The sequence below is a fragment of the Schistocerca cancellata genome, chromosome 5, assembly GCF_023864275.1.
Source record: "Schistocerca cancellata isolate TAMUIC-IGC-003103 chromosome 5, iqSchCanc2.1, whole genome shotgun sequence".
Classification (NCBI taxonomy): Eukaryota; Metazoa; Arthropoda; class Insecta; order Orthoptera; family Acrididae; genus Schistocerca; species Schistocerca cancellata.
Window position 1 is genome coordinate 252,646,447 of NC_064630.1, and position 144,179 is coordinate 252,790,625.

The 144,179-nt window shown below is 41.2% G+C and overlaps 1 protein-coding gene and 1 pseudogene across 1 annotated transcript; one reads left to right on the top strand and one right to left on the bottom strand.

Annotated features, from left to right (window-relative positions):
- Positions 1-19,303: 19,303 nt before the first annotated feature.
- On the bottom strand, positions 19,304-109,315 carry LOC126188062 (uncharacterized). The gene is made up of 4 exons (XM_049929505.1): positions 108,523-109,315; positions 63,990-64,177; positions 37,736-38,005; positions 19,304-19,788 (listed from the first exon to the last, which is right to left on the bottom strand). Exons 1-4 carry the CDS (start codon positions 109,183-109,185, stop codon positions 19,551-19,553), a joined length of 1,359 nt encoding a protein of 452 aa, XP_049785462.1. The 5' UTR covers positions 109,186-109,315; the 3' UTR covers positions 19,304-19,550.
- Positions 104,338-104,455, top strand: LOC126189353 (5S ribosomal RNA; annotated as a pseudogene).
- Positions 109,316-144,179: the final 34,864 nt, after the last annotated feature.

Genomic DNA, 144,179 nt, shown 5'->3' on the forward strand with positions numbered 1-144,179 from the left:
CCTTGTTTATGTGGTTGTGATTTTCAAGAATCAGAAACAAAACTATCAGTTTCCAGGCAAAATGAACACAGTAATTAACAGGATAGCTGGCCAAAAGACACAATGATTTGAGTATTTCCTTGAGTTCTTCTCCATGCTCTAGCAGGACTTTGTGTTACTTGTAGCTTTTGAAAAGAAATTAATATTTTTTGGCTGCCTTTATGTTCAGTCACTACATTTGACTGAGTCACTAAAGAGTGCTGCTCTCTGTAGCTATTTCTACCTGAGAGACACTGGGCAGGAGGTAAACTAGTCCAATGGCACCTAATGGTACACTTGCCCTGCTACAGAACAGCAATGAACGCAGTGCCTGTCTGTCATCTGTCTTAAGCTAGTGGTATGTGGGCCACCAGATGGCTGAGGGTGTTCTATGTTACACAGGAAACATGTGTAATTTGTTTAGTGAACATTCATCTAACAGTGAATAGTAAGTGTTTCACCAACACCTTTCATCATTCATTACAGTCGGAAGGGGTGCCAACCATTATGCAGTCCTTGTAAATGAAGTTTAACATTTCCATCTATGGATGCAAACATTACATCACCAATTTTTTTTAAAATGTAATTCTGCTCTTTGTCATTGACAGAGGATATATGGTCACTATGTAAATAGATAACATTAAAAGACACCATTGTTTTGGTAGGTAGGTTGAGCAATTATGTTTACAGAGATCCTAAGTACTCTATGTAATGTGCCCTGGCAGACATAGCACTGGCATCAAATCATACCAGTGGTAAACTATACTTGTTTGCCATGATCGATCTCATATTTTGAACTCTTATCAGGAGAGTTGGTTTTGACTGGAATGTCTGGTTATGTTGAATGCTGACTCACACATTCGAGAAGTGTGATTACACTAGACATGGCTCCCATCTGAATAGAAAAAGGGAAGAGAAAAGTGGCTGGACTAAAAGCAAAAACTTAAGATGGGAAGGAACTGTTATAAGCGATAAAATACCAGTGGTTACATGGGTCTGAGCAACACCATTTTTATGACATGGAAGGAAGAAGAATTATAGTTTTTTGGCTGCTTAGGATTGAAACAAAGATTCAGTTTTAAAAAGTAATTTAACAGCACAGATCTCTTACTGCTTTTATGGAAAACACAGTATGCTGAAAATTTTCCCCACCCAGTTATTATTATGTCAACATAAAATGTCAGTTTTCAAAACTGCATCAGAATACCAGAGATGTGAAGAGGCAAATAAAGAAATACTTATTTGAACTGATGAGTAATTCATCAAACTCAGCAGACATAATTTGCCTCTCTGAACATCATTTGACCACTGGTACAGATATTTGTTAAGAGGATTTATGTTAGTCTTGGCGGTGTGGACAATATCCAGGGAAAAGGGAAGTTGCCACATTCATCAGGTTTGGCATACATTTATGAAAATGATGTTAATAAATTTTGCTTTGAGCAGTATTTGGAAGTAGGTGCAATACAAGTAGAGTTCTTAAGCAATCATTTATAATGGTAACAGTATAATCAAGCACCTACAAAAAATTTTAATCCAGTCATAAATCTCCTTGAACACCTACTGGCCTACTTCAAAGAAATAAAAAGGGAAATAGTTTCATAACTTTTTGTAGTGTGGGTATGCTGCGTATAGGGTTGTTTAAAGGATGCAATTTTCGGTTTATAGCTGTAGAAGCTTCTAATCTACTTCCACAGCTGTTAAGTGGAAAAGAAATAGTTGTTGCTGGTGATTTTACTGTACATTTTTTCAAAAAATGTCAGTCAGTAATACCAGCATTTAATTTATTCCCTACTTTATAGTTTCCAACTAGGGTAGCTACCTGCTTCAAAACAGCAACTGATAATACTTTTATATACAAGTCTAATGAACACATTCTGATTACATAGCCTCCGGAGCAAAAGTATTTTGTAGGACAAAGAAAGAAACTATATTTGCCCCCAAGAAAAGGTCTGATGTTGATACTGTAATACATTACATGCAATACTGAGCAATACTAATGAAAGTAATCCAGAAAATAAAGCAAATCCATTATGAGAAGAGGATAGTCCCATCAGGTAATGATTTTTATAAAATCTTTACACTATAATGGCTTTATGTGCCTCATACTATATGACTATGTGTTTGACAATTACATATATATTCAACTCTACTAATAAGGGACACCCAACAGGTTTTGATCATGGGCTCACTACCGTTCTTGGTTTATATTACTGATCTACCATTTTATTTGAATCAGGAGGTAAAATTAGTGCCACTGGCAAATGAACAAGCATTGTTGTGAAGCCAAGCAAAGAAACATCAACAGAGAAATTAGCAAATGGTATTTTTGTGGAAGATACTTGAATAGGCTAACTTAAAAAAAAAGGAAAAAGTCACAGCTTGCCAAGTTCCATACTGCAAAGAAAATCCCACCTCCTGTTAACTTGGTATATGAAGAAAAAATAATAAACAGCATACAAAAGTCCTAAAATCTCAGATGTGCATACTGATGAAAATAAACTGAAAAACTATACAGTAGATGGCTAACTATTCCAATTACAGTTATGTGTTTATCAGCAGCACAAAGTCCTCTCCTGCAGTATGTTCCTGTGGATGGCATTTCCTCCTGCTTTGGTACTTATGCCTTTCTAAGATGATCCACAAAGAGTTTTAGCATAAACAGCACACATATTGTGTGCCACAGTGGTTTGTTTAGAATGTGTTTCTGTTTGCACTGCAACACTTTATGCATTGTCCTAAAAAGGCATCAGCACCAAAGCAAAACGAAATACCGTTCACTGGAACACACCATAGGAGCGGACAACATACTGCACATGAATAAATTACTGTAAATGAAAATATTAGCCTTCTGAAGATGAGCATGGTAGCCCAAAATCAGTAATAGCATTCAAATAAAGCTTTTTAAAAATATTTGTGACTGGTTGCGTTCTTTATCAACAATCCTTAATGGCTGCAGATTTCAAAAAGATCCAGGATGGATAAAATAAAATAAGAATAATTGTAAACTTTGGGAATATACACAAATAAAAAAAAGTTTTGCACCTTGGTTCTGGGAGTTCTGGAACCTGTACAGAAAATTGTAATAGAGATCAACATAAACAACATTTCCACCCTTTTTATTGCTCATGAAAACCACACATTGTATGTTGTACCACCATACAGCGAGATCTTCAGAGATACAGACCAGTACCTCTAATACCCAGTAGCATGTCCTCTTGCATTGATGCATGCCTGTATTCGTCTTGGCATACTATCCACAAGTTCATCAAGGCTCTGTTGGTCCAGATTGTCCCACTGGTCAACAGTAATTTGGCATAAACCCCTCAGAGTGGTTGGTGGGTCACATTGCCCATAAACAGCCCTTATCAATCCATTCCAGGCATGTTCGATAGGCTTCATGTCTGGAGAACATCCTGGCCCCTCTAGTCAAGCGATATCGTCATTCTGAAGGAAGTCATTCACAAGATGTACATGATGGAGGTGCGAATTGTCATCCATGAAGATGAATGCCTCGCCAATATGCTGCCGATATGGTTGCACTATCGGTTGGAGGATGGCATTCCCGTATCGTACAGCCATTACAGCACCTTCCATGGCCACCAGTAGTGTACATCGGCTCCACATAATGCCACCCCAAAACAGCAGGCAACTTCCACCTTGCTGCACTCGCTGGACAGTGTGTCTAAGGCATTCAGCCTGACTGGGTTGCCTTCAACACGTCTCCGATGATTGTCTGGTTGAAGGCATATGCGACACTCATTGGTGAAGAGAATGTAATGCCAATCCTGAGCAGTCCATTCGGCATGTTATTGGGCCCATCTATACCACGCTGCACGGTGTTGTGGTTGCGAAGACAGACCTCGCCATGGACGTCGGGAGTGAAGTTGCACACCATGCAGCCTATTGCGCACAGTTTGAGTCGTAACACTACGTCCTCTGGTTGCACAAAAAGCATTATTCAACATGGTGGCATTGCTGTCAGGGTTCCTTTGCACCATAATCTGTAGGCAGTAGTCATCCACTGCAGTATTAGCCCTTGAGCGGACTGGGTGAGGCAAGACATTGACAGTTCTTGTCTCTCTGTATCTCTTCCACGTCCAAACAACATCGCTTTGGTCCACTCTGAGACACCTGGACACTTCCCTTCCTGCACAAAGTAATAATGCAGACATGATCGAACCACAGTATTGACCATCTAGGCATTGTTGAACTATAGACAACACAAGCCATGTACCTCCTTCCTGGTGGAATGACTGGAACTGATCAACTGTCAGACCCATCGGCTGTCAGACCCCCTCCATCTAATAGGCACTGCTCATACTTGGTTGTTTACATCTTTGGGTGGGTTTAGTGACATCTCTGAACAGTCAAAGGGACTGCGTCTGTGATGCAAAACCTCTTTTGATGTGCGTAGAAGTCAGTAAGGTAAAACATTTTGTATATTTCCAATCACTGATGTCTTAAGGGACAATACCCTGGGGTGACTTCTCACTTAGCAAGTAGTTCTCATTGCAGAAAAGAAAGTAATTAGAACTATGTGTGGGGTACACACACATACATCTAGCTGGCATCTCTTTCGGCAACTCGGAATACTAACCACAGCTTCACAGCACATTTACTCATTTACAAAATTTATTATTAGCAATGCATTTGAGTTAGTAACAGAGAAATTTGCATGTACAACATTAGAAAGGAAATTGATCTGAATTATCTTTTAATGAACCTAAATTGACAACAGAAAGGGGTGAAATATGCAACTACAAAACTCTTTAACAATCTACCCATGCAAATAAACATCTGGCAGAAAGCACAAATGTTTTCAGGTGTAGATTAAACATGTTTCTCCTTAAGAGCTCTTATGCAATACAGGAACTCTTGAATAGAAATAATTAGTCATTTATACAGAAAAACTGATAAATGGGCAGCATGAGATATATATTTTTCAATCCTTTTTTTTTAATACATGTGCAATGCTTCTTCAGTTTGTAATACCACAACCCATTGCCTCATATATTTTTCAGCTATTTCATTTCTCGATTCTACAGCCTTTTTTTTATTTTTTATTTATTTATTTATTTTTTTGTAAATATAATTATTAATGAATTCTGTCAGTAACTTGTGTTTATAAAAATGTAATTTATGTTGATAGGATAAGTAAAAATTATTTATGTCAAATCATTGTAGTAAACATGATGACCAAGTCAGGGCAGTTTTTATTCTATTAAGAACAGAGAATACCTTTTGTGTAACAATAAAGAGCATTTTGCATCAGAAATGTTGTTGCAATATGTGGTGGGGCAAATAAGTGGGTGAGTGTGTGGGCCAATGTTGTTGCCACAGTGATAGCACCAGATCACCGAAGTTAAGCATTGTCACGCTAGGCAAGCACTTGGATGGATGACTATCCAGTCCACCAAGCACCGTTGGTAAGTGGGCACACTCAGCCCTTGCGAGGCAAACTGAGGAGCTAATTGACTGACAATTAACAGCTCTGGTCATGAAAACTGACAATGGCTGGAAGAGCAGTGTGCTGATCTCCCGCCGGAGTTTAGTTTTTAGTAATAGTGAGTATGTAGGCATGGTCACAAGGTTTTGGAAGTAATGAAGACTGAATGGCCCAAATTTATTAAAGCTCTTCTCTAATCAAAAGGAGACTACTGCCAATAATGGATCTCATAATAAGCATTACTTCACACCATAAGCAGTGCTTTGCAAAGTATGATCCAGCTAGTATTTTATAGCTATGTAATAGGCATGCCAGCATCTCAGTAATTTTTTGTAACATTATAGTGTGTTAACTCAAAGAACAAATTTGTCGAGAGAAACTTCATTAGCCTCATTCATTAACCATTAGCAGGGTCCTATCCTTTCATCACAAATTCCAACCAACTCCAGCCGGAATACATCATTACGTGGGTTGCAAGCAGCACTCTCAAGGGAGGAGGTGGGGAAGGGAAAGGGATAGTAGTGTACAGGTGAAGAGAGAGACGAACGCTGTCTGGTGGAGCGTGCAGGACTAAACTGCCAACAGGCACAGCATGACGAGGTTGTGCAGCAGGGAGGTGGGGAAAATAGGAGCAAAAAAAGGAGATGAGTGGGGAAAGACAGGCGAATGCATTGGCAGAGGACTGCAAATAAACAGGATGGGAGTTGAGAATCGGAGAAGATGATAGGGCAGAGGTGTGAAAACAGTTGGGTGGAGGGTGTGGGGACAGTATGTTACCACAGGTTGAGGTCGGGATAATTACTTGAGTGGAGAATGTGTTGTACAGATAACTCCCAGTTCAGAAAAGCTGGTGGTGGAGGGAAGGATCCAGATGGTTCAGCTAGTGAAGCAGCCATTGAAATCAAGTGTGTTATGTTCAGCTGCATGATGTGCCACAGGGTGGTCTACTTTGCTCATGGCCACAGTTTGGCAGTGGCCGTTCATCCTGGTGGACAGCTGTTTGGTAGTCATACCAATATAAAAAGCTGTGCAATGATTGCAACAGAGCTGGTAAATGACATGGCTGCTATCACAGGTGGCCTGGCCCCTGATGTCATCAGGTAAACCTGTGACAGGACTGGAATAGGAAGTGCTGGGTGGGTGGATGGGGCAGGTTTTGTACCTGCATCTTCCACAGGGTTATGGTCGTTGTGGCAAGGGGTTGCGACTGAGAGTGGCATAGGGACAGACTAGGATGTTGTGGAGGTTGGATGGGTTACGGAACACCACTTTGGGAGGGATGGGAAGTATCTCGGGTAGGATGTAGTTCAGTTGTTCCAGTCAGGGGTGGTACTAGGTGATGAAGGGGACACTCTTTTGTGGCTGGTTCTTGGGGGTGGTGGGAGGATTCGGGGTATGAGGGGAAATGGTACAGGACATCTGTTTCCAGACTAGGCCTGGGGGACAGTGCCTGTCTGCGAAGGTCTTGGGACTCAAGGGAGTAGTTATCACTGCAGATACAGCATTCCTGGGTGGCTAGGCTATTTGGGAGGGATTTTTGGTGTGAAAGAGATGACAGCTGTCAAAATGCAGGCACTGTTGGTGGTTGGTGGGTTTAATATGGGCAGAGGTGCAAATGGAGCCATAAGAGGAGGAGGAGGAGGTCAACATCTAGGAAGGTGGTATGCTGGGTTGAGAAGGACCATGTGTAGGGGATGTGAGAGGATGTGTTGAGGTTGCAAAGAAACTATCATAGGGTGTCTTGGTCCTGAGTCCAGATCATGAAGTTATTATCAATGAATCTGACCCAGACCATGGCTTTGATGTTTTGGGAGGCTAGGAAGGTCACCTCTAGATGGCCCACAAAAACGTTGGCATAGAAGGGTGCCATGTGGGTGCCCAAGGCTGTGTTTGTATACCTTCCCTTCAAATGAGAAGTAATTGTGGTTTGGGATAAAGTTAGTAAGGTGGATGAGGAATGAGATAGTGGGTTTGGAGTCTGAAGGATGTTGGGAGAGGTATTGTTCCATAGTGGTAAGTTCATGGACGTGGCCATCCTTCCCCAGGTCCCTCAATCAGAACACTGACCTTTCAGTAGAAGAAAGAACAGTCATACACAATCTCAAAACAAATCCTAGCCTTGTCAAGTTCAACCACTGTTGTTGTGAAATGCAGTGACTACATAGCACAAGGCCTCCACCAGTTATCTGACTCCTCCACCTGTAAATTCTGCCAGAGTGGTCCCATCCCAGAAGTCCAACACAAACTCCATTCTCTGCTTAAAGCAGGGTCCTTCCCACAGCATCTCCCCTGAATCCATTTCCCTCCTCACCCCTATGATGCACTGCACACTTACCTTCTACATGCTCCCCAAAATCCACAAACCCAACAATCCTGGACACCCCATTGTGACTGGTTATTGTATCCCCACTCAAAGAATTTCAGCCCTCATTGACCAAAACCTCCAAACAATTGCCCATAATCTAGCCTCCTATATCAAAGACACCAACCACTTCCTTCGCCGACTCTCCACCATCCCCACCCCTCTATCTCCTGGCTCCTTACTTGTCACTGCTGATGCCACCTCCCTATACACCAAAATCCCTCATGTCCATGCTCTTACTGCTATTGAACACTACCTTTCCCAACACCTTACAGACTTCAAACCTACCACCTCGTTCCTCATACACCTTACTAACTTTATCCTAACCCACAATTACTTCTCATTTGAAGGGGAGGTATATAAACAAATCTACAGCACAGCCATGGGCTCCTGCATGGCATCCTCCCATGCCAATCTCTTTATGGGCCATCTAGAGGAGACCTTCCTAGCCTCCCAAAACACCAAACCCCTGGTCTTCATGATCTGGACTCTGGGCCAAGGCACCTTATCTTCATTCCTTCACAACCTCAACACATTCTCTCCCATCTGTTTCATGTGGTCCTCCTCCAACCCAGTGTGCCACCTTCCTAGATGTTGACCTCCTCCTCTTATGGCTCCATCTGCACCACTGTCCACATTAAACCCACCAACCACCAACAGTACCTGCAATTTGACAGCAGTCATCGCTTTCACATCAAAAAACCCATCCCAAATAGCCTGGCTACCTACAGACAGTGTATCTGCAGTAATAAAAACTCCCTTGCTCAGTATGCTGTGGGTCTCACCAAGCCTTCACAGACAGGCCCTATTCCCCAGATCCAGTCTACAAATGGATCTCCCATGCCATTTCCCCTCACATCCCCAATTCTCCCACCACCCCCAAGAACCAGCCACAAAGGATTCTCACTCTCATTACCCAGTAGCACCCCTGACTGGAACAACTGAACCACATCCTTCACCAGGGCTTTGATTACTTATAATCGTGCCCTGAAAAGGGGGACATCCTACTCGAGATACTTTCCACCCCTCTTAAAGTGGTGTTCCATTGCTCACTCAACCTCCACAAAATCCTAGTCCATCCCTATGCCACTCTAAATCCCAACCCTTGACACAATGATCATATCCCTGTGTAAGTCCCAAGCACAAAATCTGCCCCATCCACTCACCCAGCACTTCCCATTCCAGTCCTGTTATATGTTTACCCTACTCCATCAGGGGCCAGGCCACCTGTGATAGCAGCCATGTCACTTACCAGCTCTGTTGCTATCATTCCACAGCTTTTTATATTGGTATGACTACCAAACAGCTGTCCACCACGATGAACGGCCACTGCCAAACTGTGGCTATGAGCAAAGTAGATCACCCTGTGGCACATCATGCAGCTGGACATAACACACTTGACTTCAATGGCTGCTTCACTACTCAAACCATCTGGACCCTTCCCCCACCACCTGCTTTTCTGAATTGTGCAGATGGGAATAATTTTTACAACACATTCTCTACTCCCATAATTATCCCAACCTCAACTTGTGGCAACATACTGTCCCCACATCCTCCACCCGACAGTTTCCATCCCTCTGTCCTATCATCTCCCAATTCTCAACTCCTACCCTGTTTATTTGCAGCCCTCTGCCAATGTATTCACTCGTCTTTCCCCACTCCTCCCCTTTTTTCCTCCCCTCCCTGCTGCACAACCTGTTGGGAATTTAGTCCCCGCACACTCCAACAGACAGTATTCATCTCTCTCCTGACTCATACACTACCATCCCTTAGCCTTCCTCACTCCCTCCCTCCGGACTGATGCTTGCATCCCACATGATGCTGGATTCCAGCCCAAGATGCTGGAGTTGGCAGTCCTGTGTGTGTGTGTGTGTGTGTGTGTGTGTGATTGACGGAGGCTGTGGCTGAAACGTATATGTGAGTGTCTACAACTTGAAGTGTCTTAGATTAGATTAGATTCAGTTTTCATTCCATAGACCCAAAACATGAGATGATTCTCGTGGGTGTGGAACATGTCAGAAAGTATAATATAAAAACATAAAACATTTGAATATAATAATCACTACCCTGATCATTTATCATTTGTCAGGAGATAGTCGAAATACATTAATACAATGCAGTAAACTGGAACAACTAATATTTACAGAATTAACACACCATCAGAATGAAACACTGTTATGGACTATCAATAAATTTATCATACACAAAATACCTAATCTTGACTGTTGAGACCAAGTCTTGTCAAAACTGAAATCTAACAGATATTTTTACTTAAGGTGGCGTAACAGTCTCTGTTAAGATATTCATCTATGGAGTAGAAGGAGCTTTCTATCAAAAAGTCTTTCAAACTGTGTTCAAACCTGCTTTGTCTGAAACGAAGTTTTTTATGGTTGCTGGCATTTTATTAAAAATTGTGTTCCTAAATATTGGACCGCTTTTTGGACCAAGGTAAGTGATTTTAGGTCTTTATGTTGATTGTTCTTATTCCTAGTATTGATACTATGCATTGAGCTATTGGTTGGAAATAGAGAAGTATTACTTGCAACAAATTTCATTAAGGAATAAATATACTGAGAAGCGGTGGTTAGAATACAAAGTTCCTTGAACAAGTTTCTACAAGATGTTCTTGAATTTACACCACAAATGATTCTTATCACATGCTTTTGCACCTCAAAAACTTTTTTTTCGGTTTGATGAGTTGTCGAAGAATATGATCCCATACGACATAAAAAAATGAAAGTATGCAAAGTATGCAAGTTTTTTTATACTTATATCTCCTATTTCTGAGATCATTCTCATGGCAAATACAGACTTGTTTAGGCACTTAAGCAATTCTGTGGTATGCCCTTCCCAACTGAATTTATTATTGAGTTGTAATCCCAGAAATTTAACACTGTCAACGTCTTTGATCTGCATGTCTTCATATGTTATACTCATGCTGGAAGGAAATCTCTTACAGGTTCTGAGCAGCATATAGTAGGTCTTCTCAAAGTTTAATGACAGTGAATTAGCTTTAAACTACTTATAAATGTCAGTGAAAATTAGATTAGCAGCTATTTCTAAATCTGTACTTGACTTGTGATTCTTCAGTTTCTCCCGGCGTATTTGATGCTCAAACAGTCCACGGATGTACTGCCGGTTCATAGTGTCCAACGGGCACAATATTTCAGCGATCAGATATGTTGCCATCGTCAGCTGCGCTGACGAACTGAGCTCCTGAGGGCGGGCGGCCAATTTAAATCCCCTCCCCCTGTGGGCCACTATCTTCGCCGTCTGCGCTCGCATGCCGGCGGTCGTGAAGACGTGGGTGTCGGAATCTGTCGTAGCATCGATGTGCTTGCTACGTCCGCCCTGGTCGCCAGTTCGTACTTCTTCCAGAGAGTCTTCTTAATTACATTCAATGCCGGGTCCCAAGCCTTGCTGAGATTGTAGCCGCAATCTTGGTTGATAAGATCTTCCCTGGTGCGAATTTCGATAGCCTCCCTTATAACGCTGTCCCAATATTTAGATGTCTGAGCCAGGATCTTAGTACGCTCATAATCCATCTCATGTTTCTCGGACAAACAGTGCTCTGCTACCGCCGACTTATTAGGATATTTCAGTCGAGTGTGCCTTTGATGTTCTCGACAACGATCTTCGATGGTGCGTACTGTTTGTCCGATATAAGTCTTCCCACACTCACAGGGAATTTGGTATATGCCGGCCTTCCTCAAACCGAGGTCATCTTTCACAATTCCCAGTAATGCTCGTGTTTTATTGGTCGGGCAAAAGACGGTTTTAACTCTGTGTTTCTTTAATATATGGCTAATTTTCCCTGATAGTGCGCCATTGTACGGAATAAAGACAATGGCTACCTCTTCTTCTGTGACTTCATCCGTCTCCACAGGTTGTGCTGTGGTGGTGGGACAGAGAACGCGTCTCATCTTCCATTCCGAATACCCGTTTTTTTGGAACACGGTCTTGAGGTGTTCCAATTCCTGGGGCAGATTCTCTGCATCTGAGATGCTGCGCACCCTGTGTACTAGTGTTTTTAGTACTCCATTCCTCTGTGAAGGGTGGTGGCAGCTGTCTGCATGCAGGTACAGGTCAGTGTGCGTTTTCTTCCTGTACACACTGTGACTCAGGGTACCATCAGCTCTTCTCTTGACCATGATGTCCAGGAATGGTAATCTTCCTTCTGCTTTGGTCTCCATAATGAATTTGATGTTTGCATCTATGGAGTTTAGATGTGTAAGGAAATCCAGGAGCTTGTCCCTACCATGGAGCCAGATGATGAACGTGTCATTGACATAACGGAAGAAACAAGTAGGCTTCCAATTGGATGACTCCTCGAAGTACTCCATGTACAAATTCGCGACCACCAGCGAGAGTGGGCTGCCCATTGCGACTCCATCCGTTTGCTCATAGTATTCCCCATTTAACAGAAAATACGTTGAAGTCAAGACATGCCTAAAGAGTTCGGTGGTCTTCTCGTCAAATTTCTGCCCAATAAGCTTGACTGACTCTCGTAGAGGCACCCTGGTGAATAGTGAAACCACATCGAAGCTCACTGAGGATTTCAGTGTCTTTCAGTCTGAAGTTGTCAAGACGTTTCACGAAATCCATGGAATTACGGATATGGTGAGGGCATTTAACTACATAGGGGCTAAGTAATTCAGCCAGATATTTTTCCAGCAAGTGAGTAGGTGCCCTAATGTTGCTGACAATCAGGCGCATAGGTACCCCCTCTTTGTGGACCTTAGGGAGTCCATAAAGTCTTGGTGGTACAGGTCCTTGAGGTGACAATATCGGACAAACAGTACGCACCATCGAAGATCGTTGCCGAGAACGTCAAAGGCACACTCGACTGAAATATCAAAAAAAGTTGGCGGTAGCAGAATACTGTTTGTCTGAGAAACATGAGATGGATTATGAGCGTACCAAGATCCTGGTTCAGACCTCTAAATATTGGGACAGCATTATAAGGGAGGCTATCAAAATTCACACCAGGGAAGATCTTATCAACCGAGATTGAAGCTACAATCTCAGCAAGGCTTGGGGCCCGGCATTGAATGTAATTAAGAAGACTCTCAGCAAGAAGTACGAACTGGTGACCAGGGTGGACATAGCAAGCACATTGACGCTACGGCAGATTCCGACGCCCACGTCTTTGCGACCACCGGCATGCAGACAGCGAAGAGAGCGGCCCGCGGGGGGAGGGGATTTAAATCGGCCGCCCACCCTCAGGAGCTCAGTTCGTCAGCCCACCTGACGATGGCGACATGTCTGATCGCCGAAATATTGTGCCCATTGGACACTATGAACCGGCAGTATACCCGTGGACTGTTTGTGCACTTGACTTGCTACTTATTGCAATGTTTGTATCATCTGTGAATAAAACAAACTTAGCATCTGGAAATGTAACAGATGAGAGGTCATTAATGTACGCAAGAGAAAGCAATGGACCCAAAATGGAACTTTGAGGAACACCACATGTAATTAATTTCCAGTCAGATGAAGTGCACTGGTATTTCGCAACACCCTTTGTTACCTGTTAGATAGGTAAGACTCAAACCATTTTGCAGCACTGCCAGTAACACCATAATATTCTAATTTACTTAAGACAATGCTGTGTTTCACACAGTCAAAGGCTTTTTACAGGTCACAGAAAATGCCAGTAGCCTCTAATTTATTATCTAATGAATTAAGTACATTCTCACTGTAAGTGTAAATAGCTTTCTCTCTATCAGAACCCTTCAGAAATCCAAACTGTGACTTAGACATTATATTATTTGCAGCCACATGCTTACAGAGACACTTGAACGCAATGTTTTCAACACAACCTCCTTGTAAAGCGGCTTAACTTCAGCATATTTTAGCCAGTCTGGAAATGTTCTGCTGATAATAGATTGATTACACAAATAACTTAAGATAGAACTCAACTTGCATGAGCACTCTTTGATTAACTTTGTTGATATAATACTTAGATTTTAAGGATTTTATGATGGATGCTTCCTCTTTGGGAGACACTCATTTCCATTTTACTGAAATTATTTTTAAAGACTGGTCCCAGATATTCCATTGCACAGTTCACCGAACCTGATAACCTCATGCTGTCAGTAACAGAAATGAAGTACTTGTTTAAGAGGTTTGCAACACTACATGTACTTGTTACCAAAGTCTCATTTATTTTTAGAGCTATTTGTTCTTCCTTTTTCACCCACCTACCTCTGTCTTCACAATATCCCACACACTTTTTATTTTGTTACCTAAGGTAATTATCTTTTTCCCCATAATAAAGCTGCTTCGATTTCTGGATTACTTACTTCAATATTTTGCAGTATTCTTTGTAATACATTACAGTTCTAACATCAGAGCTGTTTCCTATATTTTTGATATTCCTACCTGGAGTTTCCATTTTTTAAGTTCAAATTAAAAGTGGTTTCAAGTGAAATTTATGCAACAAAGCATGCTGTCTTTCATGCAGTCAAAGTGCTTTTAGATTTTTATGTTTATTTTTGTACATGATATGATATGAACGTATTTCTATTTAACATCAGTACCAAAAAATATTTGTTGCAATGAATGTAAATTTTTACTGCATCTATCTGAAAAGCAATCAGTTGCAAAGTAATAAGTAAAGAATGATAAACAGTTTATGTCTCATTTAGGCATGATGATGACATTATCAAGCAATACATGTCACAGTACAGTTTCCATTAAGTGTTTCTAACCATTCCTTATTATTGGTTATCTTTAAGGTAACTAACATAATTGCATTCCAAATTAACATTTTTTTATGTTCATAGTACATGTCTTTTACATGTAAGCTAGTGTGCGTGTGCATTTTGTCAAGTTACTGCTTTATTTTTGCCACACAATATTCACGTGATTACCAAGTCATTAAAGTTATTTATTAAATTAACTTTCGCTCATTTCTGGAGCTGCCAACTGTCTTATTCTGCAGTTTAAATTCATTTAAACTAAGTTCTGACATTCAAAATTACAGCTATCTATGATGAAATTTTCATTTAACATCATTTATTTACATTTTTGGTATCTTTGTACACAGTAACACTCACAAGTGATGGTGATCAGGTCATAACTATCTATATTCCTTCAGTAAGCACTGGTCTTCGGATTCAATGCCTTGTTTCTACTAACAGTGCAACATTAGGTACATGTGTCATTATAAACCTTACATGCACTGTAGAGTGTATGTATATCATAAGCTGACATATTCCACATAATAATAGTTATCATGAATATGGTATATGGAAAATATAACTAACTAATTAACTACCTATAAAAACAAAAAAAGCCTAGTGGTTATGACAAAAGTCATGTTGTCTCAACATCAGCTCCTATGAAATACTTTATTATTTTCGATTCTTACTAACTGTTATGCATAAGATGTTTTACAATTTACTATCTGCATGGAGATGTGATCTCACTGTATGCAACTCTTAAGTATTACTTATGTAAGGAATGAAAACAGCCCCAAACTTAGTGGATATTGTTTGGGCAGGATAAATAATTTATTTTTTCCTCTGTGTAAATAAATGTATAAAATGATATGAAACTCTATGTAAGCAAAAGGTTTAATTATCTTGGAAAAAACGACATTTTGTCTATGGAGTGCAATATTGATTCTCTTGTAAATTATTTTTTTGTTTATTGAAACTTCCTGGCAGATTAAAACTGTGTGCCCGACCGAGATTCGAACTTGGGACCTTTGCCTTTCACGGGCAAGTACTCTACCAACTGAGCTACCGAAGCACGACTCACGCCTGGTACTCACAGCTTTACTTCTGCCAGTACCTCGTCTCCTACCTTCCAAACTTGTACTCAAAAAGGGTGTATTGTTTCAGATCAGTCATTAGCTGCCTAACAATGTCACCGTGAAACAGTCTCGTTGATCTGATGCAGTGATACAGCTGGAGTGCAGGGATGGTCACAGTTACATAAGGGATTAAAGCAATTACAAAATTTATCTGTTTCATGTTTTGTTCTGCAGGAATAGAACCTCCAGTGAAGCATTACATTACATTATGGTGTTTCACATTCAACCAGTTCGAATTCATAATAATATTTTCAATATATTCAATATTTTTGTTGTTATAATATTTTCAAAAGATATAAATTATATTAAAACCATAGAAAAAAAACAATATAACTCCTTTAACATGAACTTTACATAAAGGCATTATGTACAGTGAGAAGTCTGGTAATTTATGTATACACAAAAATACTATAACTGAAAAACTTTTTGTGCATTACAATAATTAGTAAAAATGAAAACTGCTGACTTTGGTATGACACAACTTTTGACAAATGTCTGCAAGCTGTGGGGCATCAACTACTAAAAAATGTTATGACTAAACAAAATCAATTAAATAGTATTTTTACATATTCAGTAACATCTTTAGTTACCTACATATAAATTATTTTTATGAGCTTTCCTGACTAACTTAATGTGAAGTTCAGCCACTGTATAAGACAGGGAATTCAGAAATACTGTCAGCCTCCAGATAAGTTTCACTTTTATTAATATTCTTAAAATTTTTAGAGAAAGTTATACATAAAGGACTTGTTGATCACGACTATAAATCACTTTTTGTCAAAGTAATAACTTGGACTTCTGAAGTGTTCCGATATAGAGAGCACTGTTTACACACACAGTGTGAATGCACTTCATTCATTACATAATAAATTACGGTCTACCAATATATTTTGAAATCTATCACAGGCATTTAATTGCATAGATCTTGATACACTTAGCTAAATTAATAAATGTCACAAGCAATTCTGTGAAGTAGTTCAAGTCATATTTCCCCAGCAGGAAACAAAGCATCAATTTGAATGTCAACTAATTACACATCAATTCCCACAAGATTCCTCACTTTTATTAATGACAGTACAATAATAACATTATGAGATGTTAAGTTTATTTTATTTGCTGATACAAACATTGTGACAACCGACAAATCAAATGTAACTTTGAAGTGTGCTATTAATGAATTTTTTATGGACATTAATAAATGGATTTGAGTCAACTCACTGTCAGGAAGAAACCTGACTACATGAAGTTCAGAATCTGCAATGAGTTTTCACGCAACATATGTAAAAAGTAACAAAATTAAAGAAAAGTGTCAGTGTCAAATTTTGTGATCAAAACATGACAAATTCAGCTGGGTGGATCACAGAATAGAAACATTGAAATTCCTGAATAAATATTTGTAATGTTCACCTTTTCAGACATCAGTGACTGAAAAGAAAAAAAAAAAAAAAAAAGTGGTGCATTTACTTTACTTGCATTCCATGATGTCATACTGAATCATGTTGCAGGATAACTCACTGCGCCAAACTGAAGCTTATAGAATTCAAGAGTATGCAGTACAAATTATTGCGGTGTAAATCCAAGTACCTTAAGATAGTCATGTAAAACATCAGCATGTTGCTACATTTTTCACTGTGGTAAAGTAAAGTTGTAAAAGTGTGCTGATGAATTTCTTAGTACAACTCACTGTTTTTGTCGATAATATAAATGGATAGATTAAAAAAATCTACTCACCAAGCAGCAGCAGGGGAACACACATACAAAAGGATTTAACGTTTACAAGCTTTCGGAGCCAGTGGCTCCTTCTTCTGGCAGAAGAGTTGAAGGGTAAGAAAGAGGCATGATGGAAAAGGACTACAGAGGTTTAGGGAAAGGGGTACAGTCCCGAAAAGTCACCTACAACCCTGGGTCAGGGGAGAATAACTGGACGGGATGAGAAAGAAAGGCTGATTGTTGGGGACTACACCGGATGAGATTTGCAAACCTGAGAGCTTAAAGGTGGAAGCCAGGGTAATATGCCAGACAGAGATTATTACTAAAACGTTGTTCACGAGTTAATAAGAGTGAAAATCTAAGTGCATTGTATGTAAGATAAGTGGGAGGGGGTTGGCAAAAAATAGACAAGTCAGAAAATGAAAGATGTAGAAAACTAAACTGGAATCTAAAATGGAGTAAAGAAAAGAGTAGTTACTGTTTTTGTTATTAGCTATATCAAGTAGCATACCTGACCTACAATCACCTTAGCATAATCTCATAAAACTACAAAGAGAGACAATAACTTTCCAGTATTTCAGAGGCAAAATTCCAGTACTGCAGACAGACACATTACAAATGAGAAAACTGTTCCCAGCTTTTGGAACCATTAGTTCCTTCCTTAAGGACCAAACAGTAATAGGTTGGGGAAGGGTATAAGAGAGAAAACAAATCACTTGGAGTCCATGATCAGAGAGACCCTCTCATTACGATGACCCCTCCTTTCTAATCTTCTCCAGGCGAGTCCTCCTACCATCTCAATGAAGAAATTTACAGTCTTGAAAGGTACAGACAGGCTTTTCACTTTTAAATGTGTACCAGCAGTTCTGGGATATCATCTCCTTAAGGTGAATATTCAACAGCCACTCTGTCTCTTGTAATTTTATTGTGTTCTCAAGAGAATCTTCCTTTTCATGTGATTATAATTATCTTATATTACTTATTATATTGTCTTATATTATTTACAATATAATTGTCTTATATTAGTGAAGTTGTAGGTGGTAGTAGTACTTATGTAGTCCCTCTGCAAGCTTTGTTTATACGTACTCGTAGTCACAAGAAGGTAGATGATGATGAGGCTGTATATTTTTGGTGTAAAGGACATGGTGGTTGTGAAGATCTGTCACTTGCTGGTGACTTAACTCTGTATTATCATAAATAATGCGTTGGCCTTGAATAAAAAGACTACATGTTGAGCTTGCCAAAAGCCGAGAAGCGGTTCTTCTTCGTGTTATAGCTCTCTAGGGCACTCTGGAATGCTCTCTGGGTCATCTACAATGCCCCTGTGTCTTTGTGAATGCACGTGTCTCTGTGAGCTGTAACTGGTCATCACAGTTAAAGACTTGTTTGGTTAAATGGCACAACTGCTTAAAGAAGCTGTTAAGGTAGTGGGACAGGGCTTGGCACAGGCTCTTGTATTACTAGACCCGCAATGGAGAAAAATTCATTTCCGGCAGCGCAACTGGCGGGAAATGCATTTAAATGATAGCGGTAAGCTTTTTAATTAATATGTAAATGGAAAAAAATGTATATTATTTTTACTTATTTTCATATCCAAAAGGACACGCTCACTCAGGTCTATGAAAGGAACATTAGCATATTAGTTTTTTTTGTAAATATGTGCTGTGTATTTACCTTCCCTGGCATGTTTTACATCCTTGAATATCTCTTCACAAAGGACTGAATAGTGCATCCAATTTAAAACTATACCATCAATTTACAAATGTAAGAACAAATACTTATTGTGCAAGAAATTAAAAGTCAGCAGGTGGTCCACATATCCTCTCCCATCAGGTCTGGTTCCTTATGGTTACCACTTTCTGGCTTCATGAATAATTAGGAAGAGTGAACATTATTGCAGCAAACATATGGAGGTACTTCAAATTTACTGTATGACCCACACTGGTCCATCACAAAAATATTTTTAATACCTCAGAAATATGCACTGAACATAACTTAAGTTCTGCTGAAGATTAATAAGCTATATACTTCCAGCGTGAGAAGCCTTGTACTTCTGTGATTTAACTTATCTTGCAAACAATAAAATGCTCACTACAATATTCAATAAAAGCTTCTAAGATATAATTTTTGAATGTATCTTTGGAATATTAATGAAAACATTTGAAGCAGAGTGACTTTAGATATCTCTTTCAGCCTTTCTCAGTCAGTTCCCTTTTCCTGATAAACTGCATGGCAGGTATTAAATCTTGTTTCCCAATGCAAGTACTGCCCCTCATGAATGGCTGCAAAGGCTCTGGAATGATGACAGTCCCATCATGTTGTTGATGCGTTTCAATTATAGCTATAAGCATCCGAGGTACAGCACACGCAGTTCCATTCACAGTATGTGCATGGATGGTACAATCTGGTACACCTGTTGGCTTGTATCTGTAAAAACAATAATAACTGTAAGTCAAAGTAGAGATGGTGCTCTCATTATACAGTGGAATCATTTTTCAACAAATCTCGACATTTTTAAATGAAGATTCAGAATACGAACCAGAACCTATTAGGTCACCTGAATACTCTTTAATTGCAAACCAACCACATGTCAAGTCATTGAGTTTAATGTTAAGCTCATGTTTGCAATGATTAATCATCATCACACTAATTTTTATATTTTCCCTAACCACAATTACACAAACTACCATAGGTAAACAATTTGAAGGTTCAGTAAATAACACAATACTTTACTGTATTTGCATGTTTGGACTTTATGGAACCTACGATATTGCCATGAGGTATGCATGCTGCATGCTGTGTGGCGTAGCAGTTACAACTGATGGCTGGTGTACTGCAGGTTGCCAGTTCAAACCCAACCACTCACAATTATTTGTTATTTATGTTTAATAGTTGTGTAGGATCTCAAAATTTATATGTTTGTAATGTTTGTGTATGCTGGAAATTTAGATGCTTGTATAAACAGCTATGCTGGAGATCTAGGAGTTCACTACTGTTTTGGCTGTAAGTTGGTGTTTGTAATAAACATACTTTCTGTGCTAAGTGTTGTACTTCATTGACGATCCTTACTTTCGAATTTGGACTTCATTGTGGTTATGATGCACTATTGCTACATAACATCTAAATCACTGTGTCTCCAATTAGGCGATGTAAAAGACATTGTCTTCATTGGCAGGAATCTGAATACAAGGAGTACATTGTTCCCATGGTCTGTATGTTCAGGAGACCAATGGATTCCAAGACAGCAGTACGTCAGGTAGATGGGTTGGTTGGTTGGAGAAGGGACCAAACTATGCAGTCATCAGTCCCTCTGACCTCAGATTAACTAAAACCAATAAAATCTCACTTTAGGAGAGGGAACTGCAATGTCCATGAAATGATAAACTAATGACAGGAAGGAAGGAAAAGGGCGGTGGAAGAGGTGAGGGAAAGAAAGTGACTAATGACAAGGGCAGGAAGGAAGAAGCACAGGAGACAAGAGAGACACTCAAGACATAACAGACCCTATAAGGAAAGGAGTGGGAAGGCAGAGGTCCAGGGTGTACAACCAAGTCCAGTTGAAGCCAATCCAGTCGGGGCGAAGGGGGTAGCAAGAGGGCCTGCCATCCCCTCCACTCACCGATAAGGTGGAAGGTCCCTACCTTAAATAAAGTGACAAAAAGCCCATCACGAATAAAACTTAAAACGAGATCTGCCACTGAGGCATTGTCAGCCAACACCAGGGGCAGCGAGTCTGGAAAGCTAAAAGCCCATCATAGGGTGGCTAAGTTGGGGCAGTTCAATAAGATGTGAGCCACAGTCAACATCGATCCACAATGACAGAGGGGGGGGGGGGGGGGGGGGGGTCCTTAAGTTGGAGGAGATAAATGTGAGTCAAAAAAGTATGGCCGATGTGGAGCCAGCATAGGACCACAGAGGCCTTACAAGAAGCCCATAAGGAGGACAGCCATAGAGTTGTAGAACCCTTAATTGCCCTGAGCTTGTTCGATGAAGAAAGAGTGATCCATTCTGCATCGCAAAGGCACAAAACCTGACGACGTAATGCCGAGCGAAGGTCTATTTCCGGAATACCAATAGCAAGAGATGGCCTGGCAGTAGCTAATTTAGCCAGTTAATTGGCAAGATCATTGCCAGGAATCCCAACATGGCCTGGGATCCAAATGAAAACCACTGAGCATCCAAGTTGAGCGAGGAGAGAAAGAGAGTCCTGGACAGCGATGACCAATGGGAGGCGAGGGAAGCACTGGCCGATAGCATGCAAACCGCTCAATGAGTCACTACAGATAGTGAAGGATAGCCCTGAGCAGGGGCAGATATGGTCTAGTGCACGCAAGATGGCTACCAATTCTGCAGTAAAAACACTACAGCCATCTGGCAAGGAACAAAGTTCCGTGCATTGCGCATAGGTGTAAGCAAAACCAGTGCGGCCAGCAACCTTGGAGCCATCAGTATAGATCTCTTCTGAACCCTGAAAAGAACTGAGGAGACAGGAGAACTGGTGGCAAAGAGCCATCGGAGGGACAGAATCCTTTGAATCGATTGAGAGATCAAGACAGAGCTGTGGCCAAGAGATGCAGTGCGTGACCAGAGAAGAGAGGTGGTAAAGGCAATTGCTGGAGCTCAGAAAAGAGCGACTGAATGCGGACAGCCATGGTAAGCCCACATTGTGGCTGCCGCTGCGGCAGGGTGATCTCCATGTCTGGATAAAGGAGACCATAATTAGGGTGCTTTGGAGTGCAGCGAATGTGGATATCAGCTGTTGCTGGTGCAAAACTCGCAGTGGTGGAATCCCTACCTCTGCGAGAAGGCTAAGTACGGGGCTAGTCCGGAAGGCACCAGTCACAAGTCAGACCTCACAGTGGTGGATGGGGTCTAGTATCTGCAGTGTCGAAGGTGATGCAGAACCATAGACAGAACTTCCATAGTCTAAACGAGACTGGACCAATACTTGATACAATCACAGGAGAACAGAGCAGTCTGCACACCATGAGGTATTGCACAGACAAGTAAGAACATTGAGGTGGGACCAGCATGTCCTCTTCAGGTGGCAAAGATGAGAGAGCCATGTCAACTGGGCATTGAAGACCAGACCCAAGAAGCGATGGGTGTCCACCACCTTGAGGGACTGGCCATCAAGGAACAGTTCTAGATGGGGATGGACTGGATGGCAACAGCAGAAATGCACGACACACATCTTGGCATCTGAAAACTGAAAGCCATGGGAGAGAGCCCATGAGTGCGCCCGACAGATTGCCCCCTGTAGACGGCATTCTGCAGCACCCGTTACGGAGGAGGTGAGGTAGATACAAAAATTGTCAGCATACAAAGAGGAGGACACTGTCGGCCCAACAGCTGTCACCAGACCATTAATGGCTATGAGAAAGAGAGGGACACTCAGCATGGAACCCTGCGGAACTCCATTTTCTTGCCGATGGGGAGAGCTGTAGGAGGAGCCAACTTGGACCCAAAAAGAGCAACAAGAAAGGAAATTACGGATAAAACCGGGCAGAGTGCCACGAAGGCCCCATTCATGAAGAGTGGTGAGGATGTGGTGGTGCCAGGTGGTGTCATAGGCTTTATGTAGATCAAAGAAGACTACAAGGAGGTGGTGCCGATGGGCAAAAGCTGACCGGATAGCAGACTCCAGGTGGACCAGCGAAAACCACTTTGAGTCGATGACAAAAGGTCGCACGATTCAAGGATCCAAAACAGCCGCTGACTCACCATGTGTTCAAGGAGCTTGCAGAGGGTATTAGTAAGGCTAACTGGATGGTAGCTATCCAACTGAAGAGGCGATTTCCCTGACTTCAACACCGGAACAATGTTTTCCTGCCACTGGGTAGGAAAGACTCCCTCACTCCAAAGATGGTTGAAGAGGGTGTAATGGAACCAACAAATAGACACCATTTTGTTATATTATACACTAAAGTCGTGTTAAAAAAGCTTTTGCTTAAGATAATACTAAGTTAGATGTTGTGATCAATAATCGATATTTGAATTGTATGTTCTTTGTAGCTTATGACCGTGATCTTTGGTCTACAACGGGTTTTCGGCCACTTGAGTGTTGGCCGCTGTTGAGTGTAGTTGCATATTTAGTTTTGGCAATAAATGTGTTTTTGGTACAAAGAAACCATGGAATACTGCGTCATTTTTCGATAGTCCAGTGATAATTAAAAAACCCGCACCTTTTCTTGGACCCAGAGCAGCAAAGGAATCATCGCCTAGACAATGAGAAGCCACATGGACAACGCAGACTCGGCAGCATCAACAAAGGAGACATCATGGCCAGCTCTACTAAAGTACTATACAGCCATTAGCCACAACATAACGGTGTCCTTATGGAGATAACTTTTCCTGCACAGTAGAGCGGGTTCATGGCAAGGGTCAGTATACAATGGTGGCCAGCCACCGATAAGTGTTGGAGCATTTGGTTATGTATCTGATCCGGTCCAGGAGTCATGTCAGGACAAAGGGTGAGGACGCTGGAAAATTCCCACTTGCTGAATGGGGAATTACATGGCTCCAAGCAGTGAGAAACAAAAGACGAAGGAAGTCGTTCTGAACGCTCTTTCAGGAGAAGTAACGTGAGTGGATACTGAGCCAGTGTCGAAACTTGAGCAAAATGTTGAGCGAAATTTTCTGCTACAAAGTCCAGATTGGTAAGGATAACACCATGCACAGAAATTCCTGCAACCCTGGTGGGAGGACGGTGTCCAAAGAGTGTGAAGAGGGGGTGTGGGGTCCAATGGCAGCTACATATCGTTCCCAGCAAATCCGTTTCTGAAATCTGATCAGGTAGCGGGCCCAGGCGTGGAGTCGTTTGAAGACTAGGAGAAGAGCAGTAGAAGTGTGCTGCTTGAAGTGTTGAAGAACATGGTGGCGGTCTTTTATGGCTGCAGCAATTTCTGGAGTCCACCAAGGGACCATCTTCCAGCGGGGGAGCCTGAAGAAGAAGGGATTGCTGAAACAGCTGCTGAAAGGGTAGCGGCAGTCAAAGTCTGAGTAGATTCATCGACAATGTTGTGTGGCAATACAGGGGGGATGGAAGCAGAGGAGAAGGCACCCCAATCAGACTTAGATATGGCCCACCTAGGAGGGTGACAGAGCAAGAGACACTGAAGGAAGGCCAAAACAATCGGGTAATGGTCGCTGTCACATAAGTCATTGTGGATGCCCCACTGAATGGAGGGAAGAAGGCCGGGACTGCAGATGGAGTAGTCAGTAGTTGAGAAAGTGCCGTGTGCTACACTAAAGTGTGTGGGAGCACCTGTGTTTAGTAAACAGAGGTCAAGCCCTGCCAGAACAGCTTCAACTGCCCTGCCCAGGGCAGTAGTCGTATGACTACCCCAAAGAGGGTTGTGGGCTTTAAAGACCCCTAATAACAGGAAGGGAGAAGGGAGTTGTTGAAGAAGGGTGTTGAGGGTATGGGATGTGGGTGGTCTGTCAGGTGGAAGGCAGAGATTACAGATTGTGATGGGAGTGGCCAGATGGAACCTGACAGCAATGGCTTCCAGAGTGGTATGGAGGGGAACCTATTTACTAACAATGTCCTTGCGGACCAAGATGCACACACCACCAGAAGCCCCCAAGGGGCCAAATCGGTTCCGACAGAAAGCATGGAACCCACGAAGGGCAGGTGAGTAAGAATTGAGCGCAATACAAGTGACAGAGTAGAAGGAAAGAAGGGGCTGAAACTCTGGAAGGTGACACAAATATCCAAAGTGTAAGCGAATGGATTGGAGTCGGTCACACAACTGAGTAGCTATCCGTCACCGATAAGGATGGGGTAATATCCATATAGGTTGGGTCAGACTCTGTGGGTTCATTGACTGTAGGAGGGGAAGGCTGCACCTCAGGGGATACCACAGGGGCCTTGCCCTTGTTCCTGCATTTCTGCTGCTTCTCTTGGGAAGGAAGAGAAGGGTAGACATCAGCAACGGCAATCTTGGCACCCACCAGTCGTGGATCACACTGCCGATGTGGAGCAGTAGATCGCCTTTCAGGAGGGTGCCGGGAAAAGGAGTCCCAGGAGGGAGCTCCAGTACAAGCGGCCGCCGAAGGAGGAGAGCACTTCTCTGGCAGGGGAAGGGGAGCAGCACCCGAAGGGGTGGGTATGGGTACTGAGGGGGAGTGGGAGAGAGGGGGGAGGAGGAGGAGGCTGAAGGCATGGGGTGAAGGGGGCAGGGCTGGGAAGAGGCAGGGGTAGGACAGGGAATGGATGTAATTGAAGCAAAGTAGAAGTCATAGACACGGGATGGAGCCGGTCAAATTTTTGACGAGCCTCAGTGTAGGTGAGCTGATCTAAGATTTTATACTCTTGAATCCTCCTTCCTTTCAGAAACACCAGGCATGTAGGCAAGCGTGAAAAATGCTGTTCATTACAATTTACACACATTGGCGGGGGGGGGGGGGGGGATGCGTAGGCACTCCCCTCATGGATGGGGTAATGGGGTACCCACAGTCACCACAGACGGGATCAGTGGTGCAGCGGGAAGACATATGTCCAAACCGTAAGCATTTAAAAGCACCTCGTCGGTGGTGGAATATAAGGTTTTACATCACACCGGTACACCATTACCTTGACCTTCTCTGGGAGGACATCCCCCTCGAAGGCCAGGATAAAGACGCCTGTAGCGATGCGATTGTTTGGAGGGCCTCGCTGCACACGGCGGATAAAATGAACCCATCACCACTTGAGGTTAGCACGGAGCTCCTCGTCAATTTGCAGAAGATCTCGGTGGAAAATAATGCCCTGTACTGAGTTCAAAGATTGGTGGGGCGTGATGGAGACTGGGATGTCACCGAGACAGTCACAAGCATGCAGGGCACCAGATTGGGCAGCAGAAGATGTCTTGATGAGCAAAGCACCGGACTGCATTTTACTCACCAATTCAACTTTGCCATACTTATCTTCAATTGTCTACACAAAAAACAAAGGCTTGGTTGTGGCAAAACTATCACCATCCGATCGGGTACAAACCAGGTATCAAGGGAAAGGTTTCAACCCAAGCCGGCGAGCTTGACCCTCCTCCCACGGGGTGGCCAGAGAGGGGAAAGCCGAAGGATCAGGAGAAGGAGTGCCACATCTGCTATCACTCTTAGAGACGGCCACAGAATGGCCATGATGGTGAAGCTTTTGTCGCTTCATGCGCAAGGCGTCCGCCCTAGTACCATCCACTCCAATCAGGGGCTCGCACCATGGGTGCCACCCAGCCACAGCAAGGGCCGTCTGGCATGGCAGCCATTGCCGGGAGTTCTGGTGCCCCAAAACGATGAGCATCGACTCCTGGGCATACACGAGGCATTAACAGTTCAGTTACTAGTAGTGTGATCCCTGTGGTTTCAGGGGGCTCAGCCTAGTAGGTACTTAACAGCCCCACCACACGGACTGGCTACCGTGCTGGTGACCTAGCAGGAGGGGGGCCAGGATAGAAAGGGAAAGGGGGGAAAGGAACCTGCGCCATGATAGCTAGGTAGGGAGTTCATCCCCAAATGGCTCACAGTGAACGGAAAATTTTGGAAATGGAGGTCAAACCCCAAGGGGACCAAAAACGCCGAAAAGGAGATGGAAACAGCAAACTAAACAATAGCACAGACCAAAACAAAGCCAGGAGGATAGCCAGGTTGACATAAAGAAGTCCACTAAGAGGGAAAGGAGGGGGCAGGGACAAAGGAGCAAGGATAGGGAGGGAGAGGAACAGGGATGGTAATGCAGCCTGGAAAGGAAAGGAAAGGAAAGGAAAGGAAAGGAAAGGAAAGGAGGCTGTAATAGCTCGGGGACCCGTGTGCACCACACACGTACCCACAAAAAGACTGTGGGCCCCCTGGGGAGAGCAGTACGTCAGCTGCACATCAGGCATCCATCAGTGTCTGCTGCAGAGGCTGGTTAGGACCCAATGAAATGGCTGAAAGGATTTGACAGGGCCACAAACTACAACAGTGGGATAACATGATGTAGCTGCTGGTAAGCATTTTGAGATGTGAGGTCAGGGTCCAAGAAACTCTTCTGTTCCTGACATTTCATCCAGTGCAGTCCTGGACAAAATGTCAGGAGCAGAAGAGTTTCTTGGACCATGACCTCACATACCAAAAGGTTTACCAGCAGCTATGTCATCTGGTCATGAAAGCTTTCATTCTATGATAACATGATGTGTTTGGCAAGTGTGTACCTTTGCATGGATGGCACAGCCCAGCAGTGGTTTGAGAACTCAGAAGCTTGGATGACTTCCAGGCCAAACCGAAGAAAAATTTTGGCAACAGTAAGCAGAATGTCAGTTTCGTGACAGAAAAATTGTAGAAAAAGTCCCAACATCATGGGGAAATGACACAGTCCTACATATAGAAGGTTTTAGCTGTGTGCCACATTAACAATCTACATATGACAGACACTGAGAAAATCTCACATTTCATGTAATGAACTGCAGAAGACACGTTCCAGAACTGAAGCCAGAATGGGTCGATAGGCTTAATCTGTGAAAGGCAGAAGAAGAAGAAGAAGAAGAAGAAGAAGAAGAAATGTTCCAATCTTTTCTGGTAAAGGATGTCTATCACAATAAAAGAGGTATTCCTCGAGTGGTGCCAACTCTTTGTGGAAATTTGATGATACTGTGCCAACACCCTCTGTGCAATTTTTGAACGAAACCATTCCACTTTTTGCTGTTAAAACATTTGGTAATACGTCAGTATAGAACACATTATGGAAGGAGGAGCTTCGACATAAGCTGAACTTGCTGAAAGCCAAAGTATCATCTTATGAACTGCAAGCCTACTTTGAGGAAGTGCAACAGAAAAAAAGTAGGATGATAGAGGTCTGTAGGGTATTTGTGGAAGACAACCAAGACCTTGTATCTCTCATACAACTGGCTGTAAGAGAAGAAATATAGCATTTTATGGCAGCCAGAACTGTCAGACTGAGTAAGCATGAGACAGCAGGCATGAATGACGACTCTACACATCAGAAGGTAATTGAGAATTTTGAAGAAGTGGTGTATTGGTTCTCAGCACCCATCTCCACCACCAGCTGAACTTGCCATGAAGAATGTAGTTGGCCAATTGAGACTTATGCGACAGTTGTGAAACAACGACCCAGCATCTGGCTACCGCACTACAATTAACTTCTCTTCCAGGTACAACTACCCAGAGAAGAACAGACTTCTGGAGGACAGAGGACTACATGCTGGTATGCTTCTAATGTGGATGCCCTAGGCACATGGTGCACTACTCCAGAAAAAGAAGATTACTTTTTGATGACTACTACAGCATCAGATATCAACCATCACAACAATTATATTCAAGGTAGTCGACTGCGGACAATTATAGTTGACCTGCGGGATGAAGATTTATTTATTTATTTGCTATTTTCTTTTAGTATGTTACCTAGATACCTGAACAGATAAAATGTTGCACATGAATTAGTACAAATGAAAATAACAAAATATTTTAATGTGATTTCATGTGAGTAAGTACAGGGTGACACACGGGAGACGGACAGTTTTCAACTGCGTAGTACAGAGTGGTGGGAGGTGATTGTGGTGGGGATAGATCTGATCTACACAAGACGCCATTTCATTTACTCAGTAACTATGGAGCAGTGGGACTTGCAACGTCGAGTGTTTGTCTATGACAGTTTCATGAAAAGTGGTGAGTCTATTATTCCTATGCAGCGATTGTTTCGTGCGCGGTTTAATGTCGGTCGACACGGAGCTGTTCTGAGCCATAACACAATCCTCAGATAGGTGGAAAACTTCGGATCAACTGAAAACATACTGGATAAGAAGCATCCTGGCCCGAGATGCACAGTAACGACACCAGAAAATGTAGAAAGGGTAAGGCAAGCGGCAGTCAGAAGCCCAGGATGGTCAGCTAGACGTCATGCTAGTGAGTTACGAATCAATCGTGAATCAGTTAGACGAATTTTGCATAAAGAATTAAAATTCCATCCCTACAAAATGCTCATTGTCCAACAACTTAAGGAAACTGATTTTGCTGTATGAGAAGACTTCACTTACAGAATGCAAGTGATTTTGGGATCGAATGAAAATGAAATTTTATTGATGAGCGATGAAGCTCATTTTCATTTAAACGGGACCGTGATTAAGCAAAACCCACATTACTGGGCTCCAGAGCATCCACACCTTATCTACCAGCGTCCTCTACACTCAGAAAAAGTAACAGTCTGGTGTGCACTTGGCTCTGTTGGCATTATTGGACCTTATTTTTTTGAAGAGAACGGGGCCACAGTTACTGTTAATTTGGTTCGTTACATTTGTATGCTTGAAACATTCTTGAAACCAGAACTAAGAAGATGACGAAGCCCTTTAAAATGCGTTTGGTTCCAGTAGGATGGGGCAACATCGCACACCACAAATACTCAAATGACAGTTCTTAGACGCTTGATTCTTGGCCGGATTATCTCACATTTTGGCAATGTTCCTTGGCGTCCCAGGTCTCCAGACTTGTCAGTGTGAGAGTACCTTAAGAACTGTGTCTATAACCACAAACCATGAAATTTGGATGAGTTGAAGAATGCAATCATTCAAGAAATTGCTGCCATCCCTGCAGAGATTTTAGTCCGTGTGATGGAGGATTTTGAGAAGAGACTTGAGTCCTGCATTCGAAATGATGGACATCACCTTGATGACATTATTTTTCACAAATAACTTTGTTAACTAAAATGGCAAATAATGAGCTTTGATTTTGTGAAAATAAACATGCATTAATTTTAAAGTTGGCTGAGTATTATTTCATTAAAAACTGTCCGTCTGCCTTGTGTCACCCTTTATAAATAAGCATTATGGTGTTAACATGAAATACATAATTTTCACAATCTGTGTACTACCCTTTGGCCATCTAGTGTACAGATAAACTAATTAATCTGGAATACAGAAGGTACATACTACGACATTGCTAGTCACAAATTTTGTAATTTATAATTCTAGACTAAATTGTACAGCACTACACCACATTTCACTGCTGTACTTGGTAATAGAACAAACCTGGATCTCCTCATTTCTCTGTACAATTGGCTCCTGGGTTGCTGAGGCACAATTCAGAATTCCTTGTGGCTGTGTTGCCAGGCCATCCAGGGTAAAGAGATTGAAAGATTGCTATCAGGATCTTAGGATACTGTTCCTAGGTATCCCCAAGGCTCACCTCCTGCCTGGCTCTGAAAAGTTGTTGCGGATGGATGTTCTGCCCTTCTCGGTTGTCTCTCAGTCACATAGGGTTGCAGTTTGGCTGTCACCATGTTCACATTATGCCAAAGTTCCTCATTCCTTACCATGTTATAGACTGATGAATTGCCAAAAATGTGCCTATTTTGATCTGTGAAGTCTTACCTAGTAGCACACTCCCAGATGATATGGTCCAGGTGCTGATTGCTACACATTCACAAGCAGCCGTGGGTGTCCTGACAGATAGTGCATAGCTTCCTTGGTAGAAAGGAAGTACGGCAGTCTTGATATTTCTTTTATGTCAGGAAGTTCTCTTTCCTGTTTCAGCTCTGTCCTAGATTTCTCGCCATGTCCATCAATGTATGCCTTTATTTCCTTATTTGATGTGGCTCCCGTGGCTAGTATCTGCTTTACCTTGGCATATTCACCCTTCTTGAGTCAGTATTGTTAATGTCTCTTCCTTTCTGCTAGGAGTGGTAGTAATACTAGTACACTAGCAGTGCCTCAGTTGGTCATGACCTACACACACTGGTCATGTACAGGAGTACACTTCAATTTGCTCACTGAAGAGCCTACGCTGTCTTTACCTTTCTGGCTCTAAGAGCTCATACACCCAAACCATAGCCCACAACAGTGATTAAGACTGCATTGTCATATGTTCTTATTGCACTTATAGGCAACTCTGGCCAATTGTTGCAATTTAGTTCAGGATTTAAACACCTCTCTTACAAACAATTTCTAAATGTGCATAAAAGTTTAGATTTTTGTTGATATTTATACCAAGGTATATACATACTTTCTTTCTCTTAATAGACTGGTCCTTCATTCTGACTGTGGGGTTTCTTGATCTTGGTAATGTTCTTTTTAGTAACATGTAAACTGTTTTGTGTGCTGTTATCATTAATTTATTTTCTACACATCAATTGACAAGTGTTTCAAGAACTTCACTACTTATTTTCCCCCAATTTAGCCCTTGTGGTGGCAGATATTATAAGTAGCAGACCACCTGCATAGGCAATGCAGTGCCTAGTGTTTGTTGCATTCTTATGTAGCTGATTCAGTAATAGCTCTATGCCAAAATCTCATAACACTGGACTACAAACAGAGCCCCGGGGGCCACTTTGGTGATGGTTTTCATATTTTCTTTCAGCGGTATTTTAGTTTCACATATCTGTCTGTGCAGCAGTCCCCCTGTTGCAGAGACAACTGGAGCAGTTCGTCTGCCTGATTCTTTTAAACAGAGGAGGCCACTACAAATTATAAAATGCCGCAACTATGTCAATCATTATGCCTATACCATACTGATCGTCTGAAGAGTTTACAATACGTATTGTGTGATTTACCATACTGCTGGTGTATTTCCTTTTTCTGAAATCATACTGCAGGGAGGCCATGCCAATTACCTGTCTGTGATCCCTCATGCTGTGGCACAGAAGCTTTCCATGTACTTTGTAGAGCATTCACCAAACAAATTAGTCTGCAAGATTTCAATTTCTTTCTTTTTTGGGTCTTTATCATCGCTCTTTTTTAATGTAATGATATTCAAGTTTTTCCAGATTCTGGGCACTTGCCCCTGCAAAAGACAATCATTAAGTAACACTGTTTGGTATGGAAAAATTTGCTCTTCTAGATGATGCAACACTTTCACCATAACTCTGTCTGGCACAGGTAATTTCTTCTCTTTTAACTTCAGCATTGCTACTTCACTTCTTCCTGGGCAAATGGAATCACAATTCTATTATTCACATGCTTCTCTAGTAATTCAGAACGGAGATACTAGTGGTGCTCTGTCTTTTGTATCACATCATCCAGCAACAGTGTTCTCAGTAGGTATTGCACCGACGTCTCCCAGTTTGGCACCATACCATCGGATTGAAATGCTGATAATTACAGTGGGTGATCAAACCTTGTTTGTGGCAAGTTTGTATGGTAAGTCCCATACATCTGTTGCCATTTGGTGCTTGACATACACCCCCCTTTTTTTATTCTTGTATGAGAAAACAGATCTTTGTATTGTTGTGTGACTGCTCTTCAGAAATCGCCCCCTTCTATCATTCTGTCTTCCTTAAGCATCTCTGGTATAATCTTCTGTCCAGCCTTGCTTTGTATCTTGAAGACAGTGTGAGGCAACTCTAGGAAATTTTAAGCCCTTTTGACTTCCTAACAAATGTTGGATCACCTCATTTGCATCATCTGCAATGCTAGCACCAATTTACCTGACAACAAATCCACTTCTTTGCAGTAGCTATATCCTGAATTCTATGTTCCCAATTCAATTTCATAGATTGTATATTTTCTTGGGCTAGGTGTTAGAGTCTAAATCATTGTCTATGTCTGTAGTTTTGAAATAAATGAGACTAAGGCCACTTGTAAGTCCATCACAGAACTTCCAGTTTGCAGTGTGGTCACTGACTTTCCAATTTGCAGGGGTGATAATATTTGTTGCTACCCTTGCATAATTTTAGAAACTAGGTTGGTTGTGAGGGACCAAGACCACTGCCATTCCCTGGATGATGTTACTCCCAGTTCCCCATCGCCATACAGAGGTATGAGCAGCTCGCCTAGCCACCAAATAACGAGGCAACCGTCTGTGTGGATTAGGCTGCCACATATGAAAATCTTCCATGCACAACAGTCATCAAGGTATCAGCAAATGTCATTAATGTCATTATCGACTGCCAACCGTTCAGGCACCTGTCAACTCAGGTGCTTTTCTGCCAGTAATGTCGAATTCTTATCATTGCCAGACAAGAAGAATATGTTCCACAATATGAAAGTGACTATGCTGAAAGTCACAAATGGGAAACACATCCAGTCAACAGAAACATGTATCACAACAGTAACCACCAATGACAGAGCACAGCCCTTTGAATTTGTTGTTTTATTGGAATGCAATCATAATATTATTCTCAGATGGGACTCCTTGGAGGCATCAAAGGCAGCCAGACTGTGGAAGATCAAAGCTCCAGAATGACAAAGCTATTTCAACAAGCACACATAACAAAGATTTCCCTGGGTGGTGGTTTGTTGTTGAAAATGAGGCTATCCCACCATCATCAACCAAACGAGTCCCAGCCATCAATCTAGATGCTCAGCTACAGTACAAGGTAGTTGCCAATTTAAAAAAAAAAAAAAAAAAAAAAAAAACTACTCAAGCTCTCAAAAGAAATCTAGATGCCAATAGCAGTTGTAAACATTGTAGATGGTCAAAGAAAACTAGCTGTTGTGAGCAGCTACAACTCACTCCTAAAGGCACATGTGTTGGAGCAGCCAAAACAGTCCAGTGAGGATGGCTTAATGCCATTGACAGGGAATCGTGATCCCCTACTACTACAGACAACATAAGAGAAGAGGCCAATAGGATTGGCCTGATGGACAATGGTAAAACATTATATCAACACTGGGGTCATTCACCAATTAGCCAGTGCCTGTACAGAGTATTGCTGGCCGAATGACACACAATCCAGGAGGACCTGGAGAAGATATTGTGAGATGACGTCATTGAATCTTCAGAGAGTCCTTGGTCGACTCCAGCGATCCTTGTGAAGCAGGACGACACATGGTGCTTCTACATCGACTGCCAATGACTGAACAAAAAAAAAGTGTAATCATTGCCTCACACTGACACCCTAGACTATTTGAGAGAAGCCTACATAAATCCTGATGGCCTCTGAGTTTAAAGTTATGCCATTTGGAATGTCTAATGCTCCAGCCACCTAAATCATATGATGGACAACCTGTTTTGACACTTAAGACAAAACTTCACAAAGATGCAAGCTGTTATGGGATATGTGCAGATTTAGTGCAAATCCAGGGAGGTGCTGAAAAAGTAATAGTTTATGTTTCCCGAGAACTCACCAAATCTTCTCTACAAATGAGAAAGGATGCCTTGCAGTTGTTTGGGTGATCAACAAGTCCCGACGTATTTACTTTGCAAACCATTCACTGTTGTGATGGACCGCCATTCTCTATGCTGGCTGAGTAGCCCGAAGGATCCATCAACATTTGAAATGGGCACCGACACTTCACGAATATGATGTCACAGAGGTACACAAAAATGTACGCTTAACACAAGGAAGTTGACCGACTGGAAGATCCTCAATTGCTGAAAACCCTAACGTTTTCCTGTAACGATCCAACATCTGATCACCTGGGATTTGTGATGACTCTAGACAACAGAAGCAGACTCAGGTATCACTGGCCATATCTCTACCGATCCAATAAGACACTCCTGAGCCACTGTACGAAATGCCAGCAACAGAAGCACATGTTGCAATTACCCATCCAGATACTCAAGATGACTACATCAAACGCTCATCACCATTATCGAAAAAGGAGATATGCTCGCATGTGGAGCCAGGATACCCAGGAGAAAGACCAAGAGTGCTGTAACACCAAGCACCAACCAGTGAAATAGAGCCAAACTGGTATGTATTTTTACACCTATGAGGAAACTGGAATTATTGGAAAAGTTACTAAAGCACTACATTTGGCCATATCATATCTGACGTTGCTTGTCAGATCACACATCTGTAGTGATGAGCCACCCCTCTCCAAATATTCTAAGGGTTTCACTGAGGCCTTTACAGCCAAAGTTACCCTCCAAACCTTGTCCAAAAACAGGTTTTCCAAGCCTTGTTTCAGTCACTTACCATCCCTGCATGGAACCCCTTGCCTTGCAATAGATCTAGATGAAAGATCTGTCCCATACATCGTCCAACTAGCATCTGCTTCACTCCTGTCACTAGCATCTCCTAACCCATCGAAGACAGGGCCACCTGTGAAAGCAGTAATGTGAGCTATCAAATTAGCTGCAACCCCCGTGTTGCGTTCTATGTAGGCACAGGAACTAACAAGTTATGATGTATACAAGCAGACTGAAATGGAAATTTGTACCAAGGCTGGGATTTGACCCTAGTAGTCTGCTCACTAGGCAGATGGATTATATACAGCTTGAGGTGATGAATGAAAATTTGCACCATGGCTGGGTCTCAAACCCGGGTCTCCAGTTGTGCAAAGCCACAGTGCCAGAATGGTGTAGTGGTTACCACATCTGCATAGTGAGCAGGACAGCTGGCTTCGAATACTAGTCTTGGTACAAATTTTCAGCCACAGCTTCAGTCTGCATATATACATTACAGATGTTTGAGACTTGAAATGGTCTCTGGAACCATATAGTTTCATTTAGCTAAAAAGTTGTCTGTCGAGATGAATCGCCACCACGAAACTGCAGCCAAGAGGCAGCTGGTCCACTCAGTTGCCCAACAGGATGTGCTTCACTTTAGTGACTGCTTCACAGCCTGTTCCATCTAGATTCCTCCCATCAACACAGCAATTTATTTTTTTTTGGACAGGTGGGAACTCTCCCTACAACATATCCTTCATTCCCATACCCCCCCCCCCCCCCCGACTCTCCCAATTCAATCTTCACCAGTCCTGTTCTCTACCTGTCTATCCCCTTCTCTACAACCACTCCACTACTAAACACACCATTTATCCTAACAACAAACCTACGAAGTCCTTTCCTTCTCTCTGTTTCTCCCCTCTTCGTTTCTCCCCACCCCTCCCTTTTCCCTCCAGCACAGCCTCACAATGCTGCACCTAGCACCCCTGCCCTGTCCTTATCACATCCCTGCAAATTCCAACGGGCAGCAATAGCATTTTCCCCCACCCCTGACTGACAATGCTTTCCTCTATCCCCACCCCCACCCACACCTCTTACCACCTCCCCACCCTCTACCCTTAGCAAGATTGCTGTTCATGTCAGAAATGGCTGCAGTTGGGCCTTGGTGCCTGGAGACAGTGGTCATGTGTGTGTTTTCTACTTCTGATGAAAGATTATGCCCGAAAGCTGGAATATTTCCAGCTCCCCCTGTCTGCAACTCAGTACCTCCTCTATGTGGTCAATATGGACATCCTTTTCACATTGTTAGAACTTTATCACGAGAAATTTTTTGCAATCTTTGCTTTTCTCAATATGCCACCTGAACTCTACCAATAAAATGCCCTATCTCCAATATGTCAGTGAACTAGGAGTATAAGACTTCATATCCTGATTTTTATGAAAATGTAACCTGTTTCAATTCAGTTGTCAAATGCCTCTCAGAGTTCTAAATAGGGGACTAATTTGGAATCTTTCTCCAATTGAAAGATGCATGAACTTTTTTAATACACTGGCCACATTTCCTGTGGACACACAGTGCCTTTAAATGAGTGATTTCAATTGCCTTCCACATCCTCATGCCACTGATCATTCTTAATTCGTCCTCCACTAGCGGCAGTTTCGTACCCAAAGCCTGAAAGGCTGCCCTCAACCTCTATTTGTCTCTGTCTTCTTTGATGAGCGCTTTAGCAAAGTGACTGTGACTCCTTATACCAGGAGCCTTCAGCCATCACAGCTGAACATTTTATTAAGAATCTATACAATGGCTAGGAATGAATTTGGGACTTACAATCTATGGATCTGTATTGTATTGAATTCATCGGTCCTGTTGTCTACAAAAATATCTTTCCATATAGCATTGGACAAGGCAAGTTATAAGTTCATTTTTGAAAGTGATTTCCAGGCACACTTATTTAAGGTTACAATAATACATTTTATACATTAAGTATTTATGTAACACACTTCATAAATTTAAATATTCTTCAATGGAGTAAACGCAGTCAAAGATGCCATGATACCATGGTTCAATAGTGTTATCTTCTTCGCATTTGGAGGGAGTGGTTCATTACGTATATTCCCCGATTCTAAACTAAATATCTCTCTCTCTCTCTCTCTCTCTCTCTCTCTGAGCGTGTGTGTGTGTGTGTGTGTGTGTGTGTGTGTGTATGTGTTTTGGGGCAGGGGTATAGTTCTCATTACACCAACTGAGTTACTGTGCTATTTTAAACCTGAAAGTATGTTTTGTTTTGATGGAGTGTCTCCTAGGGGCTTTACTACAAATGATTACTTGAACTGTGGCAACATCATGTTAAACACCAGAGTAAAGCTATTATACATTTGTAACTTCCTGTAAATTCTCTGAAAGAAGCTTTTAGTTTATAAATTAGATCTGCATATAACAGATAAGCAGTGATGAAATGCTTTCAGATGCTTATGAGATGTAAATACTGTTTTTTACACAGCAGCAATAGAATAATTGTTAAAAATTAATTTCTCGAAAAATCAATCTCAATTTTAATGAAATTCATGTCTCACTAACCTAACATTCAGGCGCCGTGTTTGGTAGTCAGTGCAGTTGCTGCAGCTTGAAATCTCACCCCAGGCATTGCGACCAGGCATCCAAGCTTCAATGTCATGCTTACGATATGCAGCAGCTCCCAGCTCATGTGGAGGCATGTCAAGTGTACGAGTATGCAGTCCCAGTGATGAGAAGAGGTGTTCTTGTAAGTGACAAAATTCTGACATAAGCTCAGCTGAGCTCGTTTGATTTGTCACAGCAAACATTTCCACTTTGGTAAACTGGTGCACTCTAAACAAAAAAATATTACATTATTGGCTTAAAAGCAATTACTTACTGCAGTTAGTAATCATTTACTTCAATTAGTACAATCACTTTATGAAACAAAACCTACTTAATGCATGTCAGCAGACACACACACACACACACACACACACACACACACACAAAATCAACAGATGCTAAAAATGCTATTAAATTCACAGATTACTTCATCAGTAAAGAAAATAGTAACAGGATGGAAAATTATAGTATCAATAATGAAGCAACTCTTGAGATCTGAAAGCCTTACAAAAGTTACTAGAGGAAGGCAGAGAAGTTCGGCTGGAGATAAAGAAGACTACAGCACAACTAGAAGTATAAATGAAAAGACAATGCAGAAAAATAAAAAAAGAACAAAAATATCAGAACTGACAAAAAGGCAAATGAAAGAAAAGGCAACTTGAGAAATCATGAAAACAAGAGAAGCAAAAAGCAATTAATAAAATAGCATACATGATGGAGATCATAAAAATACAAACATACCAGAAGTAAATGAGGAACTAGTGTTACCTGGAGTTTGGGAAGGAAGGAATGATAGTTATTTAATTCTACATGTATGATTGACGAGCCACCTTATGGTGTATGGCAAAAGGTAATTCTGGTTCCTTTATCATTTCTCCTTTTCCTGTTCCATTCACAAACATTACCAAGACCGTGTTTAAATTATACCTCTGACTTTTCTATTGTACTCATTTTGCAAGTTTTACATAGGGGAACTAACATGCTGCTCATTTCGTCTTGGAACATACGTTCTCAAAACTTTTAAGAGAAACTAAACTGTGATGCACAGTGCCCATCTTGTAGCACCTGCTACAGAAGTTTGGTAAATGTCTCCTCAACACAGTTGCACTTACTGAACAAACCAGTGACAAAATGTGCCACTTTTCATTGAACCTTCTCTATCTCCTCTGCTATTCTTATCTGGTATGGGTCACAAGATGATACACAATATTCAAGAATCAGTTGAACAATAGTTTTGTGGGTCATTTCTTTCATATCCTCAGAAATCTTTTAATGAATCTCAGCCTGGCATCTGCTTTTCCTACACTAGTTTCATGTGGTTTTTCCATTTCAGGTTTCTATGGATGGATACTCCTAGATAGTTTATGTTGTTTTCACTGATAGTGCAATCAAACAGTAATGGATCTCTTCATATATTTATGTGCAATATCTATTTATGTTAGGAGTCAACTGAAAAATCCTGCACCTGTTGTCAGTTCTCTACAGACATTCCTGCATTGTGCTACAAACTTCTGGCATTGCTATCTTCCTAAAGACAACCTCATGGAGCTATACATATTATTCTCTACATCACTTATTTACTCTGCAAATTAAAAAAATCTCTCTTCAGCCACTCCCAAAATTACTTTTATATTTGTTGATTTTTATGAGATGGAGGATTTCAAGCAAGTACCTCTATGTAACACCTGGATCTGGATCTTGATCTTTCAGGGAGCCATTATGATCCCAATGGCTGCACTGAAAGTTTCATCTCCTCCACATGCAGTCTTCATTTATTAATGTTATTCTGGAGTAAGCGGACCATTTATTGGCATGTTATTACACTGTCTTACACTTTACCTGTCTGTTGATGTGAACAGACTGAAATACTTGATCTACTGATTAAAGGATTTGCAGTTGCCTCATGCAAACAGCTTTTATATCCTTTTTGGATGCAACACCTTCTAACTTGTCAGATAGGAGCAATGGTGCAAAGTATGATGGCTTTTCTGATGTTTCTGTTTTTGTAAGTTGGATTACGCTTCTACCTTTTATCCTTTCTACCTGTTTGGGACAGTTCATAACTATGATGTGCTTTAGACACATCAGACTATTGGCTCTACAAATAGTTCACCAATGCAAATTATGAAAATACTGAGTGTTTCACTATATTTATCATCATTGTATGAAGCATTTGGATCGAATATGAAATACAATTTTCTGGTAAGCATACTTGTTAAGGAAATGTGTGTTAACTGTCACTAAAAGAAACTAACAATTATTAAAAACTTTTAAAATCTTAAACATGGCTGCAATTCAGCAACTATCTAAATTTGAAGAGGATGAAAAAACCCAGACAATTAGTTGCAAACCAAAGGTTTATGCAGCCCTTGATCTACATTTCGATATTTATACAAATATTTTCTTTGGAAGGTTACAAACTATTTTTACATATATAACAAAATATTAACAATAGAAAAATATTTGTGAGGTAAGCATACTCACCTGTTACATCACATGGTGGTAAACTGCATTAGCTGAAGCCGAGTGACTCTTGTCATATATAAAATGACATAAAGACCAGAAACATCACATGCTATGGCTTAAGCAGCAGCCAGATTACACTCAATGTATGTCAGAATAAACGAGCAAATGTATTCACCCACTAGTTAAGTCACTTGTATACATGAAGTATAACAGGAGTCCAAAGAATAAAATGTTTGCATAATATAAGTATTCACCACACCAGAGACAAAGGCCAACTGTTCGAAGGTACAAGTGCAAGCAATAAGGAAAAATCAGGATGTACAGGGCACTAAATACATGCGTGTAAGAACTATGCCTCGCTTGTGTTAAGTAACGGCATTTTACATTAAAGTAAGAATGAAAATTTCTTCTACAAGACTGCTAATAATGCAGTAAATTCACAGGTATACATTACATATAAAATACATATAAAATCTCTAATATGTTTGCTGACAGATTAATACTGAACATATAATTTAGTGTGTAGAAGCTAGAGTTCTATTTCCAAAGCACCACTGTTACAAATTCATGGGGAAAGAAGAGCAAATACAAGCTACCACAATGTCACTAAAACAGGAACTTCCACTTAACAGTACAGAAGCTTAAGTGATAAGGAAAAATTGGAATGCAGTGATTGCTATATACATGCATGTAAGCACTGCTTCTTGCTGGTGTTACAGAATGTAATTTTACACTAAAGCAAAATGACAATCTTTTATTGAGAGCCAGTAATAAATGCAATAAGTTTAGAGGTACACATTAAATATGTAATTATGTGTAAAACATTTATGTGGCAGAGCGATACTGCAAGTAAATTTAGCATGCAAGAATACAATTCTATTACAAAAATTAGTTATATTACAAAGAGATGGAGGGAAGAGTAAAATAGATAAAGTTACATCACAGCCTAAGAATAAAAGAAAAATGATAACCTTCTGCTTAACTGTATGGAGGCTTATGCAGAAAAAATGTAAGCCACATCACAAAATACAATTTTTTTGAATACCAACTGTTGGAACATTTGCTAGAAAGGTCTTGAAAAATGAAACCTTGTGATATGACATGTAACTATCTCAACAGTAGAGAGGAAGAATTGGCACATTCGCCAACGTCAGCAGAGACTGGTAAACACTTATTATGTGACCATGAGCAGCGGCTTAAAGCCATCAAGGAAGCCTCCCATTTTAAGAAGCCAGTTTAAGCTTCACAAGAACTAGCATCCAATTTGCCTGATCATAAATAATATAGGAAGTGCTCACCACTAGTTAGTTAGGCACCTACAAAGTGAATTCAAGGAATCTTTTACTTTTCACAGTAATTTTTCTGTTAAAAATAGGGAAGATCCAATTAATAAAATGAAAAACTCAAATTCTCATACTAGGTTGTTGTCCTTTGATATTACATCTACATCTACATTTATACTCCACAAGCCACCCAACGGTGTGTGGCAGAGGGCACTTTATGTGCCACTGTCATTACCTCCCTTTCCTCTTCCTTCGCGTATGGTTCGCGGGAAGAACGACTGCTGGAAAGCCTCCGTGCGCGCTCTAATCTCTCTAATTTTACATTCGTGATCTCCTCAGGAGGTATAAGTAGGGGGAAGCAATACATTCGATATCTCATCCAGAAACGCACCCACTCGAAACCTGGACAGCAAGCTACACTGCAATGCAGAGCGCCTCTCTTGCAGAGTCTGCCACTTGAGTTTGCTAAACATCTCCGTAATGCTATCACGCTTACCAAATAAACCTGTGACAAAATGCGCCGCTCTTCTTTGAATCTTTTCTATCTCCTCTGTCAACCCGACCTGGTATGGATCCCACACTGATGAGCAATACTCAAGTATAGGTCGAACGAGTATTTTGTAAGCTACCTCCTTTGTTGATGGACTACATTTTATAAGGACTCTCCCAAAGAATCTCAACCTGGCACTCACCTAACCAACAATTAATTTTATATGATCATTCCACTTCAAATCGTTCTGCATGCATTCTCCCTGATTTTTACAGAAGTAACTGCTACCAGTGTTTGTTCCGCTATCATATAATCATACAATAAAGGAACCTTCTTTCTATGTATTCGCAATACATTACATTTGTCTATGTTAAGGGTCAGTTGCCACTCCCTGCACCAAGTGCCTATCTGCTGCAGATCTTCCTGCATTTTGCTGCAATTTTCTAATGCTGCAGCTTCTCTGTATACTACAGCATCATCCACGAAAAGCCGCATGGAACTTCCGACACTATCTACTAGGTCATTTACATATATTGTGAAAAGCAATGGTCCCATAACACTCCCCTGTGGCACGCCAGAGGTTACTTTAACGTCTCTCCATTGAGAGCAACATGCTGTGTTCTGTTTGCTAAAAACTCTTCAATCTAGCCACATAGCTGGTCTGATATTCCGTAGGTTTATCAGGCGACAGTGCAGAACTGTATCAAACGCCTTCCGGAAGTCAAGGAAAATGGCATCTACCTGGGAGCCTGTATCTAATATTTTCTGGGTCTCACGAACAAATAAAGCGAGTTGGGTCTCACACGATCGCCGTTTCCTGAATCCATGTTGATTCCTACAGAGTAGATTCTGGGTTTCCAGAAATGACATGATACGCGAGCAAAAAACATGTTCTAAAATTCTACAACAGATCGATTTCAGATATATACGTCTATAGTTTTGCGCATCTGCTCAACGAGACTTCTTGAAGTCTGGGACTACCTGTGCTCTTTTCCAATCATTTGGAACCTTCTGTTCCTCTAGAGACTGGTAAACACTTATTATGAGACCATGATCAGCAGCTTAAAGCCATCAAGGAAGCCTCCCATTTTAAGAAGCCAGTTTAAGCTTCACAAGAACTAGCATCCAATTTGCCTGATCATGAATAATATAGGGAGTGCGAACCACAATGTTCCTTTTGACATGACACTTGAAATCGTAGAAAAGAACCTATTAATGCATAAGAAATTAACCAAATTGCAAATTAACAGAACTGATGAGGTTGTTAAAGGTAGTGCTCAAATATAATTATTTTACTTTTAACAGTAAATTGTATGTTGAATCCTTTGGCCATGTGGTGGGTAATCCCTTAGCTGCCATCCTGGCTGATATTTTCATTACCTCCCTTGAAGATGGCTTCTTCAATGCTACATCAGAATTAGTGACTAAAACAGGTTTTTTATGTGTTATATAGATGACTTAATTTTTGCACTGATGGAAGGAAACTGACCAAGGATTAGATTTATTATTTAACAGCATTAATAGCTTCCACAAGAAAATTAAATTTACAACAGAAATTAAAAAAGAGAATGGTGACCTAAATTTCCTCAATTTGAAATTATGTGTACAGAATGGCAGTATCACTTTTGATACTCATTGTAAGACAACCTACTCTGATAATATTATTCCATCATATTATTTCCACCCACAGGCTCGTAAGTTGCTTTTTTCCATTCAGCAGTAAATCATGCTTTAACAATGCCTCTTTCCCCATACAATTTTCAGAAAGAAGTTAATTTGATTAAGACTATTGCTAGTAATAATGGTTTTAGACGAGACTGTCAATCACATACTTAATAACAAAAGGGCAAAAAAAAAAAAAAAAAAAAAAAAAAAAAAAAAAAAAAAAAAAAAAAAAAAAAAATTTCAACACTAGGTGACAATACACGGAAGAGTAAAGAAGATAGAAATGGCAAGCTCATTTTGATACCATTTTTAGGTAATATGTCCTACAGGACTGACCGTCTTCTGACTGGAAAATACACTTTTACAGTTACCTCTTTTGCTAACAATAGTTTAAAGAAAAATTTAATACACACATTGCAAAAAGAACAAGATCCTTTCACAAATTCAGATGTCTATAAAATCATCTGTAAAGATTTCCCTACCTATTATATAGGGCAGACTGGCTATTAAAGTCAGATATAAGGAGAACTTGTTGGGTTAAGAATGGGGGAAATGTTCATAAATCTTATTTTGCTAAAAATTTGCTTATTTCAGACCATTCTCCTGGGGGATTAGAAAACACCATAATTTCACGTAAGGAAATATAAGGCTGGAAATTGGACTTATTAGAAGAATTAGAAATTTACAAACATCTTGTTAAGAGAGACAGTAATATTTTAATGATCATTTGCAACTCGCGAGTAAGCACTTCTTTGATGGCTTTAACTTCTGCTCATGGTCACATAACACATGTTTACCGATCTCCGCTAACATTAGCAAATGTGCCATTTTTCTCAAAATACTTCCTCTCTACATATCATAACCTTGGGGTTTCATATTTTGAGGTCTTTCTAGCACATGTTCCTACAGTTGGTATTAAAAAAAATTGTATTTTGTAATATGTTTTACATTTTTTCTGCATAAGCCTCCATATAGTTAAGCAGAAGGTTCTCATTTTTCTATTATTCTTAGGTTGTGATGTGACTTTATCCATTTCACTCTTTCCTCAATCTTTTTGTAATACATGTAATTTTTTGTAAGAATTGTTATCTAATTTACTTGCAGTATCACTATTGTTTAATCTTCCGTACTGTCAAGCAGAAGTTTCTTTTCCAGTGACATTGTTTTAGCTCACATTTACTCTTTCTTCCCCATATATTGTAACAGTGGAAACAGAACTCTAGCTTCTGCATACTGAATTATACATACTGAATTACTCAGTCAGCAAATGTATCAGAGATTTTATATGTAATGTACACCCGTAAATTTATTGTATTATTAGTAGCCTTGTAGAAGAAATTTTCATTCTTACTTTAATGTAAAATGCTGTTACTTAACACAAGGAGGGCATAGTTCTTGTGCAAACGTATTTAGTGCCCTGTACATCCTGACTTTTCCTTATTGCTTGCACTTGTACCTTTGAACAGTTAGCCTTGGTTTCTGGCATGGTGAATACTTGCATTATGCAAACATTTTATTCTTTGGACTCCTGTTATAATTTTATGTAGACGAAAGCCTTTACTAGTGGGTGAAAACATTTGTGAATTTATTCTAACATACATTCAGTGTAATCTGGGTGCCATCTTAAGCCATGGCATGTGATGTTTCTGGTTTTTACATCAGGTTTATGTATATGAAAAGAGCCACTTGTCTTCAGCTAGCATAATTTACCACCATGTAATGTAACAAGTGAGTATGTTTACCTCACATATATTTTTCTATTGTTAATATTTTGATATATATGTAAAAATAGTTTGCAAACATTTATATACATTTTAGGGCCCATTCCTTCTGAAGAAAACTTTTATTGGATGATGTGAGAGATAGAGTAATTCTGGGTGACACAAGTAACAGAGAGACATCCCAAACCTGACAGGTGAAACTGCTACTTGGTCTAGCACAATAGCAAATTCCTCTAAAGATCAGCATGGGAAACTGGTGGACAGGTTATACATTGAGCCACAGAATGTTCAGAGTATCTGTCCATGTCTACTGAAAGAACTGGATTTCACCATTATAGCTGTGTATGTGGTACCACTGTACACTGGTAACTGACTTCCATTGCAATTATTAAATATCATGGTTGCTTGAATTGGCTTGGTCTGATGTGAATGTATTTGTGTGTGTGTGTGTGTGTGTGTGTGTGTGTGTGTGTGTGTGTGTGTGTATGAGAGAGAGAGAGAGAGAGAGAGAGAGAGAGAGAGAGAGAGAGAGATTACTGAATGGTAATGTATGAACACACTGTACTCGCTTCTGTCCCAAACAAAGTAAATGTAAACCACTAAATTACATTATTGCACAAAACTAGATAGCAGTAGGGAAAAGTACTCAGAAGTAATGTCCAAATAGTGGGAGATATTTGTTTATGAGAGGAAAGTTATAGTACCAAATTGGGATTCCTTCCATTTTCTTCTTTTACTAGTAAGTTTCCTACATGCAGTACACAATATATTTTGGATATACAGTACATTTGTTTTTCAGTGTGGTGCATACATGAATAAATCGAAAGGTTTTTCAATGTGTTTGCAGGCTACATGGAACTGACTATGTGAGACACATGGATTTACCAAATTTAATCCATACACCCACAGCAATTGGATACACAACACTTTTTTTTCAGGCTGAAAAATATCATTTAAAGGTTTTCAAATGTGTTTGCAGGCCACATACAACTGACCATGTGAGACACACAGATTTGTCTTATTTAATCCATACACTCATAACAATTGTCACAATGCTTTGTTAATGATCACTGCAAGTGCGAGATGCACTGGAAACTGCAAATGTTTGAATTCAAATGGCATATCTGCCAGTATCATTGGGATGCATGCCAACTGCACTACTACTCCTGAAAATTTTCCATTTAATATTGTAGTTTTGATGATGTTGTTCATAATCCTTTACACTGAAAACCTTGTACCATTGCAAAATCATGGCGGATTTATGTTCTGAAAAAGAATCAAACACAGGCCAAGATTCAACGTTATAATGTGTGCCAGTGCACCTGGCAAATCAAGTGAATTCAACAATTCGATTGGATAATTGACAACTTTACTAAGTCATTATGGTATCGATGGACTGCTATGTTGGTGCTTTTCCTGGTATTTCATTTGAATGCTGAAACTGAAGGCATTTACATCATTGTTTGTGGCTGCTAATATCGCACTTGCACTAAGCCACTGATGATTTTTGTAATTGTATGTATTATTTGGGAAAACTTCCTTAATCAATTCATCCATGGTTCTGTGATTTTATGGAAGTTTGTTCACGATGTGATACACTGAGTGGATTCAGTGACTGCTATTTTCCCACTGTGAATAAAAAAATTGCTCTGCAAAACGTTCAGTGGATGTACCATGTTGAGCTGTACACACATGTTGGTTGTCAAAATCATTGTCTGTGTGTATTACCAGAAAATTGATGATTTGCAACATGCTTTCAGTTCATCAGCAGCTGCTGAAGGTACTGTTTGTCGAAAATCACCAGACAATACATTGAGGGCTCCACCGAACAAATTCCAATTCCTCTCAAATCTCTGAGTGTACAATGAAGTGCTTTAAGTGCTTTATAGTGTACCATTGTACATTCGCCCCATATAATGAGTTAACCTGATTTGGCACTTTATCCACCCCAGAATGTTTGTTGATTTTGTGTATTAGTGTTTCGGTGATTTGCATATCCAATGGTAATTTTAGTGCTGATTGTGCTGTTTGGCCATCATTCTACACAATGATAAATTTGCCCTTGCACCTTGAACGTTGTCTCATGTAGTTCTCACTCACGATATTTGTTGGACCACTGTCATTTGGAAACATGAATTCAACTTTCCTAGAAATGTTTCAATTGGCTTATTTCATCTGATACCAATGTTGACAATGGTTCAAGTGGTGAGTGTAATTCTGCCAATTTCACTTTTGCACCCGCACAGTGTTTTCCTGCTGTTTCATTCTTAAATTTGAAGGCACTGCAATACAAACATAATTTGCCTGTTTTTCCAATAACCACACTTGGATGAAGACCGTAATCACAATTAGAATCATAATGGAATGCACTAAGATGTAAATCCGCATGCAGTTATCATCTTGATTGAGCAATGCATACTCGAATGGTACCCAGTCTTGTTTCCTGTTGCTTGTCTGTTGCAGAAAAATGGACTTGGACTTGAGTAGTGCATATTCTAATGGTTTCCAGTCTTGACACTCTGCTTCTGAGGCTCATGATGCCTTTTTCTTTTGTGCTTGAAGTGTAGATTGACCTATCACTTGTCATTTGGGTGGCACAACAAATTTGACATTGAAAGTAATGCTTTTTAATGACTATCATAAATGCACTTGGAGAGAGAAAAGAAAATGCATGTGATATCTATATCTGATGTCAATTTGCAATTGGAATTTCACAATCAAAACTACTTGTTACATCACACATGGAGTGAAATATCACTCGCATATGATTCAATCCAATTACGTCATGTGTGCACAGACACACACTGAAAACACACAAACTGCCGGCAAACTATATGAGATACATACATTTGCTGAAACAAATCGCATTCCACCTACTGTAAAATGTATGTACTAATCTGGAAACTTTCACAGGCAACTGCGTATCAACTCATGTCTCATTATTGAAATGACCTGCATGCTACCTATTGTAAAATATTTTACTATTTCAGAAACCTTTGCAGGCAAGTGCACAACAGCTTACCAAAGTTTCACTGCAATCAGATGAATGGTATAGAAATGTAGGTGGCATACAGAAAGACACATTCATTTTTATAGCTATTGATTGATGTGGATTTAGGTTCAGAAAGCATAGGCCAGATGCAGGGGCATGTCAAATAACCAAGTCAAGTTATAGTTCTCACTTAGTAACATGTCTGTGAAAAATGAGTGCAGCTAATGCTAGGTAAATATATCATGTGGAAAGAAGTTTTTTGTTAAACTATAAATAAAACTGTATATGTTTGATGTGTAATGTTTCTTTAGCTATACCTAAAAAGGGAAATACTGAACGTAATTTCAGAATAGTTCGTCAAGACTTTGAATCTGAAGCAGCTGTTGGTAGTGAATTAAGCCGAAAGAAACTTTCTTATCCTGAAAGTAAAATACAATCACAGAAGTCTTTTTTGTAAAGCCTGTATAAAAAAAGTCTTTCATCAAACACAGCATATTTCGTGTATCAGAAGTACTGATGAAACAATCAGAATCACTTGATGATGACAAAGTTGTTATGAAGTGCTTTCCCACAGCTAGCGAGTCTTTGTTTCCACATTTAAAATAAGTCAGAGATAATATTAGTCATCAGAGACATGCCTCTATCAACACCTACATAACAGAAAAGTGGCAAAAAATGTAAAAGGTCAACTGGTAACAGATTTAGAATCCTGCTTCTGATTCTCATTGCATTTAGGTGAGTCAATAGATATAGTCAATTCAGCTCATGTTATGATTTTTGTAAGAGTGATAGTTTTGAATCTCACTGTAAAAGAAAACTTGCTTACAATTCTGACCTTGAAAGATACCACATGAGGAGAATTCAATTCGCTCACAATCACTACAGACAAGAAAGTTTAAAGTGCCACAAGAAGAATTGGATTGCCAATATGGAGACCCGCAACCGCACATCAAAGTTTGATGGCTGTGTAGAGGTATGCTTCCAAACAGATTTAGAGAACTTCTGCCAAAGATAAAATCTTTTGTGACTGAAAGAGAGGAAGATAACTCACAACTGTATGATTTAAGATAGTTGTTGGATCTCACATTTGTAACTGATATGGCAGTTAAACTACACGATTTAAACAAAGAACTTCAAAGAAAGAACCAAACAATCATAACTCTTACCTCTCCTATAAAGTATTTCATGCAAAAACTTGACCTTAGTTACAGATATTAAATGTGAAATGTTTTCCTCAAATACAGTCAGAACTGTGATATACTGATGACATAGTGACTTGCACACTGTTGTGCTAATGGCTATTTGGAGCCATCAAGGGCACTCCAAGGTAGGAAATCAGAGACACAATGCAGAGAGAAGATGAAAGTGGAATCGTTTAGGCCCCCGGAGATAAATAGTGACACTATAGCTGTGCAAATTGCAGATGCTCTTGGCAGCTGTTCCTGGGGAGAAGTTTCACTTCAGAGAATTAACTGGTAACTCCATCCACTGCCTGGATGCTGCCGTAAGGCACCATTGTAGATGATGGCCATGAAAAGGCACGCCTTAGCAGAGGCAGCAAACCTGGACTTGCTCCTGAGAACTGCAATGTCAGTGGGTTTACACAGGTTAGAGTGCTACTACACCAGTCCCCACTCACAGAAGGATGGAGGGCGGGGCCAGGTGACATAAAACACTGTTGTTGTCGGCCATAATAGGGGTGGTAGTGACGTTCAGCTGTCAGCTGAAAGCTGTTGATACCAAACTTGGAGTTTGTTAATGTAAAATCCAGAAGCATCCCTAACTACCAAGTAGGAGTAGGGGAGGAATCCAAATCTGGTTTGCCAAAGGCACTCTGGAGGTGCTGAACAGTTCGCCAGATTAACTGAAGCTCGTTAAGTGCTGGTGGACTGGTTGGTCGACTATAGGAAGGGAGGAACTGTGCACCACCATGATTCTTTAAAAAACCCATGCTTGTGCATTCAGAGAGAGTTCTCAGTCAGATCACTAGGGTGTCAACTACACGTTCCTTGTGACCAGCCTTGATAAGCTGGAGTGGTGCTCTCAAGTTTGTACTTAACATGCTGCTAGCATTCGCTACTAGTGTTAGTACCTGCCCCTGTGGCTTCAGACACTGACTTCCATTCCCAACCCATTGACGTCTTTACTTTTTTTAATGTTTAGAATTAGCCTCCAGTATAGTAGTTAGTCTGATCACAAATAAATAGCGTTAATCAGACCCCTGAATTCCATGAGTCTCCTGCTCCAAACAACCTGTCAAGTCCCAAAATCCGCATCTCTCATAGATGCCCTGTAACAATGTTTGGCACTGATGCAAGTCATCAACTTGCTTCACTGGAAATGTGTCTTTCTGCATTTGCTCCTCACTGCTCATAAACTGCAGACTGATCACAAACCCCTAACTTCCCTCTATCATGTGTCAGAACATGACACAGGTAAATATTTCTGGTGTCAGGTGTGGGGTATTGAGACAGATAGGGGCCTCTAATATACTCAGCCCGATTTCATGCTTTGAGACTGAAAAGCAGCAAAGAGGGAACATGATGAGCAGAAGTACACTTAGGTCTGGAGATCGACGCTTGATGAGGAAAGATGTGGCCAGGGCAGCCTCCTCTACACAACCTCATGACAACATGGGGCTCACGGGAACAGCTGAGCAACAATGAGATGGAGCTGTGGGGAGCAGTCCAGAGAGATATGCCAGGGCAACAACACAAGGTGACAGCACAACCAAGAAGTGGAGGATGCTTGGCACCTTCACAAGTTTCAGCAGCAGCAGCGGCCAGTGAGCAGACAGCAGATGGTAGCAGCGGCCAGCGAGCAGACAGCAGGTGGAAGCATGGGCCAGCGAACAGACAGCAGACGGCAGCACAGCTGAGGGTGACATGACGTTGCAGGCATCATGCAGTCATGCCCTGTTCGGCTCACCTCAGCTCACCCCAGCAGAGCGCTCCACTTTCAGCAACGATGCAGTCTTGTGTTACCTCTCCACAACACATCCACAGATAAAAGTAAGTCAAGGCTTTGTTTAACAATGCAGCTGCCGATGGTGGAGTGGAAGTATCTAACATTAGTATCAGTGATGCGCTTAAATGAATTCCCCAGTCTTTCAATAGTACAAAATTGGCATTAAATGAATTTATTAATAATGTAGATATAGCTTTCTAATTAGTATGTGAAACTGACCATCCAACATTGTTAAAATTTGTAAAACCCATATTCAGGGATCTGCATAAAGTAAACTGTTCATGCATGTATGATCTTCCACATGGGAAAAAGTAAGAAATATTTTGTCAGAATTACATGTGTACGAATACTTTAGATTTTTATGCTTGTAATATGTTCTGCAGTGGTCAATCGAAGGGGGGATCGATTGCAGATTGGGCCAGTACAGTAGATACACTCTGACATCAGTTTCACAAAACAGTCCATTGTGCAATGCCAGCATCGGAACTGGCGAGATCTTTGCCATAAGTAGGAAAATTAAGCAGAGCAGTATTCATTCAAGCCATTTATGATGACCGCAACAGACAATTGTGCCTGCAAGGGGCCGAAACATCACCTTCACTGAAGTTGTTACGGTAGTTTTGACTGAAGAGTCAGCAGTTATGTTCACCAAGGAAAAAGGATTTGGTGACAAAATTCATCAGTGCGAGATGGGGAGAGTAACCCTTACATGTTTCTCACATGGATATGTAGGGCACATGTCTAAGGATTGCAGAAGTAATATTAAGTGTAAAACCTGGGGAAAATGAGGGCATTTAATGCGAGACAGCTGACTTGAGAAAAGAATTCACAAAGTAGAACAGCTCAAGCATGACAAGAGTCAGAGCATACAAGGAGTCACATGTGAAAGTTGCAATTTACTGGGACAGGGAGGTCCCTGTAAGAAAGCACACCAGTTACGTGTTTCACATGTCACAGTTCAGGGTACAAGACTAGAGTGTGTGCTGAGAATGCAGAGAATTCTGTGAAAAATATGAAGCAGGGGAACAAAAGCCTTATGCTGAATTGGGAAAGGTATTCAAAGGTGGATGTGAAAATAAAAGTGAGTTTGTAGGACCGAATTGCCCAAAGAATAAAGAAAGTCCACTAAAATTGCTTCTAGATAATGGATTACAAATTAGCTTGTTGAATATGAAGTATCTGCAAAGCCAGGTCAGGTATAGAACTGAAGGAAGTATAAAGATTAAAGGTATCATAAGTCCAAGAATATATACATACATACGGGACGGCAATTTCAAATCTTGGAATAGATCGGGAATTAAGACTGAAACATCAGTTTCATCTGATAGGAGGGGAATTGGATATTCCCTAGGCTGCTTTAATTGGTACAGACTTCTTTACAAAGCATGGTGTAGTAATTTATTACGACAAAGGAACCCTGTGGATTGCGGGTAGGCCTGTCAAACTGTGTACAGAGATGGAAGTGCAATGTGCAAATACACAGTGGCAGGATATTAGAAAGCCACAAACAGATTCTGAATCTGCAAGGTGCAAACGCAGTGGAGTTCAAGGTTCTCTGAGCTGTTCACAGGGGACAGTAAACAACAGTACACAGCTGAAGAAATGGCGAAGTACACAGGGTACCAATAGACAGATGTGTTACCTATGTGAAATGGTAACTCAGTTGCTATCAAGTCTTCGAATGAAGCACTAGTGTAATGATTGAATTCACAACATCAGAGATTTATGGCTTTATATGACATTTTTGTTTATTTGAAGACATGCGTATGGGACCTGAAGATGGTGAAATGAAATACTGAAAGTAATAGCCTTCAAAATAAAATAAAATAAAATAACATCTTAAGTTACACAGCTGTTGGTGAATTTCATTGACTTTGACAATTACTTAACCGGCTGATATCCCCTGTCCATGATGGACCAATGGAGATAAACCATTGCAGTGGGTCGGAAATATTATCAATCCATCTACACACTTAATGAAGTTCAGATTGAAATTGGAGGAATGTGATTATGAAATTGTATACAAAAAAGGTATTGTGAAGGATAAGGAAAGTAGAATCAGCTGGTACAGAAACAGGGGCAAATGAAAGCAAGGAAGTGCTGGTAGTCGAGGAAGACCAACAACAGGAGATAACCACTGAAGAAAACCCAGGAATTATGCAGGAATTCGATTACTCACCCAAAGGTGGCCATCAAGGGATCATAACAAATTAAGAAATACCGAATGTGGGCCAGTACGGAAAAGGAAATTGAGGACTACATCAGAAAATGAACTAACTGTAAACAAAAAATTATGCACAATAACACAAAAATGCAATTGGTTATAACACCAACATCAGAAGGAGAGTTTGATAGCTGTGATATTGACAAAATAAATCTCAGGTGAACAGCCTGGTACGAGTGTGCATAGGACACAATATTTCGGCAATCGACCACATTGCCATCATCAGGTGCGCTGATGTACTGAGCAGCAGTGGCCTGGGCGCCATGAATATATAGGAAAATCCCACTTCCGCTCCTCCCTCAGGCGCTTCCGATGAGTCGATACGCTCCATGCCCCACGCGCGGTCCAGGTACAGCGTCAGTTCTCCCGCTGTCTGGGCGCTGCATCCTAGCTCTTCTCGTTCAGGAGGGTCTGCCAGCACTGTTCTCGTAATTCTTCCCTCCTCCCCCGAAGTCGGTACACTCTGGGAAATATCCTTTTTCTTCTTAATCCAGTTGATTGCGGGTTCCCGCGCCTTGCTAAGGATGTAACCACTGTCACGATTTAGTTGTGGCTTCCTTACTCTGATCTCTATGGTTTCTTTGATGACGCAGTCCCAGTATTAGGAAGTCTGTGTCAGGACTCTAGTTTGGTCATAATCCATGCTGTGGAGTTCCGACAGGCAGTGCTCAGCGATTGCCGACTTACTGAGCTGTTGCATTCTAGTGTGCTGTTTATGTTCTCGGCATCGGTCCTCAGTGGTACGAATGGTCTGCCCTACGTATACACTACCGCATTTCCAGGTATCTGATAAATCCCTGATTTACATAGACCAAGGTTGTCCTTGACACTACCAAGAAGGCTCTTGGTTTTGCTTGGAGGACAGAAGGTGGTTTTCACTTGGTGTTTACATAAAACACGTCCAATTTTTCCGGATAAAGCCCCACAAAAGGGAATAATAGCCAAGGCCGCATCCTCCTGAGGTTCATCCTCAGTTTCTGCCGATGCTGCAGGTGTGGGATGTAGAGCCTTCCAAATTTGCCCTTCCTTGTAACCGTTCCTCCGAAACACGGTCTTCAGATGGTCCAATTCTTGTTGGTGACTGTTCCTGTTGGAGATGGTGTGAGCTCTGTGTACAAGAGTTTTGAGCATGCCATTCTTTTGTGCCGGGTGGTGGCAGCTATCCGCATGTAGGTACAAATCGGTGTGCGTCTTCTTCCTATACATGCTGTGGCCCAAAGTGCCGTCAGTTCATCTTCTAATCAAAACATCTAGGAAAGGGAGCATCCCAACTGTTTCGATCTCCATGGTGAACTTAATATTCTCTTGTCTGGAGTTGAGATGTGTGAGTAAGTCTGCCAGTTTATCTCTTCCATGTGGCCAGATAACGAAGGTATCATCCACATATCTAAAGAAACAGGTGGGTTTTATATGTGCTGATTCAAGAGCTTCCTCCTCGAAATGTTCCATGTACATATTTGCGACAACGGGTGAGAGTGGGCTCCCCATGGCTACTCCTTCTGCCTGCTCGTAGTATTCACCGTCAAATAATAAGTAAGTTGATGGCAGAACATGTCTGAAAAGGTTGCTGGTCTCTTTGTCAAATTTCTGGCTGATGAGTTCCAAGGATTCTTGTAACAGAACTTTAGTGAATAGAGGTACCACATCAAAGCTCGCCAGTATGTCACATTCCTTAAGCACAAGGTTGTTGATGCGTCCCAGGAAATCCACGGAGTTACGGATATGGTGTGTACATCTCCCAACGTAAGGGCTAAGCAGTTGTTTGAGGTGCTTGGCGAGAAGGTACATTGGGGCACCAATATTGCTGACAATGGGACATAATGGAATCGATTCCTTGTGCACCTTTGGCAGTCCGTAAAGTCTAGGAGGAACAGCAGCCCTTGGGCGTAGTTCTTGGTAATCTTCTCAGGGAAGCCGGAATCCTTGAGAAGCACCAGAGTCTTCCTCTCCTTAGCAAGGTGCGGGAACCCGCGATCAACTGGATTAAGAAGAAAAAGGATATTTCCCAGAGTGTACCGACTTCGGGGGAGGAGGGAAGAAATACGAGGGTGGTGCTGGCAGACCCTCCTGAACGAGAAGACCTAGGACACAGCGCCCAGATGGCGGGAGAATGGATGCTGTACCTGGTCCATGCGTGGGGCGCGGACCGCACCGACTCATAGGAAGCGCCTGAGGGAGGAGCGGGAAGGGGATTGTCCTATATATACACGGCGCCGGCCCACCTCCGGTCAGTACATCAGCACACCTGATGATGGCAACGTGGTTGATTGCCGAAATATTGTGTCCTATGCTCACTCGTAGCAGACTGTTCACCCGAGATTTATTTTGTCATAAAATACGCGTGGAGAAATTGAAGAATCACGGCTGTGGTATTGATATCAACAGTCCATTGACAATAAAAGACAGAAATAATAGATATGTATACTAACATTCCAGGATGCTCTAACAAAGTTAACTGTAGCAGAACTGATAGAAAAGCAGAATACAGGTACAATAGCTCATATCCTTGTGCAAAGAATAATGGAAGTTTGGAATATCCTTAGTATTACTCTGTGACAACAGTAGCAATTTTTTGAGTGACAATTAAAGAGAGTTCGCAGATTGTTAAGGATTAGTAGGTAGTGTAAAGACATACTGTTACCATTCCCAATTGAATGGAGCATTCATTGGAAAGATCACACCAAAATATAAGATAATTCTTTAGAACTTAACAACAGGACTCAATGAAATTGGGACGAATGGCTTCAATTCACGGTATCATGTACAATACCATGCCCCGTAGAGCCAGCCACGAATTATACACCACACGAATTATTTCTCGGCAGAGTATGCAACATATTGGGTATATTGCAGAGAGATCCTGCATGTGTTTCTCATAATTATGATGATTATGCACTTGAATTAAAAGAGAAAATGAGGCAGCATCAGTGTGACACGGAATATACACTAAAGATCCAAAGAAACTGGTACAACTGCCTAATAATGTGTAGGGACTCTGAGAGAACACAGAAGTGCCATAACACGATGTTGCATGGACTCGAATAATGTTTGAAGTAGTGCTGGAGGGAACTGGGTATGAGGGGGTGGAGGCATCCCAGATATGCTCAATAATGGTCATATCTGGGGACTTTGGTGGCCAGCAGAAGTGTTTAAACTCAGAAGTGTGTTCCTGGAGCCACTCTGTAGCAATTCTAGACATGTGGGGTGTCGCATTGTCCAGCTAAAATTGCCCAAGTCTGTCGGAATGCACAATGGATATGAATGGATTCAGGTGATCTGACAGAATGCTTACATATGAGTCACCTGTCAGAGTCATATCTAGAAGTATCAGGGGTCCCACATCACTCCAACTGCACATGCCCCACACCATTACAGAGTCTCCACTAGCTTGAACAGTCCCCTGCTGACATGCAGGATCCATGGATTCATGAGATTGCCTCCATACCTGTACATGTCCATCCGATGAATACAATTTGAAATGAGACTTGTCCGACCCAGCAACATATTTCCAGTCATCAACAGTCCAATGTCGGTGTTGACGGGCCCAGGCGAGGTGTAGAGCTTTGTGTCATGCAGTTATCAAGGAAACACAAGTGGGCCTGCACCTCCGAAAGTCCATATCAATGATGTCTCGCTGAACGGTTTGCACGCTGACACTTGTTGATGGCCCAGCATTGAAATCTGCAGCAATTTGCAGAAGGGCTGGACTTCTGTCAAGTTGAATGATCCTCTTCAGTCATCATTGGTCCCGTTCTTGGAGGATCTTTTGCTGGCCATAGGGATGCTGGAGATTTGATGTTTTACCAGATTCCTGAAATTCACAGTACACTCGTGAAATGGTTGTATGGGAAAATCCCCACTTCATCGCTACCTCAGAGATGCTGCATACCATCGCCCACGTGCCAACTATAACACCACGTTCAAACCCATTTAAATCTTGATAACCTGCCACTGTAGCAGCAGTACCTGACGTAACAACTGTGCCAGACATTTGTTGTCTTATATAGGCATCACCGACTGCAGCACTGTACTCTGTCTGTTTACATATCTTTGCATTTGAATATGCATGCCTACAACAGTTTCTTTTCTTTTTTTTTTTTTTTTTTTTTGTCGCTTCAGTGCAATACACAGTGTAAGGAGAAAAACAAAGAGTATTATGACAGACACCAGAAACCAAAAGATTTTAAAACATATGATCAAGTCTTATTGCACGATGAAAGAGTTAGAAGGGCCAGAAGCTGTAAGTTAGAGATACAGTAGCATGACCCATACACTGTAGAAAGGACAAAGGGCCCAAATGTGGTCATTCGTTTAAAGAGAATCAAAATTTCAACCATGCATGCTGATAGGTTATAGCAGTTCTACTGAAATAGAACTTTTTCTTGAATTTCGGATGAGGAAATGATGTGTCTTAATTCTAAAACTTTATGGGTGAAATTAGTAAAATGTTGTTTGGAACATTAGATGAACAGGATGCCTCCTATTTCAAATCAGCTACCCTTGCACGTAATGAGGAAATGATTGTTAAAAACATGGAAAAGCTCCATAGGTACATGAATGAATATACTAAAAGATACAGCACTTAGCTCTGATCTCAACTGTTAATGAACAGTTGATACAGTTCGTATCAATTTACAATGAGTTAGAATGGGAATATGAGATGCTAATTACTGCCATAGTAAATGCTCAGAAAGGAATGCTGGAACTTCATATAATTAATCCAATGCAAATAGCTAGGTACCTGCATTTAATTCAGGATGATATTAAAAACAAGAAGTTCACAATTGGTCTAACAGAACAGACCAGGTACCAGTTATTATGCATAATTGATGTTGATGCATTTATGTCTGGCTATATACGGGGTTACGTAGTGAATGTACCATTAGTAGGAAAAAAAAAATCTGTACAAAATATTACCCCTAACTTTTGAAGTGGATTGTAGTCAAAGTTTATTTATGTACATAGAGCCAGGAAAAGATTATTTGTCATTTGATGAATCCAAGCTGCACTATACAAAAATGAGCAACGAAGATCTGTTGCCTAAAGAGTAGATCGCGTTCACAAAATTTGTAAATGGAAGTTTTTTTCAGTGTCCACATATGATCACAAAACATGTGAAGCAAGGATGCTGCAATCCATAAGGCAAATTCACAAAGACTGTATCAAGAAGTTTGTGAACTTAAACGATAGTATTTGGACTCCATTGAGTCAGAACCAATGATCATTTGTTGCTCCAAAGGAAGAAGGCTTGACAATTCTGTGTAAGGACAACAAGCCAACGGATGTACTGGTCAAATGTACAGGGAGACTAACATTTTATGAAAAATGTACATGGTATGGAACTTCAGTGCTCATACAGTCCAAAAAAAAAATAAGAATTAATGTGGCCAGTGAAGACATAGTGCCAGTTTTAAATATGGAGACTGATTGCTGTATAACAAATAAGGAAAAGAGGAACATTTCTGAGTTACTGAAATAGAAGAAGAGATAGCTTTCCAAGAGCAGCATAGTTTCTCAGAAATACTTTAGTATCATTACTCGTTCTGGTCTTACCTAGGAGTTGTAATATTTACCATGATGTTTATATGTTGTTTGTGTAGATGCTGCAAATTCTTTAGAGATTCCCTTAAGTACTTGTGGAAAGGCAGGGGCGATGACTGTTGTGGCAGAGTGTGAAGGGTCAGAAATGACATGCATTCATAGTAGACAGGTCAAGCAGAGGAAATAGTGAAGAGCACGATGAAGGCTCTGTTACATTTAAATGCAATGAGGAAAGAGCTGTGTTGCCTATGCCATCACAACGCAGAGATCGAAGATGATGCAGGTCACTGCGAAACTCCCCTTAGTACATAAGAAGTTACTGTTGTGAATCACATAAATGAAATGTAAACAAGAATTTTGTAAGACTGTGTGTTTTCTTTCAGATTTATTATTGTAATGATGATACGTAATTTGCTGTATTGATATGTTTATGTATAAGTGATGTGAAGAAAAATAAACAAATAAATAAATATAGCTGTGTATATATAATGTACAAACAAAAGTGAGAGAAAAATATTTTATATTGTTGTGTATTTGTATCTGTAATGTAAAAAAGGGCGAAAAGTTAATTACCCAATGATTTAAATTTATATCCTATGTAATGTATGTCTTCATGAAAAATGAACCAATGTTTTATGATGATGCTTCTACATTTATGTATCTATTTGTGTATAAGTGCAGTTAAAAATGAAATTGTGTTTTATGCTGATATTCACATGTGTGCAAAAGTGAAGTGAAATACGAGCTTTACAAAGTGCAAATCGTGAAGAGAACTTTAGTCATTAACCAAGAATGGCTATAATGTTGTTCCTAGAGCTAATAAGTTTTGTCTACAATAGAAGCCAGATTACAAATTTGTCGCCACATAATTGTCAACAAATTTTTCCTGTGGGGTGAGATGTCATATACTGATGACATAATGACTTTTACGTTGTTACGTTTATAGCTACTTGGAGCCGACACGGGTACTCCAAGGTAGGAAATCAGAGACACAATGCAGAGAGCAGGCAAAAGTGGTAGCATTTAGGTTACCAGAGATAAATAGTAACACTAGAGTTGTGCAAATTGCAGACGCTCTGGGCAGCTGTTCCAGAGGAGAAGTTTCACTTCAGAAAATTAACTGGTAACTGCTAGACACTGCTGTAAGGCTTCGCTGTAGAAGACGGACACGAAAAGGCACATCTTAGCAGAGGCAGCAATCTTAACACTTGCTCTTGAGAACTTCAATGTCAGTGGGTTTACACAGGTTAGAGTGACACTACATCACACCACACCCACAGAAGGACGGATGGCAGGGCCAAGTGATGTGTAACACTGTTGTTGCTGACCATAATAGGAGTGTTAGTGATGTTTAGCTTTCAGCTGAACACTGTTGATACCAAACTTGGAGTTTGTTAATGTAAAATCCACAATCATCCATAACTACCGAGTAGGAATAGGGGACAAATCTAAATGTGGTTGGCGAGAGGCACCCTGGAGGTGCTGAATGATTAGCCAAATCTTATTAAGTGCTGGAGGTTTGTCGGGTCAACTACAGAAGGGAGAAATGGTGCACTGCCATGATTATTTAAAAACCCATGTTTTTGTATTCACAGGGAGTCCTCAGTCAGAACACTGTGGCAGCATCTCCAGGTCGCTCATGGTCAGCTTCGATAAGTTCTGACATGTCTGTTTTCCTCACTCGAAGTGCTGCTCTCAAGTTTGTACTTAGTGTGCTGCTAGTGTTTGCTACTTCTGTTAGCATCTGCCCCTGTGGCTACAGACACTGACTTCTGTTAGTAAACAGTTGCCACCTTTATTTTTCCTCGTGTTTAGAATTAGTCTTCAGCGTAGGAAGTATTTAGTCTGATCACAAATAAATATTGTTAATCAGATCCCTGAATTCCATGAGTCTTCTGCTGCAAGCATCCTGTCAAGTCCCAAAATTCGCATCTCTCATAGATGCCCTGTGACAGGCACTGATCCAAGTCATCAACCTGCCTTCACGGGAAATTTGTCTTTCTGCATTTGTTCCTCACTCCTTGGAAACTGCAGACTGACCACAAACCCCTAATTTCCCTCTGTCCTGTGTCAGGACATGACAACATGTCATTAGACCAAGAAGCTACAAAGAAGTATATGCCCCACCTGATAGCACCGAAGATTGAGTCTAAAACTCAATTTTCAGATTTCAAGGCAACATAACCTGTTCTAGCTTTCATAACTCGGCCTTTCCAAAAACTGGATGTGGAAGATATTTCAAGTGAAATGAGTACTCTTTTCTCTTGTAGTGGGACTGAATTTGAAGAGGAAATAATTCAAATTCAAAATGGCATTTCCCTTGACATCAGAATATAATGATCATAACTTTTGGAAATTTGTGAGAGTAAAGAAAACTATCTTAATATTAATTTTTGAGAACATTTTAAAACTGAATTAAAAACTGCCTTGACCATAATAAAATATTTATTGGCAATGGTAACTGGTTATGGTCAAAATGTTACCATTTTCAGACCATATTATCCTAACACTGTAAAAGTGGCATCATATGTTTTATCATTTTCTGGATCAGTTTTATCCATGTGAAGCAGCATTTTCAATGCCAAACAGAATGAAATCTAAGTGTACAAATAAACTGATTGATCCTCATCTTCCGGTCCGAGTAAGGTTGGCTCAGATTATAATAAACTTGTCAATGATATGCAAAGCCAAGTAAGTACCTCATTAAACTTTTTTTGACATTTATCATGGTGTACATTTTAATTTTCTTTTCACATGTGTAATATCTCGAAAACTGAGTAGTAGATTTACAACTTTTTATGGAGAGAAAATTACTGTTTACATATTTTGTGTAATTAAAACAGTATATTTTGGCTACAGTGTTGTTTTGTGATCTCTAAATGAACTAAATTGCATGTAGTACATCTCAGGCCAAAAAGAGATGGAGCATCCCTGCCCTAAAATTCTAGTTTTTTTTCCTTCCATTGGCTAATCGCAAACAAAGACCCACCAGAGGGAATAGTTGCAGGTTGTAATACCTGGGATCCTAACCTATTTACTATATAGAGGGTTTCAAAAAGTCACTCCCACTCCTGGTAGCCTCTGCTTGTTAACTGCCAAGTACTGTGGTCCAGTTTCATCGGTGAGGATTCATACCAAGACAAGACAAATCAATCCCACTATGTAGTTTATTACAGAATGTCACTGACCAATAAATATGAAATGGCTATTCATTCAGATTCACGACAGTGCTGAATACTTGATGGAGCGAAAGGGGGGGAGAGGGGGAGGGAGGAGAGAGAGAGACTATTGACCAACTTCAAAGTACTTGTCCACATCAATCTGTCAGCAGCAAAGATGACTAAATTACACGTAACCCACTATAAGCTTTTCTTCCCATTCATTCAACACTCAACATTTCCCATGTAAGTAAATGCACTTAGGTTATTTGTATAACATTCTGTAATCATCTGATTGCAAATTCATCATATACTAAATAAAACTGATTTTTTAAAGTTTTTTTATCACTATAACCCTTGGAGTATACAAACAAATGCAATTAACAGACAAATACTTTCAGACACCTTATTTAGTCACAGCATTATTAAACATTATATTAAACAATGTAAACTCCAGGTAGGTATATAAAAAATGTAGGAAAAGATAGATTGCTACTTACTGTAAAGAGGACACATTAAGTCGCAGACAGGCATAATTAAAAGACACTTGCAGAAAGCTTTCGGCCACAAGCGTCATCAGCAAAAGAGAAATACACACTATTCATACATATAAGCAAGCACACATCATACATACATACATACATACATAAATACATACAAACACACATAACCCACATGTATGTATGATGTGTGCTTGGTTGCGTGTATGAATAGTGTGTGTTTCTCTTTTGCTGATGAAGGCTGTGGCCAAAAGCTTTGTGCAAGTGTCTTTTAATTACGCCTGTCTGCAATTTGATGTGTCCTCTTTATGGTGAGTAGCTATATATTTTTTCCTACATTGTATATATTACTGATTTTATGGCATGTCCATGTGGCATGGTATAAATGATATGTGAATATAGGCTTTCCCGGCATGTACACTGCTGCTGAAATCATCTTGGTCATCCTTGTGGCTCTGCTGAAAATCCTTGCAACATTTCAATGAGTGTCACTCTCAGCATCATCTGGCGAAGTGACACTCACTGTAACATCATGAAATTTCAACATAGCCATTTGGATGGAGGCCCAGGAACATTTCATCAGCTGAAATAAATGAAATTAAGTTTTTCAGACATGTTTCACCTCAATTTGTTTAAATGACATCTGTGGTAGTACGTTGTTCTAGATGTGTACTTGCTGTTCTGCTGGTGAAGTTAATCTTCTGCTGACACTGTGGTGGAACAGTGTGTCTCCAGTTTTTTACAGTGGTAACAAGAATGCACAGCATTGTAGACATGAATAGCTACAGACTAGTATATTTGCTAGCATAAAACATGACTTCTGGCTTATCTCGCAATGCAACTTAAAGAGTTCTGTCACTAAAATAATATCATTACATATCAGAACATTCCACACAACTGGAGTAGTCAATGCAATTTATTTTTAAATGCGGATGATGTAATAAGGAGTAACTAAACGTTTAGGCAATAGTTTGACAATTAAAATGTCATAATACCATACATTAGCTGTCTACTCCAATATTAAACATGGAAGTGGACTCATCACATTATCATAATGATGGGTGAATTATTTTAAATAGTCAGAAGTCATGTTGTATGGAGTAACAACTAGAGTCAAATCATAGTGTTCTTCCACTACAGACAAACATGACAATTTCAAACAGAATGAGTACATATTCCACACGTGGAGAATGTAAATAAATTACCTATAAATTCCCCTTTCTTCTGCAATGCTTGATGTTTCAGCTCTATAGCACCTGCTCACCGCTGCAAGCTTCTCAGGTAATGCAGACTCTTCAAATACTGCATTTGCCAGGTAGCCAGCAAGGGCCATCTCTGATGTTCCAGATAAACACAGATCTTCACCATGTAGCTGTGCATCCAATGAGAATACCTGCCCACAAAGTTCCAACTCTTTTTAAAAAATATCAGCAACCAAATTCTCTACTACATATGGACTGATACATACTGGAGTATTAATCAGTCTGGTTACATGACTGTTATCACACTTAAGTTCTATTTACACTGATTGTACCTATGCTAAATTGACATGTAGTTATTCTAGAATGTGGCTCAGAAATACTGTGAAGGAGTCACCTATGTGCAACATTATGTTACTTTTAACAAATATCCCTTGTGAATAAGATATGATTTAAATATATAAACACAAAAACCACCTCATATTTTAAACACAATTGGAGAATTTTATTATTTCTAACAGTGAACATATAAGTAACATGATTCTAAAAGTTCAGAATTGAAATAACACTGGTAGAGGATAAGATGGTACTGCCAAAATTCACAGGTTTGGTTCTATGGTGGAAAGTAAGGAATAATTGGAGGAAATAAGCTGTGCACGAAATTTGTGTGAATAACAAGGAAACTATATGGTAAAGGCAATGAAGAAAGACCATTTTAAGTATCAATAAGATAAGGTAAGATAAATTCAGCTACATAAGATATCAAACTACACTAGTTGTCTGAGGCAAATAAAACAAGCTTCAGTTTCTGAAAATGGACGTTCTATGTAGAGAAATGCGTGAACATAAAATGACAATAGCAGGTTGGTTGGTTGGTTGGTTGGTTTGTTGCGGGGGAGGAGACCAGACAGCGAGGTCATCGGTCTCATCGGATTAGGGAAGGACGGGGAAGGAAGTCGGCCGTGCCCTTTCGAAGGAACCATCACGGCATTTGCCTGGAGCGATTTAGGGAAATCACGGAAAACCTAAATCAGGATGGCCGGACGCGGGATTGAACCGTCGTCCTCCCGAATGCGAGTCCAGTGTGCTAACCACTGCGCCACCTCGCTCGGTCTGACAATAGCAGGAAACAATGAAGCAACCAGAACAAGTTCGAAATGAAGAGGTAGTGGAAATGAAGAGGTAGTGGACAGACAAGTTGAGCTAAGAAATATCTAGAAAAATCTTACCAAGGCTGAAGGCACAGAGGTTTAATATACAGGGCTACTATAAATGATTCATTCATTTTCAGAGCACTATATTTTCCAAAGCGTTACATGTACAAATACTTGTCAAGTTTGCATCTTGCACTCTACAAATGTCCTATGAATGACTCTCTTGTCTCATAACATACATCCAAGTGGTAGTCAGGTCCGTACCATACCTTACGTAGCAACAACCTGTCAACAGTCAACAGCAGTGTTGAAGTGCTTTCTGAGCTGTTCCAGCATTCTTGACAGTGGGATACATAAACATTCATTAATGTACCACCAAAGGAAAAACGTCGTGCTGCATTAGGTCAGACAGGCAACCGAGGGGGGGGGGGGGGGGGGGGGGCAAGTCAACAGAGTCGCATCATCTTCACCATTACACCCAAACCAGTGATGTAGAAGTTCATCATTTAGGTACTGATGGACATCAATGCTACAACAATGGTGGTGTCCCATCTTGTTGGAAGATGAAATTATCAGAATCAGAAGTCAGTTGTATGAACAACCACAAATACAGCATACCAGGGTAAGAGATATCTGTCACAGTCTTCTCACAGAAGAAAAATGGTACACACAGCTTCATCTGTAATGTAGCACAGAAAATATTAACCTTTGGCAAATCCCATTCATGTGCCACAATGTATTGACAATATTCAATGCTCCACACTCTCACATTATGGTGATTCACATTTCCATACTAATTAAAGATTGCTTCATTACTGAAACTCAGACTGGAAGCGAAATGTTCATCCTCAAGTGCTTCCTGCATTGTGATGCTAAACTGAAGACATCGGCCATAATCTCCTGGTTTTCTTTGCTGCAGAAGCAGCAGTATAGTTTCAAATGTAAGCACTGTCACATTACCTACCACACAGTTTTTTGCAGCATTCCAATTTTGTGGTTTGTGTCGACCATTTACTTTTATTTTTATTTTTGGACTGCATATGAAACATTCCTTCATCTTCTCCACATCTGCATCTGGAACACTTGGTACTTTTCTGTTTACAGAGACAACCTGTGAACCTAAATTGTTGATATCAATATGCAATGCTTGGTTTACAAAATATCATGCGTATTCCAACACATAAGAAATCTTTTCTTACTTTGTTGCCACTCCATCAAGGTACTGCACTCTTAACACCAACTGGAGGACACAATGCAAACACTGTGAGTTTATGGTTCTTTTCATGTATCATTCGTCTTTGTACATGTGACAGAAGCAGCAGAGCATGGAAGCTGAAGTGGAATGGAGGCAGGGTGAGGGAGGAGAAGGCACATTACTGGAATATGCAGTGGGCATTAGCGAGAACAATGGGAATGTGGGGAATGGTGAGATCACTGGCATTTTGTGTGGGGAAAAAAGGGAAGGAATGGCATCAAATGCAAGACGTCACTGGATAAGAGAGAGTGAGGGAATGCCTGGGCCACCAACAGAATCTAAAATGATTAATTATGCAGTCTGGGGAAGAATGGGAAAGAACAGTAGAAACCTAACAGAAGAGATGTACAAGAGAAAGCAATAAGAATTGAAGAAAAAAAAGAGGAAAGGAAATTAAAAGGAGATATTAATTGTGGATAAGACTTCCTGGTTTATTGTTGGACAGGAAAATGGCAGATGGAACCTACCAAGAGATGCTATGCCAATAATAAGGAAAAGTTTTAATGACCCTGCAGCTGCATGTTGGGCTATGTACAGATTGTAGGGCAACTGGTTCCACAGATGTTGTAAGGGAAATGGAGATAAGAGATGACAGAAGTTCAGAATTATGTGTAAGTACAGGGGCTGGATGAAAACATGGAAACACCAAAAACACAACACATTACCATGTCTAACATGGAGTAGGTAGGAAACCCCAGGAAATCCGACAGTATTCAAAACAGCTTCCAGTTGTCTTGGAATGAATAAACATGTAGTCTGCATGGTTTTCAAGGGAATCTTATGCCATTCCTCCTGCAAAATAGTGGCAACTTCAGGTAATGGTGATGGACATGGATAGCGATCAAGCAACCTTCTCTCCAAAGTAGATCACAAAGGCTCAATAATATTGAGACCTGATGACTGTGATGGCCAGGAGTGATGCAAAAATTCATACTCATTCACACAAAAGCAACCCTGGATGATTTGAGCTGTGTGAACAAAGACACACACAGGATCACCAATGGGAAGAAAACCTTGTACCACAGGATGGACCTGATCAGCCAAAATGGCTGCACAATCCTTGGCAGTAATGTAACTTTGCAGATTAACCACGGAGCCTATGGAACACCACAATATGGCAGGCTAAATCATCACTGAACCAGCCCCACACTTCCCTCTTGAGACATAATTGTGGCCAACATGTGGCAACAGTGTGAAACAAGACTTATCTGACCAAATGACATTCTACCATTGCGCCACAGTCCAGGTTTCATGGCTATGGCAGTATGTTTTCCTGTTATGGGGATCTGCATCATTGATAGGTGGTTTTAGGCTTCCAGCTCACGTGGCAATTCCCCATTTATGAAGCTCCCTTCATGTTGTTTTGGTGCCGACATGCTTCATAAGTGTGACATTCAGTTCTGCAGTGACTTTTGCAGTTGTCATCCTCTTATTTTTCATCACAATCCTCTTCAGTGACATTCTTCACAACCACTCAACATATGCTTTCATCTGCAATGTGACTTAGTGGTTTGTGTTTTTCCACTTTCACAGTATGCGGTGTAAATCTTTGATATGGTGCTTCTTGAAACATCAAATGACGTTGGCTATCTTTGTTATGGAAGCACCTACCATATGTGCACCAACAATTTCCTCAGGTTCAAATTCACTTAGCTCTGACATAACACACTCACAACTACACAGAATATTTGCCAAGTATAGAGAATATTGCATAGGTGCCATTCATTGTCAAATACAACAGTGCAACGTAGATGCTGGGCATATAACATTTTTTGTTACATTTGTCTGATCTACATCTACATCTACATCTACATTTATACTCCGCAAGCCACCCAACGGTGTTTGGCGGAGGGCACTTTACGTGCCACTGTCATTACCTCCCTTTCCTGTTCCAGTCGCGTATGGTTCGCGGGAAGAACGACTGCCTGAAAGCCTCTGTGCGCGCTCTAATCTCTCTAATTTTACATTCGTGATCTCCTCGGGAGGTATAAGTAGGGGGAAGCAATATATTCGATACCTCATCCAGAAACGCACCCTCTCGAAACCTGGCGAGCAAGCTACACCGCGATGCAGAGCGCCTCTCTTGCAGAGTCTGCCACTTGAGTTTGTTAAACATCTCCGTAATGCTATCACGGTTACCAAATAACCCTGTGACGAAACGCGCTGCTCTTCTTTGGATCTTCTCTATCTCCTCCGTCAACCCGATCTGGTACGGATCCCACACTGATGAGCAATACTCAAGTATAGGTCGAACGAGTGTTTTGTAAGCCACCTCCTTTGTTGATGGACCACATTTTCTAAGGACTCTCCCAATGAATCTCAACCTGGTACCCGCCTTACCAACAATTAATTTTATATGATCATTCCACTTCAAATCGTTCTGCACGCATACTCCCAGATATTTTACAGAAGTAACTGCTACCAGTGTTTGTTCCGCTATCATATAATCATACAATAAAGGATCCTTCTTTCTATGTATTCGCAATACATTACATTTGTCAAAGTTAAGGGTCAGTTGCCACTCCCTGCACCAAGTGCCTATCCGCTGCAGATCTTCCTGCATTTCGCTACAATTTTCTAATGCTGCAACTTCTCTGTATACTACAGCATCATCCGCGAAAAGCCGCATGGAACTTCCGACACTATCTACTAGGTCATTTATATATATTGTGAAAAGCAATGGTCCCATAACACTCCCCTGTGGCACGCCAGAGGTTACTTTAATGTCTGTAGACATCTCTCCGTTGATAACAACATGCTGTGTTCTGTTTGCTAAAAACTCTTCAATCCAGCCACACAGCTGGTCTGATATTCCGTAGGCTCTTACTTTGTTTATCAGGCGACAGTGCGGAACTGTATCGAACGCCTTCCGGAAGTCAAGAAAAATAGCATCTACCTGGGAGCCTGTATCTAATATTTTCTGGGTCTCATGAACAAATAAAGCGAGTTGGGTTTCACACGATCGCTGTTTCCGGAATCCATGTTGATTCCTACATAGTAGATTCTGAGTTTCCAAAAACGACATGATACTCGAGCAAAACACATGTTCTAAAATTCTACAACAGATCGACGTCAGAGATATAGGTCTATATGGGATGAGAAGTTCCGCCTTATGCAATACACCTTATTTCTTTTGTTTCACCCATACATGTTTCAGCACTTTTTGTGCTATCATCAGTGGGTTCTATTTATTTTTAACTGTAAATTTGTTGTTAACATATTAATATTTTCATCGTTTACAACATTATGTAAAAGTTGCATTTATAACTTAATTGGCGAAAAGTAACATACCTTACATTATATTATTGTCCTCTTGTTTTGGTAGCTGTTATGCTACACAATATACAACATGTCATCTGCAAACAGCAAAACGTAATTTATTTTAAGTACATAAAAAATAGAAAATAAATTACGTTTTGCTGTTTGCAGATGACATGTTGTAGATTGTGTAGCATAACAGCTACCAAAACAAGAGGACAATAATATAATGTAAGGTATGTTACTTTTCGCCAATTAAGTTATAAATGCAACTTTTACATAATGTTGTAAACGATGAAAATATTAATATGTTAACAACAAATTTACAGTTAAAAATAAATAGAACCCACTGATGATAGCACAAAAAGTGCTGAAGCATGTATGGGTGAAAAAAAAGAAATAAGGTGTATTGCATAAGGCGGAACTTCTCATCCCATTTCTTAGCAAGCACGGAGACAACACGAAGAACTGCACCACAAGATGATTATAGGTCTATAGTTTTGCGCATCTGCTCGACGACCCTTCTTGACGACTGGGACTACCTGTGCTCTTTTCCAATCATTTGGAACCTTCTGTTCCTCTAGAGACTTGCGGTACACGGCTGTTAGAAGGGGGGCAAGTTCTTTCGCGTACTCTGTGTAGAATCGAATTGGTATCCCGTCAGGTCCAGTGGACTTTCCTCTGTTGAGTGATTCCAGTTGCTTTTCTATTCCTTGGACACTTATTTCGATGTCTGCCATTTTTTCGTTGGTGCGAGGATTTAGAGAAGGAACTGCAGTGCGGTCTTCCTCTGTGAAACAGCTTTGAAAAAGGTGTTTAGTATTTCAGCTTTACACTTGTCATCCTCTGTTTCAATGCCATCATCATCCCGGAGTGTCTGGACATGATGTTTCGAGCCACTTACTGATTTAACGTAAGACCAGAACTTCCTAGGATTTTCTGCCAAGTCGGTACCTAGTATTTTACTTTCGAATTCACTGAACGCTTCACGCATAGCCCTCCTTACGCTAACTTTCACATCGTTTAGCTTCTTTTTGTCTGAGAGGTTTTGGCTGCGTTTAAACTTGGAGTGAAGCTCTCTTTGCTTTCGCAGTAGTTTCCTAACTTTGTTGTTGTACCACGGTGGGTTTTTCCCGTCCCTCACAGTTTTACTTGGCACGTACCTGTCTAAAACGCATTTTACGATTGCCTTGAACTTTTTCCATAAACACTCAACATTGTCAGTGTCGAAACAAAAATTATCGTTTTGATCTGTTAGGTAGTCTGAAATCTGCCTTCTATTACTCTTGCTAAACAGATAAACCTTCCTCCCTTTTTTTATATTCCTATTAACTTCCATATTCAGGAAAAAGTGAAGAGGCCAGTGACAACCAATGTATTAAAGCGATATCATATATTTATTTGCACCCACCCAAACTAAGCACAGAGATGAATAGCATGATCAATCAACCAAATGTTAGATGCATACTTTACACAATCATCCATGGCAAGGTTGAATAATCTGATTTTTTCTTTTTTTCAATTTGTGCATAATTACAGCATCATAGTCAACATCTGGAAGGACTAATGATTCACTATGCCCTCCACAGAAAAATCTATCTTGCATGGTGAGGTTTCCCACTGTTTTTTGATACAGTAACAGGATACCACTGAAGAGTATGAGAGGAAGTGATGTGATAGAAGGACCAACTGTAACTTCTTACGTTCAAAGTGAAACCCATATGAAGTGCCAATCTCAATACTGTACAAATGTCTGTTGCATGAGCAGACTGAAATGACATTTCAGTCACTGGCACTTGGATGCAACTGGAATTCGTTAGCACGGAAGTGACAGTTATTGTTAGTCACTGGTTAATGCTGTTTTCGTGCCACAGTGTTTTTACAATGACCAATTGATATCCTGATGGATGCTACACTCTATCAATGCACAAGAAACATTGTGTTCCAAAGTTTTTGATACCTTAGGTAATATAGTGATTAGCCTGTAATTACTTTTGGGTTTTAATTTCAGCAATACCTTTAATTACTTATAAATTACATACTAAATAGAATGAATTCTCATTATGACTAGTACTGTTCTTACTGAAATAGATTCCAAAGAAAACAGCTCTGTCATTGAAGTGTATAATGATGATGTTTAGGATAAAATTTAGTAGGTCTCAATTTTGTAGTAATTAAACCATCAATCCTCCTTTGGCATCCAAAGATATAGGTACAAAGCCTTTGCTTTTGCCCCTCTCTTTGTTTAATAGTAATAAAACTATCATATGTTTTTGTACTACATACATGAATGGGCAACTAGCTTACTACAGGTTCAATCGACAAAATATGGAAACTAAGATCATTACATAAAAGTTGAAATGGCTACTTAATTAATATATAGTTAATGGCTACTTAATTAATATATAGTTAGTATTTTAGGTTAAGAGACACAAACAAGAGATATTTTGTTGTCCATGACAGGTTCATGTGTGACAAACAGATTTAGTGGCATGTAACAGTTAAATCAGCAATGGGAGACCCTTCCTCCCACCTCTGTCCCATAAGCCAATATACAATGGTGGTGTGTTTAAACCTTGCAATATCCATTCCTTCATAGGAAATGTATCACACAGCATATAGTTGTTACATCATCTGCTAGAATTTCTGACAGTTGGCATCCTAAGTCCATTTGACATCGCAGATCTTGGATAGCTGTACAGTCTTCGAGGAGGTGGAGAACCAAAATTAATGCTTCTCCACAGATGCACCATGAGGGTGCTTTGAATCATACTAGAAATTCACGAGTGTTGTGGTATGTCCAATTCTGAGACAGCACAAGGTAACATCTTCCTTTCTGTAGAGAAGCCTTCCATACTTTAGTGGTGTGTTTTGTGGTCCATATCTTAATGGACTCTCTATGGCGAGTCTTGCTACTTGTCATCCCATTTCTTCCAGATGTGGCACTCAATGGGAGTCCTTAAGTAAGCATTTTGGAGTATCCAGTTCAAATGTTTCCGTCTCCCTTACTTCTTTGGCTAGCTTGTTAGTCAGCTCATTAAGTGAAATGCCAATGTGACTTTGTGTCCAAAGAAAAATGGTGGATATCCCAGTACTGAGATGGGCACATGGTTGTTAATGTATAGCAAAGGTCAATGGATGTTACATATAGCTCTTGTCTGCTGCTGAGGGGACACAGCATATAATTAAATTCTATTGAGAGAAAGTCATTATGTTGTGTCGTGCCCTATGGATAGCTGTAGTGTAAATACAGCACTATTTGGGTCCATAACATTGTTAATGATTCCAGTTATGTATGCATGTACAGCAGACTCATTTATTATTTTTGGACCTGTCTATGTAAAGGAGTTTAAAATGTGGATACTCTTGGATGATTGAACAAAATGCACAGTGATAAAATTGGGAGTCATAATGTGTTTGTTATCACACTATAGAGTAATCCTTACTGTTGGGAGGTGGGGGATTGAAAACAAATAAGTCGCGAAGTCCAGACAGACTCCCCCTTTCCCAATTTGGTTTCACTGAGAATACTCTGTGGCAGTGGCTCCTTGTTTAGTGTGCATTTATCGTGAATCTCTTGCGCAGCACGAAGTCCCAAGTGATTAGAAAAAAGTATAGTTGACTGCTGATGTGCAAGAAAGAGTAAAAGAACCAGCCCACATAATTACATACCAATACCCTTAACATCGGTCACTGCAAAATTCTTGGGCACATTCTGAATTCAAATGTAATAAAGTTCATTGGGATAGAAAAGCTTCTGTCCGCAAATCAGCATGGATTTAGAAAGCATATCCTGCACAAAACTCAGCTTACCATTTTGTCGCATGATATCCTACAGACCATGGATGGAGGGCGACAGACAGATTCCATAAAACTAGATTTTCAAATGTGCTTGACATGGGATCCCACTGCACAATGTTAGCAAAGGTAAAAGTGTAAGTAATATGTTCCCAGAAAGGTGAGTGATTTGAAGATTTCTTAAGTAATAGCACCCAGTATGTGATCCTCGATGGCGAGTCTCCATAAGAGATGAGGGTATTGTCAGGAGTACCCCACGGCAGTGTGATAGGACTACTATTACAATGATCAGAAAGAACATTATGACCACCAACCTACTACAGATACAAACACATCCAGGCAATAGCAGTGTCACCTGGCAAGGAATAACTGCTTGTCAGACACACACCCAGTGCATGTAGTATCAGTGAGAATGTGGAAGGCATGCAATCTGAGTCTGACCGTGGACAGATTGTGATGGGGCAGAGGCTTGGCAAGTGCATTCCAGAAACTGTACAACTTGCTGGGTGTTCAAGGAGTGCTGTGGTGAGTGTCTTCAACTTGTGGTGAAACCAAGATTAAACCACCTCCAAATGTAATGGGGTTGGGTGGCCACCCCTCATTGCAAATGCTGGACATCGTAGGCTGGGCAGACTGCTAAAAACTAACAAGTGGCAAATTGTGGTGGAACATCAGACTTTAATGTTGCACAGAGCATAAGTGTGTGTAAACACACAGTGCACCAAATACTCCTAATGATGGATCTCCACAGCCGGTGATACACACATGTGCCAATGTTAAAATAAAAAAATCAGCAACTACGACTGAAATGCATATGTGACCACCAGCAGTGGATGTTGGCAGAGTGAAAGAGCATTGCATGGTCCAATGAATCCCAAGAGCTCAGATGGAAAACTAGTTCTAAGCAAAGAGGGAACGCAGAAAGGTGGGAGTATACAGAGGGTCTATACAAGGGCGATGTACTAAATGGCAACATTATGAAAATGGAAGAGGACGTAGATGAAGATGATATGGGAGATATGATACTGTGTGAAGGTTTGACAGAGCACTGAAAGACCTAAGCTGAAACAACGCCCAGGGAGTAGACAACATTCCATTAGAACTATTGATAGCCTTGGGAAAGCCAGCCCTGACAAAACTATACCATCTGGTGAGCAAGATGTATGAGACAGGTGAAATACCCTCAGACTTCGAAGAATTCCAAAGAAAGCAAGTGATGACAGGTGTGAAAATTAGTGAACTATCAGTTTAATAAGTCATGGTTGCAAAATACTAACACAAATTCTTTACAAATGAATGGAAAAACTGGCAGAAGCCGACCTCAGGGAAGATTAGTTTGGATTCTGTAGAAACATTGGAGTGCGTGAGGCAATACTTACCCTCTGACTTATCTGAGAAGATAGATTAAGGAAAGGAAAACCTACGTTTCTAGCATTTGTAGACTTACAGAAAGCTTTTGACAATGTTGACTGGAATACTCTTTCAAATTCTGAAGGGGGCAGGGGTAAAAATACAGGAAGCAAAAGCCTATTTAAAATTTGTACAGAAACCATATGGCACTTATAAGAGTCGAGAGGCACGAATGGGAAGCACTGGTTGAGAAGGGACTGAGACAGGGTTGCAGCCTATCTCCGATGTTATTCGATCTGTATATTGAGCATGCAGTAAAGGAAACAAAAGAAACATCTGGAGCAGGAATTAAAATTCATGGAGAATAAATACAAACTTTGAGGTTTGCCGATCACACTGTAAATCAGTAAGACAGCAAAGGACCTGGAAGAGCAGCCAAACAGAATGGTCAGTGTTTTGAAAGGAGGGTATAAGATGAACATCAACAAAGGCAAAATGAGGATAATGGAATGTAGTCGAATTAAATCAGGTGATTCTGAGGGAATTAGATTAGGAAATGAAACACTTAATGCAGCAGATGAGTTTCGCTGTTTGGGGAGCAAAATAACTGATGATGGTCAAAACTGAGAGGATATAAAATGTAGACTGGCTATGTCAAGGAGGCAAGGAAAGCTTTTCTGAAGAAGAGAAATTTGTTAACATGGAGTATAGATTTAAGTGTCAGCAAGTCTTTCCTGAAAGTATTTGTATGCGGTGTAGCCTTGTATGGAAGTGAAACAGATGATAAATAGTTTAGATAAGAAGAGAATAGAAGCTTTCGAAGCGTGGTGCTATAGAAGAATGCTGAAGATTAGATGGGTAGATCACGCAACTAATGAGGAGGTACTGAACAGAATTGGGGAGGAGAGGAATTTGTGGCACGACTTGACTAGAAGAAAGGATTGGTTGGTAGGACACATTCTGAGGCATCAAGAGATCATCAATTTAGTATTGGAGGAAAGCACGGAGGGTAAACATCGTGGAGGGAGACCGAGGCATGAATACACTAAACAGATTCAGAAGGATGTAGGTTGCAGTAGTTACTCAGAGATGAAGAAGCTCACACAGGATAGAGTAGCATGGAGAGCTGCATCAAACCAGTCTCTGTACTGAAGACCAGAACAACAACAACTACTACTACTACTACAATAAAAACAACAAAAACAGTGTGCAAACGTTTCCAGATGTTCATTATTTTTGTCTTACACATTGGAGTTGAATGATGGTCTTCCAAAAACCTTGATTCTTGTATTGCTATACATATTGTGGAACAGTTGGTGATTGACTGTGGAATTTCTACCAGGTGACGACGGCAGCCACTATAATTTTCTCATAAAATCATTGAAAAGGTGTCTGTGGGGTCAGCAAGAGTGAAGATGAGTTTCCTGTGAAGATAATATTACTGAATCACAGTTGGAATGTGTGAACTCATACAAATACTTGGGTGTAACGCTCGGTAGGAACATGATATGATGTGCGATCAGAATGTAATGAGACTTTTTGAATGTTGTGGGCTTTATACATCCAATTTTAATTTTTTTTATCTTGTTGGTGAACATGTTCTGGATGTATGTTTGCATTTTCAGCTGGTTTGAAATTTAAGTTTCCTGTTAACATTAGAAAAGGTTACAAGTGTTTCTGATTGCAAGGCAAATTTTTACTTCTGAAAAAGATGGCTCAAAGATTGAGCATTAAATTTTGCTTGAAAAAATGGAATAAAGTACAATACTGCATTTGAAATGTTAACAGTGGCTTTTCATGAATCTACTACAAGTAAGACAAGAGTTTACGAGTGATGTAAAGTTTCAAAGACGTTCGAGAAGATGAAGATGATGACCACCCTAGACACCTTAGCATATCAATAACTGACAACAACTGGAATAAGCTCTAGAAAATCACCAAATCACTATCAGAGTGCTGCCACAAGTGTATTATATCTGAAGGTGATTACTTTTAAGGCGACAAAGTTGATTTTGATGAATAAATAAAGATTCTTTAAGGAAAATAAAAATTTTGATTACATCTTGCATGCTCAGTTGTGGGTAAAGAACGTATCAGATTTTATTGGTAGAATAATAGGGAAATGCAATAGTCTACAAAAGGGATTGCTTACAAATCACTTGGGCAATCCATCCTAGAAAACTGCTCAACAGGACTGGTAGGGAATATTGAACATATACAGAGAAAGGTAGCACAAATTGTCAAAGGATTCTTTGACCTGTGGAAGAGTGTTCCAAAGTGGTGAAATAATTGAATTGGCAGACTCTTGGAGATAGACAGAAACCATTGCAAGAAAGTTAACTAACAAATTTTCAAGAACTGGCGTTAAATGAGGAATCTAGGAATATACTACAACCCCCCAACATATTGCTCCTATAGGGATTGTCAGGGTAAAATCAGATTAATTACAGAACACACAACAGGCACTTTAAGCAATCATTTTTCCTGTGTTCCATATGCAAATGGAATGGAAAAATGCCCCAACAGCTGGAATAGTGCGACATACCCTCTGCCGTGCAGTCCACTTTGGTTCCCAGGGTATAGATGTATATGTAGATATTGATCTGCAGAGTATTCCTATGCCTCCCATGCAGTTGGCATAGTGTCCGCAGAGTATTCTGCTGTCAAAGAGAGCTCTTGTTCCGTCAGAACCAATGATGAATTAGTTCTTTGCTTTGTTCATTTCCATCTTTTTCCTTCTTTTTCTCATTTTGCTGTTTTCCTTCACGAAATTTTTCCAGTTGGAGGTCAAAGTAAGAAGATAATTGGATATTTCTTTGGTTCACTGTCTTAGTCTCTTTGAACCACTGACTAGTATCTGACTGTACACCAGTCATATTTTGGGAGGAAGAAGCTGTGGAGTGGGTCTTCTCTCTTGTGGTATCAGAGGGATATGAACTATCACGTTTCTGTATCTGCTGGAAAGCTCCTCAATTAGATGTAAGAGGGATGGAGCTCTTCCTTGGACATAATGTTTCACTTTGCTTGAGTGTTATTGGTTTGTAGTAAGTTGAAGATTTAGTTATGAAGAAGCTGAGGAAGGTGAGGTGACAGCAGTGACTTTGGCATAATTGGTCATCATGTCGACTGTGTGGTATCAGCCGTTATCCGGTCGGCCACACATCAAAACATGCACCGCCATTTATGCAGCCATCACTATGGCATGAGAGCACTACCCCAAATGATTACACCACTGTCAATTAGATGCAAGCACCCCTTCTCGGGAGTTCCAGTAGCTGGTGTACTCAAGTTCGAACTTTCACAGATTGACACCTTTTCGTGCGTTTGCCAGTTGAATGACATTTACAGAGTTTCATAGTGGCAAGAGCTCAACATCTTCTGAATAGACATTGTATTGGAGAGTGACATATTTACAAATCTTTTGTATCTTTTTTTTTTTTTTTTTTTTTTTTTTTTTTTTTTTTTTTTTTTTTTTTTTTTTTTTTTAGGGCGCAAAACTGCTAAGGTCATTAGCGCCCGGTCTATGACTTAGGAAACAGTAAAAAAACGAAAACGGAAACTAGCAGCAATGGGAATGAAAGTCATAAAATTGGAGAAACTAAAAGCAGAAGGAAGGCTTAAAAATTCACTACAGAAGGGGGTTGGTTGTCCCAAAAACAACTTCAAATGACTGACGACATTTCACTGGCACGAATGAACTCTAGAACGCGATCGGCCGATCGCGTGTCATCTGCTAAAATTGACGATATATCAGGCGACAGCTGTAGACGGGCGCGTAACAGAGTAAAATAGGGGCACTCAATTAAAAGGTGTCTTACCGTCCACAACTGAGAGCAGTGGGGACAGAGAGGGGGAGGATCGCCGCTTAAAAGATGTCTATGGCTAAAAAGACAGTGCCCTATCCGGAGTCTAGTTAAAATTACCTCCTCCCGACGACGCGTTCGGGAGGAAGAGGTCCAAGTACAAGGAAGAGTTTTCACATCCCGCAATTTATTTTGGGGAAGTGTCGACCAGTGCGCGTGCCATAAATGAACAACACGACGACATAAAACGCGCCGTAGATCGGCGACGGGAATCGATGGAATAGCTGGCCGAAGAAGAGAGACTGCAGCCTTGGCTGCAATATCGGCCGCCTCATTTCCGCAGATACCAACGTGTCCCGGGAGCCAGAGGAACGCCACCGAGACGCCCCCCAGGTGGAGCAAGCGCAGACAGTCCTGAATCCGGTGGACCAGAGGGTGCACAGGGTAAAGAGCTTGGAGACTGAGGAGAGAGCTGAGAGAATCGGAGCAGATAACGTACTGTATCCGCTGATGGCGGCGGATGTAGTGGACAGCCCGGAGAACAGCGTAAAGCTCCGCAGTATAGACCGAACACTGGTCGGGAAGCCGAAAGTGATTTGGGGTGTCGCCAACAACATAGGCACTCCCTACACCTAACGATGTTTTCGAGCCATCGGTGTAAATAAATGTGGCTTCCGTCATTTGTGCACATAGAGCAGCAAATGCCCGATGATAAACAAGTGAAGGGGTACCATCCTTGGGAAATCGACAAAGGTCACGGAGCATGCAGATCCGGGGACGGAGCCAAGGCAGTGCTGTACCCCAAGTTGTCAAGAAGGTTGTAGGAAAGCGGAAGGAAAGAGAATGAAGCAGTCGACGGAAGCGGACTCCGGGTGGTAGTAGGGAGGAGGGGCGGCCTGCATACCCTACATCAAAGGAGGCGTCGAAAAATATGTCATGGGCTGGATTAGCAGGCATGGAAGACAGATGGCTGGCATAACGGCTCAGAAGGACTGCTCGCCGATTGGACAGCGGAGGTTCAGCAGTCTCAGCATAAAGGCTTTCCACAGGGCTGGTGTAAAAAGCTCCAGACACTAAACGTAATCCACGGTGGTGGATAGAGTCGAGACGCCGAAGAATAGACGGCCGAGCAGAGGAGTAGACTATGCTTCCATAGTCCAATTTCGAGCGCACTAAGGCGCGATAGAGGCGGAGAAGGACCACTCGGTCCGCTCCCCAGGAGGTACCATTCAGGACACGGAGGGTGTTGAGGGATCGCAGACAGCGAGCCGAAAGATACGAAATGTGGGAGGACCAGCATAGTTTTCTGTCAAACATAAGACCCAAGAATTTAGCGACGTCCGAAAACAGAAGGTTGACAGGTCCTAGATGTAAGGAGGGTGGAAGAAACTCCTTACGTCGCCAAAAATTAACACAAACGGTCTTACTGGGAGAAAAACGGAAGCCGGTTTCGATGCTCCAAGAGTGGAGGCGATCGAGACATCCTTGAAGACGTCGTTCAAGAAGGCTGGTCCGTTGAGAGCTGTAGTAGATCGCAAAATCGTCCACAAAGAGGGAGCCCGAGACATCAGGAAGGAGACAATCCATAATTGGATTGATGGCAATGGCAAACAGTACAACACTCAGCACGGAGCCCTGGGGTACCCCGTTTTCTTGGGAGAAAGTACGGGAGAGAGTAGTGTTCACCCACACCCTAAATGTGCGCTCTGTCATAAATTCGCGAATAAAAGGGGCAGCCGACCTCGAAAGCCCCAAGAGAACAGTGTGCGGAGGATACCTGTCCTCCAACAGGTATCGTATGCTCTCTCCAGATCAAAAAATATTGCTACTGTTTGGCGTTTCTGGAGAAAATTATTCATGATATAAGTGGAGAGAGCAACAAGATGGTAAACGGCAGAAAGATGCTTTCGGAATCCGCATTGGGCTGGTGTTAAAAGACTGCGGGACTCCAGCAACCACGCTAGACGGTAATTCACCATACGCTCCAAAACCTTACAGACACTACTCGTGAGAGAAATGGGGCGATAGCTAGAGGGGAGATGTTTGTCCTTTCCAGGTTTCGGAACGGGAACGACAATAGCTTCCCGCCATCATCTGGGAAAGGTACTGTTGGTCCAAATTCGATTATAAAGGCGAAGGAGGTAATGCAGACTATGGGTTGATAAATGCAGCAACATTTGGACGTGGACACCATCCGGTCCTGGGGCGGAGGTGCGAGAAGAAGAGAGTGCATGTTGGAGTTCCCGCATGGAGAAAACAGTATTATAGCTTTCGCGATTTGGAGAGGAGAAAGCAAGAGGTCGCACTTCCGCTGCACGTTTCTTCGGGAGAAACGCTGGCGGGTAATTGGAAGAGCTCAAAATCTCAGCAAAGTGCTGACCCAACGAGTTAGAAATTGCGATGGGGTCCACAAATGTATCATGCGCGACAGTGAGCCCAGAGACAGGGGAGAAACTAGGCGTGCCTGAGAACTGTCAAAGCCGACTCCAAACTTCCGAGGAGGGAGTGAAGGTGTTAAATGAGCTAATAAAGAATTTCCAGCTTGCCTTCTTGCTATCGCGGATGACGCGACGGCATCGCGCACGGAACTGCTTATAGCGGATACAGTTGGCCAAAGTAGGATGGTGACGGAAAATGCGAAGAGCACGTCGCCGCTCACGTATTGCGTCATGGCATGCCTCGTTCCACCAAGGAACTGGGGGGCGCCGGGGCAATTCGGAGGTGCGTGGTATTGAACGTTCCGCATCTGTAAGAATAACGTCGGTAACTTGTGTGACCTCATCGTCAATGCTGGGAAAGTGACGGTCATCAAACGTCGCTAGAGACGAAAAAAGTGTCCAGTCGGCCTGGGCAAACTTCCAGCGTCTCGGACGCATATATGGCAGTTGAGGCTGCAGTCTAAGGACACATGGAAAGTGGTCACTCGAGTGTGTATCATCAAGGGCGAACCATTCGAAGCGCCAAGCCAGCGGAACAGTACCGACCGCAAGGTCCAAATGAGATAAATGTGTCGTGGAGGCAGACAAAAATGTAGGGACCCCAGTGTTGAGGCAAACTAGATCCGCTTGGTGGAAGACGTCTAGCAATAGTGAGCCACGTGGACAAGGATGTGGAGATCCCCAAAGTGGGTGGTGGGCATTGAAGTCCCCAACCAGCAAATAGGGGGGTGGAAGCTGACCAAGAAGATGAAGGAGATCAGCTCGTGCCATTGGTGTGGACGATGGAATGTATACAGTACAAAGAGAGAACGTGTATCCGGAAAGGGAAAGACGGACGGCGACAGCTTGGAAGGAAGTGTTTAAGGGGATTGGGTGATAATGGAGAGTATCATGGAGAAGAATCATGAGTCCTCCATGGGCTGGAGTGCCTTCAACACAGGGGAGATCATATCGGACGGACTGAAAATGAGGGAGAACAAAGCGGTCATGGGGACGCAGCTTTGTTTCCTGAAGACAGAAGATGACCAGCGAGTAGGATCGTAAGAGGATCGACAATTCATCCCTATTGGCTCGAATGCCGCGGATATTCCAGTGGATAATGGACATGGGGTGAAGAGAAAATGGAGGAATGTGACCAAAGTTGCTGTCAACTCAAAGACTGCTCGGAGCTAGCGACCGACAGCATGGAATGGCATTCAGCCGAAGGCAGAAGATCCTGATCCATAGGTTGGTCAGGAGCAGCTCCTGCCACCAGCGATTGGCCGGTTGACCGGCCACCAGCAGTCGGCGACACGGAAGACGGCCGAGGGCGATTTCCGCCAGGTGGTGCTGTAGATGGGACACGCCTTGGCGGAGAAGGAGAGGAACTGGGTTTCTTTGTAGCCTTCTTAGAAGTATGATGTTTAGATGAAGGAGGAACCGATGGTTGGGAAGTTGCGGTACGTAAAAACTCTTCACGAGTATGCTCTTTTTTGGAAGGCTTGGTGTCTGACTTTTGGGCTCGAGATTTAGCAGAACCCGATGAAGGGTGAGCCATAGAGTGGGCAGGCGAAAGTGGTGAGGTTGAACGGGCGATCTTTGCGCTGGCCGATCTGACGACCGTGGCACTAAAGGTGAGGTCGCAAGTCTGCGTGGCCGCCTCCTTTGTTGGCCGAGGAGAAGCAAGGACAGTGCTGTATTTTCCTGTCTGAGGCACGGTGGGCTGGCGACTGGCGAATAATTTTCGAGCAGCAAAGGTCGACACCTTTTCCTTCACTCTTATTTCCTGGATGATCTTTTCGTCGTTAAAAACGGGGCAATCTCGAGAGGAAGCAGCATGGTCACCCATACAGTTGATGCAGCGAGGGGATGGAGGTGGACAAGCACCCTCATGGGCATCCTTGCCACACGTAACACATTTGGCCAGATTGGAACAGGACTGGCTGGTGTGATTGAACCGCTGACACCGATAGCAACGCGTAGGGTTTGGGACATAAGGGCGAACGGAAATTATCTCATAGCCTGCTTTGATTTTCGATGGGAGTTGAACTTTGTCAAATGTCAAGAAGACAGTGCGGGTTGGAATGATGTTCGTGTCAACCCTTTTCATAACTCTATGAACAGCCGTTACGCCCTGGTCAGACAGGTAGTGCTGAATTTCTTCGTCAGACAATCCATCGAGGGAGCGTGTATAAACGACTCTGCGCGAGGAATTTAAGGTACGGTGCGGTTCCACCCAGACAGGGAAGGTGTGGAGCAGAGAAGTACGCAGCAATTTTTGTGCCTGGAGGGCACTGACTGTTTCTAACAACAGGGTGCCATTCCGTAATCTGGAACAAGACTTTACAGGACCAACAATTGCATCGACACCTTTCTGAATAATGAAAGGGTTGACCGTGGAGAAGTCATGACCTTCGTCAGACCGAGAAACAACAAGGAACTGTGGCAACGATGGAAGAACTGTCTGTGGCTGAGACTCAGTGAACTTGCGTTTGTGAGCAGACATAGTGGAAGGTGAGGAAACCATTGCGGAAGAATCCCCCATGATTACCAGCGTCTCCGATGGCGCGCTCCTCCCTTGTGGGGGCCTTCACTGAGGGCACTCCCGCCTTAGGTGATTGTTCACACCTCAGGTCACACCTCCCGACAAACGGACGGAGGGACCAATCAGCACTTTCGGAAGGTATCAGCTCGGGTAATCACCCCTCCCTGGGCCTGGCCGTTACCAGGGGATACGTATGTGTCCTACCTGTCTACCCAGGGCGGGGAATTACGCGTTACCCCGTCACCGGCTACACATGGAAGTGCGTGGGTCGGCCTTCAGACACGCACAGGGAGGAAAAAAGAGAAAGGGAAAGGAAAGAAGAGGGGTCTCAAACGCCGCAGCGGAGAAAAGTGCAGTGAGAAGCGGGAAGGAAAAGAGAAGTACAGAGGAAGGACGAAGACTTGCAAGTATAGAACGCAAGGAATTTGTAACAGTTTAGAGCGTCCGTCTCCGGACGTAGGCACAAACCATACTCCCAGAGGGGGAGAAAGGGAAGGAAAGAGCCAGAGGTGTGGGGGGGGGGGGGGGGGGCGAAGATGGGGGAGGGGGAAGGATGAGGAAAGGGAAGGTATGCAGCCCGGAAAGGAAGGAGGGCCACATTAGCTCGGGGTCCCGTGCTCGCTACGCACGTGTCCACAAAAGAGGTGTGAACCCCCTGGGGGTCTTTTGTATCTGTGTACATTTCTACATTCAAATTAACTATCAGCAACTGACACTGCAAATTCAGAAACAAAGTTAGGTATTACTTTTATTATTTTATATTAGAAGTAGAATATATTAATATCTGAATTCTCTGTTCATGAACAGCATCTGCTCCTCGGTCCTGTATCCACTAAAGAACCACACAGCATGCAAAGGAAGAGACAACAGATTGGCAATGAGAAAAAGGAAGTGGAACTAGGAGCTTTGGACACCACAGCAGGAACATTTTTTCCTTTCTATTGCTTCTTTGTATGTGTGTGTTAAGTTGAAATACATAAGTTGAAATAATTAAACTGAGATATTTAAGGAATCATGGATCATGGCAAACCAGGAAGAGCAACATCTAAGCACTGAGCAGCATCCAACATCTCTTGTTCAATTTCAGAGCCAACAAATATCAGAACTGCTGTCAGCTGCTACCTCCGTCCTACCGAACAGTTCGATGAGACGGAGGACACATGGAAAGAATACATATCACAGTTGCACCAACATTTCGATACCTATAAAATAACAAGTGAATCACATTGTGCATTTTTCTTTTCTTGTGTAGGACTGTACACCTACTGCCTCCTAGTGAAATTGTTTCCTCTTAGCAAGCCTCAGACCCAGCACTAACAGATCATAATTACAAGATTAAATGAATTTTTTGAGAATCGAATACACGTTGCTGCTGCATGGTATAAATTTCTCTACATGCTACGTTACGGTGATCAATCCTACAAATAATGGATCGCGGTATTGCAGGGCGTTACTCAAGGCTGCTAATTCAATTGTGGCAACTTATTAGGAAAAAATGCTTTGTGATGCTATTATTCAGAATCTATCAGATCAGAGATTGTAAATTGTAAAGCATCAGAACCCTAGCCTCAGTGAAGTGCTTAAAGTTACTGATGCATGCGAAGATCAAGATTTAGCGAGCAAGATTTGTCTACCAGTTATTGCTTCACATGGGACAAACAACCCATGCCCCTGCAACAGCCCCAGTCCCAGCATTTGCAAGTCAGCACTGCATAAACATGGCCGGACACACTACATACAGCATTTGCCGCAACAGTGCAATGCTAATTACACAGTCTCAGCTTCATGCAAAGCAAAGACATGTGTGAAAGGCTATGTCACCCACAATTGGAATAACTGCTTCTTCAGACAAGATGAATGCAATTTCTGTCATTACAAAACCAGTCTGCCCACAAAATACTAGAAAGTCCTTCTCTGTTTCATCTGGGAATAATCCAAAGCAGGAATGGATAGAAATCAATGTCATTTCATGTTCAGATTATGCACCTCCTCCTGCTCAAAAATCAGACAAGTGAAGATGCAGAAAACCCACACACATGTGTTTAATGTGAATACCAGAGCACTGGTGGAAACAGAGAACACTTTTTCACAACACGAAATGGACAATTGTATTCAGAGAACATACCACAGACTGTGGATTACAATGCAAATTTGAAACCAGTCAGTGCCTTTTTAACTAGATACCAGAGCTTCTGTCACATTACTAAACCTAGATACATATGAAAAAATTGGTCAACCACTGTTGCAGAAATCAAGTCCACATCTTAAAGCCCTTAACAGTGACAGCATTTCAATGCTTGGAACGTGCTGCTTACCTACACACACACACACACACACACACACACACACACACACAATATATATATATATATATGTGGTTATAATAGAAGGAAACATATATATATATATATATATATATAAATATAATAGAGGGAAACATTCCACGTGGGAAAAATATATTCAAAAAGAAAGATGATGAGACTTACCAAACAAAAGCGCTGGCAGGTCGATAGACACACACACAAACACAAACATACACACAAAATCTAGCTTTCGCAACCAATGGTTGCCTCGTCAGGAAAGAGGGAAGGAGAGGGAAAGACAAAAGGATTTGGGTTTTAAGGGAGAGGGTAAGGAGTCATTCCAATCCCGGGAGCGGAAAGACTTACCTTAGGGGGAAAAAAGGACAGGTATACACTCGCACACACACACATATCCATCCTCATATACACAGACACAAGCAGACATTTGTAAAGGCAAAGAGTTTGGGCAGAGATGTCAGTCGGGGCGGATGTACAAAGGCAAAGATGATGTTGAAAGACAGGTGAGGTACGAGCGGCGGCAAATTGAAATTAGAAATTAGCGGAGATTGAGGCCTGGCGGATAGCGAGAAGAGAGGATATGCTGAAGGGCAAGTTCCCATCTCCGGAGTTCTGACAGGTTGGTGTTAGTGGGAAGTATCCAGATAACCCGGACGGTGTAACACTGTGCCAAGATGTGCTGGCCGTGCACCAAGGCATGTTTAGCCACAGGGTGATCCTCATTACCAACAAACACTGTCTGCCTGTGTCCATTCATGCGAATGGACAGTTTGTTGCTGGTCATTCCCACATAGAACGCTTCACAGTGTAGGCAGGTCAGTTGGTAAATCACGTGGGTGCTTTCACACGTGGCTCTGCCTTTGATCGTGTACACCTTCCGGGTTACAGGACTGGAATAGGTGGTGGTGGGAGGGTGCATGGGACAGGTTTTACACCGGGGGCGGTTACAGGGGTAGGAGCCAGAGGGTAGAGAAGGTGGTCTGGGGATTTCATAGGGATGAACTAAGAGGTTGCGAAGGTTAGGTGGACGGCGGAAAGACACTCTTGGTGGAGTGGGGAGGATTTCATGAAGGAACAACAAACAATGAGATCCATCCTTCATGAAATCCTCCCCACTCCACCAAGAGTGTCTTTCCGCCGTCCACCTAACCTTCGCAACCTCTTAGTTCATCCCTATGAAATCCCCAGACCACCTTCTCTACCCTCTGGCTCCTACCCCTGTAACCGCCCCCGGTGTAAAACCTGTCCCATGCACCCTCCCACCACCACCTATTCCAGTCCTGTAACCCGGAAGGTGTACACGATCAAAGGCAGAGCCACGTGTGAAAGCACCCACGTGATTTACCAACTGACCTGCCTACACTGTGAAGCGTTCTATGTGGGAATGACCAGCAACAAACTGTCCATTCGCATGAATGGACACAGGCAGACAGTGTTTGTTGGTAATGAGGATCACCCTGTGGCTAAACATGCCTTGGTGCACGGCCAGCACATCTTGGCACAGTGTTACACCGTCCGGGTTATCTGGATACTTCCCACTAACACCAACCTGTCAGAACTCCGGAGATGGGAACTTGCCCTTCAGCATATCCTCTCTTCTCGCTATCCGCCAGGCCTCAATCTCCGCTAATTTCTAATTTCAATTTGCCGCCGCTCGTACCTCACCTGTCTTTCAACATCATCTTTGCCTTTGTACATCCGCCCCGACTGACATCTCTGCCCAAACTCTTTGCCTTTACAAATGTCTGCTTGTGTCTGTGTATATGAGGATGGATATGTGTGTGTGTGCGAGTGTATACCTGTCCTTTTTTCCCCCTAAGGTAAGTCTTTCCGCTCCCGGGATTGGAATGACTCCTTACCCTCTCCCTTAAAACCCAAATCCTTTTGTCTTTCCCTCTCCTTCCCTCTTTCCTGACGAGGCAACCATTGGTTGCGAAAGCTAGATTTTGTGTGTATGTTTGTGTTTGTGTGTGTGTCTATCGACCTGCCAGCGCTTTTGTTTGGTAAGTCTATATATATATATATATATATATATATATATATATATATATATATATATATATATATATATATATATATATAATAGAGGGAAACATTCCACGTGGGAAAAATATATTTAAAAAGAAAGATGATGAGACTTACCAAACAAAAGCGCTGGCAGGTCGATAGACACACAAACAAACACAAACATACACACAAAATTCTAGCTTTCGCAACCCACGGTTGCCTTGTCAGGAAAGAGGGAAGGAGAAGGAAAGACAAAAGGATATGGGTTTTAAGGGAGAGGGTAAGGAGTCATTCCAATCCCGGGAGCGGAAAGACTTACCTTAGGGGGAAAAAAGGACAGGTATACACTTGCACACACACACACATATCCATAAAATGTCTGCTTGTGTCTGTGTATGTGTGGATATATATATATATTTTGAAGGAAGTCCCTTTCACTGTGATCTGCTCATGCAAGAGCCCGAATATTTTCAACATGGCCATGTTTGATTCCTTTGGATTAGATATACAGGACAATGTGAATTCCATTGACACAAAAGTTTCCCATGCCGCAATTCAATGATTCTGTGACAAGGATCAACATTTGTTCGGCAGTACTCAGGAACTGCAAGAGATTTTCACACTCATGTTACACTAGCTAATGTACAACCCAAATTTTGCCACACACACCCTGTGCCACATGGTCAGCTCACAGACAGTCATTGATTACTACCAGCTCCCAAATATTTGACTGCCTAGTGGGAGGACAGTTTTCCTCAAAAATTAATCTTGCAGAAGCCTACCTTCAATAACCACTGGACAAAGAAAATTTTTGTTGTAATTATCCATCTCAGCTCATTTGCATATCAATGCCTAAGTTTCAGAAGTGCTTCCATGTCTGCGTTGTTTCAAAAATTTCTCATACAAGTAACTTCCAAGATGCCTTCTTGTTTTAATTATCTTGACGACATAATCACCTCTGGACAAATACCAGAACACCGCCTTAAAAATTTGGACTGTTGTTTTCAAGTTTTCACTTTTTTTTTCTTCCAACACAATTATCGGATGCTTACGATATTCCATCAATGACAATGGTGTTCATCCTTTGACGAGACATTTGCATATGTGAAATACAAGCTGTTCTTGGAAAACTGACTTACTACATTAAGTTCATTCCTAATGGGGCACAAATTGCCATTCCTCTGAACTGCCTCAGACGTAAAGGTGTTCCATTCCATTGGACAAAAGACTGTTATCTAGGTTTTTATCCAAAAAAATTGCCACGACAGAATGCCCCATCACATTTGCTTCCCAAACTCTGAAAAGTTCTTCAATGTCATTTGCTGTTATTGTCAAATTACCAGCATGAACTTCTGTATTGCCTGATGGTGCAACATGCAAATGCTGACACAATGTCTCATCTACCTGTCGGCATAAATGCAGGATCTGATGCATTGGAAGCATCTTGTTTACATAATGATTCTTCTGGCTCTCAGAAATGTATTCCCGATTCCTTAGTGCGGATATATTTCATGCACCACAACAGTTCCTTTCTTCTAAATAATGTGATTCTACTTCACATGCCTAATGAACACACAAGAGTGTTAATTCCCACCTCATTGCAACAGCAAGTGTTACGTCTTCTACACAGAGGTCATTGAGGAACAGTTTGCACTAAGCAGCTGGCACATCAACATTGCATGTGGCTTGATTTATATCAGCAAATAGAACATGTGACGGCACAATGTTGCACTTGCGTGAACAGTCAGGCTACTCTGTGCCAAGAATTTTTTTCTGGCCACATTATGATACACCATGGCAATGCCTCCGTACAGATTTTTGCTGACCCCTTTTGGCAAATACTTCGGTTGATTATCATTGATGCCTACAGCAAATACCCTTTTGTTATTCCAATATCTTTGACGAATGCTGCCAGCACTGTCAAAGCACTCACTTCTGTATTTTCTCTGAAAGGGAGAATGTTTGCACAGGAGACGTCATCGAACATTGCTTCATCCTTACTAATCTGCTCCAGCTTCACACTTCACCAAGAAGTTTCACCCAAATGAGTGTACAACAAGCTACTTTTGTGGGAATCCAGCATTGTTCTCAGATCAGCTTGACAGAGTGCAGTACACTATTTGTGGCAGCGCTGGCAAGCATCAGCGCCACCAAAATCAGCCACAGATCTGAAAATTCAGTGATCCTGCCGTAAATCAAACCCAGATTTCTTCACTGCACGATATCCAGCCGCCACGATGCAGCCTCCTACACAACTTACTGGGCAGGTACCTCCACTTGCGGTCGTCTCACTGATGGAAGTCTCCATGTGCCCAACACACTGGACTCGCATTCGGGAGGACGACGGTTCAATCCCGTCTCCGGCCATCCTGATTTAGGTTTTCCGTGATTTCCCTAAATCGCTTCAGGCAAATGCCGGGATGGTTCCTTTGAAAGGGCACGGCCGATTTCCTTCCCCATCCTTTCCTCACCTGAGCTTGCGCTCCGTCTCTAATGACCTCGTTGTCGACGGGACGTTAAACACTAATCTCCTCCTCCTCCTCCTCCTCCTCCATGTGCCCAACTGTGATGCTGTGCCACCAATGCCACAGTTCATCTCTCCCATGGAAATTAATGCTGTCATCAACAGCTAGTCACTAACACCCTCTGCAGCACCATCCATGTTCCTACCTGTGCCGTCAGTTGCGTCCTGCTGCGCCTGGTTTTCCAGGGCAGGTCCCCCCAGTACTCGCAAGACACAAAGTCGGGATGCAGGTTGGTCTGCTTGCCCCCAGCCAAACAATCAACCTCATCACTATTCATAGCACAGGCCTCCCCCCTCCCCCATACCTTCCAAGTTGAGGAGGGGTTGCAGTATCAACCACTATCCAGTTGGCCACACTTCAAATATGCGCACTGCCAGTTATACCACTGTATTTCCTATAGCCACCCTTTTCTTGAGTTCCAGCAGATGGTGTACTTAAGTTCAAAGTTTCACTAACTGACACCTTTTTGTGTGCTTGCCAGTTGAATGACATTTACAGACTTTCATAGTGGTGAGGGCTCAACATCTTCTGAATAGAGACTGTACTGAAGAGTGACAGATTTATAAATCTTTTGTATCTGTATATATTTTTATGGTCAAATCGACTGTCAGCAACTGATACTGCAAATTCAGCAACAGAGTTATGTATTATTTTTAATATTTGATATTAGATGCAGAATAAATTAATATCTGAATTCTCTGTTCATGAATAGCATCTGTTCTTCACTCTTGTATCCACTAAAGAATCACACAGCGTGCAAAAGAAATCACAACAGACTGATTGCTTGCATTCATGTTTTTATCATTTTATACTCTTGTATTTTCTTTTTTAAATACTGGGCAAACTGCTCATGGTTGGGAATACTGTTCAGCACAATTTACACACAAAGGTGGTTGTTCACAGGGACAATCTGCATGAAGTGACCTTCCAGTGTTACAGCACTTTGGGTCTGCTGTGCAGCGGGATGACATGTCCAAAATGTAAGCACCAACAACTTCTCAAGAGGTTGTGGGATGTGAGGTGTCATCTCACACTTGTACACCCTAATTCAAAATTTCTCTGGGAGAACATTTCCTTAAAAAGCTACAATGAAATTGCCTGTGTCTATTCAATTATCTCTTTGGACCTGTAGGACAAAATGTATACCTTGCCACGTGAGATTAGCCTGTAGCTACTTCTCTGTCTACAGTGTAAGGTCTCTCTGAAAGATAAATCTTTGTACCTTACTCAAGTTTTATGTGGAGTAATAGTTACTGGTACATCACCCAGTATTCCACATGTTTGAAGTTCTTGTGAGATTGTGTGCAGCAGGAGGCTTTAATCAATACAGTCATATTTCACATTTTTTTCCCCATTTGCTCTATGAAAAATAACAGCTGCAGCAATATAAAAAAATCTCCAAAAGCTCTAGTACACACCGGGTATTGAATATTGAATGAGTTGTTTTGTTCCCACTCTTCTGGCTTGTCTCTGTTCCCATGGTTTGCCTGTATCATCTGTGAAACATTTCTCATGATGACATCTACTACTAGCAAGAGCTCTCTGCAGAGGTATCACCCAGCCACAGCAAAGGTCATCTGACATGATGGGTGTTGCCAGGAGTCCTGATGCCCCAAGAAAACAGGCATCTACTCCTTAGCATGCATGGGGAGCTAGCAGCTCAGTATTAGATATGCAACTCCTGTGTTGTGAGGGGAGTCCGTCAAACTCAACGGGGGGCCAAAAATTATTTTAGCCAAAAAGAGATGTAAAAGTAAATGGTTAAAGATATAACTGGAAGAGGGTAGAAACCAAGCACACAGATGGGCCAATATCGAAGGCTGTCACCATGTGCTAGAGAGCAATGAAAGTAAGGATAGTTGGAGATGGGAGACTTCAGCAGAAGAAAGAAAGTGGGTGCTGCAGTAGCTTGGGAACCATGCTAGTATGTGTGTACTCACAAAAGAGTTGTTGGGCACAGAAATGTTAACTTGTGGTTGTGACTACTAAATTTATTCAACCTGAAGACCTAAATGCTGGTCAGAAGAACCAATTAAGACATCTTCAGAAGCTTGAACACAGCATCAGGCTTTGCATACCTTGCCCTCTTCAATAACAGTAAGATCTGCTTGAAACTGCTCAGGAAACAGAGAAACATATTAATTTCACTATACAAAGATTAAATAACCAAATAATGGTTTGTAATGAATATGAAAGAGAGAACATACTTCTATATCTGCATGATTACTCTGCTATTCACAATTAAGGGCCTGGCAGAGGGTTCATCGAACCACCTTCAAGCTACTTCTCTACAGTTGCACTGTCGAACAGCACATGAAAAAAACTAATGCTTAAATCTTTCCATGTGAGTTCATATTTCTCTTATTTTATAACAAAGATTGTTTCTCCCTCTGCAGGTGGGCAGAAACATTTTCACACTCTAAGGAGAAAGTTGGTGATTGAAATTTCATGAGAAGGTCCTACCACAGTGAAAAATGCCTTTGTTTTTATGACTGCCACCCCAATTCTTGTGTCATATCTGTGGTACTCTTGCCCTTACTTCACAATAATACAAAATGTGCTGCCCTTCTTTGAACTTTTTTGATGTTCTCTATCAATCTTATCCGATACAAATCCCACACCACACAGTAGTATCCCAGAAGGGGGCGGACAAGAGTAGTGTAAGCAATCACTTAAGTAGATCTGTTGCATTTTCTTACCGTACTGTCAATAAATCACAGTCTTTAGTTTTCTTCCTCCACAACATTATCTTTGTGATTGTTCCATAGTAGATCTGTTGCATTTTCTTACCGTACTGCCAATAAACCACAGTCTTTAGTTTTCTTCCTCCACAACATTACCTTTGTGATTGTTCCAATTTAAGATATTCATAATTGTAATTCTTAAGTATTTAGTCGAGTTTACAGCCTTTATATTTGTGTGACTTATGGGGTAACTGAAATTTAGCAGATTCCTTGTGAATGACTTCACACTTTTCATAATTTAGAGTCAATTTGCATCTTTTGCACCATACGGATGTCTTATCTAAATCATGTTGAGTTTGTTTTGATCACCTGATGGTTTTACAAGGCAGTAAATGACAGCATCATCCACAAACAATCTAAGAAGGCTGCTCAGATTGTTTGCCAAATTGTTTATTTAGGTCAGAAACAACACATGGCCTATAACACTTCCCTGGTGAATGCCAGATATTATTTCTGTTTTTCTCAATGACTTTCCATCAGTTATTACGAACTGTGACCTTCCTGACAGGAAATCATGAATCAAGTCACCTAACTGAGACAATACTCCTTAGGCACACAATTTGATTAGAAGTCACTTGTGTGGAACAATGTCAACAGACTTCTGGAAATTAAAAATATGGACTCAATCTGAAGCCCCTGTTGATAGCACTTATAGATTCAAACCAGAATTTTATAGTAATAAACACCAGTCAGAAATTCAGGAGTATAACGAAGTGTTAACATAAAAGGAAGTGGGATATTATTGTATACATTGATTAACATTACCCACACACCTGTAAGTGGACGTTTATGTGGGATGTGTCCACCATTCGCCTTTATGATGACTTGAACTCTGCTGGGGACACCAGGTGTGTAAATGTCTGTGGAGGAATGGTGCCCATTCTTCCTCAAGAGCCGAAACCACAGGAAACACTAATGTTAGACATTGGGACTGAAGTGAAGTTGACATTCCAACTAATCACATAGTGTTCAGATCAGGACTCTTGAACAGGCTAGTCCATTTCAGGAATTATACTGTCCACAAGCCATAGCCAAACCACACAAGGCTGTTCCTTTACTGTGCACAGAACACAATGCAGTGGAAAGTTTTCATGTCTTTCTGCATTCAGAATTTTGTAAAGCTGGATACGGGGATCACAACCTAACCACAAAAAACACCACAACACTGTGCCACCACCTCCTCCATATTTCATTGTTGGCATTATGCATGATGGCAGATTACAAGCACAAACCTCTCAAACAAGAGTATATACTCTTACCACTGCGCTACCCAACTCCACGTTGAGGGAAAAGTGTCCAAACTGTGACCAAAGAAAAGAAGGTTGGTGTGGACTATATCATCTGGTACTGTAGTTTATGACACATCAAGATTGTGTTACAATTATATATAGAAGAACACACAGAGAAACTGAAGATGTCTTGACTGAACATCTCTTTGGCTACAGCACTGAAGAGAGAGAAAGAAAAGTTCATAACAAGAATAAAAGTACAATGGTAACAGAGCCCAATAACAAGGTCAACAGATGATGGCGTTGTCCTCCTGACAAAGTAAGGGTGATCTGAAACACTGAAGTGAATGGGACATGCTGCTACACCAAGAACTGCTTGAGGCTTAACCACACAAGGATTAAATTAATGAAGATCAGCAAAAGGATAGAAACTCTGAACTAGTTTACTATTGGGGAGCATTTTTTATAACATTTGATAAATGCAAAAAATTTCAAAACAAAGTTCAGCAACCTCTGAACCAAGTTACAGCGGAAGTCAAACACTGACACATGTATAAGACTCTAAATCTCTAGGTTTTGCTAGATCCTGATTTATGCTTTCTTAGAGTTAAAGCAAAAGCCACCAAAGGCAATGAAATTACTCTGAAGTCCCTTAGCTCTCTTTCCAAAGCAAGTAGTTGGCAATAACAAAGTTGAATGGCAAGCCAGATTGCTGTATGCCACATCACTCATTACTGTAACAATACTCACTGGCAAGAGTCTCGTTGCAAACAGACTTTATCATCTGCCAAACATCTACAACTTACTTTTAGGAAAGTATGTGCTTCATGATCTTGTGTTACTCTACAAAGAAGTATTGCAAGCTAAAGCAGAAAGGATGATGACTCTCGTGATTCTGGAAACAGCCTATTGGTCAAATAATGTTTCAGTGGGAGAAAATTTTCATTCAGGAAGGTCTTTCATTGACCTAAAACACAAAGAAAAAAGTGAAAAAACTAAGCTATAATTAAATACATTCAAGGACTTGAGTTTTGGCCTTCAAAAGCTAGAAGAATTAAGGAACACAAGGCCGCTGAACTCTGCTATGAAAATATCAGCCAATTTCACCATCATGCGACATCATCAAATAAAGTACATCAAGATAAGTTTCTGTAAAAATTTCTGACTATTTATTCACCTCGGAGTAGACTAGTGAACATCCAGGAAGCAAAAAGGAAGAGAACAGTGAGAGTGAAGTATATCTTTAGAAAAACAAAAGGTGAAGTAACACCTGTTTGTGCTGCCACTTTCCAAGGACTTTTAAAAAGAGTAAACCAGCATTTGACTGTGTATTATCATATTTACCTTTTGTACTAAGCAGATTTCAGATTTTATGCCATTATCAAGTACTACACCTGAAGTTATTAGGCCATTAACAATGGCATAAAATTCGAAGTCTAGATGGTACAACAGATAAATATAATAGTACACAGTCAAATGGCAGTTTACCCCTTTTAAAAGTATTGCACGAGTGTGGGTCAACACCATCGAAAACTTTCCAAGGAGCTTCTGGCATGTCGAAGGATAGGTTATCCTACTTAGCAAACAGATTCCGTGAAGGAGCAAGGTTGCCAAAGGAAAGAAGAGGAGGTGACAGAACAGGAAAGGATCAAAGGACCTGACTACTGCCTTTAAGAATGATATAACGAAGAAATATACATGCAGTGAGAACCATCATGGCAGGGGCGAAATCATGAAAGGTTATCTGCCTTCAGATCTCACAATCAATTAAATGTATAACAAAAAGGTTATGACTGAAACAATGCTCCTTATCAAAATACCAGTACATATTTTACAAACATTTCAATCAATCATTCAAAATGCCTCACACCACACCAACACCAGCTCCACTTGCAACATTCGTTTAATGGAAGTACAAGCAGAAACTTGTCTGGGAAAGAGGACTGAACTACAAACTAAACACAGATCACATAAAATTCAAGCAAAGTGGTTTTATGATATAATGAAGAAACATAGTCCGCCTCTCATTTAGGTTTGCTCTGGCATGCAACAAAACCAGTCCATTCTAAAACTATCAGTCAGTGAGGTTTTTCCTTACTAAACAAATATCGTTATACACTCTGTGCATCATGATGCATACTAAGTAGCAAAGAAAGGAATGCATCTTTGCTACATTCGGTGGGAGACAGAATCTTCAAGAGGGTGGAATTTATTTGAAATAACCAAATATTGGCATCAATACTATACATCTATCTCACATTGCTGCAGAAGCTAAAATAAAAATAGTTGTATGCTGGTGATGCTTACAGTGTTCATGGGAAACAGCACAAAATTCATAATAATCCCTGTTCATGGTCATAGTTACATGCCTCCAGACAAGATGTCTGATAGAATTTGGAAATATTACAGAAGAAAAGAAAGCATTTTGTCTCATCAAGAGTATTATGAGATTTTAGAAGAGCATGGTACTCTTAAAGTTCTAAACACAGACTAAATCTAAAAATTAGTGCACAGAAAGTACTAAAATCCAAGTTATTATCCAAAATGAACCACCAGAATGTCATCCCATACAATAAAGTAAAGAAATTTATTCATGTGTCAGTAAGTAATACATACTATGCAGATCCAGTACAAGTTAACATCCCGATAACAAAGAAACCATGTCATCCAACAGTACTAACATCTTTCCTTTTACCAAAACAAAATATTGTTAACAAAAAAAAAGATGGAAGTTGTGTCTGTCTTGGGAATGTATTTTGTAAGTCTAGATGATGCGAATGAGTTTTACAAGGATTTCTGAGACACGTAATGAAGAAACATAATGGAAAACTTGACGATAACATGCAAGAGTTTTTGTAATAACATTATTCATTTATTATTTTATGTAGTACTGATAATAATGATACAAGTTAAACAACGATGTTAAAAATAGTTATCAATATTATTGTACTATGCCACTGTAGTTCTATTATTATGGTTCATTTATTCTCAATAAAGTGCAAAACTACAAATTAAGGAAATGCAATATACAGTAATGTCTGTAAAAATAGGCATTGTATTACGATGGAGATATATAATGAACACTAAAGCACATTAAAAAAAATTAGTTGTGAAAAAAAATGTAGTAGTTACACAGAACTAAAAACGGCGAAGTTATTTATATCCACTTTTGAATAAACTGGAAAAAATCACACCCTAAGGTACTGTTATAAAAATGAAAATTTGATATACTTCATTACAACAGTTTATTTGTGTCAGTGAAACCTAATAATCATGGGAAAATTAAATGTATTTATCTAGGTGAAAACAGAAAAACTCATTTTGTGAAAAACCATCTACTGCATTCATAGACTTTTGAAAAGTGCTCCTCAATTATGAAATGCATTTACTCTTGTGCATAATGACCATTTTGGACTCCAAACAAGGAAAAACTTACAGTGGTACCCCAGTACAAATTTAAGATTTGTTACTTAACTGAAACTGCACTTTTTAAAAAGTTTTGTTTCCTTGCATGTGATTCTAGGTTCAAGGTGGCCTTTTTCCTAGGGCCACAGCCTTGTATCTAGAGCCACTATGCAATTTTTCCTTTCATTATTATTACATATATAGGTAAAGGTATTTTATAAAATGTAACAGTGTAACTTTCCAAATAAACTTTATTTCTAGCCAAAAAGTTGGAAGAAAACTTGTTCGTACAGATTTTGAAAGTTTGCTTAAAACTATTGCAGCACAGAGCAGGAAAAGATTGGAGATACCTCATTATTTCTATGTTGTGCCTTTTATGTAGAAATTTTTAATGTGCAACCAAGTGCTGTAGCAAAATTGATTCAATAAAATATCAATATAATCTATTTCAAATTAAAATTAAACTTACACCAAATGTTAAGCACAAACCCTGATGAACAGAGCCTCCAATTATAATAGGCTGGGGGAATTCTGAGATCTGTTCATCTTCTGGCAGTTCATGTATATCCTCTTTAGCAAACAAGAACTTATTAGCTTATGTGGGTGTCTCCTTCAAGTGCTTCAATGAATGTGTGTGCCTGTCATCATCAGTTATTTCTACCACATAATGATAAAATTCACTTTCTCCAGTCAGTTTTGTTAGGAAAAGGTCCCCTGTTTCAATGCGTTATCCATTTCTCCTGTTCATTCGATGGCAGGAAACAGGTCCCTTCCATCTATGTAGCCTGAATCAGTTTCTGTGCTGTCATCAGAAGCTGAAGAACTACATTTTAATTTCAAATTGTTCTTTGGGGGATTGTGGGGGCATAAGGGGGGTGGGCTTCAATCATATTTTTGTTTGTGATGTTCCTTTTCGTCGCCCTCTAAGCTGGCCTGGATTCTTTTGCTGGAAGTACCTGTAACTTTTCAGGAGTGTCAGTCAAGATTCTGTACTTGCCTGTACAAAGGTGCAACCTTTGAAAAGGGACAAACTTGTTCAGGGGTAAGATGTCTACTGATGGGTTTTCTTCCGGAAGCTGATGCACTCTCTATAGATGAACAAGATGCCAAATTTTTGTGTTCATTAGAAGTTGTCACACAGCCCCTTCCGCTGAAGTTAGGTTCTTCACTACAATCACTTACTAGTTCATTAGCAGTATCTGGCCTGTCAGTGACACTCAACAGTGAATATGTTTATATCAACTGACCCAACTCCTGTAGCTCTAAAACCAGCCATTATGCACTGAAAAGCCAAAGAAACTGGTAAAACTGGCTAATAGCGTGTAGGGGCCCCGCGAGCAAGCAGAAGTGCTGTTAACACAATGTGGCATGGACTCAACTAATGTCTGAAGTAGTGCTGGAGGGAACTGATACCATGAAACCTGCAGAGCTGTCCATAATCCATAAAAGTATGGGGGCCTGGAGATCTCTTCTGAACAGCATGTCACAAGGCGTCCAAGACATGCTCAATAATGTTCATGTTTGGGGAGTTTGGTAGCCAGCAGAAGTGTTTAAACTCAGAAGAGTGTTCCTGGAGCCACTCTGTAGCAATTCTGGACATGTGGGGGTGTTACAATGCCCTGCTGCAATTGCCCAAATCTGTTGGCACGCACAATGGACATGAATGGATGCAAGTGATCAGATAGAATGCTTACGTACGCGTCAAACTGTCAGAGTCATATCTAGGCATATCAGAGGTCCCATATCACTCCAATTGCACACACCCCACACCATTACAGAGCCTCCACCGGCTTCAATAGTCCATTGATTCATGAGGTTGTCACCATACCCATACACATCCATCTGCTCGATCCAATTTGAAATGAGACTCGTCTAGCCAGGCAACATGTTTCCAGTCATCTACAGTCCAATGTTGGTGTTGACAGGCCCAGGCAAGGCATAAAGCTTTGTGTCATGCAATCATCAAGGGTACACAAATGGGCCTTCTGCACCAAAAGCCCATATCAATGAGGTTTTGTTGAATGGTTTGCATGCTGAAACTTGTTGATGATCCAGCACTGAAATCTACAGCAATATGCGGAAGGGTTGCACTTCTGTCATGTTAAACTATTCTCTTCAGTCATCATTGGTCCTGTTCTTGCAGGAGCTTTTTCCAGCTGCAGCAATGTCAGAGATTTGATGCTCTGCTGGATTCCTGATATTCACAGTACACTCGTGAAATTGTCATACTATCCCCACTTCATCACAACCTCGGAGATGCTGTGTCCCATTGCTCGCGTGCCGACTATAACACCATGTTCAAACTCGCTTAAATCTTGATAACCTGCCATTGTAGCAGCAGTAACAAATCTAATAACTGCACCAGACACTTTTTGTATTCTATAGGCACTGTAACCACAGCACCTCATTCTGCCTGTTTACATCTCTCTGTATTTGAATATGCATGCCTAGACTGGTTTCTTTGGTGCTTCAGTGCATTAACTAGTGTAAAAGCCTTAGGATATGCTTTGCTGAAGTTCTCTCCAGCATCATAAAAAGAGAATGGCACACCAGCATGCAAATGGGGCCACTCATTGCAGGCACTGCTGTAATATTTTTTCAGGAGACCATACACTATGTAACTTAATGGTTGAAGCTTGTAGCTAGCAAGTGTTGGGGATGTGTATAATATGAAACCATTTCTTTTAGCCAAATCCATTGCCTCTATTGTTGTATGTCTCACATAACTGTCCAATGTCACTAAGAGCTTCCCCTTGAGGCTGAGCTTGATGTGCCAAATAAAATGGTTACTTAAATCAAACTTTTCAGCTGTGGACTACTTAGAGGCATTTGCCTGGCTTAAAATGAATACTTGGAAAAATCATCATGGGGTGGGAGGACAGAATTCCCAACTGCATTAACACCATGAATGTATCACATTTTCATATTTAGTCCCCCCCCCCCTCCAGAAGTTATGTATCCTGCTTGTTTGGCTCCTTTTCCAGTAACTATTTCCACTGGAATATGAGCTGCTGTTATGCCCAATTCATTAATGCTGTAGATGCATTCCGGAGGGAAATAATATTTCTCCCTAACTTTACAATATTTGTCAAAAATAGTTAACATTAAATCCGTTAAAAGCAGTAGCTCTTGCAAAGCTTGTTGATCATAGTTTTCTTAAACTATGATCACATTCGTGCTGCTTACTAAAGTCTGTTTACCAGGGTTCACAAGCTTGAGCATTTATTTCCCAGGAAGTAGCGTAAGTTTTCCATTTAATTTGGCATATTCAAAAGCAAGTTTCCTACTCCTTTACATAGTAGCCCATTATGTGTTTTGTTAGGCTGTAAGGGATATCATTTATACTGAAATTTCTCTTTCTTTGTGAAAATAGTCCATGTCTCAAAGTAATTCCCAGATGCCTGCTTTCCATTAGCTCTCCAATATGACAAGTACCTCTGCAGAGTAATTCCAGAAACTAGAAACATTTTGGCACCTTCTGCGATAAATAAGCAATCTGTCTGCACTCTTTTTGCCACTTCAATCAGTGAAGCTGTATAAGGTTTGGACCTCTTCTTATCTTCCTTAATTCATGGCATCTGATGATGAAAAAAATGTTTTAAGTCATCAGTTGTTGTATGCCTGTATTTACAGGTGAGAGAAACTAAAAACTGTTTTTGTGATCTATGCCTGCATAGATCTATTAGTCTTACACTGTAAACTTAAAGAATTCTGACAGCAATGAAACAACGATAAAAGTAAATACCATTAATTTGTTCAGTCAGTGCATTGTCTAAAGTTTTATGGCAGCCTTATACCTAGGTCTACTGTGTTAGCTAAAATGTTTAGAAGGTGCCCTAGGTACACATGTTTACAGTAATATGCACATGTGATCATAATATCCTCACATTCTGGGCAAATGTAAAAACACAACATATGAATAAATAAAACATTACATTCTAAGTTATTTGATACACATTGTAAAAATTGATAGCACTTGCCTCAGGAGGAAAAAATGTACAAGTAAAGAAAGAACAATTTACTTTATTAGTGTGAAAATATGAAAAGTGCTCCATCTGTGTTAATGGCAGACAAATTCTCTCTGAATGTGGACTACAGAGAGCTGCCAACAAGTACAAAAAACTAAATATTCCAACTTTTTTCATAATAATGTATGTGGCTCAGGGTACAAGGTGGCCCTGGGCACACTAATCTCCTGGTAGCACTCACATAAGCAGTATTGTACCCACAAAACAACTGTCAGTGATAACTCAGTTATTGACTTTTTTGTTATGGTTTATTCCAGAAAGAGTGTTTCCCATTTTTAAAACTTAAATTTAATTTGTGTGGTGTTTGGTGTAGGGAAATGGGTATTGGTTAGTGGAAGGCCAAGAGGGAGGGTGGGAATCTGTATGAATTTTTTGTGCTGTGTAGTAAATGGTGTTTTTTTTTCTCCTCCTTGTGAGAGTTATCTAAAAGGTAAAAACATTGTTAAGATGTGTTTATGCGATTTTTGCAGTTTATTATGCATGCATTAGTGTGTGTTTGGTGGATATCATTGATTTCACTTTAGCTATATACAAAAATTAAAGTTAATGTGTGCTCACTATTTTGTGTTGTTTGGTTTCTGTGTGAATCCCCCCTTAAGGTTAGTACATATTGTGGCATTCATTTGACCCACTTAGCTTAAGTGTGGATAATGATACAGGTCTTACGTCATAACTTGCCTGTTATTTGCAGATACCTTCCTTTTGTTTTTAGCTGGTATTTTGAAGTACATATCAGCTACATAGGTTAAATGTCATAAATGACTTGTTATGTTTGGGATATTAACACTAGCAATTCCTCCCTCCCCATCATCCCCAGCAAATATCGCTGTTTCATGGTAACTCAAGGCTCAATCCTTGGACCCATTTTATTGCTGTTCTATGTAAATGACTTGCCTCTCAATATAAATATTCATTTAACTTTGTTTGCAGATGATACTTCTGCCCTAATTGAAAATGAAAATTCTGACAATATACCACAGTGTGTCATGAATACGTTAAGTAACCTGGAAACATGGTTCAGTCTAAATGGCTTAAGGCTAAACATTTCAAAAAGCCACATGATGAGTTTTAAAACCAAACAGTCAAAAACTAAAGAAATCTGTATCACTCACAACAATCAAAAAATGGAAGAACTCAGCAGTCAGGTTCCTGGGAATAAACTTAGACTGAACTTTGAGTTGGAATTCTCAAATAGAATATCTAGCTAATAAATTTGCAATGGACACTTTAGCCTGTGCCACTGATAAGGCCATTAGGAAAATAGAATATTATAGCTACTTTGAATCAGTTATTCGATATGGCATAATTTTTTGGGGAAGCTCAGGAAACATTACACGAATTTTAAAGTTGCAAAAAAGAATCATTCGCAACATGTGTTCTGCACGGCTGAGGGCATCATGATGACCATCATTTAAATACCTAAAAAGATTAACTGACCCCTCTTTATACATCTTTGAGGTAGTTCTTTTCCTACGCAGTAGAGCTAATCTATTAAAAAAAATAATTTTGAACACTCATACGACACAAGACATACAGAAAACTTTATGCTCACCTCTCATTGCATAAAACTGCATGCTCAGACTCCTCGGCACATAGCCATGAAAATTCACAACACAATACAAGAATGTGACATAATGAATATGAAGGTAAATATTTTAAAAAGCAAGTTACATGATTTTCTAATTAAACAATGCTACTACTCTGTGGAAGATTTCATGAAGGATGAAGTGAGTGATCCTTTGAGCTGGATCCCTAAAATGGAATAAAAATGTATGATAGTTATAGTAGATGTAAACACCGTATGTCTGACAAATTTTAAGTAAGTAAATTCTCCACAAAGTATTATTGCAACTGTGACAAAATTTTAAGTAAGCAAATTGTAACCTTGACGTGTCTCCTGTACATCAGACACATGTTCTGAAATTATGTACATTATGAGATGAATAAAACACATTTCACATTTCATTATACGTCTTGAAGTTCAGGTAAGCTATATGGCTTAATTTAACATAACAATACCAAATTTGCCATGGTGGTTTCTTTCTTTTTTAGGATTTGTGTAATAAGTGGTTAACAAACAAAAAAACTCAAATTCCCAAAGAAATGCTCTGGTTTTCAAATTATTTCAAGTATATATTTTTAAGAATATAATTTTTTGATGTGTGTTTTTTGTGTGTGTGTGTGTGTGTGTGTGTGTGTGCTTATTGCAGTTGCATGATAGATGTCATGGTAGTTATACTGGATTTAAACAATCACTTAATGACTGCTATTTTGACGTCACATAGGTCAAACCTGATGCTCAATTTCAGAGACTTCAGTATTTCCTCCAAGACTGACAGCTGGGAATAATGTAAAGCATGTAACCTGATGGAAAGATACTACATTATTTGACTGCATCATCAGCAACAAGTCAGTCTGTTAGGGATTACTATTCCGCATAATTGAAGTTTGGATGACCATGGCCCCATAAAAATTTCAATTCTGAATCATAATTACTATTCATTATCCTTCAAAGGCCAATGGCCATGCCGCAGTGGTAGCACCGGGTCCTGTCAGATCACTGAAGTTAAGTGCTGTTGGGCTGGGCTAGAATTTGGATGGGTGACCATCCAGTCTGCCAAGCACTGTTGGCAAACGGAGTGCACTCAGCCCTTGTGAGGCACAACTGAGGAGCTACTTGATCAGAATAGTGTCTCCGATCCAATAAACTGACATACAGGTGGGAGAGCATTGTGCTGACCACATGCCCCTCCGTATTTACATACAGTGAAGCCAGCAGGCCGAGGATGACACGGCGGCTGGTCGGTATCGTTGGGCCTTCATGGCCTGTTTGGGCGCAGTTTAGTTTATTTTTTCCTTAGCAAGAAACTAGCTTTAAAAACATCTCCATCAGTAAGAAATCTCAGTTAAGAAAGCTGCTAAAAACAAGGAGACAGAACAGTTGACCAGTGGGCGTACTTACTTCTAGGACACAAAATTCCTGGTACTGAGGAAAACAGTAACAATTAAAATTAGAACACTACTTTTCCTGACTTTCGGAACGTTTATGTTACTTCCTCATGCAGATGAGTGGGATTGGTTATGGAAGGTTTTAAAGGAGTGACAGGTCACTCATGCCTATCTAGTTTAATCATACCACATATTATTTTTAGTAGCACATCACTTGTCCAGGCAGTCCACCTGGAGGATTTGTCAAATGGCAGAAATTATGCAAAATTAATTTTGTATGCATGAATTTAATAGCTTTTAAACCCAACATACATATAAAAATGTTGAAAAATTTAAGTAGGAAGATACTTTCATGGCTGGTGCATATCACACAGAAGATCATTTGCAATACCACAAATTTTCACAGTTGAATCTATTACATTTTAAGAGTTGAAGTTATCTACAGATTTTTATATTTGGAAAACAATCATGGAAACACACTTTCTCCATGAAAAATGACTAACAGCTATATAGAATAGATTAGATTAATTTTTCATTCCATAGACCCATAAAAGAGGGAATCATCCTGGGTGTGGAACATGTCAGATAAACACATTACAAAAATGTAATTAGAAAAACTTAAGTTTCATAAATTTTAATGATCCTCAGTCAATAAACAGTAAAATTATGTACATGAATTAAATTTAAACTTCTAATATTTATAGGTTTAATACTCCATCATTCAGACATTTGCTAGTTTCTTGGCTGTTACAACCAGGTATTGTCAAAAATTAAAGTATAATAAATTTTAATTAAAAATGGTCTACTGCACTTGAGAAACTCATGGATGGAATAGGAGTTGGCCACCAAAAATTCTTCTAAATTATGTTTAAATTGTGCCTTGTCTGAAACTAAACTCTTAATGGTTGCTGGTAACTTACTGAAAATATGCGTTGCTGAATACTGGACTCCTTTCTGGGCAAGAGTAAGTGATTTGAAATCTTTATGTATATTGTTATTATTCCTAGTATTGATACTATGTACATTTAGTGATGTACTATTTACAACAAACATGATTACGGAATAAATATACTGAGAAGCTGTGGTTAATATGCCCTATTCTTTGAATAGGTTCTGACAGAATGTTCTTGGATATACACTACTCATTACTCTTATTATATGCTTCTCTGTTTGTGGAGTTACCCCAAAATATGATACCATATGACATAATGGAGTGAAAATAAGCAAAATATGCCAGTTTTTTAATATTTATATCTCCTATGTCTGACATCATTCGCATTGCAAACACAGACTTGTTTAGGCACTATAGCAGTTTGTTAGTTTGTTGCTCCCAACTGAATTTATTATCAAGTTGTAATCCCAAGAATTTTACACTCTCAACTTCTCCTATTTCCATGTCATCATATTTTATATACACACCAGAAGGAAATCTCTTGGAAGTTCTGAACTGCATATAGTGGGTCTTTTCAAAGTTTAATGACAGAGAATTGGCTATGAACCACTTATTAATGTCAGTAAAAATTTGATTAGCTGCCCTTTCCAAATTTATATTTGATTTACTATTTATTGCAATGTTTGTATCATCTGCAAATAAGACAAACTTGGCATCTGGTAATGTAACAGATGGCAGGTCATTAATATACACAAGAACAGTCGTGGGCCTAGTATGGAACCTTGGGGAAAACTACATGTAATTTCTTCCCAGTCAGATTATGTCTGATTGCCTACTGCTGAAGTGTTATGTAATGACACCCTTTGTTTTCTATTAGTAAGATATGACTGAAACCACTTTGTAGCACTACCAGTGACGCCATAATATTTTAATTTACTTAAAAGAATGCTGTGATTCACACAGTCAAATGCCTTTGACAGGTCACGGAACATGCCAGTTGCCTCTAATTTGTTGTCCAATGAATTAAGGATGTTTTTGCTGTAAGTATAAATAGCTTTCTCAATATCAGAACCCTTAAGAAACCCAAACTGTGACTTTGACTGTATGTTACTTTCACTAAGTTGCTTAAGTAGAAACATGAACATAACCTTTTGAAAGATTTTCGAAAAAGCTGGCAAAAGTGAGATTGGTCGGTAATTTGACGGCATTTCTTTGTCCCCTTTCTTGTAGAGAGGTATAACTTCAGCATATTTAAGCCAGTCTGGGAATGTTCCTGTGACAAGTGATTGATTAGACAAATAACTTAACATATGACTAAGCTCACATGAACACTCTTTTGTTAACTTTGTTGATATGTTATCATAACCACTAGAATGCTTTGATTTCAAGGACTTTATGATGGATTCTACTTCTTTGGGTGAAATAAATGTCAATTCCACTTTACTGAGATTGCTTGTGTGCACTGGTCTCAGATATCCCATTGCATTATTTACTGAACCTGACAACCCTATGCTATCAGTAACAGAGACAAAATACATGTTTAAATGGTTTGCAACACAACATGCGATTGTTACCAGTGTTACATTTAGCCTATTTTTAGAGCTATGTGTTCCTCATCATTTCTGGTCCTACCTGTCTCTGACTTAACTATATCCCATATTGTTTTTATTTTATTGCTGGCTGTATTTATTTTCTTCTCATAATGCAGGTATTTAGATTTCTGGATAATCTTCTTGAATATTTTGTAGTAATTTTTGTAATGAGCTATTATGCTAGTATCATATGTGTCCCTACATATCAGATAGTGTTTCCTTTTTGTCTCACTTGATATCTTTATCCCTTGTGTCCGCCCCAGTAGCTGAGTGGTCAGCGTGACGGATTGCCGTCCTCCGGGCCCGGGTTCGATTCCCGGCTGGGTCGGAGATTTTCTCCGCTCAGGGACTGGGTGTTGTGTTGTGTTCATCATCATTTCATCCCCATCCGGCGTGCAGGTCGCCCAATGTGGTGCCGAATGTAATAAGACCTGCGCCAAGGCGGCCGGACCTGCCCCGCGAGGGGCCTCCCGGCCACTGACGCCAAACGCTCATTTCCATTTCCATTTATCCCTTGTGTGATCCATGGTTTCTTATTAGGCTTCTGCTTAGTTTGAGTTACCTTCGGGGGAAAACAATTTTCAAATAAGGTGCTAACTTTATTAATGAATGTTTTGTATTTTCGATTTGTGTCTTGGATGCTGTAAACATCCATCCAATTAGACACACACCAGTGGCATTACAACTTATTGGAATAAAATCCTGTTTATTCCATGCAACCTACTGAAGCTCATTTCAAGCATTTGCTGATACTGTTGCTGTATAATTAACAGTTAGTTGTCCTCAGTTATGCCATAACACACTGTATGCAAATGTCAGTAAGTTGGAAATTCATATCTGTTTAAGTACAAACTCGGTTGAAAGGAAACAGTCTAATTCTTTTCTTTGCTCATTAGTAACAAAAAAATTGGGGGCCCCCCACTCTGTTAATAAAATTCCCTTTCTGATAGCAGTTAAAATGTGACATATCAGGCATCATGTTATGAAAAATATCTTTCTTATTCTTAGTTGCTTAGGAAAAGCGTCAACTACTGGAGCTTTATCAGAGGTTTGTGGGAGGGGACAAAGTATCTGTAAGACACAAACATGTGTATGAGAAATACAAGCTGTTATTTGCGAAACTGGCTCTTCTTAAAATATGTGTAGAAAAATTACGTACTTCGCTTGCAGTACCAGCAGGAACACTGCATAGGCAGCCAGGTAAGGCATCTAATATGCAATCAAGATAAAAATTGTGTTCTGTACTTATTGGTTTCTAAATATTTACCTGCGTACGTTCTCCCCTCGTGTTCATTCCACAGCCTTCAATTACTTCTCTTGGCAAGATGTCTGGTACTGAAATTAACTTAAAATTTCTCGATAACAGTTCCCTCACGGTGTATCGAACAAGAGCTTGTTCAAGTTCTGCAAGTTGTCCACTAAAGCAGTAGCCTCTGTGTCCAGTAAATATGGCCAAATTTTCCGTTCGCAAAGTCCGATTCTGTATGGTGATTTCACTGAATTCTTTCGCCTTGAACGGAAAACTAGGTTTCACTCCCTGAAAATTAAGAACTTTCGGCTCTTCGCCGTACTGCGACAAGGAAGGAAAGGACTTGTTAGGTATGAGCAAGGCTTCTTCTTCAAATTCTTTTCTCAGTTCTTGCATTTCATCCTCTCTGTCAGGCGACAGTGAACTAATTCGTTTATGCAACTCAAGAACGCGGTTAATATTACCAACACCTTTCCGGTTCCTTATATTATGTTCAATTTCTGTTTTGTTATCCGCATTACACAGATAGTCTACATCCAACTCAGGCTTAATCAATGTCTCCAATCTCGCACTTGATGGTGTCGAATACTGTTTGAGAAATTTACCAACATGTATTGGTTTACAATAGCATAACCTTCTTACACTGGCCAGCTGCTTGCATCGTAAGACAGCACCAGGCATTTTGATTAGGATAAGCTTCTTGACACACAACAACACAAATCTCCTTTTTGCGTTTCAAGTCACTGGCATTTAAATAATAACACTCCTTCCCGCTACAGTGTTTACAAACGTCCACTGACTGCAGTACTTGTATCGACCGTTCTTTATCGACGGACGACAAATATTGAAAATCGATACTTACCAGCATAAAATGTTTGTGATCGAATACATATCCACATATGGACTGCGCGTGACTGAAACCAACATCTAAGTCACGTGACTTGGGGAAGACGCTGATTTTCTGTTATTACGCACAGCGTAGACTTGAAAGTTACAGATTTTTCTCGTTAAGAGCTGAAATCAATCACTGATTTTAACAAGAAAATAATTTTCCTTGCTGCTATTACACATATAGTGGTGCAGTTAACTTGATTTCTCCGAAATTCCTAACATTAATGCGATGATTACAGTTTTTACATGTGGCCAGATGAAACGTACTGACAGTTCAACAGTACTTCAGTGAATAGTTGTTGCACTGTGAGTCTTTTAGGCCACCATTTCCGCAGGAGAGGAATACAAAATATCAGTTTGGTAGGCAACATTACCTTTCTGACGATCCGTCGACAAAACGTGTGAAATGTTTTGTTATGCTTTTATAAGAAATGAAATCCATTTATAAATCACAAGGTCCTGGTTTTTACGCAAAACAATCTTTATATTTTATGACTTCTGCCACTTGGTGATGCTGGTATGTGAACCAGTAAAAGATTTACAGTTCACGTTAAAAGAAACTCCTTAGGGATCTTAAGTGGTTCACTCAACAAGAACAGATATTATAGCTATAATTAACGGTCTACACTCATCTTTAGTTTTGTATAACGCCTTCAGAAGCAGATCTGAACCATGAAGGACTTCCTTGCTGGCATGTAAACTCACCCAGGATCTGCTGGAAGTGTTTTCTAATGCTGCGGTAAGTAGTGTAGGAGCAGAATATCAATCCAGCAGTCTGAAGCTGCTTCCAAAACGTTATTCATGTTGGTACATCTACTAGTGATAATTGCTCTACCTTTGTAATAAATAACGAATATGATTATATAGCTCATCCAGTTTCTTACACTTCATATTTGGCTAGGAAACTGAACAAAAAAGTAGAGTGCCACATTTGGCAAATTTCACCATGTCCTAAAATTACTAGTTTTGGTATCTTGAACAGAAGAAAAAACAGAGACAGCTTATCTACTATATCCAATGATCATGTTTACCTGTGACAAATGTCAATTTGCAATATGAAAAACCCTTTTAAGAAATTAGTTACCTCAGCTTTCCAGGACATAAGGAATGAAGTTTTCCTTCAGCTGAATAAACATGCTTGAAACAGTCCTTCCCTTGATAATCACATTTATTAACTGAAAAAAGCTGTACTCACTGACTATTGTAAAACAAGGCTACATGATGAAGTGAGACTCCACAGCAAGAAGCTACACCATCCTCTGATTAGAAGTGTCCATAAAAAATAGTTTTGTTTAATAATAAGTGATTTTTGTTATCATTTGGAAATAGAATTACATACACGTGGGGTGGCACCTAGAGCAGCAGAAGTAAAGTCACCTACAGCTGAATTCTAGTTTTTTTTGTTTCTTTAAGTGATATAAATTAATGAATCTGAATCCCATTCTGTAAAACTTCTCTGTATTATTTTAAACTCCATTGCTAAGTGAGAAATTAATGTTTATACTTGTTTCAATGTGTAATTTAGAATATCAGGTTCCAAATTTTTACACCTTAAAAAATGTGTTATCTTAATTTTTAAGATGACTGGACTATTTTTTTCTTCTTCTCCCTTATGCAGAGTACTGATGGCAGTAAACACTGGATAAAATGAAGCTGATTCTAAAAGATCTGTGTTAAGTGATACTATAATAAATTTCCTCAGTATAAGGATGTAAGTTTTTCATAAGTGCTGTTTTCCTGTGATAAATTAAGTCCTTGTATTATTACCATCAGTACTTTTCTTTTTGTGTTAATTGCTGATTTCAGAGTTCTGTTCAACTTTTTGACACTAGGACAGGAAGTGAAACTGTTGTCATCAGAAATGTACTCCCCCCTGACGCTTTACCAAAAAAACGCTGCAACCTGAACATGCAGATCCTAACAATTTTATGAAACTGATAATGATCCTGTTAAATAAAGGCTGTTTGCCTTACTTTTCTGAGAGAGCTGTTCATCTATAAGAAATATACAATAATATTAAAATAAACATGGTGGTATCAAGAATGAAATTTTCACTCTACAGCGGAGTGTGCACTGATATGAAACTTCCTGGCAGATTAAAACTGTGTGGCAGACCGGGACTCAAAGTCGGGACCCTTGCCTTTCGCAGGCAAGTGCTCTACCAACTGAGATACCCAAGCACGACTTACGTCCTGACCTCACAGCTTTGGAAGGTAGAAGACGAGGTACTGGCAGAATTAAAGCTGTGAGGACAGGGCGTGAGTTGTGCTTGGGTAGCTCAGTTGGTAGAGCACTTACCCACGAAAGGCAAAGGTCTCGAGTTCGAGTCTCGGTCCGGCACACAGTTTTAATCTGACAGGAAGTTTCATGGTGGTATCAAGCTTGATTAATGTTTGTATAAAGTGTTTAGAGTGTACATTGCTGTCCATTTAAATGATTTTTATTTGTTATGGGGGTGATGGGAGGGGGGGGGGGTGTTGGGCATTGGTATTGTCATATTTTCACTCTGCTATAAATGAATCCTCTGGCGCAGGGTTCTTCAAGTAAAGAAAGTGTTTGGACATGAGTAGTAAATAGTGTCTATTCACCAAAAGTGAGCAGTAAGATTATTGTCTAAACCAGATAACCACACAGTGTGCTCTTTTTAAGGCTCTTGGAATTATTACTTCCCGAGACCTGTACTCCTTAATTGTGTTTTTACTGACAACAAAAACAAGTTTCAGCTGAATTGTGATGTACTTAACACAATACAACGCAATCAAAATCATTTTCATGTGCACTTTGCATTCCTCTCCTATGTTGCGAGAGGAGTAAAGGAGTCTGCTGTTTAGGTGTGGTATTCAGGAAGCTCCCATTTACCATAAAGCAAGAAATTGGGATTTTCTGCTAATTCAAAAGAAAGCTATACTTGAATTAGAGAGTTTTTCTGGTACTTGAATATCTAGATTCAACAATAAGAAACTTCTATTGGTTAATTGGTAGGTATGAATATATGTTGTAAGGCTATACATTAAATAGTAACACACTGCAAGCAAGATTCAGATTTTGAAGATACGAGTAACTATTTTGTTTGAAAAATTCAAGTGCAATCAGGTTAGTATTAAGATACCACTGGGAGTCAAAAACTAAATATTTAGTGTAACTGTGAATGCAGCAGCTTTCTTCAACATAGTAACTTTCTTTTTACTTCAGTTAATTAGCTGTTGTAGGAATGAATATAACTATGCAGTATAGAGATATGTACATTACTGTTAATAAAGATTGTCCACAATTTCTTTGTTGTTACTGTAGATCTTGTCTCATTCCACATCGCTGAGGGTTCTGCATCTACAGTGTAATTTCGTTGCAGATCAAATTTTATGCTTTGTATTAGCAGCATAATTAGTGACCTTTGTATATGCCCAGAGAAGTGTTCTTTTGACCCCACACACTTCACAAAGGATGAATATTTTTCTTGTCAAAAGGAACTATTTCAAAATCCTTGTAGAGATATTTCCACGAATTGATAATTGGTAAATGACTAAGATTTTGAGACGACATATCGTTAACATCTAGCTCATTACACAATTATGTAATCAACGTTTTGTAATATAATATATTACGCGTCATATATCGATATCGTTTAGGTATATGTACTGGATTGCGCAAAAGTCAGAAAATATATACGCTTATTTTGTGCAAATGCCAGACATTATGCACATAAACGAATTTCCTTTCTTACAGAAACATACTAAAACATTTCATACATGTTCTTGTGGAAGCGTTAGGAAACAAATGCTGCATGCAAAATTCTTATTTTGTCTTCCACTCCTATGGCAGACCAACTGTAACTTCCCAAGTGATAAAATAGTTATATATAACATTCACATTTAGTGTAACCTCCCAACAGATAAATTCCGTAACCTACCAATAATGAAATGTGGCAATTCTCTTAATAAAATTGTGGCTCACTTATAACCTTTCAATAATTAACTGACTGTGTATCTAAACTGGTAAATTTGGACGTCAGCAGCGCTGTGTCATGGCCCTGAAAGATCATTCTGAATAAATTGAAAATTCTTACCTCAATGAAGTCGCTGGATAATGCATGTATATCTGCTCCTATAAGAAATTTTTCTGGCACAGCCCAGTGCAATGCTGGCTGATAGATTTGTCATGTATAAAAAGAAACAACTGATTTTTCTTTACAATAATCGGGATGATCATGGGTTGCAGAAATTAGTAAATTCTTTAAATTGAGATGAATGATTGTCAAAAGTTAATTTTTGTAAGAAAGATTATTATTAAGTGATTTTTTTTAAACATTTACGTGGCACTTGATATACCAATAGTACATATACACGAGGCTGCTTTTACCTCACACTACATCGCTCAGACACCGCCATCGCTCTCCATGACTGGCCTAGCCAACTCGATACACACGACTGCTAGCTACAACTTACTCCTACTGCCACACAGTTCCTACTGCAGCCAACACTGCTCTTTGGTCTGAGATTATCTTATAGCTTACATATCACAGTCAGTGTGTGAGCAAGCCATCGAAATTGAGAGGTGCCATGAGCCCCCTCTCATATTTCTATCTTACTCTGAGTAATTCGATTTTCCTCTCTAATTGCATGCGATGAAAAATTGCTATTCCTTCACACGCGGACTTCCCACTCAGCGTCTCTCGTCACCCGGATGGTCCAGTGACAGGCGGGTTCTGCTGATCTTGAAAGGGTTAAGCCGACGGGTGTGAGGGAGTCGAGTGGATGCTTTCCAGAATCCGACATTGTCATAAGAGCGGGAGCGACACGCCCACAGGGGCCTGACGGAGCGGCTGGGCTGGAGATTCCGTTACTTCGCAGAAACTTAGTGTAAACACTTTCTGGCGGGCTACCAGGGAGGCGTGGGAATGACTTGTGTTCCCAGGCAGTCTTGGCGTGCAAATTCCCGCGTTTTCTGCAAAATCATAACTGTGATTAGCTTACTCAGGGGATAGCTCCATGGCGTAGCAAAATCGGCGTAGAAATTGGCACCAAGTATCTCCATTGGTGGAATAGTAGTGCGTCGGCAATAGAGTGGAATTTCCCGCCGGTTTTCGAGTTTCTGATTGGAACGTTTAACCACGGCCACTGTCTTGGGGGCGGGAATGTTCTGTGTTTGGCTTGTACAGGTGCTCTTGAGGGGAGTCGGCTCTTGCCTTTCGGTCGGAGTAGGTTACAAGACTCAGCTCCCGCTGCTCTGGACAGCCTGCCTTCCGTTGGCTGTCTAATATACTTTCATTTAATTGTAACTGTTTGACGAAGTTGCTGAAGCTTCGACTTCAATGTAACTTTCTGAGTACAGTTAGCAATTGAGTGTTGTGCATACAAGCGGCCTATGTTGTCCATCTTGAGAAGTTTTGGCTAAAGTTGACTCTATCCGAGTTACTGTGTGACTTCGTTTGTTAAAATCAATCACTGTACCGTCAGTGATTGTGTGGCGAGCCTTCTTGTCTCCCTCAGAGGCGCATTTCTATTGATAGGAAGTCTTTAGTCTGGAACAACCAGACCAGGATAATTTGTTTCGGGCTATTCTCGCGAAATTATCATCACCATGACTGGACGTCGAAGCAACCAGCCATCGCTTCCGGTACGCCAGATCATGTCCTTGCAGTTAAGAAGACGGCTTGGTAATGTATGTCTGCAGCACCGGCAGATTAGGGAATTTTGCTCTGTGATAATCAGAGCTCAGCAGAGCGCGCCTGTTCCCGTCTTTTCGTATGTGCTTCTGTCTTGGTTGTTCATTGAGTTCTCACTACTGTAACAGCAATTAATGTTGGGTTGGCTGGGTGTTTCTCTTAAGATTTGAGTTGCAAGGAATTGGCTTCACATACCACTTGGTCATAAACGTCACAAGCTAGTTTACGGACAACTTCACCTTCACAGCATTTATTTGAATATCCAATTTGATGTATTGTAAATGTTTCATGTGATGTGTTTATTATTTTGAGTTTAGTCATAATAAATCAAATTGTTATTTTGGACAGAACTATCATTCTGTAGATCGGTAGGGCAACCCTTTCATTTCTCACCACGTTAAAGAAACTTATTTATCAAATTAATTTCTATCAAATTAAATTATTGCTGGTGCCAAACTCTTTTCTGCTCCACTTGCAGAGTCGATTAGAGTCAGTTCGCGTTTCTTCTTAATCCATGTGCAACAGCTAAAGTCGGAGTTAGAAAAGGGGGGCTTAGAGCATCATTTCCATATGAACATTCTAGAAGAATTTAGTGTTAAATACACTGCTAGTCCCGGCACCTCGCAAAATTACATCTACTCGAGTGCGCTAGCAATAAATTCCTTAGTCATGGACCTCTTACAATGGCGCAGCGTAAGGGGCAAACCATGATGGCTTAACTGTGTCAATACAAACGGCTTTGGAGGTCCTTGTGAACGTAAGGAGCGCAATGTTGAAAGTGGAAGTCGACGGATACCAATTAATTAACTCTGGACTAAGTATTTGTAGGCTAGCCGTTATTCGATGAACCTCGCATCCTTTCCCTCCCCCCCTCCGCCCCTCCCCCCGACTCCCTATGCTTTTCTTAAAAATAATTATTCAAATCCGAGAGAGATGTGGCGGTTGGAATAAATAGCGGTCATCAAGTGTCTTGCATGATTAATAAGAAGGCCAAGCCAACGCTGCAGTGCGAGTAGCGTAGCTGAAGCTCGTTCCTCAAACGATTACCCAGTGCAAACCTTGGTCAGGGCGCGAGCGCTGGCAGCCACTGGGTTGACCCTGCTTGACCTCTGGTGACCTCTGCTGCACTCGCCAGCGGCCGGTCCGGCCTGCTGGTTCCGTCCCAAGGCGAGGACAGGTGGTGTGTGGGCACAGGCCAGCTGCGACAGTGTCCCAGTGTATAACTACGTAGCGAAGTGGAAGGAGGAAAGATAAGCAGTCACTGCCAGGGGCTGTCGTGATGCCTCGCAAATCGGAATTGCACAATGAGGTGACAGAAGTCACGGGATAGCGATATCCACATATACAGACGGCGGTGATATCGCGTACACATGGTGTAAAACGGCAATGCATTGGCGGAGCTGTCATTTCTACTCACAAGGGAACCTCCCCATCGCACTCCCCTTAGATTTAATTATAAGTTGGCACAGTGGATAGGCCTTGAAAAACTGAACACAGATCAATCGAGAAAACAGGAAGAAGTTGTGTGGAACTATGAAAAAAATGTGCAAAATATATAAACTGAGTAGTCCATGTGTAAGATAAGCAACATCAAGGATGTGCTGAGGTTAGGATCGCAGTGGTCCCGTGGTTATCGCGAGCCGCTGCAGAGCGAGAGGTCCATGGTTCAAATCTTCCCTTGAGTGAAAAGTTTACTTTCTTTATTTTCGCAAAGTTATGATCTGTCCGTTCTTTCATTGACGTCTCTGTTCATTGTAATAAGTTTAATGTCTGTGTTTTGCGACCGTGCGATTAGTAGACGAAGGGACGTGCCTCTCCAATGGGAACCGAAAACATTTGATCGCAAGGTCATAGGTCAATCGATTCCTCCACGGAAAAACACGTCTGATATATTCTATACGACACTGGTGACGCCATGTGCGTCACATGACAGAAATATGTTGTCGACCCACCTAACTTGTACACTTGGCGAATGCATAAAAAGATTCTTCTACCTTGCCCAATTTAGGTTTTCTTGTGGATGTGATAATCACTCCCAAAAAAGTGATTTAAACATAAGAGTTTGTCACATAAACTGCAACAAATGATTGCAACAGTTTCACAGTAGCACAGTTTTCCCTGTGCTCTGTCAAAACATATCTTTTTAAAGTTTTCAAATTTTTCCGTGTGTAGACCGTCAAATCCTGCATATGTCCAAGCAAATCTGAACATGTGCTGGAATTTTGGAGAGCGAAGTTGATTAAGTGTGAGTGCCTGAACTTTGATAATTGTCTGAAAATAAAAACTTTTTCACTCGAGAGATGACTTGAACCATGGACCACTCGTTCCACAGCTGTTCACGCTAACCACGGGACCACGGCGCTTCTCAGTTCATACTGTCCTTGATGGTGCCTATCCTGCACATGGACTACTCAGTTTGTATATTTTGCTTTTTTTTCATAGTTCCACACAACTTCTTCCTATTTTCTCGATTGATCTGTGTTCAGCTTTTCAAGGCCTATCCACTGTGCCGACTTATAACTAAATCTTAGGGGGGTGCTATGGGGAGGTTCCCTTGTCAGTGTGGTGAAATTTCAGATGGACCCTTGATTCCCGGAAAACCATGGTCTGGTCAGATGAGCCCCTATTTCAGCTGGTAAGACCTGATGGTAGCGTTGAGCAGACTCCACGCTGGCTTGGACCCACGTTGTGAACAAGGCACTGAGCAAGTTGGCAGTGGCTCCACAATGGTGCGAGCTGTGTTCTCCGGTCCAACTGAACTGATTATTGACTGAAAATGGTTATACTCGGCTACTTGAAGATCATTTGCAGCCATTCACGGACTTAAGTATTCCCAGATAACGATGGAATTCTCATGGGTGACAATGCGCCATGTCACCGTCTCACAGTTGGTTTGAAGAACATTTTGAACAGTTCGAGCGAATGATTCGACCCCCAGGATCGCCCAACAGGAATCCTATCGAACATTTATGGGACATAATCGATAGGTTAGATCGTGCACACAATCCTGCACCGGCAACACTTTCGCAATTATGGGCGGCTACAGAGGCAACATGGATCAATACTTCTGCAGGGGACTTGCAACGACTTTTTGAGTTCATGAGGCGTTGAGCTGCTGCAATACGCCCGGCAAAAGGAGTTCCGAGACGATATTAGGAGGTATCCCATCACTCTTGTCACCTCAGTGTAATATCTGCAAGATGTCCGAAATGTGTATGATTAAAATTACACAGCCGTTAGAGGATTGGGAAGTGAGTACCTTATTTTAGCCAGTGGGCGGTAACGACTGTTTCAGTCGATACAAAGTCTTGAATGGTTTCATAACGAAGCGCATTATCTGATCAAAAGCGTCTCGACATCTGTTAGTGGACATTAGTACGGAGTGTGTGCACCCTTCGCCTTTATGATGGCTGGAACCTTTCTGGGAAGACTTTCTGTGGTGTCACCGCCAGACACCACACTTGCTAGGTGGTAGCTTAAATCGGCCGCGGTCCATTAGTACGTGTCGGACCCGCGTGTCGCCACTGTCAGACTTGCAGACCTAGCGCCACCACATGGCAGGTCTAGAAAGACGGACTAGCACTCGCCCCAGTTGTACGACGACTTTGCTAGCGACTACACTGACGAAGCCTTGCTCTCATTTGCCGAGAGACCGTTAGAATAGCCTTCAGCTAAGTCCATGACTACGACCTAGCAAGGCGCCATTAGCCTTACAGTGATTGTAATTAACCGTATCTGGAGATAGACTCATTTGTATCGTCAATAGCGATGTACCACAAGGATAAATTAAAGTTAAGTATTCAAGGAGCTGCATACTTTTCTTATAGCATTAATTAGGTATCCTGTTCCAGAATTCACGCCAGCCGGCGTGTGTGTACGCGTGCCTTTCGGCTACCTCAGAGTGGCGTGGCTGTTTTGCTATGCCACAACACTTTCAACGCCTAATTTTAATGTCAGTGGAAGAATGGCAGCCCACTCTGCCTCAAGAGCCGAAACCAGAGAAGGTAGTGATGTTGGTCGCTGGAGTCAGGAGCAGAGTCGACTTTGTAGTTTATTCTAACTGTGATCCATTCGGTTCTCATCGGGACTCTGGACAGGCTATGTCATTTGACGAATGTTATTGTCCACAAAGATTCTAAATCTGCATATGTACTTCGCAAGTTACCTTGCCGTGTTTGGAGGGGGTTACTTTGTGTACCAGTGTTACTCAAAAATGTTCAGATGTGTGTGAAATCTTATGGGACTTAATTGCTAAGGTCATCAGTCCCTAAGCTTACACACTACTTAACCTAAATTATCCTAAGGACAAACACACACACCCATGCCCGAGGGAGGACTCGAACCTCCGCCGGAACCAGCCGCACAGTCCATGACTGCAGCGCCTCAGACCGCTCGGCTAATCCCGAGCGACCCAGTGTTACTCCTCTTTTTCCTGTTCCAGTCGCGAAAGGTTCGCGGGAAGAACGGTTGCAAACGCGCGCTCTCGGCCCTTTAACAGTGAACCAAACCGTGATGCAGAACGCCTTTCTTGCAGCCTCGGGCACTGAAGTTGAAAGTGTTACTCTACTTTGGATCTTTTCTACTTCCCGTTTCAATCAAACCTGGTACGGATCCCAGACTGACGAGCAATGTTCAAATATTGGTCGAACGAGTGTTTGCTTCATTGATGGACTACATTTCCTGAGAAGTCTTCCAGTAAATCTCAGTCTGGTATCTGCCTTACCCGAATTGATTTTGTGTGGTCGTTCCACTTTAAATCACTCCGTACACATACTCCTAGATATTTTATGGATGTGACTTCTTTCAGTGATGTTCTGGAATTCTGTAGTGATACAGTAATGGGTATCTACTTATTTATGCACAATACGCTACATTTATTTATGTTGTGGGTCAACTGACGTTCCATGCATAAAGCTTCGATCCTTTACAGGTCTTCTTGCATTTACTACAGTTTTCTAGCGTTGCGATTTCTCTGTACACAAAAACATCATCCGCGAAAAGCTGCTCGTAACTTCCGATGTTACCTACGACATGGTTTGTATGTACAGTGAAAAGTAACGGTTCTGTAACACTCTGTTGGAGCAATCCCATTGTTAGTGTTACGTGTGAAGACTCTCCATTGAGAATGAAGTGCTGTGTTTTGTTTGCTAGGGACTTTTAAATCCAGTCACGCAGTTGGTCTGGTATTACGTATACTTGTACGAGGACATGCTGTAAAGTAATGCTTCCGAACTTTTTATTCCGTTCTCAGTATCGGTGCAGATTATACATGTTACGTATATTACTCTGTCGACTTTTTCTCTTCGATCTTGCAAGTACAATCTTCTGCTACCAGAGGGCTCCGATATGTAGCGTGTAGCATGAAGGTGTGTAACGCAACTTTGTCGGTGCGTAAGAAACAACGTGGTGAAATAGAGTTTCTAACCGCGGGAAACGTGCGTCCAATTGAAATCCATAGAAGAATGAAAGCTGTGTACGTTGATGATTGATTGAATCTACATCAGTAGTGTGCGACATATGCAATACTCTGTCTGCTTGCCGGGGGGTCTCATCTGAGATGTGGATGAGGCCCTGCCGGCGGCGATAGAGAGCACTGGGTGCACCCGATTGCAAATTGTTGCTCATGTCGGCACCAATGACTCCTGCCGTCTGGGTTCAGAGGTCATCCTCAGTTCGTACAGGTGGCTGGCGGAATTGGTGAAGGCGGAAAGCCTCGGTCGCGGGGTGGAATCTGAGCTAACTATTTGTAGTATCGTTCCCAGAACTGATCGCGGTCCTCTGGTTTGGAGCCGAGTAGAAGGCTTAAACCAGAGGCTCAGACGATTCTGCGGAGATCTGGGGTGCAAATTTCTCGACCTCCGCTATCGGGTGGAGAAATGTAGGGTCCGCCTGAATAGGTCAGGCGTGCACTACACGCCGGAAGCGGCTACAAGGTTAGCGGAGTACGTGTGGAGTGCACATGCGAGTTTTTTAGGTTAGAGAATTCCCTCCCTAGGCCCGACAAGACGCCTCCTGAGACGCGGCAAGGTAGGTGTGGTGTCACCGCCAGACACCACACTTGCTAGGTGGTAGCCTTTAAATTGGCCGCGGTCCGTTAGTATACGTCGGACCCGCGTGTCGCCATTATCAGTGATTGCAGACCGAGCGCCGCCACACGGCAGGTCTAGAGAGACTTCCTAGCACTCGCCCCAGTTGTACAGCCGACTTTGCCAGCGTTGGTTCACTGACAAATTACGCTCTCATTTGCCGAGACGATAGTTAGCATAGCCTTCAGCTACGTCATTTGCTACGACCTAGCAAGGCGCCAGTACCAGTTACTATTGATGCTGTAAAACATGTACCGTCAAGAGCGATGTTCACCATTTATGGATTAAAGTTAAGTATTCCACAGCTACGTCCTTTTTTGCTAGTCTCATTTCTTTGACCTGTTCCAGACCTCACGCCAGCCTGCGTGAGCTAAAACGCGTGCCTTTCGGCTTCCTCTCATAGTGGGTTGGCTCTCTTGCCAATCCACAACAGTAGGAGTAGGCAAAATGCAATAGGGAATAACAATATTAATGTGCTAATAGTAAACTGCAGGAGCGTCTACAGAAAGGTCCCAGAACTACTCTCATTAATAAACGGTCACAATGCCCATATAGTACTAGGAACAGAAAGTTGGCTGAAACCAGACGTAAACAGTAATGAAATCCTAAACTCAGATTGGAATGTATACCGCAGAGATAGGCTGGACAGTGAAGGTGGAGGCGCGTTTATAGCGATAAGAAGTGCAATAGAATTGAAGGAAATTGACGGAGATCCGAAATGTGAAATACACTCCTGGAAATGGAAAAAAGAACACATTGACACCGGTGTGTCAGACCCACCATACTTGCTCCGGACACTGCGAGAGGGCTGTACAAGCAATGATCACACGCACGGCAGAGCTGACACACCAGGAACCGCGGTGTTGGTCGTCGAATGGCGCTAGCTGCGCAGCATTTGTGCACCGCCGCCGTCAGTGTCAGCCAGTTTGCCGTGGCATACGGAGCTCCATCGCAGTCTTTAACACTGGTAGCATGCCGCGACAGCGTGGACGTGAACCGTATGTGCAGTTGACGGACTTTGAGCGAGGGCGTATGGTGGGCTTGCGGGAGGCCAGGTGGACGTACCGCCGAATTGCTCAACACGTGGGGCGTGAGGTCTCCACAGTACATCGATGTTGTCGCGAGTAGTCGGCGGAAGGTGCACGTGCCCGTCGACTTGGCACCGGACCGCAGCGACGCACGGATGCACGCCAAGACCGTAGGATCCTACGCAGTGCCGTAGGGGACCGCACCGCCACTTCCCAGCAAATTAGGGACACTGTTGCTCCTGGGGTATCGGCGAGGACCATTCGCAACCGTCTCCATGAAGCTGGGCTACGGTCCCGCACACCATTAGGCCGTCTTCCGCTCACGCCCCAACATCGTGCAGCCCGCCTCCAGTGGTGTCGCGACAGGCATGAATGGAGGGACGAATGGAGACGTGTCGTCTTCAGCGATGAGAGTCGCTTCTGCCTTGGTGCCAATGATGGTCGTATGCGTGTTTGGCGCCGTGCAGGTGAGCGCAATAATCAGGACTGCATACGACCGAGGCACACAGGCCCAACACCCGGCATCATGGTGTGGGGAGCGATCTCCTACACTGGCCGTACACCACTGGTGATCGTCGAGGGGACACTGAATAGTGCACGGTACATCCAAACCGTCATCGAACCCATCGTTCTACCATTCCTAGACCGGCAAGGGAACTTGCTGTTCCAACAGGACAATGCACGTCCGCATGTATCCCGTGCCACCCAACGTGCTCTAGAAGGTGTAAGTCAACTACCCTGGCCAGCAAGATCTCCGGATCTGTCCCCCATTGAGCATGTTTGGGACTGGATGAAGCGTCGTCTCACGCGGTCTGCACGTCCAGCACGAACGCTGGTCCAACTGAGGCGCCAGGTGGAAATGGCATGGCAAGCCGTTCCACAGGACTACATCCAGCATCTCTACGATCGTCTCCATGGGAGAATAGCAGCCTGCATTGCTGCGAAAGGTGGATATACACTGTACTAGTGCCGACATTGTGCATGCTCTGTTGCCTGTGTCTATGTGCCTGTGGTTCTGTCAGTGTGATCATGTGATGTATCTGACCCCAGGAATGCGTCAATAAAGTTTCCCCTTCCTGGGACAATGAATTCACGGTGTTCTTATTTCAATTTCCAGGAGTGTAATTTGGGTGAAGGTCACGGTTAAAGCAGGCTCAGCCATGGTAATTGGATGTCTCTATAGGCCCCCTGGCTCAGAAGCTATTGTGGCTGAGCACCTGAAGGATAATTTGGAAAATATTTCGAGTAGATTTCCCCACCATGTTATAGTTCTGGGTGGAGATCTTAATTTGCCGGATATAGACTGGGAGACTCAAACGTTCATAACGGGTGGCAGGGACAAAGAATCCAGTGAAATTTTTTTAAGTGCTTTATCTGAAAACTACCTTGAGCAGTTAAACAGAGAACCGACTCGTGGCGATAACATATAAGACCTTCTGATGACAAACAGACCTGAACTATTTGAAACAGTTAACGCAGAACAGGGAATCAGCGATCATAAAGCGATTACTGCATCGATGATTTCAGCCGTAAATAGAAATATTAAAAAAGGTAGGAAGATTTTTCTGTTTAGCAAAAGTGACAAAAAGCAGATTACAGAGTACCTGACGGCTCAACAGTTGTAGAATTTTGGAACACGTATTACGTTCGAGTATAATGACTTTTCTGGAGACTAGAAATCTACTCTGTAGGAATCAGCATGGGTTTCGAAAAAGACGGTCGTGTGAAACCCAGCTCGCGCTATTCGTCCACGAGACTTAGAGGGCCATAGACACGGGTTCACAGGTAGATGCCGTGTTTCTTGACTTCCGCAAGGCGTTCGATACAGTTCCCCACAGTCGTTTAATGAACAAAGTAAGAGCATATGGACTATCAGACCAATTGTGTGATTGGATTGAAGATTTCCTAGATAACAGAACGCAGCATGTCATTCTCAATGGAGAGAAGTCTTCCGAAGTAAGAGTGATTTCAGGTGTGCCGCAGGGGAGTGTCATAGGACCGTTGCTATTCACAACATATATAAATGACCTTGTGGATAACATCGGAAGTTCACTGAGGCTTTTTGCAGATGATGCTGTGGTGTATCGAGAGGTTGTAACAATGGAAAATTGTACTGAAATGCAGGAGGATCTGCAGCTAATTGACGCATGGTGCAGGGAATGGCAATTGAATCTCAATGTAGACAAGTGTAATGTGCTGCGAATACATAGAAAGAAAGATCCCTTATCATTTGGCTACAAAATAGCAGGTCAGCAACTGGAAGCAGTTAATTCCATAAATTATCTGGGAGTACGCATTAGGAGTGATTTAAAATGGAATGATCATATAAAGTTGATCGTCGGTAAAGCAGATGCCAGACTGAGATTCATTGGAAGAATCCTAAGGAAATGCAATCCGAAAACGAAGGAAGTAGGTTACAGTACGCTTGTTCGCCCACTGTTTGAATACTGCTCACCGGTGTGGGATCCGTACCAGATAGGGTTGACAGAAGAGATAGAGAAGATCCAACGGAGAGCAGCGCGCTTCGTTACAGGATCATTTAGTAATCGCGAAAGCGTTACGGAGATGATAGATAAACTCCAGTGGAAGACTCTGCAGGAGTGACGCTCAGTAGCTCGGTACGGGCTTTTGTTAAAGTTTCGAAAACATGCCTCCACCGAGGAGTCAAGCAGTATATTGCTCCCTCCTACGTATATCTCGCGAAGAGACCATGAGGATAAAATCAGAGAGATTAGAGCCCACACAGAAGCATACCGACAATCCTTCTTTCCACGAACAATACGAGACTGGAATCGAAGGGAGAACCGATAGAGGTACTCAAGGTACCCTCCGCAACACACCGTCAGGTGGCTTGTGGAGTATGGATGCAGATGTAGATGAATCCGACGCCTTGGGTTCACTGTCATCGATCATCGTCCATACACTCCCAAATTGGCCCAAACAATTTTCGTCTGTTTCCAAAACTTGAAGAACACCTCCGAGGTCTTCTCTTTCATCTTTATGAAGCGGTGTAAGCAGAGGTGAAGTGCAGTATCTGCCAACAATGTCAAACATTCTACAGTGACGGTATCAACAAAGTGGTCCCACGTTGGGAGAAATATGTTCGTCGCAAGGATGACCATATTGAGAGAGGATAAAAATGTATCCATGAAAAGTGAAGATGTGCAATATTAATGAAGTGGTTTTCATTTAAAAAACTTTAATAATTTTCACATTAAAAAAATCTGAGGCATTACTTTTCAGTACGCCCTTGTCTCTTGCTCACTAGGTGACACTGTCCGCACGTCTTCCGGGAGTTAGGAAGCACGTTATCTACATGGGCTCTTACATATACCGCTTCCTGGCTCTCGTGGACGAAGATAGTGAGCTGGGTTTCACGCGATCGTGGTTTCCTGAACGCGTGTTGGTTCCTGCAGAGCAGATAATCGATTTCCAGAAGTGTCATAATACGCGAGCATAAAACACGTTCCAGATTTCTACAACAAACCGACGTCAGAGATATAGACCTATACTTTTGTTCGTCACTTCGACGCCCCTTTTTAAAAAGTGGGAATGACCTGCATCAGAAAGGCTGCGCTCCTTCGGAAACCTACTGCATACTGCTGCTAGAATCGAAATGGTATCCCGTCGGGTCCATGGCCTTTCCTCTCTTGACAGATTTCAGTTGCTTTTATATCCCCTGGTCACTTATTGAGATATCTGTCATTGTGTTGTTCGGGCGACTATTTAAAGGAGGAACTACAGTCCGATTTTCTTCAGTGAAACAGTTTTGGGAAACACATTTACTATTTCCGCCTTTTATTTTTCGTCCTCCATTTCAAAGCCATTATGGTCACAGAGCGTCTGGACAGATGGTTTAGATTCGTTTACTGATTTAACATAAGACCAAAACTTCTCGAGATTTTCTGTCAAGTCGACAGATACAATTTTACTTCGAATTCGTTGAAGCTTCACGCATGGCGCTCCTTAGGCTAATTTTGGCATCATTTAATTTTTGTTTGTCTGTGAGGCTTTGGCTACGTTTAAATTTGCAATGGAGCTTTCTTTGCTCTCGTAGGGGCTTTCTAACACAGTTGTAGAACCACTGCGGTTCTTTTCCATCCCTCATAATTCTGCTCGGCACGTACCTGTCTGAAGCATATTGTACAATGCTCTTGAACTCTGCCATAGACGCTCAACACAGTCAGTGCCTCACATTGCCATTGCCTCACAGATGCTGCTTTATGGCAGAGTGCATTTTCATGCTGGTACAATCATCGTCTCCGAAGTCCTATATCTTCCTCTACTTGCAGCAGATCCTGATGCAGGTTGGAATTCCTGTGTAATAGTCTGGATAGATGTCTGCCTATTACACATTACGACCCTCTTCAACTGTCGGCTGTCTGTCAGCCAACAGACGAGGTCGGCCTGTACACTTTTGTGCTTTGCGTGTCCCTTCAAGTTTCCACTTCACTATCACATCGGAAACAGTGGGCCTAGGGATGTTTAGGAGTGTGGAAATCTCGCGTAAAGACGTATGACACAAGTGACACCCAATCACCTGACCACGTTCGAAGTCTGTTAGTTCCGCGGAGCGCCCCATTCTGCTCTCTCACGATGTCTAATGAATACTGAGGTCGCTGATATGGAGTACACGCAGTAGGTGGCAGCACAGTGCACCTAATATGAAAAACGTATGTTTCTGGTGGTGTCTGGATACTTTTGAACACATAGTGTATATTGTCTGCCAAATTCACGTGGGTGGCTGTATTTTTTAAACCCTTCAATTTTGCTGCTTTGCAGATATGGAAAGCAAAGTTTCAAGTCTCTATTCGTAGTTGTCCTTGGAACTTAACACTGGAAACTGCATTGTCGCTTTATGGAGGTAACTGAAAAATCTGCCACTAGAATGCACTACTGAGCTCAGGGTGTACCAATGTGTGTTGTTCGGGGTAGCATTGTCAGTCTGGCATACATTTCCCTCTTTTACTGGTGATTATTGGTAGCTGCAAGCAAGAACACCTGAATGTAAAACATATATAGTGCTTCTTCAACTTTTGGAGAGTATACTGTTTAGTTCATCTTGTATTTCTGCTAATAAAAACGTAAGTACTACGTGAATCAATTTTTTCTGCATATGTGCAATAGTGAGTATTAGCCCCTACTCACACTCGAACGATAACAAATTAGTGTTTGTTTGATCGTGCTCTCTTCTAGTCCTGTGCTTGTTCGGTGGTAGTAATGAGTCATTCTCGTAATTTGAAAATGGACGACGTAAAGTGATGACAAACAGAATTCATGGCCCTAGAATATCTGTCTTATGCTGAAGATGGGTTAGACTTTGAAGATCCTACTATAACTGCAAATCATCTGGAAGCTGCAGATAGTAATAGCGAACCTGAGACTACTATAGGGACAATACTAGTGAACTTGTTGCTGATATACCCGTACAACAAGTTTCTGAAAAACATCCTACAAAAATATTGAATCATGTGAAAAAAACGAAATGTTTCATTTGTAAATGATCTTTTTAGATTCAAAAAGAAATACCGCACTGCCCCAGTCGATGATAGAGTTGCCTATGTTGTTATCAGTCTGTTCAATATTTTTTATGGTGAATTAATGACAAAAATTGTAGATGAAACTAAACTTTACAGCACACAGAAAAAAACAACAAAACATTTAATTGCAATGTTCATGACATTTATGGAATTATAAGCATAGGCCTTATTAGCTATTTGGCTCGTCCCAGTGCTGATCGTGATCTGTGGGATGATTTCATTGGTATTTAACTTGTGAAACAGGTAATGTCTGAGAGATACTTTGAGACTTCGCTGAGAGCTTTGCATTTCAGGGACAGTACGAAGCGACTAGACCCCTCAGCATCGAGATCATGACAAATTGTACAAAATTAGCAGTATAACTGATCATATGAATAAAAAAGTCCTTCAGTTGCAATGAGAGAGTTTGTCATTTGATGAACAAATCTGTGCAAGCAAAGCAAGGCACCACATGACGACGTGTATAAAACACAAACCACGTAAATGGGGGTAAAAGGTTTTCATTTTGTGAGGAGAAATGGGGTGTGCACACATCTTAAATGTACAGTGAGCAGGAAAATAATCAAATATTCATATCAGATACTGAACTAGGTATTGGAGCATCTGGAAAGTTTGTGACTTGCCTCGAAAGGGAAATTCCAAGGGATCGGAACTACAAGATCTATTATGGCAGATATTAAACCTTTATAGTTCTACTTTTCGATAGTAGAATTAATTCTGTAATAACTGTTGCTCATTTGGTATTTCATACTCTCTTTTTATACTTAATGAATATTTATTAATTATGTAAATTTCACGCGGGGTTCATAAGTGCAAGCATATGAGTGAATACGATAAATTTCACACAGTTCTGCATAAATGTAATGTCTAAAAACATATACACTGCCGGATAAAAATTAGTTCACCTGAAAAGACAACGTTGAGTTTGATCCGATGACGGCATATTCTACCTGAGAGATATAATTGTACTGATAATGGTTTCAACGTCGTCCGCCAACAGATAACGTAGTGGCATAGTTGCCAGAGGGCCATCTGTGTCTACCCTTTGATAGGGAATGCTCGTAGCCAAAAGGCTCATTGTGGTGCAAACCTGTGAAGCAAATAGGCAACCATGCCACGGAGATGTACTCGAGCTTCCTACAGCCAAATGAGCGGGTTTGAAAGAGGTCAAATTGTGACCTTGCGAAGGCGTAATGGTCCTTTCGGAGAAATGCCGCACAAGCTGAACGTGCTGCACCATTTGTGCAACGATGCTAGTATCAGATGTCCCACATCTGTAGACGAGGTTCTGGAAGTGCACGAAGGACAGACACCTGCCAGAATCGTAGTATTGTAAGCGCAGCGGTGGCAGATCGAACAGCTACCACACACACAGACAAGAGGGGTTTGAGCCCGTACGTGTCAATACGAACTGCTGCGAACCGGTTATCAGAAATGGGACTATGGGCATACACACCTCAGGCCCATCTTCCACTCACGCCACAGCATCGACGTGGACTGCTCGACTGGTGCTGTCAGGGGATCACTTGGCAGACGGAATGGACCGTCTTCGTCTTCTGCCTGCATGCAGGTGATAGTTGTTTGCGCGTACGACATAGACCTGGTGAGCACCGTCTCGTAGAGTGCATTCGTTCAAGAACGCTGGCCGCACCGCATGCCTTATGGTCCGGGGTGCGATAAGCTACAACTCTCGTTCACCTTTGATGTTTCTGGAGGGGACGCTAACCAGCGCTCGGTATGTGCAGAATGTTGTTAGACCCGTTCTTTTGCTATTCTTGCGACAGGAAGGTTATGTGTTCATGGCTGATTTCGGAGATGAAGCATTAGTCATTACAGTAGTTTGCAGATATGCTTTTAATAGATGGAGCTGAGCTGGTAGAACCCAGAAAGGAGAGCGATTGTTCAAAAAAATATATTGCAGTAGCAGAAATGTGACGCGAAACAGGGTGATTCAAGATACAGATGGGCTGGGGAAGCTTAGTGACAAAGAATTCGTCACACAGTGGAATCTAACGAGGTTGAGTTGGATCGTTTGGCCGAAGATTGGTCAAGGAGCTCTCAGCTTGCACATGAAATACACACTTCGAAGAATTCTGTTACGGAGTAGTCGTAGAGTTGTAATTACATTTAATTCATATACCTTATTTGCAAACAATGGCATCAAATGATTTTGAACCTAGAGCTCTACCAATGGATTATCCAGTACATTAACACAGTGACGAACTTATTACAGTTGCGAAATTACCATGTGCTGGGGAAAAGCATATTATGATATTCCTGGCTGTGAAACAGCAGACAAGCTAGCCTAGGCGATCATCTATGGCGGAGAGAGAGGACACGTGGAATTATCTGCCAGAGACCTTTTAAGCGGTATCAGATCAGTAATAAGAGAGAAGTGCGACACAGAATGGCAAGATTACTCCAAATACAATTATAAAGATTACGTCAGACAAACGTCAATACTACAGAAGGTGCACAAATACTGTAAGGTACCTCACATTCAACTGCAGCTGTTAGATTGTAAGTAGGCTGTTTAGGTTTTTATGTTGGTAACGCCATGTAGCGCTCTGTCTGAGGGTCACTGACTGTGCTGTGTGCAGTCTATCGCTGGTTTGCATTGTTGGAGTCTGGTATTGTAGTGTTGGCAAGTTGGCTGTTAACAGCGCGTAGCATTGCACAGTTGGAAGTGAGCCGCCAGCGGTGGTGGATGTGGTGAGAGAGGTGGCGGAGTTTTGAGAGCGGATGATCTGGACGTGTGTCCATAAGAGACAGTAAATTTGTGAGACTGGGTGTCATGAACTGATATACACTCCTGGAAATGGAAAAAAGAACACATTGACACCGGTGTGTCAGACCCACCATACTTGCTCCGGACACTGCGAGAGGGCTGTACAAGCAATGATCACACGCACGGCACAGCGGACACACCAGGAACCGCGGTGTTGGCCGTCGAATGGCGCTAGCTGCGCAGCATTTGTGCACCGCCGCCGTCAGTGTCAGCCAGTTTGCCGTGGCATACGGAGCTCCATCGCAGTCTTTAACACTGGTAGCATGCCGCGACAGCGTGGACGTGAACCGTATGTGCAGTTGACGGACTTTGAGCGAGGGCGTATAGTGGGCATGCGGGAGGCCGGGTGGACGTACCGCCGAATTGCTCAACACGTGGGGCGTGAGGTCTCCACAGTACATCGATGTTGTCGCCAGTGGTCGGCGGAAGGTGCACGTGCCCGTCGACCTGGCACCGGACCGCAGCGACGCACGGATGCACGCCAAGACCGCAGGATCCTACGCAGTGCCGTAGGGGACCGCACCGCCACTTCCCAGCAAATTAGGGACACTGTTGCTCCTGGGGTATCGGCGAGGACCATTCGCAACCGTCTCCATGAAGCTGGGCTACGGTCCCGCACACCGTTAGGCCGTCTTCCGCTCACGCCCCAACATCGTGCAGCCCGCCTCCAGTGGTGTCGCGACAGGCGTGAATGGAGGGACGAATGGAGACGTGTCGTCTTCAGCGATGAGAGTCGCTTCTGCCTTGGTGCCAATGATGGTCGTATGCGTGTTTGGCACCGTGCAGGTGAGCGCCACAATCAGGACTGCATACGACCGAGGCACACAGGGCCAACACCCGGCATCATGGTGTGGGGAGCGATCTCCTACACTGGCCGTACACCACTGGTGATCGTCGAGGGGACACTGAATAGTGCACGGTACATCCAAACCGTCATCGAACCCATCATTCTACCATTCCTAGACCGGCAAGGGAACTTGCTGTTCCAACAGGACAATGCACGTCCGCATGTATCCCGTGCCACCCAACGTGCTCTAGAAGGTGTAAGTCAACTACCCTGGCCAGCAAGATCTCCGGATCTGTCCCCCATTGAGCATGTTTGGGACTGGATGAAGCGTCGTCTCACGCGGTCTGCACGTCCAGCACGAACGCTGGTCCAACTGAGGCGCCAGGTGGAAATGGCATGGCAAGCCGTTCCACAGGACTACATCCAGCATCTCTACGATCGTCTCCATGGGAGAATAGCAGCCTGCATTGCTGCGAAAGGTGGATATACACTGTACTAGTGCCGACATTGTGCATGCTCTGTTGCCTGTGTCTATGTGCCTGTGGTTCTGTCAGTGTGATCATGTGATGTATCTGACCCCAGGAATGTGTCAATAAAGTTTCCCCTTCCTGGGACAATGAATTCACGGTGTTCTTATTTCAATTTCCAGGAGTGTATATAATGACTTTTGAACACTATTAAGGTAAATACATTGTTTGTTCTCTATCAAAATCTTTCATTTGCTAACTATGCCTATCAGTAGTTTGTGCCTTCAGTAGTTAGAATCTTTTATTTAACTGGCAGTAGTGGCGCTCGCTATATTGCAGTAGTTCGAGTAACGAAGATTTTTGTGAGGTAAGTGATTCACTAAACGTATAGGTTATTGTTAGTCAAGGCCATTCTTTTGCAGGGATTTTTCAAAGTCAGATTTCGTTGCGCTAAAAATATTGTGTGTCAGTTTGGTGTTGATCAGAATAAGTAAAGAGAGAAATGTCTGAGTAGGTTCAGTTTTGCTCAGTTGTTTGAAAATCAAATAACATATGAGGTTTATCAGCACAGTAATTCATAAATTTTTCTAAGGGGATGTTTCATATGTCGACCCTTAGCCGGGGATACCTCACTGGAATCTTCTGATTTTTTCTTGTAGTGTGTTAATTAGTGTAGCTATTGTTTATTGCTAGCGCGTAATTATAGAGAGAATGTCCTTTGTAGTTGTAGTTTTTCATTGTTGTACAGTAAAACAGTTGTGGCATGCATGTAGATTTGCACCAAGTATTTCGCAGCTGCGCTTGCAATTAACTAGATATTATTTTCAGTGCTATGCTAATGTGTTTTCTTAGTTTTGCTCTTCAAATTGTGCTTTTCTTGTTATCATATGAAATACGTGATAATTATGGCGTGTGAAAAACGTAACACTAGGCTCCAAAGTAAATTAAGAAATGATAGTGACGACGAGCGTAGCTTATCAGCACCACCGTGTAATGAATTAACAGACATTCAAAGCAGTAATTTGGTAATTGTGCATAGGGAAATGGAGCGGGCAGCAAATAATGGTGTAGACAGTGAAACAATTAGTGAACAGGGAAGCATTATCGATCGATCGGTCGGCAACAGCTCGCCTCAGGAATCCGAAATGACAGGACACATTCTTGCAAATACTGTAGATTTAGGTTTTGCGTCCTCACCGTTTTCTCAAATAAGTCAAGACACATTTTCTGCTTTTCAAAATGCGAATATTGCCGGTTCAGATGCACTGCCGAATAGCACTGAGGAACATGTTTCAGACACCAGTGCATTGTTATTACAATTAATGCAACAAATGGGACAAAAGCTTCAAAAGTTAGACACAATGGAACAAAATCTTCAAAAGTTAGACACAATGGAACAAAATCAGAGACAAACACAGCAAAAGTCAGACACAATGGAACAACACCAGAGACAAACACAGCAACAGTTAGACGCAATGGAACAAAATCAAAAACAGTCACAGCAACAGCCTCAAAAGTTAGACACCACGTTTGAAAAAACACGTGAAGGTTTAACTGCTGAGTTACTTAAAATCGAATCGAAATGTCAAAAAGTCTGTAATGACGTAAAAACACAAATTTGTGAGCATTTTCAACCTATTTTTTCGCGTCATGAAAATGCATTACAGAATCACGAAGCAGCCATAAATAAATGCAAACTATTGTTCATGAAAATCACGACGCCTTGCAAGCTAAATTTGACTCAGTTGCATCTACCGATTCGGTTACGCAACTTGCAAAAACTCTGGAAAACTTAAAGGACACAGTAGATATGAATTCAACACAAATGGACACTCTGAAACTTGGTTCAGAAAAACACACTGAGCAAATAAGTTCACTGTCGGATAAAGTAGTCGAACTTTCGCATCCGTTCACTAACTTATCAACAAAGGTAGATGATGATCTGAATGACACAAGACCCGTAGTCTTCACTGACACAGAAGAGTATGAACAAATTAGAAAAATCAAACAAAATCAAATTAATACACAGTACAAAAGAGAAATCCGGGAAGTACAAGATCACTTGACACAGGTAATACAAGAATTACATATTTCAGAGGACACTCACGCTCCAATACGGGAAGAGGAACATAGAAATACGGAACAGCCATAAAATAATAAAGAGAAAGAAGGTAAGTTAATAGCTTTGAAATTTGAAGATTGGCTCGCAAACCATGACGAGGAAATTAATCGGCTTTACTTCCTGTTAGACAACAGTTGGCAATTTTGGACGGAACTTGACACTAACAATCACTCTGCAAGTACTGACAGGGATGATATCGACGGCGTATTTGATACTAACGAGTTAATTCAGAATAAAATTCAAACAAATGAGAACTGTAATGACACTGATAGGCAGAACCTTTTTGAGATTTTACAAGCACATTCCACAGTTTTACTCACTAAACAGGAACAATCAAGGGTTTTCAATACCAATTTCGTGTTCGTGAGCATACTAAATTTTGTGTTAGACCATACGTAATTCCGGCACATTATAGGGTCCGTGTTGGAACAGAAATACAATCTATGCTTGACGAGGGCATTATTGAGCCTGCAGTAAGCTCATACAACAATCCATTACATGTTGTTGAGAAGAAAAATGGGTCGATCAGACTTGTCTTAGATTCGAGACAAATCAATACTATCATCATTCCTGAAACAGACAGGCCGCAAACGTTGGAAGAACTTCTTCAAAATTTTAATGGTGTAAAGTGTTGTCTTCTATTGATCTCAGATCCAGCTTTTATCAGATAGAACTTCATCCAGAATGTAGAAAATACACAGCTTTCCTTTGTTTCGGCGTTTGTTATCAGTTTCGGAAACTTCCTTTTGGTTTGAACATTTCTTCGGCAGCATTCATTCGCGGGCTAAAGTCCATATTACCTGAGTTCTTAAAACGTCACAACACCTTATATGTGGACGATAATCTAATAGCAGAAGCTTCATGGGAACAACATAATCGCATCCTCAACAGTTTGTTACGTATTTTTGCAGAATCTAGAATTACAGTTAACTTGGAAAATTCTGAATTCGGTTGGTCAAAGGTGAGGTTTTTGGGACGTATTATTTCTTATGAAGGCATTCAGTCGGATCCTGAAAAGTTAGAAGCAATCAGAGCCATTCCAGTTCCATCCACAAAAAAAAAACAAGTCTGCAGTTTTCTAGGTCTCGTAAATTTTTACCGGCGTTTTCTGAATATGCAAATTCTAGTTACACCAAAACTTTGTTCTTTCACTGGAAAAAAATGCTATTTCATACTGGGACGAAAAGGCACAGCTGGAATTCAATTCTTTGAAAGAAGCGCTACTTAACGTGCCAATACTAGCTCATCCAGATCTGTCACAAGAATTCTGCCTTAGCACGGATTCTTCTAAAGTTGGTCTTGGTGCCCATTTCAAGAAGCCATAGAAAATGACACTACTGTTCAGAAAACCATTGCTTTTGCTAGCCGAGTGCTAACAAAATCTGAAAAAAAATTATTCCGTTACTGAATTAGAAGCTTTAGCTATCGTTTGGGCATTTAACAAATTCCGTTTCCTTCTTTCTGGTAAGCACGTAAAAGTATACAGTGATCATCGTGCATTACAATTTCTTACATCTTCAAAATTAAATCATGACAGGTTAAAACGTTGGGCATTGTTTCTGCAAGAACTCCACTTCACAATAGTCTACACTCTTGGCAAGGAGAACATTGTTGCGGACGCACTGTCACGCGCACCGGCTGGGCTTGAGAAAAGTAACACAGAAGGCAAACTCGAGAAAAATTTCAGTATTCTTTACATTCAGAAAGTCGCCTTTGAAAACCTCATTACCACATCATTAAAGGACATTGCTCATAAACAAGATAAAGATCCGATTTGGAAGGACATCAAAAGAAAATGGTGTGAAAAGACACACACACAGATTCGGCATTATTATCTGGTTAGAAACAACATACTTTTCAAACGCTACACTGTTAATGACAAGCTATGGGTACTTTGCGTTCCTGTCGATTTTATTAATAAGCTCATTTGGTACATTCATTTCAGCTATGCACATTTTGGTCCACGAAAATGTTATCATATTCTTCGGACTACGTGTTATTTTAACAATATGGAAAAGAGAATTCGAAGAGTCTTGTCTATTTGTAAACTTTGTCAAAAAGCTAAACCATCTACCATCTCACATCGTGCTCCGTTTTTTTCTATCATTCCCTCTAAATTAAAAGAATTTGCTGCTGTTGATCTCTTGGGACCCCTTGTCAGAACATCGAATGGATTTTCGTACGTTCTAGTAGCTGTTGAACTTACTTCAAAATTTGTTTCTTTCACACCGTTACGTAAAGCCACTGGACGGTCAGTATCCAACGCCTTTGTTAAAAATTTCTTACGTGAAGTTGGACACATTAGTAAAGTCATTTCAGATAACGGCCCGAAATTCAGGTTTGCTGTTTGGTCACGCATGCTTCGGAATCATATAATCAAACCTGTTTTTATTTCATTGTACTCACCACACTTTAACCCGTCTGAACGGATTATGAAAGAAATCAGTAAGCTTTGCAGACTTTATTGTCACAGAAAGCGTCAGTATTGGGACAGATATTTACAATTATTGCAAAACATGCTGAATGAAATGCCTCATGACTCCACTGCTTTACCACCTATTCTTGTACTGAAGAATGAGGAACCACCGAACGGAATCAGAGAGATTGTACCTTTTCCGAATACACGTAAACTTCGACACAAAGACATAATTGATTTGGCTACTAAAAATATAAAGTCTGCAGCAGGCAAAAGGAGAAAACTGCACGGTAAAGCAAATGCAAAGAAATTATGTATTGCTCAGAAAGTTCTCATTAAGGTTCATTCTTTGTCACATAAGAAGAAACACTTGAGTCACAAATTCTTTCTGATTTACGATAGACCTTACAGAATCCGACGTATACCACATGATAATTGTGTTGAAGTTGAAACTGAAAAGACATTCTTTATTTGAAGTACTTTCTGTGAGATTAAAGATGACTTAGTATTTGGTTTCTTTGACAGCTACACGATTATATCACGACGCTACTAATGTGTTGCACAATTTACATTGTTGCTTTTATGCTGTATCTGTTTCATATCTGCACAGTTTTTCTGAATTCTTGTGGAAAGTAAAACATGATTTAGTAGTAACTTTTGTGGTATAGCTACAATGAGACAGCCTTTTCCGTAGCACAACAATACGTTACAGTATAGTACTTTCTTGATCACGGTAGTGTACGTAATAACTACGATATCTATATGCATAGCATTTCACTTTTGTCTATGATGAGGTAAGTACATTGACTTCAACAGAACTTAGCTTCCAGAGGACGATATCTGCGACACTTCCACAGAATTATATTACAGCAAGACGCACATTTAGCGCTAAAGGACATGTATTTGAGTGATTAATTTTGTACTTAAAGCATTTATTTTTAAAGATTTTTGAATTACGATGATACAAAGGTTTTCTGTGATACATTTCATTCCATTGTCGTAATCTGTAACACCTGACGGTATAATACATTAATATTCAGGGGTACACGCCTACTTTGTGTACCATGTGTTTGGTAAGCACAAGGAGCCCTAGCTAATATGGTATTTGCTTATACAACTTTACACATCGTTACCATATTTCTCTAACACATAAATTACACAGCTATCTGATCATTTAACTGAAGACAAACATTTATTTCACTACGTCAGTGACACATGTTTACGCAATTACACAGTTGGATAACTTCACACATATGAAATTGTATTTTGTCTGTACTTTGTAAACTCTTCATATTTTTTCGGAACCGTTGTGATACTATGAGAGCTTTGAATGATGTATTTGGTATGGGATCATGATTTTTAAAGTACGTTTGAGGTAGATGACACTATTGAAATGAGCAGAGAATTGTTTTTAGGTTCTGAAATTATTGCAGAAAGCTACGACGTTTTTGAGATTCGATTGAGGTGTTATGATATTATTATGACGACGATGTGTATTATGCTGTTAAGGTATGTTTATGATCAATAAGCTGATGCTATATGAGGAATCTGATTATGCTACGTATTTATTATGATGAAATATTGAAGTGTCGACGCAAGATTGACGTGTCGAAGAATATGTATATGTGTAATAAGGTAAGGACTAATGAGTATTGGTGCTCTGATTTGTGAAAAAGGATGTTGGAAACCAAGAATCGTACTTTACGAGTTATGAAATGTGTGTATATGCGTGAATGTATCACAATGCCAACGAAAATTGTTTGGACACTATTATATTTACAGGATTTTGTTTCTACACATTTGTAACTCAAATTCTCGTCCTGTGAAATTTTTATATGAGACTTTCACTGTAGCAGAAACTGCTGTCGTAAATTTTTGGGTAAGAAAGCTAAGTGACCTTGATGTAATGCGTAGTGGCACCCAGTTGCGCCAACTGCCTGGAGAAAAAGCCATTAGGTAAAAAAAAAGAGGCCATTATCCTTGCAATTGACATATCTTTGAAGAAAGCATCGCAAATACGACACGCTCGAACTTGAAAACATATGATTACACTGTGGAGCTCTTAATTTATGATATTTACTAAAATTCCAAATGAAATGATGAGAAACATTTTACATCTATTGTCTTTCTAGTTGAGAGATTGCTCTTTTTGTTTAATATCTAGTTTCTAGCTGCAGCGCAGCATTGGTTAAAATAAAATTTAATAGATGTACTAATATAGATATTTTATGCCTACAGATCCAGTAAATAATAATTTCCAAAAAAACGAGGGAGCACAAAAAGACATTTCCCTTCACAGGAATTGCATACATAATTTTTGTCAGTGACTGGGTAACTTGTTTCGTAGAGTAAGTCAAGGCGATGCATCACTCTAGTGTTAAGATCTGACATAGGTATTAGACATATCCTATATTTACTGTAATATTTTTTCTGCTTGAGCTTTGTCATGTTTAGGTATGAGTTACTGCATTTGCTGCTGCTGTTTGTCAGGCATTGTCCTACTGAATTTTACCTTGTGTTAAGCCAGTTTTACTACTGATTAATTTTTCTTGTTTGCTGCACATTGCCTTATATTAGTTGTAATGTTGCAATTGCTTTGCTAATTTAGATATACTGCTGCTTGCTTTGCCAATTTGCTTTTTTTTGTCATTTTAGTGTTGGGCAGTTGGCTGTTAACAGTGCGTAGCATTGCACAGTTGAAGGTGAGCTGCCAGTAGTGGTGGATGTCGTGAGAGAGATGGCTGAGTTTTGAGAGCGGATGATCTGGACGTGTGTCCATCAGAGACAGCAAATTTGTAAGACTGGATGTCATGAACTGATATATATATATATATATATATATATATATATATATATATATATATATATATATATATATATAATGACTTTTGAACACTATTAAGGTAAATACATTGTTTGTTCTCTATCAAAATCTTTCATTTGCTGACTATGCCCATCAGTAATTAGTGCCTTCAGTAGTTAGAATCTTTTATTCAGCTGGCAGTATTGGCGCACGCTGTATTGCAGTAGTTTGAGTAACGAAGATTTTTGTGAGGTAAGTGATTCATGAAAGGTATATGTTATTGTTAGTCAGGGCCATTGTTTTGTAGGGATTATTGAAAGTCAGATTGCGTTGCGCTAAAAATAATGTGTGTCAGTTTAGTGTTGATCAGAATAAGTAAAGAGAGAAATGTCTGAGTAGGTTCAGTTTTGCTCAGCTGTTTGAAAATCAAATAACGTAAGAGGTTTATCAGCACAGTAATTCATAAATTTTTCTAAGGGGAGGTTTCAAGATCTACGCCACATTGGTCTGTTTTTTTCCCCCTATCCAGACGGATACAACGCTACATGCACCTACTATAATGTCTGGTCACTAGCGACTGCTATTTGCCGGCATGTGTCATCATATTGCTCTGATTCAGACACTTGAGAACCCATCGTTTATTATACATCTTTTTGTTAGAAGAGAAGGTCAATTTCTAATATGATCCTACAATCAATTTATGTTTTTGTAGATGTACATTGTATTAAATCCTATGTATATGTTTCTCTTCAATGTGTTAAATCTTATATGCATGATATGGCTGTAAGAGTACTGCTGGGATGGCAAAAAAATAAATAAATAAATAAAAAATAAAATAAAATGAAATTCAGACTACAGGTCCTGCTGTTTACGGATGAGGCCTCTTTCAGCCATGATGGTGTTTTAAGTGCTGCAATACCCTTGTCTAAATTGATGGAAGTCCATAACCATGCTCTCTCATTTCACCAAGAACGAGTCTCCATAAATTTGTCGGTTGGAATTATACAAGAACGACTAACAGGTCCTTGAAACTCCCTAGAGCGTTAAAGCTGTAAATAAGATTGGGGCTCGAACCCACGATATTCCTTTTCGTGGCGAAATGATTTTATTGACTGAGGTGAAATGAATTGATCGTATGACATTTTTTGGCCAGGAGAGCCTATCTGGGAACCAGGAGAACATCTGTGAAGTTGTGAAGGTAGGAGGCGAGGTACTGGCGGAAGTAAAGCTGAGAGTCGTGCCTGGATGGCTTAGTCAGTGGAGACCTTGCCCCCGAAATAGAAATATCCCGAGTTCGAGATTCGGTCTTTCACACTGTTTTGATCTGCCGGGAATTGTTTGGTAGCCTAGTGCAAGTCTTTTTATTTGACACCACTTCAGCGGCTTGCATGTTTATGATGATGAGAATAACACAACACCCAGTTCCTGGGCAAATGAAACATCTGACTGGGCTGGGATTCGAACCTGGGTTACCCGCATGGCAGTCAGCCACAATGACCACTCAGCTACGGAGGTGAACACCGACTGAGGTGTCCAAGCACGACTCAACACCTGCCCTCACATCTTTATTACCGCTAGTACCTCTTCTCCTACCTTTCAGACGTCACTGAAATTGTCCTGCGTACCTTTCAGCACTTGGACTCCTGGAGGAAATGATATTGCCTAGAAATGGTATAGTATAATCTACAGGATTATTACCGAGTTCGACACACAATTTTAACCTGCCAGCCAGTGCACACTCCGCTGTACAGTGAAATAATTCACTGTGGAAACAGGACCTTATTCGCTGCACCCAGTTTGCTTGGTGCATCTTAACTAACATTCATTCTAAAACACGACTACTGTTGTAGACTGGGGGTTAAACACAACGGTGTACCATCCCACTTCTATAGCCTGAGCAAAATAAAACTGGTTCAGAGAATATTTATAAGAATAACGCAGAAGTGACCCTTATTAATGAACATGAGAACTGCCCGTCATAAAACAAGCTGGATGCCGTGATTTCGATGTACCAATCAGATCTTGCATGTGTCTGCAAATACACATTTCCCACATGCTCTGTCCCGAGTACTTTGTCGTGTCACTACGTTTGAGTGAGTGGAAGAATATACACCTACATACACACTCCGCAAACAACCGTATTGTACACAGGAGAGGGTATCTTGTACTCCAACTACTCACTACCTTTCCTGTTGCACTCGCAAATGGAGCGTCTCCGTGCGAGCCTAAATGTCTCTTATTTTCAGGGTTCTTACTCGAGCTGTACGTTGGCAGAAGTAGAATCGTTCTGCAGTCACCCGCAAATCCCAGTTATCTAAACTTTCACAGAAGTGTTTCGTGAAAAGAACATCATTTTCCCTCCAGCGATTCCCATTTGAGTTTACGAAGCATCTCAGTAATATTCGCGTGTAGGTCGACCCTACCTGCAACAGATCTAGCAGCTTGCCTCTGAAACGCTTCGATGTCTTTCTTTAATCCGAGCCGGTGGTCATTCAAACACTCGATCTGTACTCAAGAATGGGTCACACTGGTGTGACATGGTCTCTTTTACATATGAGCTACATTTTCCTAGAATTCTCCCAATGAATCGAAATCGACAATTCACCTTTCCTGTTTCTGACCTTACATGCTCGTTACTTTCCACATCACTTCGCAACGTTACGTCTGGATATTTGATCGACGTGACTGTATACGAACACTACAGAATTATTGTTTCCTACTCGTCCGCATTAACTTGCATTTTCCTACATTTAGAGCAAGCTGCCGTTCATCGCACCAAACAGAAATTCTGTCTAAGTAATGCTGCATTCTCCTACAGTCATTCGACGACGATACTTTCCCGTGTACTATAGTGTCATCAGCACACAGTCGCAGATTGCTTCCCACCCTATCCGTCAGATATTTTATACAGGGCGTTACAAAACGATACCAACAAACTTCGGAGGGTTCTAGACAGTGTCTTGAGAAACAAACTGAGGATAGGAAACCGTGTCTGGAAACGTCATCCAACGACTACAGAGTATGAACTTACAGGCGCCATCTTAGCAGCAGCAAACGTGACGTATGGTGAGGCACCGCATGTGAAACTTCTCGCAATAGACCTGATACCATTCTGGACGTTAGATGGCGCCGAAAGCGTCCACGCATGTCACAGTGCTATAGAGACCGCTAAATCCAGTGGTGGCAGAGGGGAAAGGTAAACATACGCGCTAGCAACATAGCACTGATTCATAGTTTGTCTCGTGCTGTTGTCTCGCATCATGGAGAGCTTCACGTGGTCCGAGCATCGCGATATGCACTTCGTATACGGTGAGGGGAGAGCAAATAGGCACACAGCTTTTGGTGTCCATGGTCAAAGATATCGAAATCGGCGTCAGCCACAGCAATCTACGTTTGAGGCTATTCACCAGCGTCTGAGTGAAACAGGTCGTTTCGGAGGACGACAAAAAGGACGGAGGTCGCTTGCAAAGCGTACGCTTACCATGATATGAAGAGGACGTATTAGAGACATTCGACTTGGAGGAGGTCGTTTGAAATGCTGTATTTTGAAGAGAACGTATTAGAGATATTCGATACAGACCTATCCACAAGCACTCGCGCTGTGGCACAAGCATTGCAAAGCAACCAAAATTTTGGAGGGTGATGCATGGAGAAGGAAGGCATCCATTCCATTTTCAGAAGGCACAGGCGCTGAAGGCCAATGATTTTGCCCTACGTGTGGAGTTCGGGCTGTGGGTTTTGCAGCGTTCGCCACGTAGGAGTATTACGTATGTTTTGTTCACGGACGAGGCATCCTTCAACCATGAGGGTGTGGTCAACGCTCGCAATTGTCATATTTGGGCGGAAGAGAACCTCGCGCCACCCATCAAGAAAAGTTTATCATAGATTTATGGACAGGCATGGAACACGGTTACTTGATAGGCCCCTGCATGCTTCCTTCTCGACTCACAGATGATAGCTACGCAACGTTCGTACGAGAAATGTTGGAAGAATTACTGGAGGAGGTGCCACTTGCGTCCTTCGACATATGTGCTTCCAGCACGATGAGGCACCCACACACTTCCGTCTAGCTATCAGAACCCAGATAGGACAGATGTTTGGAGATCCCAGAACTCGTCAAGGTGGAACTGTAACTTGACGTCAACCCACTGGACTTTTCTTGTGGGATGATCTGAATAATGTTGTGTATGAAACCGCAGGGGAGTCAGCGGAGGACTTAGTCGCAAGGATACGTGTACTGTGTGAAGAGGTTCGCTACATGCCCGGTAACTCTGAGCAACTGCATCGGTCAATGGTACGCAGATATCTGGCACGCTGCAATGTTGGAGGCAGACATTTTGAAAACTTTCTCTAATTTTATTTAATTTCTTCTAATGATAGAATAAACAGTAAAGTTCAATTCTTGAAACTTGTGCCCTGGTGCCTGTCATAGTGAATACGCTTACGCTTCCTTCTCTTTTCTTTGCATTCATATGTCCTTTCCTTCAAATTAAATAAAAGTCCCGAATTCTTGTAAACCTCGTCGTTACTCATTGAACAAAACTTATAGCCGCGAACTCCAGCGGAGCAGGCGGCGATAGCTGCTGGATAGGTGAACGTTAGCCCCTGTAATTCCGAAATTGTCGTTATCTTTCTGTTACATTCAGTATACCGGAAAACACTGAAGATTTTAGAGTGTTCCGGGAGAAAAATAAACTACGTTTGGAAAGGAGTGCCCGGAAGCGTCATCCACCGATGCAAAAGAGCATAGAATTCATAGGATATAAAGGCTGTTGATGCAGCAGCTAACTCCATCTTCTCCACTGGGAATAGTGGCGTCATTCGCGATCACTGAATGAGAAACAAGACAGGTCTATCGTGACACGTTCCACCTGCGATCCCTGAGCGTATAACGTCACGTTTGCCGCCCCACGGTTGGCCTAGCAGCAGGCTCTGGCGCTTGTAACTTCGACGCTCTGTAGCGTCGTTAGATGACGTTTCCAGACACGGGTCCCTATCATCAAGGCACCGTCAAAACATCTCGATGTTCGTCGATTTTGTTTTGTTAACACCGGGTATGTACAGAGAAAAAGAATGGTCCTGCCA

Excerpts from the sequence above, each read along its gene's own strand:
- LOC126188062 (XM_049929505.1), bottom strand. The coding sequence starts at position 109,185 with ATGCCTGGTGCTGTCTTACGATGCAAGCAGCTGGCCAGTGTAAGAAGG. Across the intron at positions 38,006-63,989 it reads GAAGAAAGGGGAATTTATAG|AGTGCACCAGTTTACCAAAG; the intron begins GTAATTTATTTA and ends TTTTTTGTTTAG. Across the intron at positions 19,789-37,735 it reads ACACGGCGCCTGAATGTTAG|ATACAAGCCAACAGGTGTAC; the intron begins GTTAGTGAGACA and ends TTGTTTTTACAG.